Source organism: Pteropus medius, unplaced genomic scaffold (assembly GCF_902729225.1).
Source record: "Pteropus medius unplaced genomic scaffold, Ma_sr-lr_union100, whole genome shotgun sequence".
In the NCBI taxonomy this organism is placed as follows: domain Eukaryota; kingdom Metazoa; phylum Chordata; class Mammalia; order Chiroptera; family Pteropodidae; genus Pteropus; species Pteropus medius.
The window spans coordinates 28,986,613-29,130,791 of NW_024340849.1; the positions used below are offsets into that span (position 1 = coordinate 28,986,613).

The following is a 144,179-nucleotide window of genomic DNA, read 5'->3' on the forward strand; positions in this document are numbered from 1 at the left end:
AGGTGACAAAACATGGACCTTGAGGGCTGCCTGAGCCTCTCCCATCACCACGAAGGGTAACAGGGCTGGGGTGCCAGGGTTAACTAAGGGCCTTGGGCCTTCCTGAGGGTGTGGCCCCCAGCTGGCCAGGCCATGGAGTGACCAAAGTCTGTTGTGTCCTATCAGCTGGGGGTTCTCAAATGTAGGAAAAAAATGTGTGCCGTATTGACAACTATGAATTGTGTAGCTCACACCCTTTGGGGTTATCTGATTCGAGCCTTTTATTGCCAATGTGCTGTTTTATAACTCTAAGTCGTAGATGACTGATAGCAATGCAAAATGATTCTTATCTGTAGACATGCAAATGATTCTGCTGTTGGGACAAACCTCTACCCAGGTGGAAAACCCAATTCTGGATTCGTTTGCAAGTTCATTTCAATCTTCTTGATGTATAAATGTATCTGTTCTTTGGATTCCTCTCTGAACTGATTGTAATATCCTACAGGTTTTTTCATTAATAATGAATTAAATAAAATCTTTAACATGTGTTCGTTTTACATCTATTAGAGTCATAATTTTACTTTTTGTTGAAAATTATCCTTTAACACAAACTTTAGTGCATCAGAGTCGACCGCAGAGCTGCTAATACCTTAGGTCTGGGGCGGGATTGGGGTGGGCCCGAGAATTTGATTTCTAACAAGTACACGGATCAGACTTTGAGAATTTTGCTTCAGGCTTCCTCCAAGGGCATCCCCGGGGTGACAATTCAATTGTGAGGGAAAATGAGGTGCCTCCCAGAACCCCCACAGAGACCCCACGGAGACCCCACAGAGACCCGCGGAGGCGGCCCAGGTTGGGAGAAGAGGGACCACGCCCACACAGCGGGTGCTGTCTCCCCAGTGCCTGCTCCACAAGTCGGCCCAGCACTGCGCTTTCGTCCATGCGCAGCTGCCACTTGTGCCCTTAAAGCTGGGGTGTTCAGAGGTGGACATGTGGCCTAGGAGGGGTGAGTGGGTTCGCATCACCCGCTGGCCTCCCTCCATGCAGCCCTCCCTCCAGCCAGGGGGCATATTATGTATCAGGCTGATCTCTAGGAACTGGGACCCTAAGAGGGACAGGGAGGCACTCCATTAGTGGACGAGGCGGTAATGAGAATTGGGGTTTGTTTGGTAGGTGTGTGAGCCTGACTCTTTAAGGAGCTGCAGCACCTGGGGCACCCAGGTGTTGTTCATTCCGGGACTCCCCTCCCAGCCTCTGTATATCTCTCGAGATCCCACGAGATCTGCTTCCTCTGGGAAGGGTAGTGGAGGCAGCAGTGCTTACAGCCTGATGCCACCATTTTCTGAGTTCCCCTTGATGCTCAGGCTGGGTCGAAAGAGAGAGCAATGCATTGAGGCTGTTCTTCAGGGGCGAGGCTGGAGGAGCAGGCAGCAGTAGTCTCCTGGGATGAATTCATCCATCTGGCAGCGGCCTGCTGGGACAAACAACAGGCCCTAAGGATGTGCGTGAGTACGTGGGTTTTGTTTTGTTTTGTTTTGCATGTGTTTGTGAGTCAGAGACTGTGTTTGTGTATGTATGTGTGTGTTTGCATGGTTTTATTTTTATTATTAAAAACTACTGCACGAAATCCACGAAACTGACTAAGCCCTCGCTCTTTCTAGATGGGTAGCCCAGCGTGCGCCAGCTGTAGATTGTGTGCTCGTTAGACGCCTTGCGTTCTTGGAGTAAGGGCCGGGCGTTCATTGGTTTTTATTTGTTTTTTTTTGTTTTACCTCTGGACAAGTTTGTACTGTAAAAAAAATCGGCTGAGATGGAAGGAGGCCGAGGCCGAGGCCGACAGCACTGCGTATTATTGGGTGGGTTCACATTTAGTTCCTCTGCTCGCCTAACATGTTATTTTCTGATTTGGGAATGTAACCTTGCGTTTGGATTGCTGTGGCCTTTGACTTTGCCATATTTAGGCCTGGTGCCCCTGAAGTCTGTGTTGGTATCTTGGGGCCTTGAGCACGAGGGCCCTGGATATCTTGGAAGCTAAGGTGCTCAGAGGTGACGTTTTCTCCCCTGACTGGACCTCGGATGGTCCTGCTCTCGCACCTCCATTTGGACAGAACCTGGTCCCTCACTGCTTGCCGAGACCGCCGGGATGAGCCTCACTCCTTGCCAGGCTCCTGGGATGAGCCACTGTCACAATGTGACTTTAACCATTGGGCTAGCAGAAGTTTCAGAGGATTTGAGTTTGTTTGATAGGTGGCATGAGCCAGATTACATATTGAAGATTCTGAGTAGAGGTGACAAAATGCCTAGTTGTCTGTTGGTACTGTCTTGTACTTAGTTTCTTATTTGAGATGCCAGGATGAGAGTTGCCTTAATGTGGTTATGGCGAAATCACTTTGGCATGGTCTTCTGAGATTAGCAGATGTGGGTGAAGGCTGGGAGGGCAAGGTTTTGGGGGTGGGGGATGGGAGAGTGGTGGAACATGTTTAGAGGTGACACAAGAGCCTGAACAGGCAAGTGGGTGTCAAACACTGAGATTCATTATTTAGGTAGGTTGGGGTGGGCTGACGTTTACAAGCAAAAAACAATTATTATAATTATATGAGTATTTTTACATATAAATTATATAACCTTAACTACACAATGTAGACAATCACAAATTATATATCTATATAAAAAACAAACGTGTAAGTAATAAAAGAAAAGTTACCCAACCCAAACAAGTTAAAAAAATAAGAACAATTTATAGAACAATTAGAAAATTAGCAAGGATATACAGTTCAACATCATCATCAATAAACAGTCTAATTAACATTTTTAGAACATTGTACCTAAACACAGAGATACATTCTTTTCAAGCACCTGTGGAACATTAACCAAGGTAAATCATATCCTGGGTCCTAAAGTAAACCTTAACGAATGAAAAGAATTGATATCATACGGGTTGAGTTTTTAACCATAATGGATTCAAAGTAGAAATCGATAACAGAAACACAAATAGAAAAGTCTGCAAACACTTGAAAACTAAACAATACACTTCTAAATAATCCATGGATCAAGGAGGAAGTCTCAGGGGTAATTAAAAATAAAATGAACTAAATGATAGTGAAAACACAACATCAAAATGTGAGATACAGTGGTGCTAAAAGGGATATCTGTAGCACTGAACACTTAAGAAAGAATGTTTCAAATCAGTGTAAGATCCCACTTTGCGAAACTAGATGAAAATAAGCCCAAAGCAAGCAAAATAAAAGACATAATAAAGACAAGGGCAGAAATTAGTGGCATTGAAAACAGAAAAATAATAGAAACGAATCAATGAAACCAAAACAGATTCTTTGAAAAGATCAATAATATTGACAGACCTCTAGCAAGAATGACAAATTAGAGAGAGAAGAAAAAATTAATATCAGGAGTGAAACGGAATATCACTACAGGTCCTGAATACATCAAAAGATTAGTCAGGGATTAAGTACTACATACAACTCGACACACTTAGATGAAGTGAACCAGTTCTTTAAAAAGTACAAACTACCAAACTTGCCCGATACAAAATAGATAATTTAAGTAGCCCTGTAACTATTTGAGATATTGAATCTGTAATTTTAAATCCTATAAAAGAAATTTACAGGTCCAATGGCTTAACTAGACACCAAACATCTGAAGAATTCTATACTAATGCTTACACCGTCTCTTTCAGGAAATGCTTCCCGGCCCTTTTTATGAATGGGTGGATCTTACATTGTGAGGTTTTACATTGATTTGAAACATTCTTTCTTATGTGTTTAGTGCTACAGAGTTCTCTCTCAGCACTGCTAAAGTCAGCATTAACCTGCTACCAAATTACACAACAATAGTGCAGAAATCTACAGACCAACATCCCTCATGAATACAGATGCACAAACTCCTAACTGTACATTAGCAAAAAGAATTTATCAGTCTGTAAAGGAATTATACACCACATATGATTCCCCACCCCCAGGATGCAATCAATCCTAGTTCAATATTTGAAAATTAATCAGTATAATCCACCATTATATTAGTTTCTTATTGCTAATGTAGCAAATTAACACAAACTAGTAGCTTAAAAACACAAATTTGTTATCTTAGAATTCTAGAGGTCTGAAGTCTAAAGTGAGTCTCACTGGCTTAAAATCAAGGTATCAGTAGGGCTATGTTCCCTTCCGCAGATTTAAAACAGAAATAATCTGTTTTCTCACCTTTTCCAGCTTCTAGAGGCTGCTGGCTCGTGGCTCCCTTCCATCTTCAGAGCCAGCAATGACCACTTGAGTCTTGCTTATATTGCTCTGACACTAACTCTTCTGCCTCTATTTCACTTTTTTTTTTAAGGTTTTATGGCAGGGGAGTTCACAATTTTTTATTGTGGTAAAATACACATAACATAAAATTTACCATCTTATCCATTTTTAAGTATGTAGTGCAGTGCTATTAAATATACTCATGAATTTCGGTAGACGTCACCACCATCCATCTCCATAACTTTCTGTTTTGTAAAACCGAACTCTATATCCATTACATCATAGCTCCCCATTCCTCCCTTCCCCCCAGCCACCACCATTCTACTTTCTGTCTCTATGAATTTGACTACTCTGTCTCTCATGTAAGTGGAATCATACAGTATTTGTCTCTTTGTGACTGATATATTTCACTTAGCATAATGTCCTCAAGGTTCATCTGTGTTATAGTGTATGTCAGAATTTTCTTCCTTCTTAAGATTGACTAATATTCTGTTGTATGTATACACCCTATTTTGCTTATCCATTCATCTGATAATGGACACCTGGGTTGCTCCCATATTTTAGCCGTTGTGAATAGTGCTGCTACAAGCATGGGTGTACGAATCTCTCTTCAGGACCCTGCTTTCAATTCTTTTGTATATATATGCAGAAGTGGAATTGTGGATCCACCAGTAATCCCATTTTTGATTTTCTGAGGAACCACCATACCATTTTCCATAGCTGACGCCCCACTTTACATCCCCACCAACAGTGCGGGGGCAACAGGGATCCAGTTTCTCCACATCGTCACCAACACTTTTTTAATTATTGTCATCCTGATCAGTGTGAGGTGGTATCTTACTGGGCTCTTTTTCACATATAAGGACACTTAGGATAGCCTTGGGACCACCCAGATAATCCAGGATAATTTCCCCATCTCAAGGTCAGCTGATTGGGAACCATTTTTCCATCTGCAACCTTAATTCTCCTTTGCCAAGTAACCTAACATTGTCACAGGCTCCAGGGATTAGGACATGGCCATCTTGGGACCTATTATTCTGCCTACAACATCTGACTCCCTGCCTGCTTCCTGGCCCTGTCTCCGGCCTTTTCCCTTCCCCCAGCTATTCCCTGGCCACAATGCCTGTTCGAGTGTCAGCTTGCTGACCTTGTCTTGGTCCCAGGGCGCTTGCCTGCACTGCTCCTCACCTGGAACACTGCCCAGTAGCCCCATGGCCTGCTTTTTTGTACATTTCAGGCTCTGATCAAATATCCCTTCCTCTGGTAGGCTGGCCACCTGCTGTAGAATGGCTCCCTCCCCTCTGTCACTTTGTCAGCTGCTTTAGTTTTCTCTAAGGTCCATTCTTTATTGTTTGCGCTTTTTAAATCTCTCTCTGCTCCTGTCCCCCTCATTCTGAGCCCTTGAATGGTGTGGGACATAGAGGAGGTTCTCAATGTATATTTGGTGAATTAATGAACAAGTAAATGACAGTCACCTGTAAACTGTTCTTGATATTTTTTGCCCCTTCCTGTTTCATGTCCTAATGCACTGCCCAGAACTTCCCGAACACTGTTAAGGGGTAATGGTGCTAGCAGGCATCCTTGTTTTGTTTGATTTAAATAGCATAGTCTCTAGGGTTTTATCTTTAAATATAAGTTCTGCTTTTGGTTTGAAAGATTAAAGTACAAGAGTACTTTAAAAAAATATGTGTGTGTATATATATAAGACATGCTTTTTCAGCAAGATTTTACTAGTCCAATACATTCATAGATTTTTTTTTATTATTATTATTGAAACTTAGTTACATTTTGAGACAATCCCAACTTGGTTGAAATAATATTTTTAATCGGATGTTGAATTCTCTTTGTTAATATTGTGTCTAGGGGATTTGAGTCCGCAATCATGAAGGAGATCGGCTGAGACTTTTCTTTTCTCTTCGTTGTTCCTTTGTCTCCAGCCAGCACTTTATTCCCTCAGCTGCCTCTGGTCTGTTGATCAGCCTTCTCTGGAAGGTCCGGTGTTCAGGATGGAGTCAGGTGGGCTGGGCTGAGTAACAGTGGAAGTACTGAAGAGTAAACATTATGCTGTTTCTTTTCTCTTTTTGCAGTTTTAAATGTGTCATTGCTAGAGTCAGAGTAAGGCATACATACATTGGCGAAGAAGGACCAGATTTACATTCTTCCGGATAGGATCCTCTTCCAGCTGCCCAGCTGCAGAGGGTCCTTGGTGTGATCTGGCACACAGCTAGGTGCAGCTGCCCCCACCACAGGCACCAGCCCTAGCAGAGGCAAATAATGAGGACAGCAAAAGGGGGAAATCGTTTGTTAATGCCATCTGTCAAGGTATTATAACTCCTCAAAGAGGCAGGCATTTTAAAGATAAGACAGAGGCCTAGAGAGATTAAGGGCCTCGCTAAAGATCCTTCAGCTGACAAGTGTGTTTGAACCAGTGACTATCTGACTGTTCAAAAGTCTCAGTTATGACAGAGACTGTGTCCCCCATAGGATGTGCCGTGCAGCATTCGTTCCCTGCTGTCCTGAAATCTGGCAAAGGCCCAAAGTGGAATCAGAAAGTACAGATTCTTTCCGGCCTATGAGTCAGGAGCTGAAGCAGTCAGGGCAGACCCTGCACACAGGCTCACAGGGAGGTGCCAGTTTCCCACCCAGCCCTTCTGCCTTCGGACGTGTACCATGCTTAACCCTGGTGTCTGAACAGGGAGGGGTGGGAGAGACTAGCCTTTCTGAGGAATGTCAGCTTCTCCCCTTCCTCAGAGTGTGTCTCCATTCAGGTAGATCGGGGTGGAGGTGGGTGGAGGGGACCTGCCTGGAGGGGAGCCTGGCACTGCACACCCAGCTCATCCACTTAGGCTGTGAGCTTGCCAGCAGGTGGGACCCCTAGTTCCTGGGAGTCGAGAAGCAAGATGGCAAAGGAACACACAGCGTGGGGGTTGGCCCCAGAAGGCCGTCCCCACCCCATCCTTGAGGGGAAGTGCAGGGAAGAGCGAGGGTGAAGCTGCCTGGGAGATTCCCCAGCCACCTCCACCTCCACCAAGAACACTGTGGGAAGGAGAGCAGAAAGGAGTGAGCTTCAACTGAAGCTCGGGACTAAATATCGGAACGAAACACACGAGGGTAGCTAAAAAGTTGTGGAATTAGGCCTACGTGTTCTTCAGGGAGCTGCTTCCAAGTGAAGAACTTGGGGACAGATATGGGAAGAGGCCAAACCATTTCAGGTTAAGGCTCCTCAGTACGCGCGTTCCCCACTGTTGGACGACTGAGTGGGTGCCTGCAATCTCCCCAGGTGCAAGTCTCCAGGTAAATACTGGACTCAGCAGGCACTTGAAGAAGTAAATGCTCTGCGATTCATTTGACACACCCTTTAGTTTGATTCTTTGCCGTGAACCCCTTAGTTTGAACAAACAGCATCCCCACCGGGCCTTTGGAGCTGGTTCAGGTCTTCCGCTTGCAGCTCCCTGCAGCCTCATCCCCCACATCAGTGACTGCTGGAAACAGGCAAGTGTCCCAGCTGGGCGATGAACTGTGAGAGGCACGCTGGGGGGAACAAGGTTCTGGAAAAGGTTTTCTTGCCTCTGAGAGATGGACTTTCTCTGATGGGGTCTTGGGGGAGGGGATATGAGACTTCCAAGGAGAGGAGGGGGTAGGGCCGGTGAAGTCGAGCTTCCCTCTGGGTTGTTCTCATTGAGGCGATAAATGTCCTTGTTTTTATGGTTCTCGAAAGCGGAGTTTATATTACTTGGAGCTGGAAGCATGGAATCTTCCAATTTATAAACACGATTTATCTATTTTCTAGATCTTCTTTAATTTCTTTATTGTGCTTTGTTATTGTCAGCAAAATGTCTTAAATATGTTTCATTGAATTTAGGCCTATCATGGCTTTGTTGCTATTGGACATATTTCTAATTTCTAGTGCTTACCGTTCGTTTTTGTAGATCTGAATGTCGTCTGCTACCGCTTCCTTTCAGAGTGAAGAATTTCCTTGAGCATTTCTTGTAGTTCAGGACGATTGGCAACAGAGGCTCTCAGGTTTCATTTATATGACAATATCTTTATTTCACCTTCAATTTTTTTGTTTACCTGTTTACTTTTTATAGTACACACCGGTGGTTTTTAGTATGTTCACAGAGTTCGTACCATATCCACCATCTAACCAGAACATTTTTACAATCTCTAAAATAAACCCCTACCTATCTCCAGTCACCCCGCATTCCCTCTTCCTCAAGGCCCTGCTAAGCACTAACCTAGTTCTGTCTCTATGGATGACTAATATGAAAATTTCATATAAATAGAATCATAAAATACATGTCCTCTTGTGTCTGGCTTCTTTCATATAGTAAGTGTTTATGGTGCATCCATGTCATAGCTTCATTAGTACTTTATTCCTTTTTTAAGATATTTCTTTTAGAGAAGTTCTTTAGGTTCACAAGAAAATTGAGAAAGTTACAGAGATTGTCCACATATCCCTTGCCCCCACACATAGTCTCTTCCATCACCAATATCACTCACCAGAGTGGCGCATCTGTTATCAAGGACGCACTTGCACCGACACGCCACAGTCACCCAAAGTCCATAGTGTACCTCATGGTTCATTCTTGGTGTGTATTCTGTGATCTAACGTTAATGGTACATACCCGTCATCATAACACCTCTCAGAGTATTTTCACTGCTCTAAGAATCCTCTGTGCTCTGCCTGTTAATCCCAACTTCATCACCACCACTGATCTTTTTATTGATCTCTATCATTTTGCCTTTTTCAGAATGTCAAATAGTTGGAATCCTACAGTATGTAGCCTTTTCACATTGGCTTCTTTCACTTAGTAATGTGCATTTAAGATTCCACCATGTGTTTTTATGGTTTGGTAGCTCATTTCTTTTTAGCGCTGAATAATATTCCATGTTCCACGGTCTGGATGTACCACAGTTTATGAATCCATTCACCTACTGAAGGACATTTTGGTTGCTTTCAAGCTTTGGCAATTATGAGTAAAGCTGCTGTAAAAATCCATGTGCAGGTTTTTGTATAGACGTAAGTTTTCAATTACTTTGAGTAAACATTAAGAAGTTTGATTGCTGAACCATGTGGTAAGAGTGTGTTTAGTTTTGTAAGAAGCTGCCAAACTACCTTCTAAAGTGACTATACCATTTTGCATTCCCACCAGCAATGAGTGAGAGTTCTTGTTACTCCTCATTCTCTCCAGCATTTGGTGCATTCTTTTTTTGTTGTAAAACAACAACAACAACAACAACAAAAACCAACCATTTAACTGTACAGTACAGTTTTCACGTTGTTGTGAAATTATCCATTAAACAGCGACTCCTTTTACCTCCTCCCCTCAGCCCTAGTAACTATAATTCTACTTTCTATTTCAATGAATTTGACTACTTTAGATATCTCATATAAGTGGAAACATAATATTTGTGTTTTTGTGGCTGGCATAGTTCACTTAGTATAATGTCCTCAAGGGTCATCCATGTTGTAGCATGTGACAGGATTTCCTTCCTTTTTAAGGCCGAATAATATTCCATACATTTTGGCTATTGTGAATAGTGCTGCTATCAACATGGGTGTGCAAATATCTCTTCGAGCCCCTGCTTTCAATTCATTTGAATATATACCTATAAGTGGGATTGCTAGAAGTTTTTCATTTTTCGAGGAAACTCCATATTGTTTCCACAGTGGTTGCAATGATTTTACCATCCCATCAACAGTGTGCAAGTTCCAACCTCTCCACATCCCTGCCAACATTTGTTATTTTCTCTTCTCTATCACCCATACTAATGGGTGAAAGGTGTTATCTAATTTATTTTGATTAGCATTTCTCTGATAATAAGTGATGTTGAGCATCTTTTCATATGGTTGTTGGCCATTTGTATATCTTTGGAGAAATGTCTATATAAGTCTTGTGCCCATTTTTAAATTGAGTTTTTTGGTTTTTCGTTGATTTGTAAGATTTCTCATATTCTGGATATTAACCTCTTTTGTCAGATATGATTTGCAAATATTTTCTCCCTTTCCATAAGTTGCCTTTCCACTCTGTCGATTGTGTCCTTTGACACACAAAGTTTTTAAGTTTGATATAGTCCTATTTGTGTATGTTTTCTTTTGTTGCCTGTGCTTTAAGTGTCATATCCAGTAAATCATTGCCAAGCCCTATGTCATGAAGCTTTTCACCTGTGTTTATTTCCGGAACTATTATAGTTTTAGGTCTTATGTTTACATATTTAATTCATTTGGAGTTAAATTTTTATATGGTGTAAGATAAGTGTCAAAGTTCATTCTTTTACATATGGGTATTCATTTTTTCCAAAAATTTATTGAAGAGACTACAGCACCTGGTCTTCCTAGGTGGTCTCCCATCCAAATACTAACCAGGCCTAACCTTGCGTAGCTTCTGAGATCAGTTGGGATCGGGCATGTTCTCTTTTCCCTATTGAGTGGTCTTGGCACTCTTGTTTAAGATTATTTGACCATATACATGAGGGTTTATTTCTGGACTTTCTGTTCTATCCCATTGGTCTATTTGCCTGCTTTGGGCCAGTACCATACTGTTTTGATTATTGTAGCTTTGTAATATGTTTCGAAATAAGGAAATGTGAATCCTTCAACTTTTTTTTTTTTTCAAAATTATCTTGGCTATGCAGGATCACTTTAGATTCCACATGAATTTGAGAATGAATTTTTCCATTTGCAAAAAAAATGCTGTTGGGATTTTGATAGGAATTGCATTGAACTTGTAAATTGCTTTGAGTAGTATAAACATTTAACAATATTAAGTTGTCTAATTCTTAAACATAGATCATCTTTTCATTTAATTGTATTTTTTTAAATTTCTTTCAGCTATGTTTTATGATTTTCAGTGTATATCTTTTATCTCCTTGGCTAGGTTTATTCCTAAGTATTCTTTTTGATATTGTTATAAATGGAATTGCTTTCTTAATTTCCTTTTCAAATTGTTCATTGTTACAGTATAGAAATGCTACCATTTTTGTTGGTTGATTTTGTATTTAGGAATTTTGCTGAATTTGTTTATTCTAACAGGTTTTTTTGTGTGTGTGGAATCTTAGAGTTTCTACATATAAGATTATGTCATCTACAAAGATAATTTTACTTCTACTATTCCTGTTTGGATACTTTTTCTTTCTTTCCTTCCTTCCTTTTCTTTTTCTTTTTCTCTCTTTCTCTCTTTTACTTCCTTCCTCCTTCCCTCCCTCATCTTCTTTCTTTCTTTCTCTTTTCTTTCTTTTTTTTTTGTGCATTGGGTGGAGTGTTCCATATATATCTATTATGTCTGATTGCTTTATGGTGGTGTTTAATTTTTCCATTTAACGGCTTATTGATTTTCTGTCTGGTTGTTCTATCCACTATTGAAAGTGGGGAGTATGCTTACTAGTATTGTGTTGAGTCTGTTTCTCTCTTCAATTATATCAAAATTTTCTCTGAGGTTTGGTGAAAAAAATATTTATACCTGATATATCTTCTTGGTCAATTGACCTTTTGTAAAAAACAAACAAACAAAGATTCTATAATGTATTTCTTTGTCTTTTGCAACAGTTTTTGATTTAAAGTCTGTCCAGTTTTAGTATGGCCATTTCTACTTTTTTGGTTACCATTTGTTTGAATATCTTTTTCCACCTTTTCAGCTTATGTTTGTCCCTAGATCTAAAGTCTCTTGTTGAAGACCTATAGTTGGATAACATTTTTTTTTAATCCATTAAGTCATTCTCTGTGTTTGATTAGGAAATTTAATACAATTTACATTTAAAGTAATGACTGATAGGGAAGGACTTATTATTGCTATTTTTCATTGTTTTCTCTATGTCCTGTAGCTTTATTATTCCTCCTTTCCTCTCTTACTGCCTTCCTTTCTGCTTCACTGATTTTTATAGTCATATGATTTGATTTCTTTCTCATTTCCTTTTGTGTATATTCTATAGATATTTCTTTATGCTTACCACTGCAATTAAGCATCTAAAAATTATAGCATTCTTTTTTAAACTCATAACTGAATTGCATACAAATTCTTCTTTACAGCTCCACTCCATGCACTTTGTTACTAATGTCACTAAATACATCTTTAAATATTTCATACCTACTGATATGGATTTATGGTTATTTAAACATTTTTTTGACATTTAAATTTTATGCATCAAAATTAGAATAGTAGAAGTTACTACATTTGTTCATGTATTTACCTTTATTGGAGAGCCATATATTTTCATACACCTTCATGTTGCTATCTACCATTATTTCATTTCAACTTGAACTGCTTTTAGCATTTCTTGTACAGGAGGTCTAGAGGTAATGAACTCCCTTAGCTTTTGTTTATCTGGGAAGGTATTAATTTCTCTTTCATTTTTGAAGGACAGTTTTGCCAGACACAGTATTCTTGGTTGAGTTTTTTTCTTTTAGCACTTTGAATATATCAGACCGCTCTCTTCTGGCCTTCAAAGTTTCTGCTGAGAAATCTGGTGATTTTATGGAAGTTTTTTTATGTGATGAATTGCTTTTCACTTGATTTCAAGATTCTCTTTGTCTTTGACTTTAGACAATTTGATTATAATGTGCCTTGGTGTAGTTTGCTTTGGATTTATTGTAGTTGAGTTTCTTTACGCTTCTTGAATGTGTATGATTGTTTCTTTCCTCAGATTTGGGAAGGTTTTTTTAGCTATTATTTCTTCAAATAAGCTCTCTGACCCTTTCTCTTCTGAGATTCTCTTAATGTGTATATTGATGCCTCTGATGATGTTCCATTAGTCCCATAGGCTCGCTCGCTCTTTTTTTTTCCCTTGTCTAACTCAGTAATTTCTAATGGCCTGTTTTCACATTTGCTTGCCTGATCAAGTCTATTGTTGAACCCCTGTTTTGAATTTTTTAGTTGTTATTGTATTTTTCAGCTCCAGAATTTGGTTCTTTTTTTAGTTTCTCTCTCTTTGTTGATATTCTCATTTTGTTCATGCACGACTTCCTGATTTAGTTTAGTTGTTTATGTTCTCTTTTAGTTCACTATTTTTATAACAGTTTTTGTATTCTTTGTCAGGTAGCTCACAGATTTGCATTTTTTTTAGGGTTGGTTTGTGAAGTTTTATTTCATTTCTTTGATTTGGCCTTGTTTTTTTGGTTTCTTTGTAACACACACACACACACACACACAATTTTTTTGCTGGAATTTGGGTATTTGGAAAAAAAACAAACAAAACAACCATCTCTCTGTTTTTGCATACTGACCTTTACCAATCAGCCTAGCTATAGGTTCTAAGACCACTGAATTTTTAATTTTTTTTGACCTCTTGTTCCCTTTGGTGTCTGCTGTAATGTGTTGCTTGCCTGTGTTTTCAGCAGCTTACAAATTCTGGTACTGGTTCTGTGAGTGCTTTGAATCAAGGAAAGCAGAAACCAGTCCTTCAAGTTGCCCCCAGATAAGCCAGAATGTTGACTACATAGTTTACTCTCTTGTTTCTAACCTGAGGGAGGAGCAGAGATTTCCCTAGTTGCTCTGTACTATTCCTCATAGAGAGAAGGGCATGAACAAGTGCACTAATGTGAATTTTCCTTACCCTTTTCCTGGAATTCCTTCTTGGTTTTACAATGGCCTGGATGCTGTAGTTTCTCAGTTGGTGTCTAGTGTTGTTACAGACGTTTTCTGGTCTGTGTATTGTTGTCTACTCAGTGTATTTAAAGGGGAAGGAGGACCTGTAGCTTCCTAGTCCACCATGTTGTGATGTCACTCTCCAGTAATTCATTCCTTTTTGTGGCCGAATAACGTTCCATTGTATGGAGAGATTAGATTTTATTCACCCATTCATCAGTTGGTGGACATTGGGTTGTTACCACTCTTTGGCTATTATGAATAATGCTGCTATGATTGTGTACAAATTTTTATGTAGCTACATTTTCAGTTCTCTTGGGCATAAATCTAGGAGTAAATTACTGAGTCTTATGATCATTGTTATGTTCAGCTTTTTAAGAAAACTGCCAAACTGTTTCCTAAGGCAACAACAACATTTTACATTTCTACCTGCAACGTATGAAGTTTCTAATTTCTCTACATTCTCAGCAAAACTTATTGTCTTTTTTATTATAGCCATCCTAATGGGTATGAAGTGATATCTCATTGTAGTTTTGATTTGCATTTCCCTGATGGCTAATGATGTTGAGCATCTTTTTATATTCTTATTGGCCATTTTGCATATCTTCTTTGGAGAAATATCTATTCAAGCCCTTTACCCATTATTTAATTGGGTTGTTTTTGTTGTTGAGTTGTAAGAGTTTTTCATGTATTCCAGATATAAGTCCTCTATTGGATATATGATTATGATTAACCAGTATTTTTCCCATTCTGTGGGTTGTCTTTTCACTCCCTTAATGGTTGCTTTTGAAGCACAAAGCTTTCAATTTTGATGAGTTCCAATTTATGTATTTTTTCCTATTTTTGCTGGTGCTTTGGTTTTGTATCTAAGAGACCACTGCCTAATTCAAGGTCATGAAGATTATGCCTATATTCTTTTTTAAGTGTTTTGTAGTTTTCATTCTTATAGTTAGGTCTTTGATACATTTGGGGTAAATTTGTAAAAACATGGGAAGATGTAGGGGTCCAGCTTCCATCTTTTGCATGCAGGTATGTAGTTGTCCCACCACCATGTGTTGAAAAGGCTGTTCTTTCCATTAAAATTTCTTTCTTGGCATTCTTGTTGAAAGTCAACTGACCATTAATGTAAGAGGTTATTTATAGACTCTCAGTTCTATTTCATTGATCTGTACCTCCGTCCGCATACCAGTACCACACTGACTTGATTATTATAGCTTTGTAGTAAGACCGAAAATCAGAAAGTTTAAGTACTCCAACATTTTTTCTTGCTTTTCAAGATTATATTATCTATTCTGGGCTTCTTGAATTTCCATATGAATTTTAGGTTGTCAATTTCAGCAAAACAGGCATCTGGCTCAGTTGGGGGAAATACTACCATCTTAATAATATTAAGCCTTTTAATTTATGAACATGTGATGTTTAAGTCTTTAATTTCTTTTGGTGACTTATTTTTATTTTTCAATATATAAGTCTTGTACTTTTTTGTTAAATTCATTCCTATTTTATTTTTTTGATACTATTTTAAATGAATTGTTTTCTTAATATTTTTAAATTATTCATTAGTAGGGTATAGAAACATGACTGACTTTTGTATATTGATTTTGTATCCTGCAAACTTGCTGATCTCATTTAGTAGTTCTAATGGATTTTTGGTGGACTCCTTAGTATTTTCTATATGTGAAATGATGTTATCGGCAAATAGACATAGTTTTGTTTTGTTTTGTTTTTTCCCATTCTGGTTGCTTTTTCTTACCTAATTGCCTTGGCTAGAACATCCAGTGCAGTGGCGAATAGACATGGCAAGAGTAGACATCCTTGTGTTCTTGATTTTAGGGGGAAAGCATCTAGTCTTTCACTATTAAATATGATGGTAGCTATGGATTTTTCAGAGGCTCTTCATTATTCCTAGTTTGTTGAGTGTAAGCATGAAAAGGGTGTTGGATTTTGTCAAATGTCTCTGTTGCATCTATTGAAATGATCATGTGGTTTTGGTCCTTTATTTTATTAATAGGTATATGACATGGATCTCATGTTGAACCCAACTAACCTTGGATTCCTAGGATAAATCCCAGTTCATCATGGTGCGAAATTCTTTTAAGATGCTGATGGATTTGGCTTACTTGTATTTTGTTGACGATATTTGCATCTATAATCATCAGGGATATAATCTTTAGTTTTGTTTTTTTCCTTTTCTCATGATATATTTGTCTGGCTTTGGTATCAGGATAATGTTGGCCCTATAGAATGATGTGTTCCTTCCTTTTTTTTTTTTTTTAAATGAAAGAGTTTGTAAAGGATTGATGTTAATTCTTCTTTAAATGATTAGTAGATGTACTGGTTTGAATGGCGTTTTCCCCAAATTCATATCAGAAACTCAGAATGGGACTTAATTTTGAAGTTAGGTCTATATTAGTTTCCTGGAGCTAAAGTACCACATACTGAGTGGCTTCAATAACAAATTTATTGTTATGGAGTTCTGGAGGCTAGAAATCCAAAATCATGGTGTTGGCAGAGTTGGTTCCTTCTGAGGGATACAAGGGATGTTTCAAGCTTTTCTCCTAGCTTCTGGTAGCCTCGGGCATTTCTTTACTTGTAGATTTTTTCCTTGTATGATCAACTTCTCTGTGTGTCTGTCTCTGTGTCCAAAATTCTCCTTACTATAAAGACATCAGTCATTGGATTAGGGCCCACCCTAATGACCTCATAATAACTTGATTAACCTCTGTAAAGACCTTATTTTCAAATAAGATCACATTCTGGGGTACCGAGGGTTAGGACTTTAACATATTTCTCTTGTGTAGACACAATTCAACCCATAATAGCTTTTTTGCAGATATAGTTAAGAGGAGGTCATACTCGAATAGGATAGGTCCTAAATCCAATATAACCAGTGTCCTTAGGAGAGATGCACACACAGAGCATAATGCTTTAGCTACACAAAAGCAGAAATTGGAGTGATGTATCCACAAGCTAAGGATTGCCAGCAACCATGGAAGCGAGGAGAGAGGCTTGAGGCATAAGAACTCCTCAGAACCTCCAGTCTCTGTCTTACCGCCTTTTGGGTCTCAAATGCATGTATTTGATCATTAAACCTGTTTCTTCCTCAATCTTTTTCTCTATGGTTCACTTTGGAAATTTTTTGACTTATGTTCAAGTTCAATGATCTTTTTTCCTATTGTGTCCAATTTGCTGTTATTCCCATTCAACTATATTTTTGATATTTTTCAATTTTAGGATTCTTTTCTAGTTTCTAAATCTCTTCTGAAACTTCTCATTTTTATCAGTTGTTTTAGTATCTATTTTATAAAATTTATTTTGATGAATTTGCCTGCTAAGTGCCATTATCAGGTTATTGGTGAGTCTGCTTTTACTGACTTTTAAAAAATAAAGGTCACTTTTTAATTTCATCTATTACTTTTTCATGTATACATTGTGATTGATGCACTAACGAGATTCTTTATCTTCCTCAGAAGAGTGCTTTTATCCAAGAAGGCAGTTAAATTATTGGCAGATCAACTTGATGTTAGAGGCTTGGTTTTATTCTTTGTAAGTCTGGTCGTTTCCTGTTTAGTCATTGTCCCTAAGAATAGCCCTAAATCTTTAAGAAATGGATTTATTCCTACACATGGCCCTTCTTGAGTTTCAACATAAAGTCCAAAGTATTTATCAAGCCCCTCCAAATCTGAAGAATGTAAACACAAAACTCTTTTTAGTACCAGCCAACTGCTCAGATCTCTGCCCTGTTGTTTTCCCCTGAGCTTCTTGGAGTCTCACAGCCAAGGGTTTGAGGAAAGTTCGTATGCAGATTTGGGGACTCTTCTTTCACTTCCTCCTATTTGAGATTTCCTTCTTCAATTTCCACCCACTCTGCTTAATAATATCCCTGACTCCTCAACCTGCGACAGTCACTATCTGTGTGAACACTACCTCTAGTGTGCTGTGTGCACTGGGGATGCTCTCTGGGGAAAAGCGCTATATATGTATCATCTTACCCAGTGAAGCTCTTCCCCCTCACCCCGAAAACACAATAAACACCTTTATTACAGGAGCTAAGACAGGGGGAAGATTTATTTACCTTTCCAGGCCTTGATTTTCCTCAGAAAGTACTCTAGCTCCTTGCCCTCTAGCACACAGCCATCTGCTCGGCCACACTGGCCTGGTCTTGAAGCGATGTGATGCGTGCAAGAAGCTTGGCCCGCTGGAACTGCTCCTCTAGAAGACTGCTGATTTTGGCATTCTTTTTCCTTTCATCGTATTTCTTCTGAATTTTCTCTGATCATTTTTTGTTTAAAATCTCTTCCTCCTCAGGAGTCAGCTTGGCCCCCTTCTTGTGGCCCGGGGACAGTGCATCGTGGGATTCATACCACTGTCAGTACAGTGTGCTGTCAATGAGCACGATGCAGTTCTTTACTAGGGTCTTGGTGCGGACCAGTTCATTGTTGGATGCATTGTAGACAACATCGATGATCCTTGTTTTGCGCGTACAATACTCGGAGCCCCAGGAGTTCCCCACATCCAGCCCCAAGGCGTGGTACTTCTTGTTGCATCCATGGCCCCAGACTGTGTATGCGGCGGGGGCCAATCTTAGTGTTGGCAGCAGGACGTCCCAGCTCATATTTTCGCTTCTTGTGGCAGGGCTTTCTCTTGCCCCTGGTCCTTCAGTGCTTGTGCCAGTTGTCCCAAGAGATGCCCATGGCTCGGTGCCGGCTGGAAAGAACTAAAGGTCCTTTTTAACAAGGGTTAAAATCCCCTATTTCCTGACTTGTTCATTATCCAGGCCTTCAAATATACTTTAAAAAATTGTTTTCCAGGGTTATTAACTTATTGGCAGGAGGTTTAGTCTGACACAAGCTATTCTCACTTTGCCAGAATTTGTTAACACATTGGGGGCTCGTTTCCCTTTTTTGATAGTGATTTTGTAATTTGTGGGAGTGTAGGGGCTAGTTTTTTTCATGCCTCTACAGTCCCCCAAAATACATGCATTCTAATTATTTCCAAGTGCCATAAATCTAGACTTTCTTGATCTGTAGACTTCATGACTGTGGTTTTAAACCCTTGATCTATGGTGAAGTCAGGTCTCTGGTTACACGATGACATCGTCCTCATCACCATTTACTGCCTGGAAGAGGGGCAGAGTTAGTCAAATTACCCTTGGTTTCCTTTACAAGGTGGAAGTCTTTCTTATCCACCCTTCCCCTTGTAGGTCTAACTTTATTCCGACTTTATGCAGGGATCTTTAAGTTTCCAACTTTGTTCAGGCCCAAGGCCTAAGCTTCCATTCTCCAACTCTGGTTTTTATATTCATATGGGAGGAAGGGCTTTCATATTTAATAGTTACTTCTGTGGCTTAAGTTTATATATCCTCCCTCCTCCCCCCAATTTTTTCCCGGACTCTACGGATTTTTAGTATTTTCTTGTGAACTCAGCGTCTTGCTTAGAAGTATGTTTGTTGCAATTTATTTAGCCTTTGAGTGTTTTGTAGCAGTGGACCTTTTAGAAAACTTGATGCCAAAAGGGTAACTATCGTCCTCATTTTTCCCTAGCATTTTATTGGGGTATAATTTACATACAATAAAAAGTACATATCCTAAAATGTGGCTCAATAAATTTAAAAGTAACATATGTGCAAGTTATTATCTAAAGCAATTTATAGACTACTTCCATCATTCGAGATGTTCTCTCATGCTCCTTTCCAGTCTATACTCACCCTTGATTTGTTTTGCTTGTTTTTGAGCATGATATCAATGAATACGTCTAGCTTTCCTTGTTCAACATACTTTTTAGACTTATCCCTCTTGTATTATAATTCATTTTTTAAAACTGCCTATTAGTATTCCAATGTATAAATATACCATTATTTGATTATCCATTAATTCGATAGATATTTGAGTAGTTTCCAGTTTCAGGTTATTATAAAGCTATGAAAATTCTTGTACGAATCTTATTGTGGGCACATGCACTCACTTCTCTTGGTTGTATCTTTAGAAGCGGAATCAGAGTCACAGGGTAGGCACATACTTACTTTTATAAGAAACTGGCGAGCTGTTCCCAGGTGATGATACCATTGTACACGTCTGCCAGTTGCTCCATGGTCACACCATTCAGCAGGTTTGCAGTGGTATTTCTTTGTGGTTTCATTTTGCTTTTCTTGATGGCTGATGTTGAGCACCTTTTACAATGCCAGTTGTGCATTGGGATAGCTTCTAAATGTGTTTTCAAGTAATTTATTTTTATATTGTTCTTTTGCAATGGCTTTTAAGTTTTTTTTTCTGCATGAGTCCTTTTATCAGCTACATGTATTACAAATATTTTCTCGGCTGTGTCTTGCCTTTTCACTTTATCTTTTTTGATGAGAAAGGTTTAATACTGGTGTAATTTATCAGTTTTTTTTTTTCTTTTATGGTTAATACCTTTTGTGTCCTAAAGATATCTTTGCCTGTCCCAAGAGTCATGAAGACATTGTTTTCTTCTAGCTTTATTGTTTTGCTCTTCACATTTAGGTCTGTGATCCATTTTGAATAAAGTGTGCATTGTGTGAAAGCATCAATGTTCAGGGTTTTTTTTCCCACAGATATCCAGCTCCAACTGGAAAATTTTCCTTTCCCTATTGAATTGCTTGGTGTTTTTATTGAAAAGCCAGTGACCATATATATGTGTGGGTCTATATCTATTCTATCCATTGATCTATTTGTGTGTCCTAACTCTAGTACCACACTCTCTTAATTAGTATAGTTTTAAAGCAAGTCATGAAATTGAATAATATAAGTCTTCCAACTTGTTTTCCTTCAAGATTATCTTGACTATTCTAGGTCTGTTGCATTTCCATATTAATTTGCCAGTTTATACAAGACAGCCTCATAGGATTTTGATTTCACTGAATCTATTAATTTGTGCAAACCTGAGATCTTAACATTATGCAGTCTGTTAGTCCACGAACATATTTATTGCAGTGTTCTCTAGTTTCTCTCAGCAATATTTTGTAGTTTTGAGGGTAGAAGTCTCGCACATCTTTTTTTTAACTCTTTCAAGACATTTATTTGATGCTATTATAAATATTTTAAAATTTATTTTTTAATGGTTTTTGCTAGTACATAGACAACTTGAGTTTTGCTTCATATCCTGCAAAATTATTAGTTCTCGTAGATTTATGAAGCAAACACCTGGCAATCTTCAAGAACTCAGAGAATGGGAGCAGTGTCATATAATTGGAAATACATCTAATTTTCCAGAGTAAAGTGATTTACTCTTCGTATAACTCCTCTCACAGTTATCAGCTCAGGAACACTACCTTCCAAGTTTCTCCTTTGAAGAACATGTAATTCTGGAGTTAAAACTGCTCTTGGTATATACTTCTTAGAAGATGCGAAGAGCACCAAAACGTGACATAGGAACCTCTTTCAGCTGAATGAAGAATAGGGAAATGAGGACATGGCCTACGTGCTGCCTTTTATTTGCAGAATGGCGAACAAAGTATTATTTTTCAAGAATGCCAATTAGAACAGAAAGACATATTAAAACAGATTGAGAATGGAGCAGGGCGGATAGATTTGTGAAATTTATATTATCCTTAACTATCACATTTATGAATTCTTCACTGGTTAAGTAATAGTCCCATCTTTTCATCCTTTGCTTTTTCATTCATTTTTTTCTTCCCAGTCTGATCTACAATAAAGTGATTAGCATGCTGCCTAATCTGGAAATGGCTATAATGAACAGGGACCCATTTTAACTTCAAATAACACCAATGTAAGGCACAACTATTAAGGAATATTTTCTATTTTCAAAGTTTAGGAATTCTTTAATTAAAAAAATAAAGGCAATGGGATTATCTATCAGATTCTAAAAGTACCCATGAATTAAATCACTCACATCCCCCTCTTAAAAAACAAAACAAAACCTTAACTCACATTGCTATTAAGCTCTCTTACATTAAGGAGTAAGACCAAGCTATGCTAGAGTACAAAAACCTGAAATTCTGAGCATGAAAATAATTTATTGATTAGACATCTGGTTTATTCAAGCATTAGGTCTACTAAAGATAGAGTTAACACAGCTCATGGAGCAGGAAAAAAATACCAACCACCACCTCCTTCATTTCAAATTTCCTGGGGACAAAATTTCTGCATTCTGTACTATACCCTCACCCTAATGTATCCACATGTGCTTGATATTGATTAATATGAATAGGATTTGAGAACTTTCTATGCGCTCAACTTGGCAAGTATCATTAGTGATGCAACTTTCAGAAACATTCTTAGGCACAAGAAATAGCACTGCCTGCAGTGAGAGTCTTTGATAATTAAACAATATCATTTAAATATCTTACAAATAGGAAGAAAAATATATGCACTTTTGCCAATGAGTTACTTTACATATCAGGAAAAATGTCAACAAGATTTTTCTGTATATGAGATTAAAACTTGTTATTTAACCTTAAATTGATACTCAGGTTATTTTGCAGTGTTAGAAATCAAAGAAAATCGATTTAACCTAAGTTAAATTTAGGGAAGAAATGCAGGATTAATAATATGGAATAATAGCTGCACTTCTTTGGCTAACTCATTAAAAAATGCCAATTAAACATTTTCAGTCAAATTTTATTTTTTTAAAAAAGCAGCAGATCAACATTACAATTCAAGAACCTAATCTAAATATGCACTTGACAATGAAGCACATCTGAGTATGGAGTGAAAACAGTTTTCAAAAAAACCATCAAATGTATCATCTCCAAATACCCAAATAATAAATCACTTCTGCAGGCCTTTGTTGAGTGGAATCATAAACAAAAACTGAAGATTTATTGCTGTGAAAACAAATGTGTAGTACAGTAGTATGAATCTTGGGTATTAAGCATAATCAGTTGAATCAAGTTAAGTTGAAAATCTAATAAATCTGTGTGTGTGTGAAAGTCTGTAAGCCAGCTGACCCAAGAGCAACTGAAATATCTAACTTGTTCGGGAGACATTTTTTTAAATCTCCATTTTTGGAAGGCAATTAAAAATTACAAGTTCAACAGCCCACAAACCAAATTTTAAAACCTGTAGAAAGCAATTAAAACTACGTTCAAAGAGCCATTTTCTTTTCCAGCTCAATTTCAGCACCCCAAGGAGAAATTAAAAAAGCATCCATGACTATCACAGATGAAAACAAAATGAATGTCATTGGAATCAGTTATTTTTCCCCACTGAGGTATAAAATCTATATAGAAATTCAATACTATACTATAACAAATTGTACTTCTCATAGTTCTGTTTTAATTTCCTTTAAACCCTGTTTAATAGTTTTTTTAATTGTTGTAAAAATGTTTTCATGATTCTGAATCTGGTTCCAGTTCTTTTCATATATCTTTATAACAATATTTAATATACTGGCTACCAGTTCTAATCAGAAAAAAAAATCCTGGAAATCTCTTCAGTACGGCAGCACGCTCAGCAGAAATTACTGATGTGCAAGCAACCCTACAAGGCGCAGCGTTCTGGAAAGCACACTTTGTTGATTGTTTCGTTGTGTGAATATTCTTTACAATGTTTCTGGACGAAAGCCTCTTTCAATCTTGTAAACATCAATGTGCAGTCTCACTGCATGGTAGCTGCACGTCCTTAGGAAGGCTGGTTCACAGCTAGTGAGAAGCGAGAGGAGTCTGTTTTAATGGCTGAGAAACCTTACGTCCTGCAGGAGGGAAGCACTTTTCCATTTTTTGCTACTTAAGAATGTGGCAGAAATGTATGCTGAGGTAGCCCAGTCAATCCTTATTTTTTTCTTTTTGTGTAAATTTGGTCTCAGAATATTTCTGGAAGGGTGACGTTTCGAAGAAGCCACTGCTGGGACCGGCTTCCACTGCAGTCTCTAATGCTGGGCACCTGGCTATCCTCTTCTGTGGCTTTATCCAGGCACTGGTTACTGTTCACATGCTGCAGGGTTAATTTCTGAAAGTGACAGAAAAAAAAAAAAAGTCTTAACATGAGAGTGGAAAACAAAACAAAACCAAATCAAAAACATCTCAACCATCATTTTTGGTGAACATTAAATTCCTCTGCAGAAAAGGTTTTTTGTTTTGTTTTGTTTTTGTAATGTAAATTAAACAACAATGGAGAAAAGGCAACTATGTAAAGACAGCATGTGTGAGGGAGAAAGGCACTGGGATACAGTGGGCTATATTGGATGAGCAGTAAGATGACCTAAATTCTAAGTCCAATTCTGCCATAAGCTCTGTAACACTGTGAGAAATTTTATTTTTATGCTTCAGTTTCCTAAAAATATCGGATTAGTGGTTCCTAATTTAGGATCCTCAACCTATTTTCAAAAAGCTATTTCAAAATTGCTTAATTTCCCTATGATAAAGCTGTTCAAATTAATTCTGTGATTCAAAATCACAAGCAATCATAAGATTTATAAAGCTTAATAACTGGCTGATAGACAGCTATAGATCTTACTGTCTACTTGTTCACATTCTAGACTTGATACTGGCATGTTGATTTTTAGGATAATTTTAAAAGGAGAGGACACATGACTCACACTAATGAATGTGATACAGCACCTTGGTTAGGTTAAGGACTCCTAAGCAACTGTGGGGGAATTTCATTAATCATTGTTATATACATCTATAAGGAAATGTGAAATGTTAATTAACACACATGCTCTGTGACCATGGGCAATTAATTTCCATTCTGGGCTTTGACATTTACGGGTATAAAACAAAGTCCTGGATTTTATTTCTAGAGTTCCTTTGAAATCTAAGATTTATTTTCCTTTTTTACTTATGGCTCAATTTTAACGTAATTCTTTTAGTTGAACTTAAAACCTAATGACTGTATACAATACAACTATTTGAGCTTTCAGTTATTGTGTTGTGGTCAAAGTGGAACCTGGCAAAGGCAGTATACATTTGTAGATGTCATAGTTTACTATCAACATTAACTTTAGGTTCAGTATTATATACTTTCATTCTTATGAATGCATAAGAATAGAACCTGGAAGAGAATCAGTGTGGTTTTTTATGACATGCTGTGCAGTTTACTTGTTGAGAGAATGGGCTTTGCAGTTAGACATTTCTGGAGTAAATTTCAGATTTGGCACATACCAACTAAAGTTCTGTACTGCTTAACAACAGGAATATGTTATGAGAAATTCATCATTGGGTGAGTGTGTCATGTGCAAACATCACAGAGTGTACTTATACAAACCTTGACAGTATGGCCTACTACATACCTAGGCTATATGGTACAGCCTATTGCTCCTAGGCTACAAGCCTGCACAGCATGTTAATGCACAAAACGATATTAAATTGAGTACAAGAAAAAATGCAATCAAGAGATGCAGTAAGCACAAGATGTGTAAGGCTAATGCCTGTGTAACATGTATACTGTTTTACAGCAAACTTTGTGTGTAGAAAGTACATTCTACTACACTTTTTATTTTAAATACATAAACCAGTAACAGACAGTAACAAATTTGTTATTATTATGTACGGTACATAATTGTATGTGCTCTACTTTTATATGACTGGCAGCAGGTTTCTTTATGCCAGCATCACCATAAACATGTGAGTGTTGCGCTGAGATGGCTGTGTCACTAGGCAATAGGAATTTTTCAACTCCATTATAATCTTATGGGATCACCATTGTACATGTGGTCTACTGCTGACTGAAACATGCAGTACATGACCGTACATGGCCTTGAGCAAAAACCTCTCTGAGCCCCAAGTTCCACATTTTTAAAATGGGGACAAAAATACTTAAAGTTATTATTAAGAAAGATTAAGATAATGTACAGAAAGTGCTGCCTACTTAGGGTAAGTTCTCAATAAATAGGACTCACTGTTGGAAAACTCGATATCCTAGCACTATCCTAAGCAGCCATGAACACAATGAACAGAGAGCTGAAGGTCCCCACGCACACTGCTTGCTGTCAAGGCCTTTAGTCACAGAATCCCTCAAATATTCCAGAAGGCCCTGCAAAGCTTCTCTGTCAAACTTCATCAGGTCCACGGTCAGTATTAATAATAATAATAAAAAAAAAACCTAAACAACAAAAAATTTAGCTGGGCAATTGTTTCTTTCTCACCTCAATTTCTAAAAATGTAAATTTCTCAAAATGTAAATTTCTCTTATTTAGATTCATTAAAATAAACTCATAAAAAAGATAGGCTATTGCTCCACTCTGGGTATTTGCTCAAAATTAAGACAGAATCCCCACAATTTCAGGAGGCTCATTTCCCTTTAGAAGACCTGGCTACTGACAGCAGGTGAAGAGTTCTGTGGCTTGTGACACTGTAGAAACTGTCATTACTGTACCCAGCAGAGGACCTTGTCAGCACTGACTAGTCTCCACACGGAAAGAGCTTGATTAAGGCAACTGGACAATCAGGTGACAGAGCGCTAACTGTAACCTTTGAAGAGCAGGATAAAAGCTATAATTATCATTGCATAAAGTCCACATGCAACCTAGAAAAAGAAAATTTGTCACCTCCTGCCCCTACTCTCTAGATGTAACTAGGTCAAGATCTAAATTTTATTTCAGAAAAAAAAAACAGATATAAGTAGTCAAAGCAAAAGAGCCTGGTATCTTAAATTCTATGTAAAATATAATAGAATATAATATAAAATATAATATAAATTCTATGTGAAATATAATATAAATTGTATTGTGCAAAGAGTCTCAGGTCTGAGATCCATTTACACTATTTACATGCTCTGTGACCTTGGGCAATTAATTTCCATTTTGGGCCTTGACATTTACAGGTACACGGTCCTGGATTTTATTTCTAGGGCTCCTTTGAAATCTAAGTTAATTTCATGATTTCAAGTTTAGATTACAGATTACTGACATACATATTTTATTGTTCCAGACTGCTATGTTTTTGATTGATGGAGGCAGGACAACTGTGACACCACTTTACGAAGCTCCCTCTGCAATTGGCTCAGCCTGTGAGACCTGCATTGCAGTTTGACTCTTCTCTCTACCCAACTCTTTCTTCTCCCTTTCCTTTTCACAAGTATTGATCTAAAGGATGCATCCTAATAAACATCCTATACACTAAACTACCTCAGAGTCTGCTGCTTGGAGAACCCAGCCTGCAACACTAAAATTTTATCTAAGGGAAAACGCTTTGCAAAGTGCTCCAGAAGTTGTAAAATTTTACTCATAATTGTTTTTCTAAATACCCTAAAGCCTAAACCATCTCTACCTCCTTAAATTTCTAGTTGTTTACTTTTGGAAGAACAAATGTGGTGGCCCATCACACCATAAAAACTGGAAACCAAATGCCTGCTTTCCCAGCCTCCCTTGTAGCTGGGGGTTACTAGGGGATGAAGTTCTGGACCATGAGACAGAACACAGTTTGCTGAGGGGTATCCAAGAAAAGCTCTGGCTTTCCTGATAAAGAACAATACGTGGGATAGTAAAACATTCCCTCTTCGTGCCTTGAATAGGGATGTGATAGTGAGAGCTGCAGCAGGCATCTTGCAGCCACAATGAAAAGCTTGGGATATTGCAGCAATGTTATCCCTGACATCACTGTGCCACTGACTCCATACCAGAAGCCACTTACCTCCAAGACTGATTATTTGTTTATGCTACTACAAAGAGGTTTTATGTTACCTAACTGATATACTGTCATTTTTCAATGAACATATAATTGGGATGCTTTTTAATTTTTAAAATATTTTGGTTGCTATGATGACTGTGGGATGCCACTGGCACTTACTGTCCGGAGTCAGATTCTACATCCTGCAGTACATGGGGCAGCTACACCCCAAATGGCAGTACCATGGAAAATCCTGGAACAGAATATTGAGGCTATTTCCAATGGTCGTATTAACTGAGCTATTCCTATATTTAATATTTTCATTATAGTTTGACACTGTGAAGGGAGACCCAGGATTTATAAAACATGGTCTCTGCCATCTAGGATCTAATAATCTAATACTGGAGAAAAGACTGGTAGATAAAATAACTGCAAAGCAGCACAGCATTACAGGGGTCAGAGATAATTATAATTACATTATAATTTTCTGGCTGGGATTCATGGAAGTGATGTCAAAACTGGGCCCTGAAGAATGGGTAGGACTTGTTATGCAGAGGGAACTATACGTATGACCTTAAATGTAAAGTGGGAAAGTAGATCAAAGTTTGTATATGACATAGTGCAGGGAGAAAAAATCATCAAAGACATAATTTTGGACATCTCCATTTAAGGGGTAGAATGAAGAAAAAGTGAGGCAAGCAGATGAACAGAGAGAAAGCTAAGAGAAGAAACAATAGTAAGGCATCTAGAGAGCAGGGGCAGGGGGCGACAAATTTTTTCTACGTTGCATGTGGACTTTATGTAATGATAATTATAGCTTTTATCCTGCTCTTCAAAGGTTACAATTAGCTATCTGTCACCTGTCTGTCCAACTGCCTTAAGCTTTTTCGGTGTGGAGACTAATCAATGCTAGTAGGGTATCAACATTTTATATGCCCAATAATCTGGAAGGGAAAAAAACAAGTATTTCAATATATATAATTTGTGAACTTTTTTAATGTAATGAGAATAAATGACTCAGAAAAGCTACCAATAATTTTACACAGAGGAAAGGAAAAATGACCTTGTGTTCTCTGTATATACTAAGTGTATTGTCAAGAGTTGTCATCTGTTGGGCTAAAAAGAGCAAAATAAATCTCATGTCTCAGATCTAATGGATCTGAGCATTTAAAAATATCAGCTTAGCAACAGTAAGCTATAGAGAAGTTAAGGAAAAAGAGACAGGAATGTTCCTAGCTTTGCATCCAGGAGCTGTTTCCACACAGTGTCAGGCCGAGGCAGGAGCCAGGGCTGAAGTACTGGAGGCACAAGCGCTGGCCATTACTCACCATCATACAAATGCAGGAGAAAAGTAGAATGGTATATAGAAAGCAAAACAGGAACAAAAGTTTGTCCTTACATGAAGAACATTAGTGTTTGTAAGCAGGAAAAAAACCAAACAAACCGAGAAAGACATCTTAAAGATGCAGGTGCTGGTTCCAGAACCATACAGGAAAAGCACAAATTGGGTAGTTGGCCAGATATGAGGCCAGAGGGAGCGGCTTACTGGAGATGCTTTGATTGAACTAGTATCTTCGAAGTGACTGTATGTGAGTGAGTACAACATACAGTGGGTGGGAGAGGGAGAAGCTCCAGAGGAAAGTAAAGATAAATACAGAAAGTTTTGTTTTCACTGAAAAATCATTATGAGCCAGAGAATTTCATTAATTGAAGCTCACCTTTTACTTAAATGTTTAAGTAATTTAAAAAGCCTACTTACTGCTCTACTCCCACGCTAGCCTGCAGAGCTTCAGGACACAGAGGGAAGAGTGGCTACTTAGTGACAACAAGGACCCAGGGACTGGAAGCAGACCTAATTTAATTATTGGGAAGACTAAAACATGTTTATTTTACTAATGTTATTTTTCCCATTTGTCAAATTTTAAAGTATAAGAACAAGCTGATCTATATTTAAATTCCCCAAGAATTCATTTTTTTTAGCTATAAAGTATATAAATATACCCAAAGTCACATAATTTTATATATTTTATCCTATATGCAAATAGATAACTTACCATGGGATCATACTCCCAAAGTTGGTTGCCTTTTAGATGGTGGCATTTGAGCATTGTGACTGGGCCATTAAGTTTGGAGACATCTAAGCAAAGGTCATCTGTTCTAATTTCTTTGTTGGCAGTATAAGAAAAAACCTGAAAAATGCATGCATATAAACTTTAACAATAAAAGTAGTCAACATTTTATATGCCCAATAATCTAGAAGGGAAAAAACAAGTATTTCCATATACATAATTTGTGAACTTTATTAATGTAATGAGAATAAATGGCTCAGAAAAGCTACCACTAATTTTACACAGAGGAAAAGAAAAATGACCTTGAGTTCTCTGTATACACTAAGTGTATTGTCAAGGGTTGTCATCTGTTGCACTAAAGAGGGCAAAATAAATCTCATGCACAACAATGTAAATACAGTTCTCACAAGAGTCCTTTTACAAATGTTTCGTTTGAAAATAATCATTATTTTTAGATTGAAGCCTCCTTTCTCCTAAAGAAAGGTCTTTAGTTTAAAGATGGGAAAATATTTCTTGAATGACATTAGATAAAAAAGATTCAAGCAAATCCAAAAATTATCCCTTTTAAAGCTTTGCTAAAATAACATACTCACCTGATTACCTCCCATACCATGACAGTTAAAAATTCCAACTTTTTCATTCTCTTTTCTAGCCATGTTATCTAGACACTGATTTGTTTCCACATTTCGTATCTATGAGACAATAAAACATCAGGAGTTAAACAGGTTAACTAGGCAGACACACACATTAAAATTAACCTAAACTTTCCACTATACTATAAAACAACTTCAAGTTCTTGAGGTAAGGGCTCTGAGTTAGTGGGGGGAAATTGCTGTCTGGCTATTTAAAATTTTGTGGCCTGGAAAGGTCTGTTTCTATATATAATTTTTGTGTTTCAGGGAGAAATCTTTTAAGAAATTGTTTATTTCTTTCATTTTTCCAAGATGTTCTTCTAGGATTTGTATTTAGTTCAATAAACTCTACTTTGCTTAATAATTTAAAGCAATTTAACAACTGCTCATAGATACTGTTAACCACCAAGTTAAGGGACATTAGTTTTGACAATTACTCTGAAGACTTAGAAGACTTGTGGTGGGTATTTTCTAATTAGAGTTTGGAGCTTAATTGGAAGCGTAAGCATGATGTACAAACACAACCCTTTTTAGATATCTGTCAGTTACATAAAAGGAATTTAAATCAGCCATAAAAATTAGGAAAATATTTTAAGCAATGCCCCCTTGATATTTTGTTTCCTCTTAGTCACTGCAGTTTAAAAACATTGTAAACTAACAGACATTTGTAAGTCCTAAATATATTCCCGTGGATGGTATTGCTAGCAAGTGAGCCAGAAGGAAGATATGTGACAAGCTCTGTCATGTTATGCAAATAGAAAATAAAAAAGTAATTTGTGTGATAAAGTAGGGGTAACATTAAAACTGCAAATAAGCCATTCACTTTTATAAACAAATGTGTTCTTTACATATTTTTCTAATATTTTAATAAGGCACTAACAAGCCCAGATGCATTTCTTTTTCCTTGTTAAAATACAAGGACATAGGTGTGAAAAACTATATTATTCACAAGCGGTCAAGAATAAAAATTGGGGTTTTGGCATTAGGTTTGAATCCAAATGAGCCAAACCTTCTGAGATCAATTTCCTAACAGGAACTGGGAGATAATGTTGGCTTTTTGCTGGTTAGGTGAGACAATGCATCCATACCTACTTCCAAGTCTAGCAATAGTAGACTCAGAAACTAACAATCTGCATTGTCACCTTATTGCTAGTCACCTCCATCTGGCTACTGCATCAACCTCAAACTCAGTTCATGCAAAAGAGGATTTTCCAGCCTTTTAATGGTAATACTTCCTCATTCTAATATTTAATGTGTCCCTGCCACTCCACACCTGACCTTGAGAACTGCTATCTAAAACAAACATCATTATCATTCTTCCAAAAATTCCCCTCTTCTCCTGATATCCTATTTTTGTTAATAATCCCTAAATTTGTCCAATTATTCAAGATGGAAATCTTAGGGTTCTTTTTTACCCTGGGTCTAACACATCATAGTAGTATTCAGAAATTCTTTTACCATGTAATTTACATTATTTTTAATCTATTTCAATTCATAAACTTATTACCTCATAGATTTTAAAACCGAAAAGCGATATAAAACTGAAAGCAACAAATGAACAAGACAAACAAAAAGTCATAGACAAAGACAACAGTTTAGTGGTTACCAGAGGGAAAGGAGGGAAGAGGTACATAGGGGTAAAGGGGGTCAAATATATGGTGACAGGAGGAAATTTAACTTTGGATGGTGAGCATACAATGCAATATACATAGGACTTATTATTGAACTGTACACTTGAAACCTATATAATTTTATTAATATCACCTCAACGAATTTAATTTTAAAAAAAGGTTTTATAGTGCTCGCTTTGGCAGCACATATACTAAAAAAAGGTTTTATAGTTAGATACAAATTGCATTTCTGTGGTATTTGATGATCATGGCTACTTTACTTGAAAAATAATTCAGATTATGACAAGATATATCTTTATCATATACATTCATATAAAACAATTATTTCCCTGTACTTCTGGAAAAAATTATAAATTCTCCAGGTTTTTTTCTTTTTCTTTCAAATATAGATGTAAAGGTTGCCGAAGAAAGGTAATAAGTGCTATAGAAAAGATTAGAGAAGACCCAATGTCTTCTCTCTTGGTTTCTTCTCTCTCTCATATGGAAAGGCCTTTTGGTTAACTAATTATTACCCTTTCACCAAACTCAAAATTAATTAATACAATTCTCCCCAAATATAATAGGGTTTCCTATTACTCTATAACTATCTTATAATAAATTGTTATTTTGTTTCCATGACTGATGTTGCTAATTATAGCAAATAAATTATGCATATTCTGGCTAGGCATTGTTCTACGAGTTTTGTATGTAACAGCGTATACCATCCTTAACAACATTCTAGTGAGTAATTTGGGGTTGTTTTCTGACATGAAAGATCTAAGTCTCTATCCCTTGGGGTAATACTGACCACAGGTGTTAAAAGTAGAATTTCTTCCAAGAATTGGAAACCACTGATTTCCACTAACTGTTAGAGTGACAGTGAACCTCGATCAGCAAGATGTGGTCAGTGAGGTGCAGTTGAGATGGGTGGTCCGGGACCTGACAGCACTCCTCTAAAATGCAGGGAATACTAGAGCAATGTCCTGCACATTTGAGGTGATGTAGGAAATGTAGAATGACATAAAGTATAGGCATGTTATCAAGGCAAAGGAAAATACATGAAAGAATTTAAGACTGGCTGATACATGGATGTTCTAATTAAATGTCGAGAACACTTCTACATTGTATTTCTAAAAACAGTAGGACTAACACACAAAAAAGAAAAAACGGGAACCTTCTGATAAGTTAGAGAGTATTTAAAGTTTAATCTAAGAAAAAGATAGGCTAGCTTCTGGGTTCTGAGGACTCTGTCCCATCTTTTGGCATATACATAGTGTGGATCAACAAAGAATGTTCAGTGGTCTTGTTACATTATCAATTCCTTCTAGTTTACTTGCATTCCAAGTTATATCTTGATTACTATTTTGGAAAGAGAAATGAGAGAAGTCCCCTTGTTTGGTAATAGAGTATTTGGTGATCATCAGGATCTCTAATGGCAATGAGATTCTAAATTATCAAAGACCCTTAAACTAAAAGATTTGATATTGAAAAATAAGAGAATTTTTCCTCACTAGAGTAGATACTCCTGAATATAAATATGATCCTGATATTCTCCTAACACCGCAAGAAAATAAGTGACAGAATAGTTTGGGAATTTGATATAGCACAGCCCTATGAAAGTTGTTTTAGGATGTACATATTCTAAATTATTTAAGAGAAAAGATAATCAGAGTATATACAGTAGTTATGTTTTTAAAACACTGGGTTTGACAAGCAAATATGGACATCTCAAGTTAGGGCCTTGGCAGGAAGAAATCTGTGTAATGATGGCAAGATAGATGGATAACCTCCTGTGTCGGCTATCTGTGTTAATGTCTCCAGCACTGTCCAACAGAACTTTGTATGATGGAAATGTTTTATATTTGTGCTGACTAATATGGTAGCCACTAGCCATGTGTGGCTATTGAGCACTTTATTATTTTTTTCATTTTACTTCTTGCTATTGAACACTATTATATGTGGTTAGTGTGACTGAGGAACTGAATTTTATTTAACTTTAATTTAAATAACCACATGTGGCTAGAGGCTACTATGCTGGATACGCAAGACAAGATGCTGACACATAGGAAAAAGTCTTCCACCTATTTGAGGGCAACTTGTCAATAATGACAAACAGCAGAAACATGCTAACGAAGCTTATCACATCCTTGGCACTCTGTGAAAAGCATGCAGAAGTGCCCAAGTTTAGTTCATACTTTCTGGAATCAGTAGAAGTCCTCAGGGATTTAAATAATATTAAGGGGGAAAGTTAGTGGGCAAATGGTCCTTTTTACAGAATTTGTTTATGACTAACACATCTTTGCTTATAAAGCCAGATTTGCCAATGAGCCAAACCAAGACATTTGGAGGCACCATTACAGACCTGAGAATCCTAGAGGGTGAGTTGTCAGAAGCAGGAAGTTTTCTACTTGAATCACAGCAATCCCTGGACTAGAGTAATTGAGGGGAAACAGCCACACTTTCAAGGTGTATGGAGGCAGATGTGCAGAAGTGAGAGCGGGTTTGGGGACATGCAGACCTGGGCCTCACTCCCAACCCTACCATTACTAGCCATGAGACCTTGGCAGATCAATACTTTAAGACAGTGATTCCCCAGACCATGTTCTGAACAACAGTATCTGGCCAGGTATGGACACATGTGCCACCAAAAAAGGTTTTGTGATCAAATGTTTGGGAAATGTTGGGTTAAATTTAAATAGGTTTCTTTACTGAAGGACTTCTCAAAGCCTACTACATGCTGTGACTCTTGGTAGAGGTAGGGACTGGTGGTACAGGATATAAAAAGCATTATTTCCGAAACATTTTTGGCGACAAAATCTACTCCCGCCTTCCTTTCTAATTGAGCACTCTGAGGAATGTTAGATATTAGCACTCTACACAGTAACTGAGAAATATTGCTATGGTAACCTCATTTTCTCATCTGTAAAACAAGAATAATGCTCTTTCAGGTTTGCTGAAATCTCTCAATGACGTAAAACATACAGAGCCCTACAAGAAACTACACATAATAGGCCCAGAATAACTGTCCGTTTCCCTTCCTTATCCACAGATTAGCAACTCTTCAGCTCCTGTAAAGTAGCAACTTAGGTGTACATAGCTATCACTAAAATACTATTTTTGACCTTAAGAGTTGAAAATAATTGTGAATACACTCATTCCTGGGAAATAGGCAATTAGAGTCTAAATTCCTTAATTTCTGCTACAGTCTCCTCCAGAATCTCTTGGTATCTACATTAGGGTAGACAACCTAAGTGGTTAAAGGATTTTTGGAATCTAGTATAATGGAAACTGAAGTTGTTATTTTACTCTTTGACATAAGGTAAAGATGGGTTAGATGTGAGAAAGAGTACAAGTTGTTAAACAACACAGCTCAAGCCAGATTGCCTGTGTTCAAATCCTGTCTCTTCCATTTTATGGCTATGACCTAACCCAAGTTTAAACCATTTAGTTATGCCTCAATTTACTTACCGTGAAGTGGGGATAATAACACCTAAATCTCAGTGTTGACGTGAGGATAAAATGAGTTAATATTTGTAAAGCACTCAGACTGGTACTTGACATGGAGTTCAGGCTCACTAAATCTTAGAGGTAATCAGATCTGCCTGGAGAAACAACTGGTCAGTCCAAAAAACTGGTTTATACATCAAAGGTCTGGATTATTTACTTTCTGTGATGGTGGTTTAGAATACTCATCTCAATGAACAACTGTTGGGTATCACAATGAAACTCATTTATTCAGTTCCAGGTCCTATAGGAGCTTATGAGAACTTGACTCAGTGAAGCCAGAGACTAAATTTATACCTTTTAATTTCCCTTTCTACTCTAAATTCCTATTATTTCAAGTTCCCCTAGGCCCTTGAAGTATGACAAAATATCCTTGAAAGGCTAAATTCCAGTCTCTAGTGAAGGAAGGCTCACTGAGGTGGAACTATGACCGCAAGCTTAAGACCACTGGCTGCACTGTGGCAGATGCTCGAAAACCACCCGGCACCAGAAATCAGTTTTCATCTGGATAGTGTGGCCTGTTTTTAAGGGCGTATAAGGTTAGGACCAGCTGCTTAGTTAATAAGGCAATAACAAGCAGGCCACAGAGGGTTAAATCTGTTTCTTATACAGAAAACTAGCTGCCAAGAGGCAGGTAAAAGGCAAGTTTGCCTTGGCAATCTACATGGGTTAGACAAGTGGTTCTTTGTAATATGCCTATATTCTGGCCCAGCTAACAATGCCTCCTACGTCCAAAACTGGGTCAGTTCGAAGGAAAAAAAAACAATTTTCATTCTCTATTCTAAAGGCAAGTTATAGGAGTAACTGCTATAAATCTTCCCACAGCACAGCACCCTCCCTGGACCTTTCTTGACTAGAATGAGGCTAAATAAAAGGGAACAGATGTTCATAAATGATGCAAGAAACTCTGCATATCCCTCACTTGTTTGAGAGTGAATTCCTTAAAGCGCAACAAAGTTCAGAGGTAGGATGCATTAAACCTTGAAGTGGCCTCAGTAACTACTATGGCTGAACACAGGAGTCTGTGCTTGCCCTAGCACGGGAGAAAATGCAACCAGGTCAAAAGGTTTCACTCTCTCACCACCAACCAGTCCCTTCTGTGATCTATTTGCTCTCCCATAACCTATGTTTCTACTTTACATCTCTTCCTCTTTCCTCCAAACCCCCATCACCAATACTTCGTCTTTACTCTTGCCAATGTGTTCATCTGACAAAACAAGTCATCAGAGAACTTCCTCACACTTCCCCCACAAAATACCAGTTTCTACTCCCAAATTTACAACTGACCTGCACAAGTCCCCATTCCCTCTACCTTCCATCCTACTGCGATGGATGAACTGCCTTCTCCCCTTGTCCCCACTCACTATCTTTACTTGTAACCTGGGGCGTATCCTGTCCCATCTGACTACCACATGACTCCTGCAAGCAGTGGTTTGTTTTTACCATCTTCGCATTTTATCTTTTGGGTCATTTGCATGAGCACACAGTTTCATTGAAACAAAAATAACCAGGAAAAAAAACTTCTTTAACCCCATATTCCCCTCCAGCTACCACCCATTTCTCTGCTCTTCTTTACAACAAAATTCTTGTAAGACTTGTCCACACACGTGATCTCCACTTCCTTTTCTCCCTATCTCCCTTGAAGCTATCAGGGATTTTGTCCCTACCAATCTCCATTGGAACCCTCTTGACACAGTAAGATGGACCCTACTTACTACTACTCCCTTGCCAATCCAATGACCAATTCTCAGTACTTGTCTTACTTCTCTATAGCAATCAATAGTTAATCACTTCCTCTTTCTTGAAAGAAGTCCATCACTTAGTCTCCGTGACATCACTTTCTTGTCTCTCCTTCTATTTCAATAGTCACTGTCTTTTTTGGCTGATTTCTCATCTTCATAATTTCTAAACTGCGGAGTTCCCTGTGGCTTGGTCCTCATCCCTCCCCTCTTCTTCATCTACATTCATTCTTCTCAAGGTGATCTTATGAAGTTTTGTGGTTTTAAAAACCACTTATATACTAACAATCCCTAACTTTAGACCTCCATCCCCAACCTCTCACCCAAACTGCAGATTTTTTTAATGCAGCTGCCTACCCCGTATCTTTACCTGGATCAAATTTAACATGTCCCAGACAGCACTGTTTAATGCCTCTGTACCTGCTGTACAGGCTTCCCCATTTCAGTAATGCCAACTTCACTGCCCCAGTTTCTCAGGCTAAATCTTAATTATTATATAATCCTTGACTATTCTTTTCCTTTCACCCACACACTAGTTTCTCCTCTTGTTTCCAAACAGTTTTGCTTGACATAGCAGACAATCTAATGCTTTTCCAATGAAAGTTTGCTTGTATTTCTTTATGGATTCCTATCTTACTCAGAATAAAACCCAATGTCCTTCCCATGGCCTAGAAGCTCTATGTGATTTGATTTTCACTAGGTCTTGGCTTTATCTTGTACTACCCTCCCCCTTGTCACTCCATTCCAGACACAGGCCTCTCTGCTGTTTCTGGAATGTGCTAAAGTACACTGTTGTCTTAGGGCCTTTTCATTTTCCCCTGTGCCTAGAATACTTTCCCCAGAAATTCATACGGCTTGCCCATTCACTTCCTTCAGTGCTATGCTCAAAAATCACCTTGTTCAGAACTTTTTCAGTTACCTTACATGCAAGAGCACCACGACTCACACCACCGGTCATTCTCTATCCTCTCTGCCTTTACCACCACCTGACATATTGTATATTTTTTTAAAAATCTGTCTTCCTCCAGAGACTGTAAGATCCACAAAAGCAGAGGCTTTATTTCTTCCACTGCTATATCCCCAGTACTTAAAACAGTACTTATCACATAGTACTCAAATACTTGTTAGATGAATAAAATGAATTAAGAGGTGACAACCCTCTAAGGACTGGGGGGTGACTTTTCCTGAGTGTCAGATTCAGTCCTGGGATGGGGCCTGGTTGTAGCCCTGTCCACTCGTATCATTTGGTGCTGTGACTTACAAAAGGAAATCTTGTCCTATCAATTTCTCACAGAAGTTGTTGCTGTTTTCCCATCTGGCTTCATATGCGTTCTAAAAGTCAATCTCATAATTAAAAGACAATGAATTGCAGATTGACCCAGTAAAAACAAAATTCCTTTACTATAAGCAATGTACTATTCTAGACTATTAAAAAACTGATGGTCTTAAGCAGCTAAAATGATTTATAAGCCACTACTGGATTGTGACCAGAAACTGAAAATCACTGTCTTGATCTAATAAAAAAAAAAGACCTTGGAAAGTTAGATTATTAAGAAATGAGACCTAGAATCTTTATGGCCTACTGGTTTGGGGTATTATACTGTAGTAGAGAAGAGAAGGAGAAACACTGCTTCTCAGTAGGACACAGTAACCCAAAACTTCTGCTCCAACAGCTAGGGGGAAAAACAGTTAAATTACAAAAGTCCTGGTTTGGAGGCTGCTGGAGAGCTATGAAAGCAATTAGGATGAAGGGAACTATAATTCCAGAGAGGGAAGAGCCCTTGCTAGGTGAGAGCTGACAATCACCAGTTGTCTTCCTCTGTGAGAACATTTGCTGATAGTGCAGGCTAAGAACAGGGTGTGGCCCAAAAAAGCACCTTTTTTCTGGGAAAGATCATAGTGGTGTTTTGGTCATGTGACAAATTAAAAATTAAGCCCCAAATGCAAGGCTATTTTCCTGATGAAACATTTGCTGAGCTCTGGGTGGGCAGGAAGCTGGGGCTAGAAAGGCAGAATGAAATCTTCTACAATCTCCTGGTGCTTAGGAGACAAATTCCTGTTAGACAGAAGACCTGCAAAAATTAACAACTAGTGTCCCCACTGAATAAAGTGGAATGCTAAAGTACTACTTTCAAAACCTCAGGCAAAACTTTCAGGGTTGAGGATACAGAGACCGTGCATGCCATTATTAAAAAGCTTTGGAGGACTAGACCTAAGAAACATGTGAGCCAGAAGTGAACTGAGGCTTCCTAAAATTGTAACCCAGCCCCAACTAGCTCAATCCTTGTTAAAGGTTAAACTGTATCCGCCCCCTCCAAATTCCTATGATATCATAACCCCTGGTACCTTAGAATGTGATGTTATTTGGAGACAGGGTCTTTACAGAGGTGATCAAATTAAAATGAGGTCATTTGGGTGGAGCCTAATCCAACATGACTAGAGTCCTTACAAAAGGGAAATCTGAAGACAGACAAGCACACAGGAGAATGCTATATGATGATGAAGGTGATGCTTCTACACACTAAGGAACACCAAAGATTGTCAGCAAACCACCAGAAGCTAGGGAGAAGCAGAGAACAGTTCTTCCTCACAAACCTCAGAAGGAACGAAACCTGCTCATGCCTTGTTCTAAGATTTCTAGTCTTCAAAACCGTGAGAAAATAATTTTCTGTTGTTTAAGCCACCCATAGTTTGTGGTACTTTATTATGGCAGCTGTAGGGAATTAACAGTCCCTGACTTGATCAAACTCCTGAGCCAAAGAGGACTATTTGGATTTCCTATACACAGAGTACAGTTTTGGCTGGGAGGGAGAATGCATGGCTACAGACATTTTAGGTATACTGTGGAAGAGGGGCACAAGAAATAGTTTCTTGTGACTACCTAGGTAGTTATAAGTCTGTCTCACACCACACCTTATATTATGGGGACCCATAAAGATACAAAGGCCAAACTCCAAAACACACCTAATTGTATTAACTGTAAGTTAATTGTAAGTACTAATAAGCACATTATTTTGTTTCAAGAAAATTTGCTCCTGAATTTGAAGAGCAATAATTAAAGTCTATCATCAGAAACAAACATGCTTACCAACTTTCTTTCTAACCTTTCTGCGCAAACTGAGATTTAGAACTCCCAAAGAGGGAAAAGAATGAGTGTCAAAAATAATTAATTATAAATGGTCTTGCAAGTTTCCTCATCAGTTCTTTATAATTTTTCTTTACTTTGAAGTTCCTCAAGCTTTGATTCAGGCTAATTAACACTAGCACATTAGCTTTAAGAGTATGTGGTTTTAACTAAATGAGTCAGTTTGTTAAAATAAGAAGTCTATCAAAGAAGACAATATATTGTAACAAGAGTCTAACTGCGAAAGGCTAGGAGTAGAGCATTCTTATTTTAATAAAATATAACATGATAAAAAATTAACAAGGTTTCAAGTTATGAGATAGACTGTGTCAAGTTCTAACAAGAACGTCCCCACACTTGAGGTCACGTAATTTTAATATGAAGGTATTCCCCTTGTTGGAAGTTTAACCTCTATTGATTTCAATAAGTGAGAACATAATAACCACATGAGACTACTTTTGCCCTCTCCCAAAGAGAAATAGTGACGTGGAATTTGAGAGTCAGGATAAATATTCTCCAGGTACCAAGAGAAAGGTTTGCATTGGAGTTTGTGTCTCAGACCAAGTCTTGAGGCTATATCTCCATAATCTACCTTGGTAACACCTGTTAAAGGAAATGAATGACTGAATTATTCTATTGGGAAACACGATTCTTTTTATATATTATATCTAATAAGCCAGATGAATGAGAAAAGTGGTACCATTGTGGCAATATGTGACTATACAAGTGTTATATCATAAATCTACCTCTCGAAGTAAAAAGCAAGGAAACAGATTAACGTATTTTTCAAAGAAAAATGTATGAGACTGATATACATGCTAATAATATTACAAATATAAGTTATATGGGATCAGAAAATTTTAATGTTATGGCAAAAACAAAAAAAATCAAGATTTTGCCCAAATATTAAACAGAACAATTAACTGTTCCCAGTTAGGTTTCTCTCAATAACTCACTGAATTGTATACCTTGCCACCTGACAGTTTTGTGGTAATTTAAAAATGAGAATGGAATGGTAATGTCAGGCAGATTTATAGCTAACGGAACAGCTATTCCCACAAAATTCTGAAGGGCAAAGAAAAATTCCTGGAGAAAAGTCCCCTGAGACACGGTACAGGGGCTCTGCACTGACCTTGAGATATTAAACACTTTCATATCAACATAAAATGTTGCAGTTACAAAAACAAAAACAAAAACCCTACACACATGGATAACACCTGGACTAACAATAATTTCTGCAATACTGACCTGGATAATTTATTATTATTAATATACCAGGCATTATTCTAAGTGCTTTTAATACTGTGCGTGATTTCATTTATTCCTTACAATGACTTATGAGATAGGTATTTTGCCTTTGCTCAAAGCTTCTTTCTATCCTTCTCACCTATCCTCGATGCATTAGGATAAGGGACAAGTGAGTTAGTTTTATATTTCTGATGCCAAATAATGCTAACCTGGAGAAATTATGTAGAAGAAATTCTTGAATTCATCCATCCACACTTCTGCAAGTCGTCTATTGTTTTTATTGATAATCTGCCCTGTGCCTCCTGGAAATGTGTAGGGTGTAGCTTTCCGAAACACATGTCCAACATGTGAGCAAGTAACAATCTCCAAAGTTCCTCCACACTGCCAAATCTGAAAACAATATCCAAGAAGACTGGTTTTAAACACTGATAGTTTAAAAATCTGTTCACATCTATTGAGTTTCATACTTGGAATCTCACAGAATCAAGGCATACAGTGGAGCTCCTGTTACCTGGTCACAAAGCCAGTGTTTCCTTAGGAGCAAACTGTTCAAGGTTATAATTCAGAAAAGACAGGTTAAAGGCTAAATACAGAAAAGACATGAGGTCTAAAGCAATATTTTTCTAACTGCAGTCCATGACTCATAAAAGAATCATAAATTCAAATTTGATGAACTACAACCAGTACTTGCTAACAAGGACATACTGTTTCATGAAATGTTTACGTTTTCTGCATTGTACATATATAATACATAGTGTATTTATTAACATGGTTCATGGTGAAAAAAACTCTGACCATGAAGTATTCAGCCAGAGTCCTATTTGTTCCTTCTTCTGCAAACCTGTGTCATAGCCTGTATGTTAAACAGAACCTAGGAATCTAAACTGGATCTCTCACGAGTTATTTAGACAGCAATACCACAATTTGTTGTCCCTGTGAGCATAAAAACAAAAAAGGGATAAAAAAAGACAGATCATTGTTTTGACATCCTTAATTTAAGGCAATTATCCTTTTGTTCCTTTCAAAATACATTTTCCATAAGTTAAAAATCTACTAACTATTTAAAACATATTTCGAAAAGTTATGATTTTGTGTCTATTTTAACATTTTCTCAGGATCATAAAATGGCAAAGCTGGATAAGATCTCCAAGATGACCTAGAGTCCAAACCTCTCCTTTTATAAGAAGGCAAAGAGATCCACTACAAACAAAATGAGCTAGCTGGTTTAGACCACAGTGCAGTTCAGTGTGGTTTCCATTTTAAGCTATGTGTCTAAAACCTGATTATTTTCAGAAATACACAATGTCATTTAAATAATGTGTTGATTCTAGTGAATGTGAAATACATAAGACTCAAGGTCCACTGGGTTAAATCAGAGTAATTTCAGATTTTTTTTGCCTTTTCTTTTCATTGAAAACTATAATACTGGTAAAGTGACCAGGTTTTGTATGAGAAAAATTTTCACACCAGAAGAACAAAGCCTATTACGGAAAGTAAAATTACATATTCGGTGGTTAAGCACCAATGTAGCATATACTAATTACAAGTTATTTTTCGTTTGTTTTTAGAGTTTGAATTAGTTCCTTGAAAATAACAGAAATTAAAAAAATAGGAAATCTTGTATAAGTTTTACAGGTGGACTATTAACTGACTTATTTGCTTAAAATAGTTTATAATGAACCCATAACAGTATCACCAAAGGCTCTGAAGTCTGATTAAATTCATACCAAATTCACTTTTTTAATTTAGTGATAATATAGTTAAAGCATATCTATATTTGAGGTTAAACAGAAGACTACTTTTTTCAAAGGGAACTTACCCTAAAGGAAATTTCTAGGTTTTCTCCTCCCCAAATATCCATTCCAGCATCGTATGTTCCAATTTCCTGAAAGTAATCTCTGTCTATTGAAAAAAGACCTCCTGCCATTGTAGGTGTTCTGAAAGTCAATCATAATACTATACTGTTAATTATAACAATTCAAAATCTGCAATCAGTTTTTGTTTTAAAAAGTAGTTTTAAAACTGTTTATACCTATGGAATAAATGCTTACTTTCATACTCAAAAACTTTCACAGGCCCCTAGAGACTTTGGTTTTTGGTATGTTATTTGGTCTTTAGATATAACCTGCACTCTAGTCATGTTGTCACAGCTTCTGCATGGTCATCGTTCTCTATCCAGTCCCGAGGGCTCTTCTTATTTTTAGTACCTTTCCTGGTCCTTGGGCCCTGACTGAGTTTCCCTGAAACTCCTTACACTGAAGACATTTCTCGTAATCCTCTCCATCTGAGTGTGTACCTACACTCCATAGTTCCTAACAACCATAAATGCAGTTGACTATATTAACCAACTAGACTCAGTTAGCAACTCTAACAGGCGAGGTTATAAAGGGTAGCAAATACTGCAAAGATATAAGATTAAACAGTATGAAAACAATGGGGGCCTTTCCTTATACCTAATAGGAACCTTTAAATACAAAATAAATTCAAGTATAGAACAAAAATATGCTCTTTCTAGGAAGATCATCATCCTGACCAAGTATGGTATATCCTCTGCAAAAGAGAAGCCCAGTTTGTTTAAACATGGCCCAGGTATGCAGAGCAGGTGGGAATAGGTGGACTTAAGCAGAGAAATAATAATGAAGGGGGTTTAAATAAATGCATACCAGTCAAACATTTGATTTCCTTGAAGGATGAGTATGGAGAAAAAACAGACTCTGAGTAGGAGAAAATAACTAAGTTCCAAGGAAGAAGACACTATAGAGATCATATTTTAGGATGAACTGGCCACCTCTGTAACCCTAATATACTTATTCTGTGCCCTAGCTAGGGTGGCACATTTGCTTTTCTAGTAGACATAGTTTTGTTTCCACAAAAAAAGTTAGGACTTATTTGATTTTAGAAGAGTAAAAGAAAGAAAATCTAATATCTTAGGAGTCAAAGGAAATAGGCCAATACCCGGAGTTATCATTTAGTACAGAGTTTTCTTGACCTGGGTTTTGGGATATCTATAAATTTCCTAGAATTATATGATCTGCACTGCACCTTCCCCCCCTTGGAGAAGACTCATAGCTTTTATCAGATTTTTCAAAGTCCATCATTTACAAAATGTTTAGGAACCCCGTTTTAGACGGTGATTTGAACTGTCAGCAAAAGAGTGGGAAAAGTCCCTTTACTAGGAAAAAACTCGTGTTTGCTAGGGGTAAAGAGATTAGGATTAGTGAAACTTGTCTTTGACTTTGCCAGAACTGGGCTTGAATTTAAGTGAAGGGAGATCCGGGATGGGAAAAAACCAAAAGACCTGGTACTAATGGAACTCTGAAATTACTACAGAAGCAGCAGGCTGATGCAAATGGAATAAATCTTAGGATGGCTCAGAAAGTCCAAGGTCTCAATTTGAAGGTTCTGAATAGCAAGATTTTTATCCCCTTCTGAAGAAAAATCTATATGTGACTAAACGGAAAAAGAAAAACACTAACTAATAGAAATCCCTTTTTTTATATTTTTGTCAATTCTAGTTTTTTGTATTGTTTTTTTTTTAATATATTTAAAACAAACTTTTAAAAACCTTACTTATCAGTAACTATCATCCAGATGGTACAAGTCTGAATTTAAAATCTTACATTCTGGGGCAGGGACCCAGTTTTAGGTAATATTTTCACATACTAACACAATTAATTGACAGGTTGATTCAAGTTAAATGTTATTATTCTTAACAACTGAATTAAAGCACAAATCTGTTAGATTTACAAAATGTTCATATAGGAATGAAGGAACATGCATGTCACCATCATTTCTCACATGCACTAGGTTTATATAAATGAAAAATTCTAATTTTATTAATTGATGATGAAAAATAATATATTTGTGAAAGATGGCTCTTAATTACATATGTGATACACAAATACTTAATGTCTCTCAAAATATACTTATAATCTTTATAACATGATTCCCAAAGCTTCACAATCTCCTGCTGATAACTCTAGGGGAAATGTTTGACAAATTAATTACCTAACAGGAAGAGTCCGATCACCTTTCCTTCTGTCCATTTCTCTTTGGGGAACAGGATACCAGCGAAAATTGAGCTTCCAGTTGAATCCACCATAGGTCATATCAGAACCTGCCATGTACTCAAAAGTATCATCACTGATCACATCAATGATAGGACAAACCACTGTTTTCCTAAAATCATAAAAGCAAATTTATTTTTCAATTACAGATGTCATTCAAAATGTGCATCATGAAAGTCTACAACCATGGGCACCTCTGGCTCCCAAAGCTCTTCCTGTATTATCTAAAATTATAGTGCTTTTCAATATACAGTTAAGCATTTCAGGATGTTACATGTATCTCCCCACCCCCTTCCACTTCTTGCTGTGCTACAGTTCCAGTAAGGATGTAGACGGAGATGAGATGACCTGCCTGCCCTAGTGTTAATTTTAGAAGGTAGAGACAAGTAAAGGGTTTTATCCTACCTTCCCTGAGTTCATTGTCCATCTGTTCTCCTTGTTTAATGAGCATAGCGTGTGTGTATATATATATATATCTCGTATACATCTTAACAACATATCTCCTAATCTATCTTCATTAACAAGACAGTTTGCAAACATTCTTTCCAGACTTTAGAAGAAGGTCTTCTTCATATTTAAGAGTGCTTTTCGTGGGTATGTTAAAGGAACTTCAGAGGAAATTATATTTGTATTTATTTAAAAACACAGAATTTTGCAATTTAACATAGAGTTTAGGACACATGCACTGAAAACAAACTTACAGACTCCAGAACATTACCTGTCATGTTTGATCCTGGCTAAGAGAGGCTCCAGCCATCCCACTGTACACTCACAGTGAGCGTCTAAGAAGGTGATCACTTGGCCTTTAGATACAGCGGCTCCTTTTAACCTAGCTCTGATCAATCCAGAACGTTGTTCCATTCGAATTACATGAACTGGTACTTTCAATTTTTTCACATAACTCTCTAGAGGTCTTTTCAAAAAGTCTGAAAAATTAACAGAACAAAAATAACAAAAAAACTGTGACCTGGCATTATTCAGATGTAAAGAAATTTTGATGTGCAATAGTCATTCAACACATTTACTGAACACTTTCCATGGGGCTCCCTCACAAACCCATTTCACTACAGGAAGCCTTTTCATTTCCTTAGAGAAAGTACAAGGGCTGCCTCTACCTTATCAGGAGGAGCCTTTGGGTTCAGGCTAAATCAAAGATAGGCAAGTTACTACATTTCTCTAAGCAACTCTTTTTTGTCAGGCTCAATTCTTTTTCTAATCATGTGTAAAGATCAGAGACAGAAAGAATGTTGTTCAAGAGCGTTCAATCCAGACTGCAACAGAGAAAAGGAACAATATGCAATAGCTGTTAGAGTTCAGAAAATTGTGGGATTTCTTCAAAGGTAGAACTGATTGTCTTATTGATTATTACAGTCTTTGACTATGTAGTTCTTTAATCAGGAGGTAGGAAGTGAGGTAAAGCTCAGAAGACCAAATAGAGATCCTTAACAGACAAGGAGGCCTAAGTAAAAATGGTTTTCATAGGAAAGGGCAATTGAAGAGGAAAAGGGGAAAGGGAAAGGAAGTAGTTGTATGAAATCAATAATTATCCTGAAGCCATGCAGATACAGGTTATGCCCATAAGTCGAGGATGTCCTGCCTTTTAAGTATATAATTCACTTTAAAAAGCAGAAAAGGCTCAGCTTTCTCAAAACAAAAAGAAAGAATTTTTCAAATTAGATTATTTCATGGTATTTATGCCAGAGAAGCTATTGATGGCTGGTATGGCCAAATGTCTTTACAACTAGTCCCCCTAGGATGATCTCTCTAGGGAAGGGAAAACTTGAGATGGAAAATACCGTGACTATGACTAGCTTTGTCCCATAAGGCTTTAATAATGGGAGAGTCACATGGAAAGCCAGATTTATGTATTAAGGGGTTGAGCTCTTTAAGTACTAAGTGGGGATCCAAAGGACTTCCTATATAGTGGAGAGGGAAAGACAAACAGAAGTGAAATGGTTCTTGTTTGTTTAACTGGTAAGACTAGAATGACACAATACTGAAATAATCAGGGATATGAAAATTGTGAAAGAGAAAGGCCTTTGTGTCCCACTATAACGGAATAACCATCACTTCTACCACTGCTAATATATTTCCTAATATATTTGGGCTAAAATGAGTATCTAAAAAATACCTGGAATAGAACTCCTACCTGATCACCACTGTGATTTTTATGAACCAAATCTTAAGGTCAGAAAGATATAATTTGATTCTGAGTAAAAAGGTAATGCCAATTAGAAAGAAAAGCAACATTCTGCAGTAGTAGCTACCACTTTGAGTCTGTTTAGCACAATGGCAGGCCCTTTACAAGTTTAATCTCATTTAATCTCAAAGTTACACAAGAAAGTTATTACACATATTTTAGACATGAATATCTAAGGCTCAGAATATTAAATGAACTGATCAAGGTGACACAGCTAGTTAAGGGGTTGAATCCAAGATTCAAACTCAGGTTTGCGTGACTTGAAAGCTCATCTTGTCATCCATATAAAATTCTAGAAGGGAACTACAGAGAACAATTTAGGACTGTGGATTCACCTGATCTGACACACATGTATATTATTTTACGTCCAGAGTTTGAGAGAATGTCATGTGCTAGGGTGTGAGATATATTCTAGTACCTTAGACCAGCCAAGGTTGGGTGTGTCACAAACAATGTATCTCTCAGTAAGTCTTCCTCAAAATATTAAGACAGCTTAAAGTGCTTAAAAATCAAAGCAATCTAATTCCTCAATCTCACATCTTTGAAAGTTTAATACTCTGTCCTGTCTATAAAGAAAGTGAAAAATGCATGACTCTTTGGTCTGATAGCTCAAAAACATTACTATTCCACAAATTTTCTTGACATCTTAGTATGACATCTGTGGCTTTCTTTCATGCAATAAGGCTAAGAAATAGGTGTCTTCCTAATAGTTAATACAGAATTATGGTCTCAGGGCTAGGTAGGGTATTAGTAACTATTTGTTGATGCCTCATTTTACAAAAATGAATCAAGCGGTGATGGTGGTGATTATGATTGGAAGCTACTATGTGATCTAAAATTAAGAGAACCTTATTTATTAGAATATCTTTATAGCTATTAATAAATGGATTTCTAGGCATCTCTCCATCAGGGAGTGTGAGGTTGTCAGAGAGGGTGTGTGTCAAGGAAAATTTCACTCCTCACAGCAACATCTAAGAAGTCTCAGCCGGAACTCTAAAGAGTAGTAGAAAGAGCAATGAATTTAAAGTCTAATAAACCTGACTCCTAATCCGTACTAAATAAGAACCTCCATTTCCTTTTGTGTATAATAAAAATAAGTCAACTCAGATTAGGAACATTCTATCAGTTCTAAGTCTTAAGATAACCTTCTGAGATGATTATGTTACTTCTGACATGAATTAGGGATTCATCCAGACTCTTGTCTTCACTGGAGACCCTGTAACCATAAACTTAGGACAGACGTGATGTGCATACCAGTTAAGGGGTCAAGCCCTTGGTTTATGCTAAGCCTCATTTTCCTCATCAATAAAATAGGGATAATTATAGCACCTACTTCATAGTTTTTTAATAGAGCTACTGATAACTCAGCAGGTTAACTGTGAAATCAAGTATCCTGAGGCCATGAGCAGACTATGCATGCTACATAATCTAATTAGGAAGCTTGTACAGACAAGAAGTAAAAGCAAAGGTTAACTGGTAGATTATTCTTTCATTCATTCATTCATTCATTCAATAAATTCTGAACTGTTTACTAATAGGCGCTGTGAACACTGAGGAGATAACTGTGAGCAAATAGCCCTGATTGAATATAAAGTCTAACAGGGGTTTGGCTAGAGGGTGGGGGAAAGAGACACTCATTAAACGGGCAAACAGTAAAATCTTTTGGTGAGAAGAGTGTTCTGAGATGTCAGAGGGACATGATCTGGTCTTAGGAGGTCAAGGAAGGCCTCTCTGAATATAACTTGATTCTGAGTAAACATTTGAGCTGAACTGTGGGGATGGGGTGGGCAGGGAACAGCTGAAGATGTGACTGGAGATACAGGCAGAAGCCAGGTCATGCAGGCCTTACAGAAAGGTTTTAATCAGAGAAGTGACATGGTCTGATTTACATATTTAAAAGCTCACTTTGCATAAAGCATAGGATGGTGTGAAAGTATGTGGGGAGACCAGTTAGTTTATTTCATCAGTTCAGGTGATAAATAAATGATGGTGCCTTAGATGCGTTCCCACCTAAACAAGAGAGCCAAAGAAAACTGTATTAGGTAATTCTCAATCTGGATAGCAAGACTACAATTATAACCACAAAAACAAAATGCCTAGTGGTTCCCAAATATCAGAAATTGTGACCTAGGCTCCTGAGGCTTTCAAGGCAGGAAGATAAAGGAGAAGCAGACCCCTGGTGAGGGCTCTGGGGTAACACTCAGGGACCCTGCTTAGCCAAGAGCCCCAGGTGGAAGAGTAAAGTAGATGTCTGCCACATGTTTCCTCTTCAGATTTATACAGTTTGGTGTGATTAAGAAGGGCCCTCATGAGGAAGGAAAAAGATAACTTATATACATGACTTTCTCTGTCACTTTAGAGTTGTGGATACATGTGTCTTTCAGATTAGGCCACATACTACAAAAAAATATTTCACATAGCCATCTCAGACACTCAGCAGAATAATAGAGAAACCAAAGGAGGAAGTGGAAAAATAGTTCCTTTTATCTGAAGAAAAATCTCTCTCCTTGAGGAATATTTAATTTAGCAAATATCAACAAATGAGTAAACCAAACACAAGTCACTTACAGTATGGATGTTTGTACAGATCTCTGCTTAAATTAACTTCAGTTAATTTTCTTAAAGAATTAATTAACTCCTACCAAATAATTATCTACATGAGGTTTATACTTCTTTGTTCAACAGTAATTATTTAAGTGTGGTATTCTTAATTTATAACTCTCATTAATTTTGACATTAAAGGCATTGTGTATTATACTATTATTTAAATATTTTGTGTGATTATAAACTATTTCCTTAATTAGATTAAGGAGGTAAGCTATAAGGTACTTGAGAAGGTAGGACTATAACTTATTTGTACCTCTACAATCTGGCAAAGTAAATAAGATTTAAATGGTTGTTAATATGCAAATTACTCCTAATAATTAAGATATGAAGACATTAAATTTAATCATGGTTAAATGTACATATTTAGTGTGGGCACAAGAATGTGAAGTCGTAATACTTGACTAAACTGTCTTACCAGATGCAATGAGACATTAGGCAAGAAAGTTGAAGATATTAGCAAAGAGGCTGAAATGATGGGTCATAAAGTTTAAGGCTGATCTGTAATTCCCTCTAAATTTTTCTCACATGAACACAGGAATATTGGGGGAACACATGACACCAACAATCCTAAATAGATGAGCTGTGGGGAAAAAAACCTGGGAAATGCTGTGTATCTCTGAGTTTAACAGGTTTAATTGTTGGACTACGTAGAGCATTTTGTATATTACTTAGTGGTGTGAAATCTCCAAGGATTCAGAATAAATAATATTGGGCCAACGTACTTTTAATTAATATACCTCTCCAAAAGAGTACTTAATAAAACAGGTCGAGAGATTCTAAGCTTGTGAAAAATGCTGAGATTCTTATGGGGCAAGAATCACTATAGAGATTTATTATGAGATCAGAGTCATACACTACTTTTTCGTAAGTTCCTTCTTTATCCTTTTATGCACCTAGCAGAAATGGAGTAAAATGGGAAAACCTAAAAAGAATCTGGAGAAGTAAGGCTTGCCCAGCTGAGGCTTCATTCTGCTGCCAAAGATACTTCCCACTGTACAAGGAACTAAGTTTCTCCATTCATGGCTCTATGTAAGATCCAATTTCTCTCCTTTGACTCAGGGATATAGCTTCTTACAGAGAAAATCCTAATAAAATTATGTTTTTATTCCACTGTTCTCCATAAACGTTTATATTATGTAATATTTCTTTAAAAGATTAAGATGTGACACAAATTAAATGCTAATTAAAATATTTAAAATTTCATGGTGTGTAATTTTTTTCATATGTGAATGAATTCAAATGCCACAAATATTTTTAAAATTAAGTTGTAAAAAATTGCTGTGTTAAAAATGATAGCGACTAGTTTTTTTTAATATTAATGACAAAAGGTGTGTATATTATTTGCATTAAAATTTGAAATTTACCTCTTTCACTGGCATCATCTACTAGAACAATTTCTTCTAGCAAGTGTCTTGGTGAGCGATTAATGACACTATGGACAGTTCGCAGAAGTGTGCTCCAAGCCTCATTGTGGAAAACAATCACCACACTTGTTGTAGGAAGATTATCTGGATACACCTTTGTTTTACACCTAGAGACAAAGCAAATGTCTTTATAAAAAGTGACTGGTAAGATAGCGTAATGAATGAATCCAGCCTAGAAGGGTAATAGAACAATAAAAACAGTTTGCTCTAATGGTGGGACTCTTGGTTACTTTTTATTCATTTAAGTTTTTGTTAATGCTGCATGTTTAATAAATAGTACCTATTGAAAGTTATATGTTTAAATTAAAATTATTTTAAAGATGTTAGTTGTATTTTTAAAATTGGGCACCTCTTCTCGATGTTTTCTGTCAATTCATTTTAACAGAGAATGAACTAAGGCTATATCATCAATTCCAAACAATTTCCCTCAAGAATCCAACTGGACAAAAAAATCAGAACCACTAGAATCTACACAATTTAATAAGCTAAACAAAAATATAACTTTCACAAAGGAGAAGAACCAGTATTTATTGGGTATCTCATGTGTACTAGGCACTTAGGCTTCCTAATAATTCTGTGAGGTACTTGGAGCCACATTTCACAGATGGAAGCTGAAGACACAGCCAGAGAATGGCAGTGCTTGACTAAGGACTCCACAGTCTGTGCTCTACTGACCAAGCTCTTGATGCTGCCTCCTCCACAATGAAATATCAATATGCATCTTGTTTGGTAAAGACAATGTCTAGAAATGCAATCATCTGAAAGACCAAGCAGACCCAAAAATAATACGGACACAAAATCAATGTATTAACTATGTTTCTACCACTTTGTTAGGCATATGGTCTCTTCTTTCAATCTGGTTAGCTAGACGGAACTACTAGAAACTATAAGAGAACAATAACAGCATTAAGTAACCAGATAGATATCAAGGGATGTTCTTGAATATAAGCACTCCTAAGGAGTGCATTTATAATTCATTCTTAGGTATCCCCATATTGTAAATGTTGCTCCAGCCTTCTCTTTTCACATTTTTTTTTCTGCTCTCTAGCAAGCTTCACAAACCTTGCGGTCTCTCCACTCTCATCTATTATTACCTGTCAATAGAAGTGAAGAAGGGAAGAGAAAAAATATTAAATCCCCTCTTCAGAAGCTGCCACAACAATTCTACTTACTGAAAGCGCTTCCCTAAGTCTGCTGGTTGGAAGTTGGAAGAAAAGGAAAATGGAGGGGAAAAAAAGGTGACAAGGTCAAGGGATTGAATAAAGGAGTAATGGGAAGGAGAGTTCACTATGGGGGAGGACTGGTCCCTCCTTTCTCCAAGGAGAAAAGGGGAAACAAATAGCTTCCACTGTTCTCTTCATTAAATCCCATTTTGAGCCCTCCCATTCTCCTTACCATTCCCAAGACACTCTTTTCACGTGTGGTCTCCAAATCCTATTACCAGTAACCTCACTATCTATCCACTGACCCAAAAGACCCATGGCCTCATTTCCATGTCACAGTTAACTCTCCTCTCCTCCTACATTCACTCAAAGATCCACTAGAAGGCTACCGCACAGCTTGCCACCCTGTCTATACCTCCTTGCCTCTAAATCTGGGCTACAGAGGTGAGGCCCAAGAGACTAATTGCATAGGCTATGGGATAATGTGTCTTTAGCATTCCAAGTACTTCTAAAAACAGTTTCCCATCAAAACTCTGTTCTATCATAAATGGTGGCTAGATTATATATATTATAACCATTACTACTATGCTTCAAATACATCATAGGTGAGCAAGCCAAGACACTCATGTTTTTATGGGAAGATGTCTCCTGAATGCCTGACTCACAGACTACTTGAACATGACTTTGAAGTCAGGAATGGCCTGGGTACAAGTAAAGGAGGTTAAGAAAAAGTTTCTACGATTATTTAACTTAATCGTATTAAATCACATAGTATCTCTTTTCCCAAATTAATCCCTTTTATTATTATAGAATTGGGAAGCAGGAAATAGTCAAGGTGATTACACAGCTGCCAGCTTACCGAAACAGCTAAAAGAATAAAATTAAGTGAGACACAGAAGATGATTAGGCAAAATACACAGTGTGTAAACAGTATTGTTAGCCATGTGAATGTTAGCCAGGATGTGGACAGGAAGAAAACAGAAAAATCTGAGATGGCAGTTTCTGCAGAAGAGAAATGATAAGCCAGATTTATTTCTTGGATGATACATTAAAGAATTAAATTCTGAAATTGTATGATAAGGAAGTAAGACTATAAGAACACTAGAAATAAGGAAGACTAAAATGGAAATCATTCACAATAGGATGGAAGAACCAAAAAGCAAAGCAAATATTGGGATTCTAATAAAAAAGAAAATTTCCTAAATCAAAGTTAAATTTAATCATTTAGAGAACACAACAAATTCACAAATATTTTCTTAAAGCAAAATAGAAAATAGAGAACTTACGGAAAAATTATCATAACCGATCTCAGAACAGATAAACACATACACACTTGGGAAAGCCACAAAGAACCTTCCAGCAGTCTAGCTAAGCTTTTCCCATGGAGGGACTACCTATCTTTGTGGAGGTGAGAGTAGGAGGTCCCTCTGAGGGTGGGAGAAACAGAGCTGAGGATGAGCAGGAAGGCCACAGGCAGTGTTATGAAGCAGCTTTCTTCCACCCTCAGTCACAACTGAGTCTTTCATCCTCAGGAATGAAAATCAACCAGTGTGAGGTTTTACTACTTTTTTTTTAAAAAAAAGTTACATACCAGTTTGTCATTAGGGAAAGAGGGAAGAGTCTTTCTGTTGAAATATAATATACACACAGACGAGCTGACAAGTCCTAAGTATATAGATGTATGATTTTCCACAAAGTGAATGCATCAAGGAGTCAGCACTCAGATGAAGAAACAGACTTTTACCACACCCCAGAGGCTTCCTGTGTGCCCACCGGGATTGTACGAGAGTTCCAGCTGTCCTGCATCTTTGTCAGCACATGATACTGTCAGTAATTTTTATTTTAGCCATTTAAATAGGCATAAAGTAGTGTCTCATGGTTTTAATTGGCATTTTAATCGGCATTTCCCCAATGGCTAATGTCTTTTCATGTGCTCATCTGCCATCCATTTAGCATCTCAGATGAAGTGTCAAGTTTTTTAACATTTTATTGCATTCACTTTTTTTTAATTGGGTTGTTTGTTTTGAGAGTTCTTTATATATTCTAGATATAAGTCCTTTATTGAAAGTATGGTTTGCAAATATTTTCTCCCAGTCTGTAGCTTTTCATTTCTTTCTCTTAACAGTGTTTTTAGGAGAATGAAAGTTTTAAAATTTGATGTTCAATTTATCATCTAAAAAAATTAAATCATGCTTTTGGTGTCATGTCTAAATACTCTCTGCATAATGTAGCCAGGTCCTGAATATCTTCCCTAAGAGTTATAAATTTTTAGGTTTTAGATTTAGATCTATGATCCAGTTTGAGTTAATTTTCATATAACGCATGAGATTTAGGTTTAATGTTTTTGCATATGGATGTCTAATCGTTCCAACACCATTTGTTGAAAAAGATAATCTTTATTGAATGGCTTCTGTACCTTTGGCAAAAACCAAATAGCCATATTTGTGTGGATCTATTTCTGAACTTTCTATTCTGTTCCACCAATTTATATATGTCTCTTTGCCAATACCACACTGTCTTGTAGAGTAAGTCTTTAAATTCGGTAATGTATTTCCTCCAACTGTATTCTTTTTCAAAATTATTATAGCTATCCTATTTCCTTTATCTTTCCATTTAAATTTCAAACCCCTTGCTGGGATTCTGAATGGAATTGCATTAAATCTATACATCTGTTGTGGGAGAACTGACATCATTTATGTTGAGTGTTCCAACACAGCTAGAAAGCTGAGGCTTTATAGTTTCCTTTCTCTGCTACGTGCTTCCTGTGATTGTGTCTGTGTTCTTGGCCAAGCAGAGAAGTCAGAAAAAGAAAAACAATGGGGCTTCTACATGCTCTGGAGACCAGAGATCCTCTGGTCAGAGAGAAGCCTCCTCCCTCAGAGTTTTTAATAGCGATGATGGGAGGAGGTGGTGGAGAAAAAAATAGAGGGTTTTCTCCACTTTCTAACCATCAAGAGACCCACCCCTTTCTTGTTCCTCAGACCAGAAAGAGAGTGTTTCTCTTAGGGCTCTCTTTCTTCAGTGTGTACTTCCAGGTTTTGGACCACCTTCAAGTATAATGTTGAATAGAAGTGGACAGCAGAATTCTTTCCTTGTTTCCCATCTTAGGGGAAAAGCTTTTAGTCTTGTACCATTAAGTTTGATATGACACTAAAAGCTGAATTCATAAAAGAAACAACTGATAAATCTGACTTCATCAAAATTTAAAAATTTTTGTGCTTCAAAAGGTAGCATTAAGGAAATAAAAAGCCAACAAACTAGGAGAAAATATTTGGAAATCATAGGTCTGATAAAAGATTTGTATCCAGAATATATAAAGAACTATTACAACTCATTAACAAGAAGGCAAATAATCCAATTAAAAATGGACAAAAGATTTAAAAAAACATTTAAGATATAAGAATATAATAAGTACATGAAAGATCTTCAATATCATTTATGAAGACATTAGGGAACTATAAATTAAAATCACAATGAGATACTACTCTTCACAACCAACAGAATGGCTATAATAAAAAAGACAATCGAAGACAAGTGTTGGTGAAGATGTACAGAAACTAGAACCCTCATGCATTGCTGATGGAAATGTAAATAGTGCAGTCACTCTGGAAAGAGGTTTGGCAAATTCTTACATAGTTACCCTATGAATCAGCAATTAGGAATCTACCTAAGAAAAATGAAAACATTTATCCACACAAACACTTGTATGCAAATTTATGGCCCGAAAATGGAAACAACCCAAATGTCCATTAACTGGTGAAAGGAGAAATAAATGTATATGCACACACTTAAATGACACTGGGCAGGTTTTTCGAACTGCACCATCACTACCATAGTGAATGATGCTATTAATGGGAGTGAGTTATATACTGGAGTGGAGTTGGAGTTGACTGAAAATCCCTAGTTTTTAAACAATGAGTGAAAACACAAGGTTTCATTTATGTTCCTATGTACAATACTAAAAGATGGCCTATATAATGAGGACTATTGTTATATATAAATGAAAGGATTACTGAATAAACTCTAATGCATGAAATTCACTGTATGGTCTGAGAATTAGCTTGAGTGCCTGCCTGAGTCAGAGGTGTTTCAGGAAACAGACATTTTTAAATTTGCTTAAAATAGTGTTCATCTCACCAAGACTGGGCTTACCAAAGAATCAATCCATACAAATACCTAACAATTCAAGAATACAGAACAACAGAAGTCTTTTGATAATTATAATTTTTATTATTTTTCAATTGTTAAAGTCCCTCTCTACTTATCCTAACCCTCTTACAGCCTGAAATGGCATTAAGAGTTTTATATGCATTATCCCACTTTATCCTTACAAAAACACCAAGAGGTATTATTATCTCAATTTTACAGATGAGGAAACAGGCTTAGAACATGAAGAAGCTTAATTCCAAATCAAGGTAGATATGCACTATAATCTAATGCTCTTTATATGCCTTTAAACTATGATTTTTAAAGCATTCTTGGTCATTCACTAAATTTAGCCTATTACTTCCATTTACCAATGACAAGTCTGTATTTCTTAAGATGTCTGACTACTTGCCAGGCAGTGTTTAGCAATGTTACATAATTTCTCCCCTGTGTACTCTCATTCAGACAAGATCAATGAAGAACTAACCATAAAAGTGATGGCAGAGCACACTGATCAAGATTACATGTTTTATCATTGACAAATTTCACTTGGGTCAGTTATTAACTATCTCTGGCACCAATCATTTAATTTCCTAAAATCCAAGTTTCCCCACAGTAAACTGAGCATACTACTACTTTGTTCAACTGCTTAAATGTAATAATGTATATAGTGCCTGATACATAATACTGACTAAATAGTATTACTATTTTTTAAGCATCCAAAACTAATTATATAGAATGGAATTGCCATATTAGGTGATTTGGAATTTGTCTTAAACCTGCTTCCCTAAGACCACACGCTGCAAGTTATTCTTTGACTGTTACTCTATTTAACTCTTTTTGACACCGGAACAATGTTATTCTTTCCTCCAGGAAAGAATATCCTTTCCATATTTCCTCCAGGAAATATGCCCGTGGAGACCCTACAAGGCTGTAAAGGTTCTTAGCAGGCACAGGATGATCTGAACACTGCCAGTTTATACCACCAGTTGAGTCCATGACTAAGAATAAGGAAGGCTTTTCTGGATTCAGAAAAGGGAGTGAAAAAGCTGCACTCTAGGGGCTGTCCCATACTACTTATCCTTCCACCTCTGGAAATTGTTTTGAAATGCATCTGCTGGCCATCTCTGTCCAACTTAGTATGGGGATAGTTAAGTATTAATGTGATATTTCTCATTTAACATTTCATTGTGATTACACTTCAGAAGCCAGAAAATGATTAATAAAAAAAGAGTGGGGATGGAAAAGCATGCTTAGAGTTGGCTTTTCCTGAAAATCAAACTAGGACCTAGAGCTCACTTTCTGAAAAGGCCCTCTCTATATTCTAAGTACCAGGAAGTATTCAAAGCACTACAAAGCGTCACAGCAATTTTTGATATTTTCCTTATTGTTCAGATAAGGATACTGAGGTACAGAAAGGTAAAGTAACTTGTCCAAAGTCAGACAGTCAATAAATGGCAGAACTAGACCTGGACTTTGCCACTATCAAGATATTAATGAGAAAGTCACCTAGATACAATTCAAAATGGGAGAAAAAATACGGGCATAGATTGAGCAGCTATAGTATATGCATATGAGTAGTTCCAGATGAATAGACTGGAGGAAATGGTGATGTAGCAATTATCTGAGATTAGAGCTAGAAATGTCTTAGAATTGAAGAATAATATGAATACCCAGTGCAAAAGTACACTATGTGCACTAAGCATGTAGATGAAGATAAATCCATATCTTCTTGACAATTACAGATCTTACTACTAAATGAATAGACCAAACCATGAGAGAGAAAAACACAAATACTAAAAAGTTTATCATCTGAAATGATATCAATCAGCAAAGCAGAAAATGAGTGGAAAATTAAAAAGGTAAACAGAAAACAAGATTAGATTGAACTTTATGAAACTAATTTTCCTAAGTCAAAATAGTTAAAATATCAATTTTGTATAGTTCAACCTAAAAGAAGTACAAATATATCAATAGTCACAATAAATGTAGATGCATCAAGCTTACTATGAGTTTGCACTGGGGTGATCAGGCTGTGCCACAAATTGGAGAATCTCTGACGTCGGTGTCTGTAGGTTTTTTTCTCTAGAGCTAGTCCAATCTCTTGCCTGGAGGGGAAGGCCTGGTTGCTAGCATTAATGAAAGCCATAGAAGCAAAGTGGCTAGGGGTCTCAGCTGCAGATAAATTCACTTAACCTACCTGTTTTTTGTACAGTTCCTCTGTTTTTAACTGGGCCAGCTGTCCTATAGTCTAGATATTTTGTATTACCTTCCTCATATGGAGCAACTGGGTCTCTTATATTGTACACAGGAGTGTAAATTAGTACAACCATCTTGGAAAAATCTTTGACAGCATGTACAAAAGCTATATAAATGTATACCCATTCCTTTACCCGAATAGATACCAAAGAGAAATGAGAGCTTAAGTCCTTCAAAAGATAAGCACAAGAATGTCACAACAGCTTAATTCATAATAGTCAAAAAGTGGAAGCAACCTAAATGCCTATCAATGTGTAAATAAACTATGTTATATTCACATTAACAAAACTCTACCCTGCAATGGAAAAGAATAAACTTCTGATATATCCACAACATGGATTTCAAAGACACAAAAGAATATATATTACATTGATTCATTTTTTAAAATTTCAAAAAAAGGGCAAAACTCAACTATATTTAGAGAGATCGGAACAAAGGCTGCCTCTCAGGTAGGAGTACTGACTGGAAAGAAACATAAGAGAACTTTCAGGGGTGATGGAAACATATCTTAATTTGGATGATGGTTAGAGAGGAATATACATATCAGCAATAAAAATTCAGTAATCTATCTGTACATGTACAACTGTATATTTGTTTTAAGTTATACAGCACTTAAAAGAATCTTTTTTAAAAACTGATCATATGAATCTTTTGAATAGAGTTTAAAACCTCCTACCAGATGAAAAAGGGGAAATTATGACTGACATCACAGAAATACAAAGGATCATACAAGAATAAGTATGTAACACCAAATTTAATAACCTAGAAGAAAAAGACCAGTACTTAGAAAAATACAACCTTCCTAGAATGAATCAAGAAGAACTGAAAAATCTAAATAGACCAATCAGCAGTATGGAAATTGAAACAATCAAAAACCTAACATAAAGTAAAAGTCCAGGACCAGATGGCTTCACCAGTGAATTCTGTGAAGCATTCAAAGAAGATTTAACACCTATTCTCCTCAAACTCTTTCAAAAAATCGAAGAGGAGGCAATACTTCCCAATACATTTTATGAGGCCAACATTACTCTGATACCAAAACCTGGTAAAGATAACACAAAAAAAGAAAACTACAAACCAATACCTCTCATGAACACAGATGCAAAAATCCTAAATAAGATACTAGCGTACAAATATAGCAATATATTAAAAAGATTATACGCCACAAGTGGGCTTCATCCCAGGCGCACAGGGATGGTTCAACATACGTAAATCAATTAATGTGATACACCACACAACTTAAAAAATAAGAATCATGTGATCATATCAATAGATGCAGAAAAAGCCTTCGACAAGATACAGCATCCATTTATGATCAAAACACTTAACAAAATCGGTAGAGAAGGAAAGACCTTAACATAATAAAGGCCATTTATGACAAACCCTCAGCCAACATTATACTTAATGGTGAAAAACTAAAAACTTTCCCTCTAAGATCAGGAACAAAGCAAGGTTGTCCACCATCACCACTGTTATTCAATATAACACTGGAGGTCCTAGCGAGCGCAATCGGACAAAAAAAAGATATAAAAGGCATCCAAATAGAAAACGAAGAAGTCAAACTGTCACTATTTGCAGATGACATGATTCTCTATATAGAAAACTCTAAAGACTCCACAAGAACACTACTACAAACAATAAGCAAATACAGTAAAGTCTCTGGATACAAAACCAACGTTCAAAAATTCATAGCGTTCCTATACTCTAATAATGAAGTGTCAGAAAAAGAAGTGGAAAAAATAATTCCTTTTGCAATTGCAACAAAAATAAAATAAAATACCTAGGAATAAATTTAACAAAACAAGTGAAGGACCTATATAATGAAAACTGTAAGACCCTGTCAAAAGAAATTGAAGAAGATACAAAGAAATGGAAAGATATTCCATGTTCTTGGACTGGAAGAATCAACATAGTTAAAATGACCTTATTACCTAAAGCATTATACGGATTTAATGAATCCCCATCAATATCCCATCGGCATTTTTTAAAGAAATGGAACAAAAAATCATCAGATTTGTATGGAAGCACAAAAGACCCCGAATTGCCAAAAGACATCCTGAGAAAAAAGAACAAGGCTTGAGGCATCACTCTGCTTGACTTCAAATTATACTACAAAGTGACAGTAATCAAAACAGCATGGAATTGGCAGCAAAGCAGACACACAGACCAGTGGAATAGATTCGAGAGTCCAGAAGTAAACCCATATTTATATGGGCAAATAATTTTTGACAAAGAAGCCAAAAACATACAGTGGATAAAGGAAAGCCTCTTCAATAAATGGTGCTGAGAAAACTAGAAAGCCACCTGCAAAAGAATGAAACTAGACTGTTGTCTATCACCACATACCAAAATTAACTCAAAATGGATTAAGGACTTAAATATAAGATCTGAAACAATAAAATGCATAGAAGAAAACATAGGAACTAAATTGAAGGACCTTGCACTTAAAGAGGATTTTATGAATTTGACCTCAATGGCAAGAAAAGTAAAAGCAAAAATAAATGAATGGGACTACATCATACTAAAAAGCTTCTGCTCAGCAAAAGAAATCATCAACAAGGTAAAAGAGAGAACCATCCAAATGGGAAAATATATTTGCAAGCAATGCCTCTGATAGGGCCTAATATCCAAAATATACAAAGAACTCATATGACTCAATAACAACAAAAAGACAAACGATCCAATCAAAAAATGGGCAGAGTACCTGTACAGACACTTCTCCCTAGATGACATACAAATTGCTAACAAACATATGAAAAGATGCTCAACATAGCTAGCTATTAAGGAAATGCAAATCAAAACCACAATGAAATACCATCTCACGCCTGTCAGAATAGCTACAATCAACAGGACAAGTAATAAATGTTGGAGAGGATACGGAGAAAAAGGAACCCTCATACACTGCTGGTGGGACTGCAAATTGGTACAGCCACTATGGAAAACAGTATGGAGGTTCCTCAAAAAACTAAGAATTGATCTACCATATGACCCAGCAATCCCTCTACTCGGTATTTACCCCCAAAGACTTGAAAACCCATATCCAAAAAGATATTTGCACACCAATGTTCATAGTAGCATTATTCACAGTGGCCAGGACATGGAAGCATCTTAAGTGTCCTATGATAGATGATTAGATAAAGGAGCTGTGGTACATGTATACAATGGAATATTACTCAGCTATGAGAAGAGATGAAATACTACTGCCATTTGCGACACCATGGATGGACCTTGAGATAATCATGCTAAGCCAAATAAGCCAGACATAAAAAGTTGAAAATCACATGATATCACTTGTATGTGGGATATAAACCTAAAAGCAACAAATGAGCAGGACAAACAAACAGAGACTCATGGACATGGACTATAGACTAGTGGTTACTAGTACGATGGGGGAGGAGGGAGGAGGTAGAAGGGTAGTAGAAGGAGTCAATTATAGGGTTTAGGAGGAGGGTGAAGTGCGTAAAGGGGATCAAATATAGCTGGAGGAAACTGGACTTTGGTAAACACACAATATACATATGTCAAATGATAATGTACACCTGAAAATTATATAGTTGTATTAACCAATATTACTCCAATAAACAATTAATTTTTTTAAAAAAAATAATAAAATAAAATAAAACCCCCTACCATCTTAAACTATTAAGAAAAACAATTATTTTCCAAAACCTGAAATACATAGTCCTAATGATCAACAGTAACTTGAGGTATTACTTTATCAGTACTTAATTATTTTTAAATGAGTTAAGTAGTAAATTAGTGATGTAACATTCATTTCAAGAACAGCTGACATTAAAGTACAATTTACTGGGAATTGAGAACATAATTTTCATACAAATTAAATACTATCAGGAACACTAAATACTTACCCTTCTAACCTAACATCTGGTAAAGATCTGTTGAGTGCAATCATCTCACTTGCCATTAAATTGAACTGATTGATTTTAAACATTTCTTTCATCTTTTCTTGATCTTCTTTAGGAATGACAACTGGTTTCCCCATTTCTCCAGGACCTTCATGAGGCTTTTGTACTGGCTCTAGAACTAAGAACAGGGAGGAAACTTAACAATTTTATAGCAATTATTTCATGTTTCTATTAATAACATTTGAGTTTAAACTGTGCCCTCAACAACCAAAGTCATTTCTGAACCCATCCTCTCCCAGTCTGTAACATTTCCTAGGGGCTTCCCTGTCCTCCACTTCCACACCAGTGTCCTCAAGACCTGCTCACCTGAATCACTGCGCCACTTATCTGAATCACTGCATAGCTTTGGCATGCTCATCTCAAATACTGTTACCATATTAACTTCCCTAAAGCATAACCTTCCCTGTATTATTCCCATTGTCTCCAAAAGTCCAATTTGTTTAATGTAGAATTAAACCTAACTTGCCAAACTTACCACCTGCTAGGCTCTCCCTACCCGACTCCCCAGTACTTCAACCTCAAATAGCAACTCATTATTTTCCTCCAAATGTGCCTCACGTTTTTTTGCTTTGGTGCCTTCGCTCATACAGGTCCATTCCCTTGGCATCTCCTTCTCACTCCAAGCTCTGCAATACCAAACACTGATTTGTCTTTCAAGGCCCAATAAACGGCTTTTCTTGCCTCTAGCTTTTCTGAATTTCTCTATTTACTACTCTTAACTACCACATCATTTCATTCAGAGTTCTTATGTCTCTAACCAATTGCCATCTCTTACTATAATGATTGCTCCCCCATAGGTTATATTCTCTTTAGCTGGGGTTTTTGATTCATTTATGTACCTTCTGTAGAGTTTAGCATAGTGTCTTATAGGAGTTTTATAACTATATGCTGAACTAATATGCGAGTAAAAGTGCTATTAATAAATCAAAATGAGATCCTAGAATTGATAACAATGGACATTATAATAAGCACCATGCAAGGTGGAGCATCATTAGCAATTCAGATTAGCAGTTCCCAAATCTTGTTCCTTGTTATACGCTTTTGAGATGTTAAAAACTTTCCAAGAAAAACAGGTTCTAGGATGTATTAAATTTGGATAAGAATGTTAAAGTGAGTATAGAATTAGGTGAAGACAATAATGGGATGGAAATATCTGTTTGGGATATTACTTTTTTTAAGCTGAAAGTTTTATTCTCCTGCAGTTTATTCTTTAGGCATCCCCAAAGTATCTGCACAAAAATGGAGACATTAAAGCAGCAGACAAAGTATCTCGCTCCAGGCAGGCTTCATCTGCCCACAAATAGCAGTAGCTGGTAAAGCCAACCTAAAGGATGATTGTTTCAGATGGTGGTACAAAGCAATCTATCAAACCTGTTAATACGAGAGCTGCAGCATATGAAATTATTTGTTGTGTCTTTAACAACTGTGTCTAGAATATAAAAATCTATTTTAGAGAACCATCAAGAAAAGCTATAGTATATAATAACTTTCCCCATTCTCAGAATAAACTATGGTTTTAGGAGGGACAAGAAAATATTAGGAAATAACATTTAAAATTGTAGGAAATTCTGGTAATAGTTTTTAAAAACAAATCCTGCCTAATGTTTGTCCAGCAGGTACGCTCTTTAAATATAAGGGTTGGCAGAATTAAAAAAAAGTTCTCAATGACAAGCATAATAAAAACTATAATACAAGTAACAGATATACTTTAAAAGTCAAAAATTATAAAACTCTTAGAACCAATTCTACTTACTGGTCTCTGAAAATAAAGAGCAATCAACAGATTGGGGATTAGGATGTTCAGGGGTCAATAGAAAGCAGTAGAGTTCCAGAGGTGACAATTATCTTTTGTGCATGGCATAGATAACATAAAGAGTAGGTGGGAGACATCTAGTGGCCCTGATTATAAATACCCTTCAGTTATCTGTGCCCTATTTTAGTATAAGATGATGCTTTAAAGAAAAGCTAAAATGGAAACATTTTCATGGTGCTCAGTTGTTGTTGTTTTTTAAGAGTATTAATATAAACACCATCTATAACATATTTTTGCTGCAAGGAAAAAAAAGATCCTGAATCTGATCAAGCCTCTGAATCTACCTATGAATTCACAGGATATACACAGGACAGGAGGACATGATAAAAAACATTAAAGAGATGCAAATCCTGACTGTGGGAAAATGGAAAAGATACCCAAATTTCTTCAAAAGCAAAAAAAATAAAAAAGGGGAGTGGGGGGTGGGAGGCGGGGAGGTGGACGAAGAGAAAAAAGTAAATATCCATGTATTCATTCCACAAGACTAGCCTTGAGTTGACAACTGCGAAAGCGGATGATGGGTATATGGGAGTTCAATTTTCTATTTTCTCTACTTTTGTTTGTTTGAAATTTTCCATGGGAGTTGGAGAAACATGAAGGAGGACTCAAGAAATTACTACTATAAGAACTAGTAAATATAATCTTGATTCCTTATAGCATAAGAGACTATATGACCAGAAAGTTAAAATCTTGCCCCATCATTATGAAGTAAAAAATTCTGGCCTTGATATCTTAAAGAATAATGCAAAACTATACACCATATACAACCCTACTGCTGCAATATTTTATACATTTGCTCACCTGGTACTTATTAATAATTTGAATATCTAGTGTAGTGCCCACATTACACACTTTAAACTACTGGTACACATGACATTTCTGAGCCACATTTAAAATTACCATTAATCAAAAGTTACATGATTACTGCATGACTTACAAAATGTAACAATATTCTAATTTAGGAATTATAATATCCTCAAGAATTAAATGGACTAGTTAACTACTTCTGTTTGGCAAAGAGACCAAGATAAAATATGTGCGGCTAGTGAATATTTTTACTACTAATGCACTTGCAGTATTAAAAAGCAGCTAAAAAAAAGAGGATAAGCATTAACTTTCCATGTATTCTACTTACTAGTCTTGCATGCAAATTAAAAGTGAGTTAAGAGAAATTTTTGTTTGAAAGTAACTAAAATAAGGTTTGGATATCATCAATTTCCTGAACTGAAAAAAAAAAAAAAAACTTTCTTGGCATAAAATTTTATAAGCACATCATTTCTAAAACTCAAATCAACTTTGAAAAGGGAGTGACTAAGATGTTACTCCAAGGTATTATGTGAGAACAAACATTTTATTATATAGTTCAGTTAAACTTTACTTACATGACAATGTAGAGAAGTTTCATATTTCAGAAAACTTAATTACCAAGAAAACTACAAGTTTACTCTGAATACTGCCATATACAAACCACATGACATACCTTTGAATGTACTTAATCTCACAAACTACTATTTTTGTCATGGAAAGTAAAAAAGAGGTATAAAGTTATATGATACCCTTTTGGAGGAAAAAAAAAATACTAATACAAGGCTACGATCATTTCTCCCAAAGGATTTTATTACACAATTATCTTTACTGTTTTTATGCATTATATTTCATCTACTCCAAATATTTTTTCCTTTTAATTTTTAAAAATATTTTAACATCTCTGAGATGTGACTTACAACAGTAATTAGAATGTTTTTGCTTAGTGGTATATAAAATAATAAGTATTCTATAAATAAAGGTAAACTATGACAAAATACAGCAAATTACCTATTTTTTAACATCAAAATATTATATATAACAAATTCACTGATAACTGTTACCTCAACATCCTTGCCAGTTTCAACCCTCATTCCAATTTTATGTTCAATTTATTTGAAATGTGTTTAGTATATAAAACTCTAAACACAAAAAATTGTAATAGTTACTAAAAGTGTTTACTACTACTATTTTTAAATTTTTAATCATCAGAAGTTTCTTCTATAAACTGTTCTCAAAGCCTTCTTCCTAATGTTTGATAGTTGAAGTAATTCTAGCATAAGCACATGAAAACTTAAATCATCAACATTTTAATGATCTGAAAATCAAGTACAGTGCTGGCAGAAATGATCAATTCTGACTTGGAATTGCATTTAAGAAAGTATTGAATGTTCTATATAACATCCAAATCCATACATTGAATGAATGAGCTAATTCTGGAAAGCAAAAGAGTAGTAAAAATAATCTCAGGACAGAAGCCACATTAACCTTGTTTTTCAAGGGGATCCCAATCTAAACAGAAGTTTGCTATAGCTTGGGGTATAAAATACAATAAAACTACAAGAAGGAACTGCTCAGGAAAACAGAACCAAATGAATCCTTCTATAATTACCAAATACTGGCCCGCTATAGCACTTGAAGCAAGTAACAAGTAAATTGAATGAATCCTAGAAAACTGTTATCAGTATCAATCTTATACATGAGGGCTTTAGCACTATCATAAGGATAATCAATCCATTCTACTTAAAGATAGAACACCTTTATTCACACCATACAGAGCAGAATTTCTTAAATTTCACCAACTGGCACTGTAAAACAGTTCAAAGAATGTTCAGAAATGAGATCCTTGCAATACTGAAACAACTGCTCTGGAGTATTATGTCTGCTCATTTTTTTTGCAATTTAATTTTATTTTGGTTTTTCAAATGCTATAGAAAACAAAGATCATGGAGACCTTATGGATTAAAAGAGACCTATATTCTTTTAGGTCACTGAGTGTACTTGCCAGTTCCACTAAGAAGGTCAACATTCTTGGTGCCATTACCTAGCCACCTTCTCCCAACACCTTTATTAAAAGATCTCTTCAGAGGCGCCACAAGAATTCCTCACCTGTTGGTAACCTAAACAACCTCAAGGCTTTGACACTACTTGGGACCTCTCAGGTCCCACTGCACTGAAACTTCACATAGGAGCAGATTTTTCAAACTGTTCTTGTTAGCATCAATTGTCCCCCTCCCTGGATCATTTTCTCCCCTCTCTGCCTTCAATCCCTTAAGGCTATATAAATCACAGTTTAAAAACATGCTCTGAAGCCTCATCTGGAACTGCTGGCCTCTCAAACCCTGTCCCTTCAGCTATTGACTCACTTTCTGGCTTACTGCTCAGCCCCTCTCTCATTCTTCCACTGCTGACTTCCTTCTCAGTCTGTCCCACTAAATAAAGGGACACCTCCAGGGCTATTATAAGTTTCTTTGTCTTGTCTCTTCAACAGAGAAGCCCTATCTACCCCAGACTTAACACAAATCTGACTCTTCCCTAGAGCCCAATAACCTCATCATGTTTTCTGCGAGAACTTCATTCTTCATTTCCAATAAGGTAATGATGCTATCTCATAGCTCCTTGTTGTTACTTCCAGATCAGTTCTCCTTTACTTTGAACTTAGGAACTTTGTATTAAAGCTACTTCTTTTTTTTTTTTGATGCTTATGCCAGTAGTGGTTTTCAAATCTGCATTAACCTTAGAATCCTCTTCTAGGATAATCCTTTTCTTATGGTTTTGATACCACAGTCTCATCTGCTAAGTATTTGCTCTTTCAACTATTTCTTTTCCTTATATTTTAAATTTCTTCCTCAACATACATAATACATATGTATATATATATATACACACATAGAAAACCAATGCTGGCTCCATTCCTTTCTTTTAATCTATCTCACTATACTACCTCTTTCTCTTTGCATCGAAGCTTCCTAAAATAATAAGCTACATATCTCTACGACTTCACTAGCACTTCAAATCTGCTGGAATTGAAAGGGGACTTGCAAAGGTCACAAAAAACCCTCTGTTCCAAACATATCAGAAACACTTCATCTTAATCTCAGGTAAAATCTCTGAACAAACACTATTCCTGGGTTTCCATGAACCTGCTCACTCTGGCTTCTCCTTGTACCTCTGATTTCCAGAGAGGCCTCTTTCTCTTCCTTCACTGACACTCCATGATGCTCTCCAACAGAGTCATCTCTTCTGACTCTACATAATGCTCCCAGTGCAGTCTCATGTACAGACAAGGCTTAAACTACTACCATCTATGTGCTCCACTTCAACCACTCCCTACCACAGAGCATCTTTATCAGCACCTCAAAGTTAAATATTCCAAACCCAACTCATCCAGCCACTTTCTAATCAAAGAGTTCCGCCTCTGGGGGCCCTACTGCCTATCAATTCAGACAGAGAGACCTAAGAGTCATCTTGGACATCTCTTTTTCTTATTACCTATATTCAATGGCTCTATAAGTTATGTAAATTCCACTATTTATATACTTCTCATCCATTTTATTTTCTCTCCATTTCCAGTGTCATTATAGTGTAGGCTCCGAGAATATCTCCCAACTTTCACAACAACCTCACAACTGGTCTCTCCTGTCTCATTCCCTTCCAGTACATCAGCCACATGACCACCAAACTGTTTCTGGAAGTCCAGATCCCATGAGGTTACTTATTTTCATGTTTAAAATCCTTCAATGGCATGCCACTGCCTACAGGATGAATACCAAAATCCTTAGCGTGCCATTAAAGGGCTTCTGTGATGTGGCCTCAGCTAACCTCCTAAGCTTCACCCATGCTCTTTCCTCACAGTCGCCTATGCATCAGCTCTGTTCTCTCATTTGCTCATCTTGCACATGATTCTTTCCTTTGTTTGGAAGGTGTTCTCAACCCACCAAACCTAACAACCATCTGCTCACCCTGATACTACTCAACTTAAGCATTAACTCCTTACTGCACCTTTGCAGACACTGCAAGGCGTTCCTTCCTTTCTGCTCTTATGCACATCTCTAGTATGCTATTTATTATATTGGTATTTTACTATTATTCTTTCTCTATTGGACTATGAGTTTCCGAAAGGGAAGAATTTTGTCTTTTTGTTGTTGATGAACTGTACATCACTAGCACCTATTCCACTGCCCAGCATACATTAGAGTTTAAAAAATATTTGCCAAGTAGACCTTCACATACTATAGGTCCTATTCTTACTTCCATTCCTTTGCATTTAAGATAGAACACTATGAACTCCCACTATAAATGGCAATGAATTAAGATGGGGTGAGACAAAAGTTTATCTGTTCTCTTTGGAAAAAGAATGTTTTAGTTTCCTATTGGTGAATGGTAATACCTGCTCTCCGATTTAAATGTAGACAGCGAGTTAAGGACACAGCATTCTGTCACCCAATCAAGTTACTAAACAGCAGGGCCATAAAGTAAACCAGGAAAGTCAACAAACACAGGCTGACTTTGAATGCAAACATATTTTATTAAAACTTTTCGAGGAAGTGAAATTTTAAAAATTAGGGTTTAGCATAGGTACTACTAGAGTCTAATACTGGCAACTAAGCCTACCTAAATACTTCATATTTGTGTTTCCTTTCTTTTCCACACTAGGATATTGCAGTGTACTCACTGTAGCCCCTATTCTAGAGCATGATCTTTTCAAAAGCCCTCCCTAAAAATGCTAACTGGAACTATCTACAGCATTAAGGAAGAGAACTCTTCATATCACATCTATCTAGAATGACTGTTCCCCTTAGTACTGAGATGGGAAGGTAGGAGAAATATCTTTTGATACTTGGTAATACAATTTCAATGCTCCACTCAGTGTTATGGCATTAGAGTAATCTTCTGTACAATTTTGATAGTTCTAACTATGAGATTCCTTATATTATTTGATAACATAATGTAGCTTCCTACAAAACTAACTACATTTAACAGTGAACACAAAAATTTAATTTAGCAATTCTATACATGACACTTTAATACTTTTGTTAGAAGAACACACTAGAGAATTGCTGGAAATAAGATCACCATATGTGGAAACCAGGGATTACTATTAATTTAAAAATGATAAATTTTATAGTATCCAAATTAGTTAAACCAAAAAACCTGTAACATACTTATTATTAAAATGAGTATATTATTATAAAATGTCACTCACCATCTCCAGCAGGAAGTCCTCTCTCCTTTTTTTCATCACATTTGTTGCATTCACTAAAGTAAAGCAGCAGGAACATATCCAAGAGTACCCAAATCAAGGAGGTGGCTAGGACCACCTTGCAATATGCAAATTTTCTCATGGCACTTTAAGTCAAATGCAAAATTTTAAAATATATATATATATATAAATATACAAAGATCATGAAAATTCCTCCAATCTGGTTTCATCAGAAATCACATTCATAACCTAGAGAGAAAAAAAAAGATTAACTTAAAAATTTAGAACCTAGAAAATTGTAAGAATATGCATATGAAATTTTACTATGAAGTTTATAAATCACACTTAGAAAAATACTTCTAAAATACATAAAAATTAATAGTATCAAGAATACACAAATAACTCCTACAAATCAATATACAACAACCCAAAAGGAAAATAAGTAAAGGATGTAACAGGCACTTTGCAGAAAGGAAACCCAAATAGCCAATAAACATGTAGAAAAGTGCTCAATTCACTATAATTAGGAAAATGCAAATTAAAACAGTGAGCTACGATCTCATATCCATTAAATACATGGGGCTTAACTGCCTTCTGTTTAATTGCTATATTAAATGCTAAGCTGAAGCTAAGCCATTTATTGCCACAGGAGTTTAAGAAACCAGTGATTCTCAGTCCATTTTGACTACTCACATTCAGTTTCCAGGGCCCAAAAATTAATATGAGTACTCCTAGTAGCCTGTACTATAGCAGTTTATTGGGCTAATTCTTGCCCCTCTGTCCTACTGAATCTCATTCTTAAAATGCTATGGTCACCAGCCATTGAGAAACAGACTCATGGAAAGAATAATGGAAAAGAAAAAGGTATTCTAAGGATCTGAGACCTAGTCTTGGTGTTGACGGTAAATTTATAGACTTCCCTGATCTTTAGTTCCTATTTGCACATGCACTCTCCACCTCAATATGCTAATATATGAGAAAATGACGTGAGGAACTTTCACCAGATTTAGAAAGTCATTTGGGATACTTTGACTAGAAACATTTCTGGCACATGAAGAATTCGTCTTGGGGAACTCTGGAGCATTCTGAGAGATTTCAGTGAGGTATGAAGTCATCTGATGAGCAGCTGATATCAAGGTTTTCAAAGACCTGTTTTACCCCTGATCAGGAAAAAGCCAAGCCAAATGCATTTAGGTCGATGAAGGAAACACACACTTTGTGCATATGCCCCACAGTGAAAGCCACATGAGCAGATGCTATGAAGGATTAGGCTGATGGGCAATGCAGCAGCTTCTTACAAGGGGAACTCTATCTAATATGTTCTATGGCAGGCAGCACAAATGCTGAACAATTCAGGACAGGCCAGAGAGTTTATCTATGAAAAAAATAGAACAGTTCTTGCCTACATCACAAGGTTGCTAGACGGCAACTTGAAAAGCACCCCCCCAAATACTAAGTGATACTTATAAATCTAAAGTATTATTTCTGCTCATCTCTATGGAAACTTTGATCTTTTGCCTATATTCTTTCCTTTCATCGAACCAACACTCCCTGACCGCACAATGAGAAAAAGGGTGCTGTCATATTCTTGCCTCAAAATCAAACTTAATATCTGATGTTGTGTCACACGTGATGAGCAACTACTGATAACTATGGTAACTGGGGAGAGGGGAGACTCAAAAGCATTAGAGTGCAATGTCACGCAACAATAGTTCTCTCCAGAGAAGCTAGATATATATAAATTTATAGTCTGAGCTACTTCACATGAAAGCCTTCCTCTTTTGATCACTGGCAAAACAAACAGACTGACTGCTAGTACAATATCTGGGATTCAAATGTAGCTTTATGTTCTCTAAAATCTGCTGTGTGTGTGTGTGTGTGTGTTTTTAATGCTTACAGCCTAGAATACTTAAATGTAAATCTTTATAACTTTGCATCCACTCCTATTTAATTTTTCTGAGTGGCAAAATTAAATTCTAAAATTGGACGTTAAATGCAGTTGGGATGCGGGGAGTGTTTGAAAGGAGAGGGGTATAAAGGAAGCAGGAGGTATAGGGGAAAAGGTAGATAAAGGAGAAGGAAAATCTTTTGAGACCTTCGGTTAGGCAGATTCCTTACATAGGGAAAAAAACCACAAACTGTAAAAAGATTGATAAACCAGCCTTTATAACTAAAAGCTTCTGCTCTTCAAAAGGAACTGTTACAAATATTAAAAAAAAGTCAGATTGAAAGAAAAACCTTACAAATTACATATCTAATAAATTACTTGTATCCAGAATATAGAAGGAACTTTCAAAATACAAAAACAAAATTCCAATAAAATGGACAAAACGTTTGAACCATCACCAAAACAGCAATGCAGATGGCAAACGGGCATGTGAAAGATGTTGGACACTGTTAGCTATTAGAGAACTACAAATTAAAACCACAATGAAACACCACTATGCACCGACACAAATGTCTAAAAGAAAAGAAAAATACCCAGTGTTAGCAAGGAATTGGTGCAACTGTAACTCTAATACATTACCATGTATTAATGCAAAATGGTGCAGCCTATTTGGAAAACAGCTGGGTAGTTTCTTCCCGCATAAATCAGCAATCCAATTTCTAACTATTCATTGAAGAGAAAAGAAAACATGTCTACATGAAGACCTGTACACAAATCTTTATAGCAGCTTAATCATAATCATCAATATCTGGGAACAATCCAAATGCCCATCACCTGAAGAATGGATAACCAAATTGTGGCACAAATATACAGTGAAAACCTCCTCGCAATCCAGCACTAAAAAAGATATGCATGCAATAACATGGATGAATCTAAAAAGTACTGTGTTAAGTAAAAGTAGTCACAAAAGGCTGCATACCATACTACATAACTCCATTTATATAACATTCTGGCAAAGGCAAACTATGGGAACCAAAATTAGATCAGTGGCAACCAGGAGTTGCTGGGAAGGGAGTAGGAGATTGCCCTCTAAGGAACATGAAGGAATTAGTGATAATGAAACATTCTGTATCTTGCTTGTGGTGGTAGTCATATGACTATGTTCATTTGTGCAAACTTAGAAAACTATACCTAAGGGTGAATTTTACTGTGTATATAAATTCAACTTCAAAACACTTAAAAATAAATAAATATTGGCGGGGGGCAAATTTCGAAGAAGAAAAACTGTTTCATGTTTCTTCAAATGACACATACCACAATTTATCTTGGAAGTCACTAAAAGCTCAATTTGTTTTGTCCCAACCACAACAGATTAAAATCGTCCATTTGAAATGTATTTAACTATTAAATTATTTTAAAAGTTATAAAATCAGAATTACTGTCAAAGTACAGAGATCCCTTGTAACAGGTAAACTACTTATCCTACCTACAAGTCATACACCAGGTTTTTCCAAAGATAGATCAACATTTTCTAGGGCTAAACAATTATTTTCTCCTACCTTTTATACTTCAAACCGAGGCTCTCCAGAAATTTTAAGCCATAGATAAAGAGTCTTGGCTCAACAGAACCTTTAGGAGAAAATGAGAGCTTATTCTCTTGGACCTAAAACTTTATAGACTTTGGAGTATACTGCAGAGCTTATCTTTCCTCTCCTAACAACACACACCCAGACCTAAGATCACTAACTTTACATCATACTGACAAGGCAGAGGTATGAGATATGAGACTCTTCAATAGACCTATTCATTTAATTTATAGATGGACTCTCTGCCAGAAAAACTAAAAGATTCAAAAAGTTATCCTCCAACACAGTTAGGAGAGCCTAGGTTATTTTATTTACTAATTATATATACTATTTGTTCCATTTCCCAATCAGGACTATAATCAAATGTATTCATTCACTTATTTACTCATTCAATAAACACAAATTCAGTAAATGTAGGGAATGTGTCAAATGCAGGGAATACAAAAATAAACAAAATACACCAACTCCCTGTCCTTATAAAATTTAGAGCTGGCTCTAGGAAAGTAGGCATTAGTCACATATATGTGACATTTCAATTGTGAAACTGCTTGAAGGGAGGTACATCTCATTATACACATTTGTAATAGAGAGACCTAACTTTGTCAAAAAAGATTCCCTGAGGAAGACATGATTTGAGGGGAAAACAAGCATTTTGGGCAAAGAGCAGCAAAAGCACTACAGCAAGGAGCCCAACACTGAAAAGTCAGTGGACTGAAGACAAAGGAAGAAACTGATGTGAGATGAAGCAGGAGCTGGATAAAAGTAGGCAGATTTAAAATATTAAGGGACAAACTCCATGGGATTTAAGGATGATTAGATGGGAGAAAGAGGAGGAAATCCTGGCTTGTACAACTGGATGCAGAGTGGTCCCAGTCATAGAAATGGAACCAGTAAAAGAGGATTATTTTTGGAAGGGAGGAGAATTAAGATGGGAATAAACATAAATTTGATATTGGACACATTGAATATGAGCTACCTTTGATACCTTCAAGGAGAGATGTTAACCACAGCTGCTGCATATAAAAGTTTGTGGTTCAAAGGAGAGAGGTATAAGGTAAAGATATACAGATGGAAGCCCTTGCTCTCATGCAACTTTGTGGGGGCAGACAGACTTTAAAAAAAAAATCAATACAGAAAATAATATTCGTGGATCGTAATTTCCCTCCTAGTGAATATGGTGGAAGTAAGGATGTATGATTTCAAGGGTGGCCATTAAACACACTTCCTCCTAGCTCTCTCCCAGATCACATATTCTGTGAAAGCCAGTGCCATATCAGGACACTCAAGCATCCCTACTGAGAGGGTCCACATACTAAGAAAGTGAAGCCTCCTGACAACAATCAGTACTATCTTGCCAGGCATGGAAGTGAACCACTTTAGAAGCAGACCCAGTCGTGTCTTAAAGTAAGCCAACATCTTGACTGCAACATCCTGAAAGTTCCTGAGTTAAGTCTCGCCCTGCTTAAGCTGCCCCTGCATTCTTGACCCAAAGAAAACATAAGGTAATAAATGTCTATTGTTTAAAGCCATTAAGTTTAAAGGTAAATTGTTACTCATCAAAAGAGAACTTCAAAAGCAAACTGGGACTAGAGAGAAAATTCTTTAACCTATAGTAAACTATTTAATTGCGGAACTTCTGGTGCATTTCTGTAACATTAATAAGATAAATTATGCATACTAACTTCAATTTGAGATTGTACTAAAGAGTAAGCAGTTAGAAAAGAAATTGAGAATTAGAAAATAAAGAGACAAAATTATCTTAGCAGAAAGCATGATTTCTACACAGAAGTTCTAAAAGAATCAATAGATAAACCAATAGAGCTCATTCGCATATTCATTACATGCTGAATACAAGATGAACATGTAACATTAATCAAGCACCTGTGTGGTAAGAGTAACTAATTAGAACATATAAAAGAAAACAAATCACATTCAAAATAGCTAGAAAAACTCTAAGGTATTTGAGAATAAACTGAACAAAATATGTGCAAGACAAATTGTGGAGCTTTATTAAAGAAGATAAAAGAACAGATATACCATGTTCAGGGAAAAAACTCAGTTTCTTCCCAGAATGAATCTACAATTTTTTTACTGAGGTAAAATTGACATGTAACATTATAATTTAATATAATTCTAATCAAAACACAAATGAAGGTTTAGGGGACTGGATTTATTATAAAGCAGAACTATCTAAAACCATGCAGTTCACAAAAACAAACCCATACATGTGCGGAAAATTGGGAAGGCACTATTATAAACCAGAGGAGAAAAATGGTGCAGGGACAAATGGCTATCTATATGGTAAAACAAACTGAGATCCTACCTTATACTACAACAAAAGTAAATCTGTTAAAAAGAAATAACTGAAGCCAAGGTTGTTAAAACAATGTAGCATGAATTTTGGCCTATTACCTACTGGCGACATAAGTATGGCTATAGCCCCTTAAGTTTCAATATTATAGTCTCCACTTCCTAATAAAGTATTTAGGCCAACATTTCTGCCACTGTCTTTGAGCGGAGTGATGTTACTGATTAAAATTTAGCACTGAGAAGGCCTAGCCCCGCTCTCCCAAGAACAAATTTTAAGGCATTAGCATATTCTCACTCTTGAGTATTTAACAAAAAATTATACAAAACCAATTCAAAATTCCTGCACAAATTGACATCCACATTCCATATAAATGTGAATATTCTCTAACTCTACTTCCCAGGTGTTATCCCAAGTTTAGAGGCTGGCAGATCACACTTATCATTTGGGACACTCATGGTATAAGCTCCTATAAAATTTACTGGCTGAAATGTAGAGCATTCAATGTTTGATATCTTGAGTGGACTATTAGTTTCTAACATAATAAATCGACTTAATTTCTAGCAATACCTTTGAAAGTTTATATTTTTCTTAATTATAAAATAACATGTGCTCAATGCAAAGAACTTAGCAAACATGGATAAGTAAAAAAGAAAAAAAATAACAAAACCACTTATAAACCCCAATTCCAGTTAAACACTACTACCAACAGGTTAAGTGTTTTTCCAGTCATTTAGAATTGAGAGTAGATGCATTACGTTTTAAAACAAGTTTGTAATGTCTATTTTGCCTCATTTTAGTGTCTTAAATGTCCTCATCAGGGGTAAAGAAAGGGATGGGTGTGACTATAAAGGGGAAGCATGAGAAATCTTCATGGTCATGCTGTATTCTGATTTTTTAAAAAAAATTAAAGTAATATGCTCAACAGACATTTCTAACTCCTCTTCCCACCCCAACCACTGAGCATCATGTCTTAGGCAACAATAAATGTTAATGGTCACTTCACAAAAGCCCTGATATTCACAAAGCTATGTCAAAATGCCACATATTGTTTTACTTTTAAAGAATAGACATAAAATAGATATAAACAGAAGTAGCTTCCTCAAGGGTTTCTTCTGGTAACAAACTCAGCCCTCTGGCCACAAGACAGTCAAATGATCCAGCCCCAGGCCAGCCACAGGACCTCCCCGCTTGGCTTCTTGAATCACAGAGCTGGAAGCCTATACATCCTGGATTGTAGTCAGCCACAACTGCCCAACACTCAGAGAAAGCCTGCCTGCAGTCCAAGAGAATGAGGACAGGCAAAGGCATACAGAACAAGAGGCAGAGGGTCCTGATGGTGACCAAGACCCTGACTCTTCCTTGGCTTTTGTGAAAATTAGGATTCCTTCTATTAGTCCCCTTTTCTGCTTAAGAGAGCTGGAATTGGGTTCCTGACACAACCAGAACACCTGGGATGGTAGTGGGTGAGGAAGTGGAACTTACAGGTAAAATCAAGCAGGTTCTAGTCCACTGATGAGGCTCTCTTCTACTAGTCATAAACAACTGTACATTACCAGGCACACTATACTATTTAAAAAGATACTTTTTAGTAACCTGAATCACAAAAACATATCAAATATCATAAGTATGTATAAAACTCCTCATAGAAATAAAGGATCACAACACAGCACACACGTATCCCCGCCCCCAATCCCCCGTTTAAGAATAAGAACATCACCTTTAATGTTCCTTCTCCAATCCCATTTCTCCCCAAGCTCCTCAACGGCAACCTCTATTCTGAATTTATCATCCTACCTTTTCCTGATAGTTTTAGTTTACTGGTATCCTTAACAATACCTTGTTTATATTTGTTTCTGAACTGCTTATAAATGGAAAAATCTGAGACCTGCTTATTTTCTAACACTGTAACACTGTGTTCTTGAGATCCATCTATATGTTGTATGTAGCTGTAGTTGATTCATTTTCACTGCAGAGTATTCCATCGATTTAGTATACCACAATTTATCCGTTCTACTCTTAATGGACATTTGGGTACTTTTAGGCTTCTGTAATTACAAGCAGTACTGCCATAAACATTCCTAAGCATGTTTCCTGGTACACACCTGCAAGAGTATTTATTTAGAGTAGAGGTCAGCATATTTTTTCTGAAAAAGGCCAGATGGTAAATATTTTTAGGATCTGTGAGACATAAGATCTCTGTTCCAACCACTTAACTCTGGTATCGCAAAAGCAGCATAAAAGATATATAAACAAGTAAATGTGACAGTGTTTCAATAAAATTTCATTAATGGACACTGAAATTTGAATTTCATATATTTTTCACATTGAAATTAAAAATATTATTTAAAAAACTTTAACCATTTAAAAAACGTTAAAAATCTTTCTTAACTATGAGTTGTCACTCCACACCAATCCCTGATGTAGAGTATATCCTTAGGGGTATTAGATCATAGGGTATGCATATTTTAAATATGACTAAATATGACCAATTTGTTTTCCCAGGTGGGTGAAGCAAAATAGAAATAAAAATTAGAGCTATGGATGTGTTATATCTTTGGTAACACTTAATGATGTCAGACTTTTTTTTTCCCCCACAATTTTGTGGGTATATAGTTGGTATTTTAATGTAACTTTTAATTTGAACCTCCCCACCATCTCGTATCTTAGTGGCTATTCCATTTCCTCTTCTCTAATATGTCTATTGAAGTCTTGTCCACTTTTCTACTGGGTGGGTTCTTTTGACTTTTTCTTAATAGTTTGTAAAGATCTCTCTACAGTCTCTATTCTAATCTTGTGTCAGTATACGTACTTCAAGTATATTTTCCCATTTTATAGTTTATCTTGTTATTAAGAGGTGTCTTTTATGGTTCACGTTTTCTATCTTAAGAAGTTCTTATCTATCTAGAGATCATTTAAAAAATGTTTCAATGTCTAAATATTTTACAGTTTTACACTCCAGGTTTAAGTAAAGATTCAATGTCATTTTCTTCCATGTGGATAACCTACTGTCCCAATAGTATTTATGGAAATTCATCCTCTCCCTAACAGTATGCAATGATAATTTTGTCACAAACCAGGTTTCCTGGGTTATGTTCTTTCCATGGGTCTATCTCTACACTACACTGATGTCTTAATTATTATAGCTTTATAATAATTATTGATGTACGGTAAAGCAAGCCTTCTCACTTTTCACTACTTTTTAAGGAGTATCTTGGCTACTCTTGATCCACTGGCCTTCCTTAGCTATGATGACCATTTAACTACTGAAAATGATTTCCATCCACTACAAAAGAAATCTAGTAGTTAAAAGTGTTTACATGTCTATGGTGGAACAATTCCACTATTGTGAGAAAATAAATTTTAAAAATCATAAAGGTCATAAAAGAGAAGCTGGTGATGAGGAGTTAAACTCAAGTCTAAAAGTTAAGTTCTGAAAGTGCTTTTCAAAATGACAATTTTGAAAACAACTTTCATGTCTACTATATCGTTCCTTAAAAAAAAGTTTCAGTATTTTAGAGTCATAACTCATTAATTACATGCTCTCTGGATATTTGCCAAGTCCTGGCCAACTAAGTTCTTGATACCATGTCAGGAACTGTGTATGGTACAAGCATGAAGGCATCGATCCACACCAGGGAAGATCTTATCACACTGTTAACCACCAGTTTAAGAGACTGGCTGGCCATTCACATTATAAAAGATAAACATCAACTGAGGAAACCTGGCAATAGAGACATCGAGATAGAGAAGTTTCTAAACGGGTTTTATCAGGAAGCAGTATAAGATATTAAACTGTCTGCAACAAGATTTTCTTTAAAATAAGTTTATTTTTTTTTTTTTTTTTCCTCTCTCCTTCCTCCTAAAACCCTTATATGGCTTCCCACTGACCTTCTGTTTTGTTCTAAAGAACACTGTTATTGCAGGGCCCAAACCTGAGAGATCTCACTAAAAAAATTCCATGGTCAATTAATTAGGAGAGTGGTATATACTCTATTTGCCCTGGGAGATTTATCCTGTATATTATTGCACTAAAGCTTCTGTGAAGTTCTGCAATAAGAAAGCTATTTAACTTTGTTAACTTAGAACTTCTCATTTTCAAGCATAGAATTTTACCCATCTATGTTGTCTTTCTTTTCTGCATAACATAAAGCAGGTCTCAAATAGCAACAAATAAAGTAGTAAAGACTGGTTTCAAATCCTAGAATCTGGATATTTGTAAGTTATGAGTTATTTCTTTCTGCAAAACTGGTATTTTTTTGAATATACAAATTCTGTAAAAAAGAGAAACCATTGTGTTTAAAAGCCTCTCACAAGGAAGGCCTTCATAAAGGAAAGGGTAATTCTGTAATATCTTGATTTAATTGTTTTAAGCTCATATTTTTATTGCTCTTTAATGTAACATATACCTAGATATAATACAAATACTTGTGGACAAAAATTGGAAATCCAAAAGTCACTGTTACATAAATCTTTAAAAGAATCTACAAACTTCTCCTCAGATAAGTGAAATTTGTCAACTATTTCTACTATTTTTTCTAACTAAACTTAGAAAAACTTAGAATGGCATTCTAAACAATGTCATTCTAAACTTCTATCATATCAGCATTAAATACTGCATTCATGAAATGCAACAATATTTCATGTACAATACTATGAGGAAGGAGTTAACAAAGCAGGTCTGTTTTACTCAGTCCTTGCTAATCTCTGGGGGATGCCTGAAGCCATGGCAATGACCCCTAGACAAACTGAGAGCTAAGCTCCTGAAATGCTCACAGTCACTGGTTAAGGATGTTAGAACTGTTTAAAGGAATCAAGATTTATGATGTGTACCTGGTATCTGTTCTGGGTCCTAAGTTTTAGTTACCAGGGCTGGCCGGCCATATGGCAGGAATGTGCCTATGTGACCAGCTTCCTATAAGAACTCTGTACGGTAATACTAATGTGCCTCCCTAGCCAGAGACACTTTGTACATGTTTCTATCATTCACAGCTAGAGAGAAAATTGTGTCCATGTAATCCTCGTAGCAGAAAGACTAGAATTCTGTACCTGATCTCTCTCTAGCATTCACTTATACATATCCTTTCCCTGCTGTTCCTGCACTGTATCTTTTGCTGTAATAAACCTTAACTGTGAATACAACATACGTTGTGATTCCTTCCAGCAAATCAAACCAGTTGGCAGTCATGAGACCCGCAGAACAAACACCATTAAAGAATTTGGTTGACCATCACCTACCATTCTCATATTTTTCAGAAGCTAAATGATCATAATCACAATCTCCTTAAATGAATAAATCAGTGTACAGGATAAAAGCTAACACTGCAGGCCTGAGAATTCTATCCTTAGAAAGGCTTGGTTGCAAGGCTGGCCCCTGGCTAGAGTCTGGAAATTTGAATGAAAAAGTTCCCTACACTGATAAAACTTACCTTAAATGATAGGTGTGCCTCAACTGTTTGTACAAACAATATGGTTTATGCATAATCCCTGCTTTCCTTCTTGGATTCTGAAATTTTGGTACATGCGAGGCACAGGGTGCCTCCAAAACCAGACCCAGTGTTTCCTTGGTTGACAACACTTCACATGTGTTGTCACGATTCAGTGTTAGAGGAATAAAACACATCCTGAATGCCTCCACTGGGAGAGGACTCCTGGAAGTTTGTGCATGGTTTCCTCCAGACTTCGCCCCATGTACTTTTTCCCTTTGTATTCTTTCACTGTACTAAATCTTAGCCATTATTATGACTACATGCTGAATACTGAGTCTTTCTAGTCAATAATGAACCTGGGGGTGGTCTTGGGAACCTCCAACACACAGGATATTAAAACTGAAGTAAGAGTCTATTAAGTTATTTGGGTTCAAATTTCATTTCCAAGTTACGTGATCCTAGCAGTGTTACTTTATTTACATAAACATAGACTTCTTTATTCCTCTGAGAAAAATATACCCACCTTATAGTCAGTCCCATTACACTAAATCAAATGAGGTTATGCACAACACACTCAGATACTACAGTACTGATATTCAGTACTATTTAATATTCAGTAAATATTAAATAGTATTTCTAGAGGCACTATCTTAGAAGAAGCAAAAAAATCAGGAACCTATTATAGTTGTATTTATGCAATGAGAATTCAAACAGCCATTTGAAAAAATGGAAAAAGATGCTCAGAGACAGTTTAACTCTGTATCTTCAACACTGGCTCTATGAGTAATATCTAGTCCATATGACAGAATTATTGAGTAAGCTCAAGCAGGTTAAACCCTATACATTAAGTATCTTTTTATTTCTAAACCTGGTCTTCAAATTAACCTCTGTAATGAGAAGTAAATGTACTAATTTACTAGTACTGGGCTATGCTTTATGCTTGATAGTTAAATTTCTCAAATTACTAAACTGAGATTTTAGTACAAGCCATTTTCTTGTGTATGTATGAGGCATAAAGTCCAATTTAACAAAAGTTTGAAATTTATAGAGCTATAAGAACAAACCCTAATTTAAAGTGCAACCCTGAAGTCATTCACTTCCGCTATCAACTTACCCCAAAGTGGTTTTTCAAATGAATTCATATCCCAAATCCATATGCCCCACATCTCCTGTTAAAAAATAAATTTCCTAAAATCAGTTTATTACAGAGTAACTCTGTCCTTCCCCCTCACCTCAGCCACCCTATTCCACTGGACTAAAGGCCAGTTGCCACCTAAGAGAGAGGGCCATGTCTCTTTCCCCAACGCTGAGTACGATACCTGGCACACAATAAGTGTTCAGTTAAGGTCTATTACATGAATGAGTGAATCGAAAGAGTATTACTGAGATCCAACACCAAGCTCAGTGTAAATACTGTCTTGCCTCCTGTTAGAAATCTATGAGGATATTAACTTTCCTGATGGGCAGCCAAACAGCATCTGTGGCAGATATTGTTTGTTCCTTATCCCACTCTCAGTCCCCATGTTTTTTATACCATTAGACCCCCAATTGAATGCAAGTGATCATTCTCTGTTAGACTACCTATTCTTGATTGGTTCAAGCCAACCATAGCTGTTCTAGTCCTCTTACCAAGGCAAGTGGCCAAATTTCAACCAATGGGACCTGAAGGGAAGTCTGTTGGGAAGCATTCAGAAAAAGTTATGCTCCCTCACAGAGATGCTAAAGGAGAAACTATACTTTTCCACCTTTGGATTTTGTTTGTATAGAAGTGCTGCAGTCACCTTGAGGTCATGAGGGAAAAATCAACATGCTGAGGATGACAAAGAGTAAATATGCAAAGCACATGGGACCCATGGAGTCACTGAGCAGACTAACCCTGAAATCTCCTATATCTGGACTTCTAGTTATGTGAGATGATAAAGGCCTCATTGTTTAGGTAATGTGCTATTATAGTCAAAAACATCCCAGTTTACCACCCAGCAACCTACGATTATTGATTTAGATAGGCACGTATTCCATGAAGAAAAAAATGAGATATGAATTACTTAGAAATCCAAAATAAGCAGTCTTTTACAGGAGAGTTCACAGAAGATGAATTTCAGTAAAAATTTAATAGCTACAAACTAGAACTTGGTATAACATGCCAGTCTTAGACACAGCATTATTTATCTTAATCACATAGCCCTAATCCATCAAACTTTAATAAATATCGAACATGTGCAAGACACTATGCTAAGTAATCTCATATATATAAATATGAAAAAGGTTCAGTCTGTCCTTAACAAGCTTGTAGTTTAAGGGGAGAGGTAACAAGGTAAATTTATGTGGCACCTCACAATTTACAAAATGCTTTATATCTTTACGACAGGTTCCAAGTTATGTGAGGATATAATGAACAAAGGAAAGAAAGTGGTACAGGAGGATGACTGGGGAATTGATTTGAGTTAGAAAAAGGCAAAAAGATCTTTCAGGTGAACAGAACTGTGAGCTAAAATAGGGAGGTAGGAAAATGCAGGGAGTGTCTTGTGGACAGTAAACAGAAAAACTGGGAGATACAGTTGAGGGAGTTGAGTTCAGAACATGGCAAATCTTAACTATCATGCTAAGGAGTTTGAAGAGCAATGGTCAGGAGAAGCCTTCCCATGTTTTTACTTTTATCTCTTGAATATAAATGCCAAATCATTACAACATAACACTGTGGTTTCAGAAAATTTACATCTTTCCTCTCAACCATGAACTCTGACACTAGGAAATTCACTGCCACCATCAATGATGGAAAACCCCAGGGATCCTGGGGAGCAGTTTCGGGCAAATAAAGGATCAGGTAAGAACCTCCAACAGGCCAGGGGGTCTATTTTCTGGCCCTCAAAGTCTCCAAGGTTTTGGTCTATATTTTTGCCAAAACACCAACCTTAGCCCTGAGTGCTAATGTTGCCCTCTTCTCAAATGATCACTCTTCTTTCCTTTTCCACCTTCCGAACAAGTAGTCTTTATTTCCTATTTCTAATTTCTCAAACCCTCAACCCAGTGTAGTCTGGTTTCACTTTAAAGAAACCGTTTGTTGATCAAGTTGCTCTAAAGCCCTAACTACCAAGACTAACCTCTCAGACTCATTCTACTTGATATCTCAGACTCTTACATTATTTTAGGAATAGGCAGGCTATAAATAAAATATAACCTCTTGTTTCCTTGGCTCCCAGGGACATTTCTTGTCCTTCGACTTTTCTGACCATGCTTCGCAGTCATCTTTCCTGGCTCATCCCACTCTGCCCTGGATCTGCCCTCAGGTTGCTTGATACTCGACACACCCTCCCTGGAAATTCAGCAGTTTGAAAGCTTCACCCGCCATGTGCCAATGGCTCCCATGTCTGTATCCTGGAACTTTCTGGTTAGACTACAAGCTCCTCCAGCATAAGAATTATGTTTTTCATACTCAAGCCCTAAAAATCATATGAAATGTCTAAAGACAGCAGAAACTCATACAAAATAGCATCTCCACCCCATCAGTCATCCCTTTCTAATGCTATACCTTCCATTCTAGCACCAAACAGTAATTTACACCATAATATATATATAAATCAGTTTATTAATTATACTGTAAGCTCCTTGAGGGCAGACACTTTGTTTAATGCTATTACTACAGCATCTGAAATAGTATAAGAGTTCAAAAATTATTTGTTAAATGAATGAAAATACCAGAAAACAATACCATGCAAGAATAAAGGTAATTGAAATGAAAGCATTTTAATTTAGAAATATTTAATTTACTTTAGACTTCTTAGGATCAAGTATTATTGAAAATTAAAAGGTATCAACTAATTAAGTAAAAACAATGTGTAAAACTTAAAAACCAAAAGTTGAAAAAAAGGAGGAATAAGAAAATCAATAAATTCAAAAGAAAATTGCAAGGAAATTTAAAATGAGAAAAAAATACAAATATATAAAGCATAAAGTGAAATGATAGGAATAAATCTCAAAACATAAGTAATTTAAATTAGATAAAAAAGACTAAATGTATCCATTAAAAGATAAGTTGTCTGATTAGAAATTTTTTTTACTGAAAGCTATATGCTATTTATGAGACAAACACTAAAAACATAAGGATTCAGAAAAGTTAAAAGTGAAAGCAACCTCACCAGAAAATATACAGATGGCAAATAAGAATAAGACGAGATGCTCTATATCATATGTCTTCAGGGAAATGCAAATTAAAACAACAAGATACCACTACACACCTATTAGAATGGCCAAAATCTGGAACACTGACAATACCAAGTGCTAGTGAGAAATTCTCTTCTCCAACAAGAACTCTCATCCATTGTTGATGAGAATGCAAAATGGTAAAGTCACTTTAGAAGACAGTTTGGCAGTTCCTTACAAATCTAAACATACGCTTACCATACTATCCAACAATCATGCTCCTTGGTATTTACTCAAAGGAGTTGAAAACTTTTGTCCACATAAAAACCTGTACACGGATGTTTACAGTAGCTTTATTCATTGTCAAAACTTGAAATTAACCAGGATGTCCTTCAATATATGGTTAGGTTACAAATGAATAAACTGTGGTACATCCAGACAATAGAATATTATTCAGCAAAATGAGATATCAAGCCATAAAAGGCACGGAGAAACTAGAAACATATATTACTAAGTAAAAAAAGCCAATTTGAGGTGATATATGATCCCACCTACATGACATTCTAGAAAAGGCAAAATTATGGTGACATTAAAAAGATGAGTGGCAGCCAGGGGTGGGAGTCAGGATAAATAGGCAGAGCACAGGATTTTTAAAGCAATGAAAATACTCTGTATGATATTATAATGATGGATATGATATTATACATTGGATCAACCACTGAATGTACAACACCAAGATGTGCCCTTAGGTAAAGTATGAACTTTGTTTATGATGTGTCATAGGTTCATCCTTGATTTTAAAAGAAATTATCACTGGTGAGTAATGCTGATAACTGGGGGAGGCTATGCATGTGTCAGGGCAAGGAGTATATGGGAAATCTCAGTACTTTCAATTTTATTTTATTGTAAACCTAAAACTCCTCTAAAAAATAAAGTCTTAAAAAAAGTAAATATGGGAGATACCCTGGGGAAAGTCTCTTGCACATATGTATATAGAGATCTGTACAAAGACTTGCAGCACTGTTTCCATGGCCAAAAAAAGTATCAATTTTTTTCTTTAATTTTTTTAATTGAAGAAATGACTTAAATTTTTTTTCCCCCTATCTCCCACCTCCCCCCTCCCCTCTGGTAACCACTAGTCCATTGTCCATGTCCATGAGTCTCTGTTTGTCCTGCTCATTTGTTGCTTTTAGGTTTATATCCCACATACAAGTGATATCATGTGATTTTCAACTTTTTATGTCTCGCTTATTTTGCTTAGCATGATTATCTCAAGGTCCATCCATGGTGTTGCAAATGGCAGTATTTCATCTCTTCTCATGGCTGAGTAATATTCCATTGTATACATGTACCACAGCTCCTTTATCCAATCATCTAAGTAGGACACTTCGGTTGCTTCCATGTCCTGGCCACTGTGAATAATGCTGCTATGAACATCGGTGTGCAAATATCTTTTCAGATATGGGTTTTCAAGTCTCTGGGGTAAATATCCAGTAGAGGGACTGCTGGATCATATAGGTAGATCAATTCTTAGTTTTTTGAGGAACCTCCATACTGTTTTCCATAGCGGATATAGCAATTTGCATTCCCACCAGCAGTGTATGAGGGTTCCTATTTCTCCACATCCTCTCTAACATTTGTTATTACTTGTCCTATTGATTATAGCTTTTCAAACAGGTGTGAGATGATATCTCATTGTGGTTTTGATTTGCATTTCCCTAATAGCTAGCGATGTTGAGCAGCTTTTCAAATATTTGTTGGCAATTTGTATGTCATCTAGGGAGAAGTGTCTGTTCAGGTCCCATTTTTTGATTGGACTGTTGTCTTTTTGTTGTTATTGAGTCATATGAGTTCTTTGTATAATTTGGATATTAGGCCCTATCAGAGGTGTTGCTTGCAAATATATTTTCCCATTCGGATGGTTCTCTCTCTTACCTTGTTGATGATTTCTTTTGCTGAGCAGAAGCTTTTTAGTATGATGTAGTCTCTTTCATTTATTTTTGCTTTTACTTCCCTTGCCTTTGAGGTCAAATTCATAAAATCCTCTTTAAGTCCAAGGTCTTTCAGTTTAGTTCCTATGTTTTCTTCTATGCATTTTATTGTTTCAGGTCTTATATTTAGGTCCTTAATCCATTTTGAGTTACTTTGGTATGCAGTGATAGACAACAGTCTAGTTCATTCTTTTGCAAGTGGCTTTCCAGTTTTCCCGGCACCATTTATTGAAGAGGCTTTCCTTTATCCACTGTTTTTGGCTTGTCAAAAATTATTTGCCCATATAAATATGGGTTTACTTCTGGACTCTCGATTCTGTTCCACTGGTCAGTGTGTCTGTTTTGCTGCCAATACCATGCCGTTTTGATTACTGTCGGGCAGAGTGATGCCTCAAGCCTCGTTCTTTTTTCTCAGGATGGCTTTGGCAATTCGGGGTCTTTTGTGCTTCTACACAAATCTGATGATTTTTTGTTCCATTTCTTTGAAAAATGTCGATGGGATTTTGATGGAGATTGCACTAAATCTGTATAATGCTTTAGGTAATATGGTCATTTTAATTATGTTGATTCTTCCAATCCAAGAATACGGAATATCTTTCCATTTCTTTGTATTTTCTTCAATTTCTTTTAACAGAGTCTTGTAGTTTTCATTATATAGGTCCTTCACACATTTCGTTAAATTTATTCCTAGGTATTTTATTTTTTTTGTTGCAATTGCAAAAGGAATTATTTTTTCCACTTCTTTTTCTGACACTTCATTATTAGAGTATAGGAATGCTACGGATTTCTGAACATTGATTTTGTATCCAGAGACTTTACTGTATTTGCTTATTGTTTCTAGTAGTGTTCTTGTGGAGTCTTTAGGGTTTTCTATATAGAGAATCATGCCATCCACATATAGTGACAGTTTGACTTCTTCGTTTCCTATATGGATGCCTTTTCTATCTTTATCTTGCCTAACTACACTCACTAGGACCTCCAATGTTATATTGAATAACAGTGGCAATAGTGGACAGCCTTGTCTTCTTCCTGATCTTAGAGGGAAGGTTTTTAGTTTTTCACCATTAAGTATAATGTTGGCTGAGGGCTTGTCAGCCAACATTATACTTAATGGTGAAAAACTAAAAACCTTTAGTTTTATATGGCCTTTACTATATTAAGGTATTTTCCTTGTATACTGACTTTGTTAAGGGCTTTGATCATAAATGGGTGATGTATCTCGTCGAAGGCTTTTTCTGCATCCACTGATATGATCATATGATTACTTTTTAATTTATGTGGTGTATCACATTAATTGACTTGCGTATGTTGAACCATCCCTGTGCCCCTTGGGATGAAGCCCATTTGATTGTGGTGTATAATCTTTTTAATATGTTGCTATATTCGGTTTGCTAGTATCTTATTTAGAATTTTTGCATCTGTGTTCATGAGAGATATTGGTCTGTAGTTTTCTTTTTGTGTGTTATCTTTACCAGGTTTTGGTATCAGGGTGATATTGGCCTTATAAAATGAGTTGAGAAGTATTGCCTCCTCTTAAATGTACATTAAGAGGAAAATGGATAAATGAACTATATAACAGAATACTATATAGTAGTTAAAATTAAACTAGAACTATATGCATCAATATAGGTAAACAATGTTGAATGCAAAAAAACAATAAGAAGCATATGTGCAGTATATTCTATTACACACAGTTTTAAAGCATATAAATTTCAGACATGTGCATGGACACAAACATATATTATAAAGATAGAAAAATATTCATGAGAATATACCAAAATCCATATCACGGTTATTTCTCAGGTGGGAGGGAAGAGCTTCAACTATATTGGAACTTTTGTATATGAAAGATCGAAATCGTGGCAGACTACAAGTTGCTCACCTACTATCTACTTTCTTCTTATGTATTACTAAAACTGGTAATTTACATATCCTGGCTTGTCTTGCAGATTAAGGCGGCCAGTAAGTTAAAATTAGAAATCACTGGGTGGGACTATGGTAAAGTATTGAAAGGAGACTGGCTACAATGAGACATGGGCCTCTTTTCCTTATTCTTCGTTTATTCTGCTGCTCAGAATGTGAACACAAGGGTGGAGTTGCAAGGATCTTCTTTGCGACCATAAGATCACCTGAGAAATAAAGCCACAAGCTAAGGACTGCAAAGCAGAAAGATAAAAGGAGAGGGTCCTTGATGACCACACAGTGGCCACATCCCAAGAAGAAAAAGCTCTCTTTAACGAACTTTTTTTGGAGGGAGTAGGGGTGCAGGGGTCTTTTAGATGTTAACTGACACAGAAGCAAATACAGGAAAATGTTAAGACATGGGGGAAAGATAGATTCATGATTGTTCCTTTTCTTCTGCTTCTATACTGTTTATATATATTTAAATTTCCTTATATGAAAAAATACCTTTTATATCTCAGATTTTAAACAGATTCTCAAATGTTGCCCATTGACAACTGTTAGCCAACACATCAAGCCAAAATGCAAAGGCAACATGTATACTTTATGAGATGGCCAGAGTGGATAAAGAATTCACTAGTGAGGCGGACCAGAGTTTGCCACTCCCAAATATGCCTTTTAGGATAGTGATTTTAAGCTGGTTATTAAAAAAACAAAAGACTCAGAAAGAACTTTTTATCTTCTCCTTATCTGCCTGAAGGAATTCAGATTTAAAAAACAAACAAACAAACAAAAACCTACTTAAAGGAAGGGAGCATCACCTAAATGCGGCAGACATGGAGAACTCTAGTGAAGCCTGTTTGTTGGACTCCCCTCTGTGTCCCATTGTTCAGGAGGCCCGGCAAGGATTTTTGTTCTTTCCATCCTGTGAATTGCCTGCTTTCCCTTTGAAATCCTAGATGCCTTCCTGAACCCTCTTCTTTGTCCAGAATTGCATAGAAACACAACTGCTCAACCTGCCCTCAGCTCTCATATTCTTATGGAGCCCACATATGATATGTAGTAAATTTGGACATTTTCTCTTGTTAATTTGATTAGTCCTGCCAGCAGAATTTAGAAAAGTGGGAGGAAAATTTGTTTTTCCACCCCCACACTAAAAACTGGCCAACCACACTCTGAAAGAACAGTTACAATACTACCAGCACTACTACTGCCAGTCTGGGTAACAAACAAGAGTGTAAGATACCACAGTCTCTTGGCTCTGGGCTAGGGATGAGAAAGACCAAAAACAATTTGCAGACTAGATGGAAATTTCCTTTTCCTATTTTTCCTTCTCCTTACATTCTCCAAAGTTCATTGCCATACTTTTTCTCCTCCACAACTCGATCATCTGGGAAGAGAAAAGGAAGAAAAATATCAAAGAATACTAGCAGCCTAAGATGAAATTTTCTTTTACAATTGCAAACATGAAGGTTCTTTTGAGAACTACTTCACTTAAAACACTGCCTGATGTTACCTATATTAAAGTTACATTTTGAAATCTAACAAGTTATAAATTTTGCTTGACACCAATAAAAACAAAAATTTGGGATAAAGGTAGATTTTGGCCCAATAACCTGAAATGTTTAGTTACCATGTTACAGAAAGACAATGCTCTAGTTAACCATAAATTCTACTTCATAGATTTATCACAGATAAAACACTGCAAAACACACATACTCTTCATTTTCTTCCCTTAACCAGTCAGCAATTTGGTACTAATTGTTTTTGTTTTGTTTTTGTTATTAACATTGTTTTTGTTTTGTTTTTCTTTTTTTTACTAATTTGGTTTCTCTCTTATTTGTTTCATCCTAATGCCACTTAACATCTTAGCTTATAACTTTAGTGATTGTTTTGCATTCTCTCCTGCAGATCTTACTCCACTTTCTGGCTCCTTGCCTTTTGTTTCTGTGAATGGCTATTCTAGGCTTCACTCCCTTAATTCAGTCTTTTCCTTGTATCAGACTGCTTTACATTGATACTAGTTAAGATCCATACTAGGAGATAACATCCCAAGTGCCTTTTCTTGGAATATTTTTCAGCTCTTTGGGGCAAGATTATAGGATTTGTTTCCTGCTCTCAGAATAAAAAAAACAAAAACCAAAAAAAACACTTCATGACGAAGTTAAAAATGTAATAAAAAATTAACAAGTAAATTGTTGAAAAGTCTCTGAAATAACTCAAAACATTTTTCTGCATTATTTTCTAAATTCCACTTAGTTCCCAAAATTGTAGTCTCCTAAAACTCTAAACACTTGGGTTAGCTTCCTTTCCTTCTTACATATACAAAACAGTTGCACATTTGTCTTTATTACCAATAGAAATATAACTAAAAGATAAATTTTTGCAAATGACTTTTCTACACTTCGGCTTTAGAGAATTTAAGAATTAAGTTCACCTATGAGCAAAATTTTCCAAACACACACAGTATGTTACAGCCTAGATTCAGCTTCCTTTTCATAACCATAAATTCAAGAGGAATAACTATAAAATATTTAAGATACTATATTTAAATATTATCAAAGAGCATATACTTTTTAATGAATATAAAATAGTATTACAGCTTTCATGAAAAGTCTAACAGTACTGAGGGTACAGTAAAATTTAACTGCAAGTTTCAATTTTGCATTTTGCTGCGTCGTTAACTGAAGTACTGCTCTACATATTAAGTGCTTAATTACTAAAAAAAATAACAGCAAAGCAGTCTTAAAGGAGATGAAAACTGTATCTGATACAGCAAAGTTTATTGCTTTATTATAAAAAACCTTAATCTTGAGGGAGTTATTTAAAAAAATAGAAAGGGGAAAAGAGAGAAATAAAAACTAGTTATTATTTTATTTCTTAATAAGAAGAGTTTTTTCAAAGAAATCAAATGCAGTATGTAGATGTGTTTGACTTGTGAATCTACATACCAACCCAAAAAGACATTTTGGGAATCACTGGAGAAATTTGACTATGGACTGCATATTAGATGGTACTAAGGAATTATGGTTGGTCTTATCAGGAATGATAACAGCATTGTGGCTATATTCGAAAACGTTCCCATTTTTAAAAAACGCATAATGAAGAGTGTTAGAGGTAAAATGATATGGTTCTCATATTGTTTTAAAATATTTTGGCTTGCGTTGCAAATCTTAACCTTTGTTGAGGCTGGAAGATGGGTACATGTTTAAGGGAGTTCATTTTACTATTTCTTCTTTTACATATATTTGAATTTTTTGAAATACAAAGCTAAAACAAAGAAATAACTTGTAAGTTTCAGGGAGCTGAAAGCTATATTAGACTTCAAATGGATTAAACGTCTTACTTTAGCAGGCCAAATATTGCTAACACTGGTTTTTTTGTCAACAAAATCAAGAAATACATTCATTCACTTAACTTCAGTTTTATAGGTACCTATTTACTATATACCAAGCCATTTCACTAGACCTTAGGAAAACAAAGACGACTTAGACAACGTCACTATCCTTAGGAAGGAGACAGTCAATATGAACACTTGCGATAAAGGATCCTAGGCGACCTGACAGAAAGGTATAAAGCACAGCAGGCGCAGACAGATTGAAGAGGAAACTATGAAAGCCTGCAATGTGCCACGTACATTACATTCATATGTCACTGCTGCTCAAATGAAAGAGGAAGTTTTGTGGTTTGGTTTTTTTTCATCCAGACCACAACTCAGCATAAATGAATCAGAATCTATGGGTATGGCGTTCCTCTATGGATGATATTATATATTTGAAAATTTTACCCTAATAACAATTCTTTTCAAATGAATTTTATCTTCCATTTTCAGCTGAGGAAACTGAAGAGTCTTAAGTTTTAATGGTGGCAAGAATGTAAACGTTTCGAGAAATGAAAGGTCTGAGAGGTTAAAGAATAATCTAGAGACTGGCACATAAACCCAAAAGAAGATAGTTTTGAGAAAGGAGTTCTCCACAATGCTAAAGCCAACAGAGGAAGGTTAAGTGACACCCGAAGCTGTCAACAAGTATTTCATCAGCCACAGTAAGTTTGGCGATTTCAACATGACACTAAAACATAAGATCTCACTAACTGCGCTAAGTAAAAGAAACAGTACTCAAAACTTCAGGTTGAGGACATTTCAAGCCTTACTATTAGCCACATTACCCATACGCAGTGCAAGCCCAGATTAAAAATACCTAGAGTTCCCAAAGCAAGAAAGGTATCTTTTTTTTTTTTGAAGAGATGTAAGTTAAAGTTGTAGAATGAAAGCACAGCAACAATTATGAAGCACTTACATATGCTGAGCACTTTTAACCAAACCAATAAGCTACATAATACTATGCTTATCATCTTACAGATAAGACAACTGACACTTTAAAAAGTTAGGTAATTTGGCTGAACTCATACAAGACTTTGTCAAGGCCAGAATTCAAAATTACTCAAGTCCCACTAACTATAGTAAAACCCATAAACATGTATCCTTTATACCCTTTTTCTACCTTTTTAATCCAGCATTTAAGATTTGTCCATGTTGATGTATTAATAATTCATTAACTTTGGTGCTATAGAGTAGGGGTTGTCAAATTACTTTTTATAAATAAAATTTTATGTAAACATAGCCACACCCATTCCATCTGTTTACATAAGCTTTATGGCTGCTTTTGCGCTTCAAGAGCAAAGCTGAATAACTGCAACAGACTGTATGGCCTGCAAAGCCTAAAATATTTACTATTCACTGGTCTTTTACAGAAAATTTGCTGATCTCTGCCATAGAGCACTGCAATGGGATACTTGATATTGTCCAAGTTTTATAATTTTGTCAATGTAGTTCTGATGAACATTTCTCTGTTGCCAAATATTTACTGGCTATTCATTTTTCTTCTATGAAATGGCTACTGACCATTTATCTCTTTCACACTGATATATATGTATATTGACATATATACATGTGTGTACATTATTCCAATTAAAAGAAAAATCCTTTGTCGATTTTATGTGTTACAAATATTTTCTGTTCGTGTACTTCACACTCTCTTTTGGTTGTAAACAAAAAAAGATCTTAATTTAAATATAGGCAAATTTATTAACTTTTTCCTTTGACAACTGTGCTTTCGGCATCAGTTTTAAAAAGCCTGATGTCATAAAATACTCTCTAAAATTTTATTCTCAAAGCTTGTGTTTTCCCTTTCACAATTAAGTTTTTAAACCATCTAGAATTTTTTTTATATATTGGTGTGAGGTAAGAAACCTTTTTCAAAGTGGCTAAATAATAATCTCAACACCCTCTACAGAGTATTCCATTTCCTTATTTGATTTATAACAGTAGCTCTGTCATATATCAGATTTCCATGTATATACGGTTGTTCTTGCCTCAATTTTCTTCCAAACTATTAGTCTATACTTGCCCTAATACTATACTAACTCAATTATTAAAGTTTTACATTAACTTAAAATCGGGAAGGACAAGCAGTCTTCAGAAATATCTTGGCTATATTTGGCCCTCTGCTTTTCCAAATAAATTTTAGAATTAATTTGTCAAGTTCCACAAAAACAAACAAATAAAACCATATCCTGCAGGGTTTTTACTGAAATAGTGATGAATTTATTAATGACAGGTTGATATATTTACAAGACATAGTCTTCTCCCTATAAACATGGAATGTCTTCATATTTACTTAGGTCTTCTTTAATGTCTTTCAATACATTTTTATAACTTTCTAAATAAAGATCCTGGCACATCTTTTGATAATTATTCCTAGGTACCTTTTTTTTTTTGTTGTGAAATAATTTTATTACTTTTTCTTATTGTGAGCCACTATGTTAGAGTAATAGAACTGATTTTACTATATTGATCTTCTATTCAGCAACTTGCTAACTATTATAAATCCTAAAACTGTATCTGTGGACTTAAATTTTCTATGAAAATGTTCACACTGACTCTAAGGCTAACCATTTTGTTCATTTCTTATAGCCTCGTAGCTTTTCTTGCCATATTGACCAGTACAATGCTGGAGAGATGGGGTAACATGAGGCATCTTTATATTGCTGTTATTTATTTATTTATTTATTTAAATTAGTTTCAAGTTGCTGCTGATTTTTAAAGGAATATTCTTAATGTGTCTTTATTGCGTATGATGTTTGCTATAGGTTTTTTGTAGATGCCCTTTGTCAAGTTACAGAATTTCTCTCATATCTTTAGTCTGGTATGAGTTTGTATCCTAAAAGAATGTCGAATTTTAATAAATGCTTTTTCTTCACATTTTCGAGTGATACGGGGTTTTTAGTTTTAAACTGTGGATTATTATATCAATGGATTTTCTAATGCAGAACCACGCTTGCCTGCCTAGAACAAATTCTTTGTTCAATATGTAGTATTTCCTTTATATACTAAATTCAGCTTGCCTAATTTTTTTCAATTACAGCTGATATTCAATATCAGCTTCCCTAATTATTTTTGATAGCTTCTTGTTCCATAGCCATATTTTTATACTCTGAACATATTAAACATTTATTTATATTCTGTATCTGACAACTAGAATATCTGTAGCTTCTGAATGTCTGTCTGACCTAATGCTGATTAATTCACTGTGGCTTACTGAAAGTGTTGTTTTTTTTTAATTGTGAGTTCATGTTCCTAGAAACTTTACCTGTGTCAATTCTCTAAAATCGGTATTGCTGTATTTCTCCAGGAGGATGTGGTTTCTCAGTCCTAAAATCTTGAGACTTTTCACTAAATTCTTGGCGAGAATGGACTCCTAGTTATAATTTCTCAAGGAAGACCATTTTACCTTTCCAATGAAAGACAAGCTGTCAAGCTGAGACAGGCAACCCTCCTTACCTCACTCCTACTAAACCCAACCCATACATTTCTCTCCACCTCTGCCCTGTGGGACAGACTTTTAATTTTTTTCCTAGTTTACTGACCCCTTTCATGGAGTTTCATTTTATATAGGGTCTCTGGATTTTACTTCTCACCTTGATTCCTAGACTCTGTCTAGCACCCCACAGTCGTCCTGCAAAATCCAAAGCTCTAAGCTTCCAAGGATACCAGGACCTCCAGCACAGCAGCCAGTATTACCATTAGCTTACCTATCTGGATTTAAGATTTCTTGTTTTTGACCTCTGAGAAGCTTCCTTATTTATCAGCTCAACTATGCATTTAAAAGATATTTTTGACTATTTGGTCCAGTACTGTTAATGTTACATAAGAGAGAACTTTTTTTAAATCTGATCTGCCACACTGCCATAAACTGAAGCCTTTAAATATTTTGAAGTCTGCTAGCTGAGTATTTTACTCCAAAAGAAATATACCTCTACTTCTAAAAGCCTAAATAAATAAATAAATAAATGAGTAAATGATTCATTTGATTAACAAATATGTGCCAAACACTGTTCTAGGCACTTGGCATTTATCAGGAAACCAAACAAAGACTAATGCATTCAAAGACTCTATGTGGGAAGAGAGGTGTAGACAGCAAACAATAAACATAAATAAATTGAATTATATCATAGAAGGTAGTAAAGTAAGAGAAAGAAAGAAGAAATAATCAGGTAGAAGGATCGAGAATGGGGGGACTGCAATCTTAGAAAAAGGTAGCTATTACTAAAACATTAAGTATTCCCCCACAACATATCACCAATTAATTTTTATTAAACGTAAAATTATAAGAAACAAAGTATTTTCCTCGTTTCTTGATGTAAAGTTGGATGGTGGGCAGCCTACAGAAATGTTAATACATAATTCCATTCACTTAAAAGAAACAGGGGCACACTTTAATAATTGGAGATGCTCAAAAAGTTATGATGCTACCTATTCAAAATATTTCATTTAGAAACAAATGAAATGTAAAAAATATGAAAATAAAGTCATGATGGGATCAAAGTAGGCACTTAAATATTTACTCAAAGAATGGCTAAATGACATTCTTTCATATTTCTAAAAATAATTAAAAATTAACTGCTATCAGTATCAGGCAGTTCTGAATGTTAAACCTCATCTAGAAAGAAATTTGTCCAGTTATATTCACTCTTTTATGGAGATGTGCCATATTTATATAACTCTTTAAAACAGGGTTTTCTTTTCATAAATATCATGTATGAAGTTGAGTTATTGAATCACATCTTAAAATATGTAACTCCAAATCCAAGACAATACTTTTCAGTCCTATAATTATTTTTACTGCTTTTCTCTGTATCCCTCAATATTTCCTTCCAACACTGAAAAAGCAGACAATAAAGCTAGAGTTTATATTCTACATAAACACCATGTCATAATTATACACAACAGATGATCTTGTTTTTTAATGATACAAGTAATAAATATTGATAATGAATTAAAGTTCCAGCGTAGCCTCTTAATATATGTCAGATAAAAATCTCAAAAGACAGGACCTACAAAATTGAGAGACAGGATTTACTTGCAAAAACAGAAGCTTTACAGGAAACTTGTGATCCTTTTCAAGACAAAAAAAAATTAGAAACAGTTCCACGTAGTAACAAAATTAACTGACTTGAGAATGTTTCCTGAGGCAGACAAATAACTATTTTAACACAGAAACATACTAAAATCAGCTGGTGGTAATGATACTTAAAAGCACTATCCAAGCTCTAGTCTTACTCTTGCCAGCTGCCATTCTCCTCCACTCTATTTGACAAGCAGAATTAGATTTCCTCCTCCTCCTTACTTCTGTCTGATTATGTACCTGGGCCTTGACTAAATTTTATTTTACATACTCTTAGATGTGCAAAGATAGAAAACTATCTTTAAAACACCTGTTTTATGACCAAAGTATTTCTATAACATTGCTGCAAATACCAGTAAATCTTACTTATTTATACAAAATTGGAAAAGTAAACCTCAGAAACAAAATTAGGTCTCTGGTTGCAATTAAATCTTTTTCTTTTTTTCTTTTTAATGAAAGCAAACAAATGAGTACTTATGGAAAATATAGCCTTTATAAAATATTAACACTAGTATTTCAATGCTTAAAATGAAATAAGCTTTCATATATTAAAAAGCCATTAAGTAAAAAATAAATAAATAAAATAAAAGGCCATTAAATAAAATACTGACAGTTAAACTATGGTACAGAGTGGAGAATCCTCATTGTATGCTCACCTGCCTCACTTACACACAATAGTCCTACCCTAAAGGTAACAATCCTATAGCCAAATTAGCATCTTAGCCAAGGAATGAGAAAGAAGGGTAAAAGCAAGGCTCTAGGGACTCCCCCTCCTCCCTAAACCACAACACATATGCACTTTACCTAAACAGATCCGCCTTTATCTGTTCTTTACACTAGAGCTTGGTAGATTTGAAACTATACTCCTGATACTAAAAAGCTAAAAACTATCCACCTATAGCAGTAGATCTTATAATGATAGCACCGAGACACCCTTAAAAGGATCCTGAAGATCCCAGAGGTTTCTTTTAATCGGTCTGCAAGGTCAGAACTATTTTACACTAAGTCCATTATGCCTTTTTACTTTCATTCTGTCATGAGTATATAGCTGAGTTCCAAAGGCTACGTGACATGAATACAAAAGATTTGGAATCCAGCTATGAAAAGCTAGACATTAGTGACATTTGTAAAGATGTAAAACAATGCCACACTTCTTATTAATTTTTTGGTTTAGAAAGCAGTTATTTTTCATAAAAGATAGATTTATATTAACATGTAATAGGTTTATTCTTAATTTAAATGAATTAATGTTTTTTAAAATGTCTTGATGTTTATCTTTAATATGACAACTGTCAATAGATATAACCCACAAAACAAAAACTTTGTTTTCGATAATTTTTATGTATAAAAGGATCTAGAAAATAACAAAATTAAGAACCATCAGTTTACAGAATAAAATCCATACTTACATTCATTCCACAAACATTGTCAGATGTTCTTGGTGCTGGGAATACAGCAATAAACATGACAGACCTGGTTCCTACTCTCATGAAACTGTAGTTAAGTGTTGGGATACAGACAATAAACAAAAATAAAGTATCAGCTATTACGGAGCACTCCATAAATAAAAAAAAAAAGGAGAGGTGGTGTATTGGCAGGGGACTGGGCAGTTCCTTTACACTGGGTGAGCGGGAAAGGCTTCTCTGAGGCGGGAGCCAACCACAGGAAGATCCTGTGGAAGAGCATCCCAGGCAGAGCCTTTGGGACACTGCCCAACATAACCCCGACCACATTCAGCTTCCACTCCGCACCTCCTTCAGGTGCCCTGCTCATCAGTCACATCCAACCACTTCTAGTTTCCAATATGCCATGCGGTCTCTTGTTTCCATGTCTCCATGTGTTATTTTCTGTCTGAAATGGCCTCTGCTTGTCCATCTGCCAAACTCATACAATACTCAGGCCTTTCAAAGCTCTGTGAAGGCAGACATTTTGTATTCCCAGGACCTGGGGCTGTGCCTACTGACACATTACTGGCACTCAAGGAACCTCTCATCTCCTCAGATGTCCCCCTCTATACCAACCACCTCTACTAGTGACAATCATATAGCTTTATTTTTGTATGCCAAGCTCGCCCATTTGACTGTGAGTCCTGGAAGGCATTTCTGAATTCGCAGAGCTGAGTATAGTGCCTGGTTCATTTCAGCAAGTGCTTAAAAACTAATAGACAAATGACTAAACCATTAAATCACATTTCTTAATTTAACTATAATTATTTCTACATTTAATCTCTTAAAGGCAGGACTTATGTCTTGGTTTAACACTGGGCCTTATACATCTCACATACTCCATAAATGTTCTTCAGATTACTGAACTGAATTTCATCTGTAAATCTGTAAAGCACTTTATAAGGAGCCGTTTTGTAAAGGCCAACATTCTCAAACAAGAATATCCTGTTCTATTTCTACCCTAATGTGCTAGAGGTGGCAGTATCCACATCACGGTCCTCAGCTCCCAGGTCAGTGATTAAGGGAAGGCAAAGTCTCCTTGTTAGACACTGGGCTGTAGTAAAAGTCAGCCAAACACTAAAAGTAAAGCGGATTCAGCATTCTGACTGACAACTGGACACACAGGCAAAATAGTAAAAGATGACCCTCCCAAAGTTATTTAGTTTATTAAGAGTGTTCTTATTACTTCTCATCAACCGAGCTCATTTCTGTTATGAGGTGGCTCAAATACACAGTAGCTGTTTATATTGTAAACAACTCTATTATGTTAATTTGCACATGCTATCAACAGTTTGTTTACTCTCACAAACTTTTCTAGCAATCCTCTCAGTTAGCTATCCAGTCTATTTTAGAATGCTAGAAGAGCAGGTCTAATCTGCATTATATTGTCTGAGTTAAAACACCACACAAAATTGGGTAAGCTAATGAAACAAGATACACAAAAATGCCCCCAAAGTGAGCTATCAGGTCAACACTCAAGTTTTAACCAGGAATCATGATTAGGTAGCAAGCTGCTCCCATTTATTTCTATTAGCAATAATAATTAAAGTGATTTTGGAAAAACGAAATAAAAACTATTTGATTATTAGCTATTAAAATGAAATTAATTTAAAAAACTATAGTGACGGGGTATGATATATGGCAGGTTTTCGATAACAAATACATGCTGCCTATCCTTCTATTTGTCCTGCGAACAAGAATCTTATCACCACACTTACACAGGCACAATTTTCAGTTGTAAAGGACTTATTATCTACATTGTATATTATAAAAGCCCATTACCTCTCTTCATTCCCCTTCCTCTGGGTCTTTTCAAGGCCCATTAGAGCTGAGAATTTATAGGAAAATAAAGAAATTTAAATGTAACCCAGTAAATTTAGCAGCAGGACAGAAACTATAAGAAAGACTTTTTTTAAAAAACCCTTGTTGGATGAAGAATTGGAAAATAACTCAGGATAAAATTCTTTAGGATTATTTCAACCATCCATGCCATAATTTTTATGACCACTAGGTATAACTAATAGTAATTTTAAATTACACTGACTACATATGCCTAAATATTTAAAGGTAGCAAAAAAATTATAACCTTCAGAAGCACCCATTTTTTAATGTTGAGGTCTTGGTCCTGCCTGCTATATAGCAATAATTTATCAAGAGAGAGGGAGAGAGAAGTACCATTAAAAATATGCACAGATACTCTAAAATTAATAAAATCCAAATTTAAAAGTATTAACTAATTCATGATAATTTTTTAAACAGCATAGGGCAATGCAGTACTAAACTACCTTGGCTCTGACACCAAGTGGTTACCTACATCACAAGATTGTTGTGACAAACAGGTAGCGCATAAAGGAATGAGATTAGATGCAGCATAAATTGTAGTGAGCAAAGCACTAAACAAGTCTAGCTATTATTTGTCTCACAACTAAATTACTATGATGTGAGAGAATCATAAAAAAATTTTTTATATTGGAAAGGAGAAGTATCTTTTTAGCTGTCCAGCATCTATTCCCCCCTTCCTAATTTCCTTTTGGAGAATTACCTGTTCTCTGCTTTGTATAATCTTGCTGAGACTGTAAATCCACATGTCTACTGTCCCACTGTGGAGGCCAAGGGATTTCTGAAGGTTCCAGCAACTAAATCCCTCCTCTCAACACTGGTATACCTACCATGACTTACACTCAGCCAGTAAGATGTACTCTTCAGGACTATGAACTCATGAGCAAGAAATATGCAAAGATAAAAGAAACAAGTGGAGTTCATTCATTCCAGTGATGACATCCTGATCAGATCGTTCCTATAATTCTGCTTTCCAGCTCCCCAAAGCTGCCTTAAGTTTCCGCCTGTTTCCAAGCTTTGTTCCCTAGCAGTCCAACAGTTCTGTAAGTTTCCAATTCCTTTCCAATAAATCACCACCTGATTAAGTTAGATAGAGCTGGATTCTATTGCCTGTAACCAAAGAACACAAAAGAGAAGCGAACTAAGATCAGTGACTGGTGTGTACCATGAAGGTACTGTGCTGCAACTCAAGAATGGCATTGGGGCTCTGTGAAGATGAGAAAGTAAGTCTTAGAAAGATGTTTTAGGGAGTACAGGGAAAGATCAGAAGGCTAAGGTGTGATGAGCAATGGGAGATGGTTCGTTCCAGTGTACAGATGTGAAGGACTGCCCCAGAGATCTGGAGAACCACGACGTGAGGGGCAATTTTCATAGGAGTTTGAGAGCCTACTTACTTCTTACTGAAACTTTCTGCCTGGTGAAATTCTAGGGTGTTTTTATGAGACCTCTTTCAAAGAGTTATGTGATATAAAGAGCTCAACCTCAGGTTCATTGCTGCTATCTATACAAGTATACAAAGAGGTAGACCTTCCCCATCTTACTCTCCCCACTCTGGTTGAAATCCTTTTCCCTAGTTCAGCACACTTCAGCATACAGAAGTTTCAAGTTCATAAAGAAATTCTACTACAGCTCGTTAGTATTTAAGGGCAGAGGTTGTTCAGAGGTGAGAGAACAGTAATAAAGTTATCCAGCTGGTGTGGTTCAGGTTTAAAGTTCCCAACAATTTTTTTCCAGGAATTCTATTTTTACTACCCTAGTCTAAGTCACTAGACCCCAGTCTGCTTTGACTTGTCTATTTGCACCTTCCCACCCAATCTGAATCAAGCTACAGTTTTTAGCTCCCATTTTGAGTCTCTGGAGAAAAGATGTTTTTCCAGTTCAGGGCTCAGATAAATCCATGCCACCTGACTTCATGCTTTCTCTGTTCTGACATCATCTACCCTAACCTTTATATCTAATACCTAGTGTACCAAGTTCTCCCTAAACTCTCTCCTGTTTTCCTTGGTCTTCACAGCATTCTCCCTCTCCAAAATACATTCCCTAGCTTGTTCCATTTCTCAAAATGCACCCCAAATCTTTTTAAAAATGCCTATCAGCAACTCATCAACTGGTGGTTTTTTCCCCCTGTAGCTTAGTTATCATATTCCTTATAACATTCTAATTCACACACACAAACAAATTTTTGAGGCAACTCTCATCTGGCCCAGAAATATCTATGACTTCAATTTACATTAAAACATAAATACTGGGGTGGAAGAATTACTTTTCACTGTACACCTTTTGATACTGGCAGAATATTTTACCACACACACATTACTTTTTCTATGAAAAAAAAATTCCCATTATTTAATAATGCAAAAAAAGTTACCCTACTCTACTCATTCTCCAAATAGTATTTTTATGCAGAAACATGTGGACATCAGATGAGGAGATGGAAGCATACCTAAATTCATAATCATTTTTGTTTAGTTTTGTTTGGAGGGTGGCAAGCAGACAGGCAGCAGCTTGTTGCTGTAGGTTTATGGTCTGCTTACTACACAAACCAATGCTCTTCCACTGCTAAAAGTCTGAGGGAAATCTGAAGACCTTTTTCAAACCCTTAACCTCTCAGAAAGTGATACTGCATCTATGTTCCCAAGTGATAGCATGACTAGGTTAGTCACTACCACTTCTCCCAAGTCTGGGAGTTGCTGGTAAATCAGAGCACAACAGGTCATGGCTGCCATTAAGCATCTCTGTGGGTGTGGGTGAAGTGAATCCCAGAGGGACCCTACCTTGTCTGCCCTAAGCAAAATGGATTAGTCCAAATCTTTTTATATATTATTTTATTACTTTTGTTACACATGAGTATTTTACATTAGAAATTTTCCTTAATATTACAGTAGAATATTGTAATAGTTAAATCTGAATTATGGATTAGTCAAAATCTGCTACTTCATTTAAGCCACTCCCAAAAGATTTATCCTTATATTGAGACTGATCTTCAAGGTACCTATCCTCCAACCTTCCCCAATGAATTCACGTAGGCACTGTACTCACTATCTTCCTCCCCACTTTCAAACTCTCTCAATCCTCTGTTGGCTGCAAATCTCGAGATACCTTCTGACACTGTCATTGTCCTCAGCAGCCTAGAACCATTGTCTTTTGTCTTAAGGTCCAACATCAATTTGCCTATCAATACCTTAAACTAACACTTCCGTCAAAATCAAACCCAAATGCAAACACAACCATGGCCTCCTAACCATATGGTACTTAAGCTCTCTCACCTTGCCAAACCTGCTCTTCTCCATCTGTCTCCACATCAACTCCTGTTCTCCTACCTAACCATGCTTCTGGTTTCATGTGCTTAGCTACCAACCTAGAAGCCACACAACCTTTGTTAATCATGTCCTCTTAGACATACAAAGAAATCAATCACCTATTGGACCTTTCATCTTTTCAATCCCTAACCCTAGACAAGTCTCACTATTCACTTTCTACTTCAACTTCCGGACATTAACATTACAAAGAAAGTTCTGAAATGAAGCTGGCTGTAATGAAGTCCACTGTAAACCGATGCTAGCTAGCCAGATGAAGCCTTTACTGTTCTTTACTATTCTTCTCCTGTACTCCCCCCTCACACACCTCATTTCATGTGTGTATACTCTCACCAACCACCTGACCCAATCCTGCCCTCTGACTCTACAAAGTCTCACCTCCTCAGACTCAAGTTCCCTCCATGTCACTTTTACCTCACATTACCTTTGTTCTTCCCTCACAGAGTCCTTCCTCCTTTTCAAGGAGAATGCTCTCCATTTGTACACTTAATTGCATCCCTTCCTATAGTTTTGGAACTTTTGTTCCACAAATACGCCTCTCCTCTCTTTCACTTACCAACTGATTCCACCAGACTTTTCTCCCAAGGTAACTTTCAGGCCAAACTGCACCTAGAGATAAGGGTTTTTCCTCCCCTCTCCCCACTCCCCCCACCCCTCTCTCATACGCACGCACACTCACACTCACACACACACACACACACGACACACACAACACACGACAGCCTTCTTACAAACTGACTCACCGACATTTTAAAAATCAGGACATTTCACTTGAATAATCAGGATTGCTGACTGCTCTGGTAAAACAATCCTTTGCCACGAGGAAGTGAGCACACTCAAACAGCAAAATCCTAGGAGGTGATTACTGGCCACCTTCTTTCAATGGGACATTTGCATTGTCTCCAGGGTACCACAATACCCTTTCCTTATGCTCTGTCAAACCCACAATGACTCTCATCCACCTTACTTCCTTGGTTCTGATAGATTATACCTTACGTCTTACAAATAATAGGCTCTGCTCCTTCCCATCTGAAAAGACATTTCCCTCAACTACTCCCAACGCCAAACTACACCCACCTCCTTCCTCCTCTCCATTATAATTCAAGGAACGGTCTACATTTGCTGTCACCATTTATCACCATGCACTCACTCCTACTCCCTTGTAATATGATTTCTGCTACTATCGCTCTGCTGAAACTACAGAGTACAAGAAAACAAGAAAGAGGAAGAAATCTTTTTCATAGTCTTGCCTGCTCAGCAACATTGGATGTCAGTGCCCGTCATTCTTTATATGGTGGCCCCCAACCTTTTTGGTACTAGGGACCAGTACTCCTATGAGAATCTAATGCCTGATGATCTGAGGTGGAGCTGAGGCGGTGATGCTAGCACTAGGGAGCAGCTGCAAATACAGATAAAGCTTTGCTCAATTGCCCACCACTCACCTCCTGCTGTGCAGCCAGGTTCCTAACAGGCCATGGACTGGACCAGTACTAGTCCGCAGCCTGGGGGTTGGAGACCCCTGCTTTTGAATTTCCTGACTTTGCCCTCTTCTAATTCTACTGCTGAGCAAACTGTGTAGACCTTCCAAAGGTTATACATCTGAAAACACCACTGAATCCTATATAGGCCCCAAATAGTCAGCATATTCCTCCCCTGTAACACTTCCACCAGCCAACTCACATCTTGGAGTTTCTCCCAGGGAAAAAAAAAAAAACAACAAGAAAAAGACACATTCTAAAACCTGACCAGAGTCTTGCACTTCTAAAGGTAAGTACACTTATTTATTCAACATTTACTAATCACTTCTCAGGTGGTAGGCACTGGTGCTTAAGAGACCAGTAAGAGAAGGTCCCTACTCTTGCCAGAGGAATTCACAGTCTACAAGGGACACAGGTAGATATGCTGACAGTGTCAACATGATACATGATTTGATAGAGGAAAAAAGCACCAAGGGGGAAGGCCAGGGAAGGCCAGAGCAGCTTACTGAAACACTGGAGCCAGTCTTCAGCCTCAAACAGATTCACTGCCAATATTTAAGTCCAGGCTTCTTACAGAGTCTCCTCACTGGTTTTGACGTTTTTACTCAGCCTATCCTCTCACCTGAATCCATTCTCCATGTTGCAGCAGAAATGATCAGCTTAAAATTCAAAACAGAGCTCTTTTGTGGCCAAACTTTTCAACGGCACTGAGAATAAGGTCCTGCATGATCTGTCCCATGCCAACTTTTCTCTGTTCATATCACCGACTTTCCCTCACACCAGTGGCCCTTTAGCCATATTGATCTCTTAGTTCCTTAAACAGAATGAGTTCTCTTATACTACATGGCCTCTGCATCTACCATTCTTTTTACCTGGAATTCTCTTGCCCCCGACTCTTTGTATTAAAATCCTTTTGACCTGAGTCTCACCTGAAAGTCATTTCCCTCATTATTTACGTAATTGTCTCTATTTTTATCTATCCTATTAAATTGTATAATCAACAAGGACAGGAACCATGTCTCTTTTGTTCACTTTGTAATCACAGCAGACACTCAATAAATATTTGCTCAATGAGGATGTAAAAGATTCTTTCTCTAGGGTCCTAACTGTAAGCTTCTCCTCAGGTTTATTTCTCAGCCCTTTCAACCACCCCTATTTTCATCATCTCACTGCTAACAGTGCTTATCTGTACCTCCAGAGCTGACCTTTCCACCCAAGATCAAGTTCCACAACTATGATGCCCACTGGTTAGTTTCACCTGCAGTTTCTCTCTGACACCCGCAGCTGGACAGGTCTCCAGGCACATCCATTAACTATCCTCAAATAAACTGTGTTTTTTCCCCCCACTGCTGTTAATGGTGGCATATTCTTGGGAGATCAAATGATTTACTTCCCTCTTTCTTTTACCCATTGAAAGGAACACCTATATGTTTCTATACACACAGTCAAGTGAAGTAATACATTAGCTTCATTTCCTATGTCTAGCCTTTTAAAATAACACCATCCACATACATGTACATTAAAGCTTAATTCTGATCATGACAATCAATATTCTCATCAAAATCCTTCACTAGCTCCCTACTGCCTTCCAAATGACATCCATAATCTTCTGCTTGCTATTCAAAGCCCCTAGTAATCTTGCCCAAACCATCCTAGCAAGTCTATCCAGTTTGGTGGTTAAGACCAGACTGCCATGTTAAATGCACAGACAAAGGGACAGGTGCAGATCCTAGCTTCACCACTTAACCTCTCTGTACTATAGTTCCTTCATCTGTACAATGAGGATAATAATAAGAGTGTATTGTTATAAAGATTAAATTAACTAATATAAGTGGAACACTTAGAATAGTACCTGACACTGGTCATTGCTACACAGACTGTTATATTTGCGTTGTGTTCTAAGTTGTGTCTGATTATCAACAGCCTACATCCCAGCCTATTTGAACCAACTTCCCCTAATGCTCCTTAAACTTTCCCTGCTGTGACAAGAGCCCATGACAGAGGAAACACCAGCTGATAAGCTGCCAGTATTGTACTCCCTCATCCAACTCAAGCGTATTGCCAATCAAAAGCTCTGCCACAAAGCTCCTCTCTCTCCAGGAGTGTTATCTTTATATCACATATACTGAAATGACCCAAAGGTTGCTCATCATAGGATTTCTGGCCCTGTTCAAAGACTCTTAGTCTACAATTGACCATCTTCTTCTTCTCTCTACTTTCTCATTCTCCTCCCAAGTTTCAGATCAGAGACCTTCTTATCACCATTTTCCATGCCAAATGACAAAGCTGTTCTGGGTCTCTTATGCCCCTAAACTGTGTAAACATTGAAACTCTCATGGCTACTCTTCTTACAATAGTCCTATTCAGATAGTATTCCCTTTGCATGGAAACACTTAAAATAATTAAAATTAATTCTGTAGTCTTATTATGAGCAGAATATGACTTCGATCTCTGAAGCAGCCAGGCCTCGCACAATGACAGTTCTACCTTTTTAATCTCTAACGGCCCTGCTATGCACAGGAATTATCAATATTAGTAAAGTGTTTATTGATAAATATGCTAATTCCTAGGAACAGAATAAATTACAACATTCTCAGAAATTTTCACTCATTCTTTAACCTTAAGGAAAACAATTATACAATGTAAACTGTAATTTCCAAAGAATGATCCAACAACTTAGCATGTGCCTCCACCAATGCAATGCAAATTCTATTCCTTTTTATAAATGACCTGATACTTTAAAAAAAAATTAATGGGAAGGATGTCATAACCACCAAAACCAAAAACCTAGCAAAAATCATAACACCTAAACCTAAGGAACTGTGTTCAAATCACCTCATGGCTCTCCAGAAGGCTTCACCTAGTGTCCCTCAGCATTTGTTCCATAGCTGAGGCTGTCAACCAAAGGATAACATACCAGAAGCCTATGTACTTAGACATCTTTACAGAATCAAAAGCAGTTGCATCTTTGTGTAACATTAGAAGTCATAAATTACAGAGTACAAAGGACTCTTATAAAAACTTTTAAGAATTTTAAAATTCATAACCATTTATAGAAATTCTAGCAGTTAAAGGAGAAATAAATTACACAAAATTAGAAATGCAATCTCATCACTGTGGCTACAGTTGTCCTAAAAACAATCTCAAACATTCCTTCTCTTTAAGGACTTAAAGGACTTCACATTGAGGGCGTCTCTAAAAAAATACAAGGAAAAAAATAGCAGAGGAGAAACTAAACTGAACAGCTAATTACTGATTTATAATTTCAAAAAGAATCAAGTAGTAATATTCTAGGCAGTGCTAGTCAAAGTACAGTCCCCAGACTGCAAACTGCTCATACCTTCTCCATGAGAGTACAAAGACTGAGAGCAAGCATTTGGAAGCTAGGATCACAATCTGACAGAAATTTTTCATCTACTGAAAATAGTAAAAAATTGGGAGTTATATATTGTAGGTTTTTATTTCATTTTTCTTATAATGCAATTTTTACATATTTTAGAAAAGAATCAGTTGAAGACAAAGGGGAAATGTTAATAACTAGTCCTCCCAGGGACATCTGCTTCTGGGAAGATGGACTAGATGCACTTTTCCCTATCACCTCCATGAAGTACAACTAAAAATTCTGGACATTACAGAGAAAACAAACATAAAAAGACAAGTATGGAAAGAAGCAGGCAGACTGGCTAGGGTTCTCAGGCCCCAAGGAACAACACAATGGTGAGTTCCCTGAGTTTTATGTTTGCCTCACATATGGCAGACTTGTAGCTAAAGAAGACAGCAACCTAGAAATGCTTATAAGCGCAGACAGGGAAAAAGAAGTCCCAAAGTCTGCTCTCTCTAGCCGAAGAACCAGAAAAGGAACATCCTAGCAAGAGAGAAAACTCTTGAAAAAAACCTCTATACTCCAGACAAACACCACAGAAAAAAACTGTGGCCCCGCCTATGCCAGCAAGGGTCAAGTGGGTAGCCTAGACTTCTACATGCATGCCAGGCTGTAACAAGGCACCTTTCCACACTAGTGATGTTTAGGCAGCATGTAGGGAGCCCAGCATTCATTCAAGGCACTCTTCCACACCACCTCTCCTGGGGATCCTGAACCTGTACCCCTACCTGGCAGTAACAAAACACTGTACCTCTTGGGTTAAGGGAGGCCAAGTGGGAGTCTGTTCTTCTAATGTCTCCTAGCAATAACAAGGCAGTGCTATATGTCACCCCCTTCTCCTGCTGGAGTGGTGTCAAAAAAAGCCAGCTGAACCGGAGGCTTTAGATAAGATCCAGAATTTCATACTATCATATGAAAATATCCAGTTTTTATTTTTAAAAAATCATTCATCATACCAAGAGCCAGGATGAACTCAAAGCGAATGAAAAAAAAAAAAAACAGTAGACACCAACACCAAAATGACAGAGATGTTAGAATTATCTGACAATGATTAGAAAGAAGCTGTGACAGAAATGCTTCAACAAATAATTTCAAGTATAAATAGCCTTAGCAAAGAAATAGAAGATAAAGAAAAACAAAATGAAAATTTCAGAGCTGAAAATTACCAAGATAAAAAGCTAAGTAGATGGACACAACAGAATAGAAGGGTCAGAGAAAAGAAAATGGAAAATAAAGCAATATAAATTACCCAACCTGAAGAACAGAGGGAAATAAACTAAAGAAAAATCAACAGCCTTAAGAACCTGTGGGACCATACAAGAGCTAACATTCAAGTCACTGGAGTCCTGAATAGAGAAAAGAAAGTGGGCTGAAAAAATAATCAAATAAATAATGGTGAAAACTTCCCAAATTTGGCAAGAGACATAGCCTACAGATTCAACAAGCTTAATAAATTCCAAACAGGATAAACGCAAAGAAATCTACATGAAGATGTATCATAATTAAAATTCTGAAAACTAATAACAGAGAAAAAATCCTGAGAACAGTGAGAAAAAAATGACACCTTAACTACAGAGGAAAAACTTTTTGAATAACAGATTTCTCATCGGAAACCATAGAGGCCAGAAGGCAGTGGCCTCTATGTACTTTTCAAGTGCTGAAAGAAAAGTGACAAAGAGAAAATGACTTTTAAGAATGAAGAGGAAATCAAGATATTCTCAAAAGAAGGAAAACTAAACTAATGTGTCATCAGCAGACCTACCTTAATGAATGACTACAGGAAGTTCTTAAAACAAAAAAGAAATGATAAAAGAAGGAATCTTGAGAAATTAAAAAAAGACATAGAAAGCAAAAATACAGGTAAATAGGGCTTTCCTTCTCCCCTGGAATATCCTCACTTATGTCTGATTGTGGAGGCAAAAAACTATAACACTGTCTAAAGTGCTTCTAAATGTATGTAGAAAAAATATTTACAATTGTATTAAAATGGGGGAGGGTAAAGGGACATAAAGGGAAGCACGGTTTCTACTGAACAGGTAAAATGACACCAGTAGACCATAAGATATATTATATATTAAAATACATAAAATACATATGTGATATCTGGAGCAACCAGTAAAATAAATTTAATTTTTAAAAACTGTACAAAGAAATATACTCAGAAACAGTATAAAGAAATTGAAATGGCATTCTAAAAAAAATCTTCAAATAACCCATAGGAAATCGAAGGGGAGGGGGAGAAGAGAAACAAAGAACAAAGGGAACAAATAAAAAAAAGTAAAATGGCAGACTTAAGTCCCAATAGATCAATAATTACATTAAATGTAAATGATCTAAATGCATCAAACAGATTGGCAGAATTGATTAAAAAACATGACTTATCTATATGCTATCTACGAGAAACTTACTTCAAATATAACATAGGCAGGTTGAAAGTAAAAGGATGAAAAAGATATATCATCCAATTAAAAGAGCAATCAAAGGAAAAAGAAAAGTAGTAGCTATGTTAATATCAGATAAAGTAGAATTCAAAACAAAGAGAATTACCAGAGACAGAGAAGGTCATTATATAATGATAGGAAGAGTCATTTTACCAAGAAAACACAGCAATCCTAATTGTTTATGCACCAAATGGAGAGCTGCAAAATATGTAAAGCTAAAAATGGATATAACTTAAAAGGAGAATTAGACAAATGAATAAATGTAGCTGGAAACTTCAACGCCCCTCCTCAACAGCTGATAGACTATCTAGACAGAAAACCAGCAAAGGCACAGAACCCAACATGATCAACCAACAGGATCTAACTGACATTTACAGACCGCTCCACTCAACAACAGAAGAACACACATTCTATTCAAGTGTCCACAGAACACATACCAAGACAGATGACATACTGAGCCATAAAACAAGGCTCAACAAATTTAAAATAACTGAAATCAAACAGTGTGTCCTCCAATCACAATGGAATCAAACTAGAAACCAAAAATAATGTGAAAATTTCCAAACACTTGGAAACTAAACAACACATTTCTAAATAATCTGAGGGTCAAAAAAGTCTCAAGGGAAAAATACACATTGATGTGACTGAAAATAAAAAATATAGCATATCAAAATTTGTGAGACAGAAGTGAAACAGTGCTGAGGGGGAAATTTCTAGTGCTAAATGCCCCCAATGACTATAAATGCAAAAAATCCTTAACAAAATATTAGTAAATAGAATTCTACAATATATAAAAAGAAACACCATGACCAAGTGGAGTTTATTTCAGGGATGCAAGGCTGGCTCAATTCAAAAATATATCAATATAATACATCATATCAATGGCCTAAAGAAGAAAAATCACATCATTTCCGTATGTTCGCAACAACTGAATAAAGGGTACGTGGATCTTTCTGAATTGCTTCTTATAACTGCATGTGGATCTATAATTATGTCACGAAAAGTTTAACTGAAGAAAATACTGGACCTTCACTTACTGCTCTAAGATTCAATACCCAAATGTTAACATTTCAGAATGGATCTACCCTCTTAAACAGCCCTTTATTAATCCTGGCTTTGTGCTGTACTAAGTTGAGGCCACACAGATATAAATATATGATTCCTATCCTCAAACACCATGCTCGAGTAGATTGACAAACAGGCACAAATCAACAGTGAAATACTTCATAATGGAGATGGGATTTGAGCAAATCATTGAACGAGAGGTGGAGAGGGGGACATCTTGGGAAGAAGAAATCATATATAAAGACACAGCTAAAAATAAGCACAGTGCCTATGGAGAGAGGCATGTGTATGCTGTGAAATAACAAAGATGAGATAAGCACTGTGGTGATAATTATGGAGGGTCCCCAAAGCCAGAGAGAGAAGTTCAAATGTCACGCAGAGAAGCCTTTCTCACCAACCCAGATGACCAAAAGCTGCAGCTCCTCCCATCCACAACCCCTCCAGCACCCTTTACTTTTTCTTTATAGCACTCATCACAAATTGTAATTATTATGTATTTTTCTGTATGTTCATGTATTTCGTGCTGTCCCACCCCAGTTATCTTGAGTAGTTATCATTAGGTCTTGCATACCATAAGCACTCAATAAATATTAATAAATGAACAAACAATATTCACTCCTACCTCTCTTCTATGCAGCTTCGCCATTCCTTTTCCTCCATTATCTGTCACTCCATTCACCTTGGTCCCTCTCTGACCTACCTCTTTTTGCTAATCTCTTTCCTTGCTCCTCCACCTCGGCCCAACTCTTTACTTATCATAAAAATAAAAACTCAAGTTTATTTTAAAACAGTGGTTCACAATTTTAATGTTGTAATACTCTTCTGATTCTCAACCAATTAGGAACTGTATCCCAAGAAACCTGGTAACAAAAACAAGAACTAAAGTTGTATGTTATTACATAAGCATAACTGATGTATATATTACATGAACAAATAAGAGCAGAAATAGTTATTCCAGTTGCCTTACTTTCCTGAATATAAGAGTCTTTTACCATCACTGGAGGATCCTATCTGGTCTATGGAAAGCTGTCCATCAAAGACGGCCAGGATAGTACTCAAGGGTACTAAAGTTGTGAAAAACAAGGAGAGACTGAGAAACTGTCACAGACCAAAGAATAAGGAGACACAATGACTAAATGCAATGTGGTACCTTGGATTGGATCCTAAACATAAAGATAATAGAAAAGTGGTAAAATTCAAATAGTCTGGAATTTAGTTTTAAAAAATATAGCACTAACATGATTAAGATTCACATTTATTAATATTATTTTATGTCATTAAAAAGAGAAAGAGATGGGGCATGCAAGTGAGCCAAGAGTAAAACTCAGGCCAGAGTAGCCAGGGCTTGAAGCTGAAAAGGTACATATAGAACCACCTTCATTTTGACTTTGGTCCCATGCTCTTACCAAATGCCATGAAAATTACCTTTACCTGCAACTGCTTGAGATTAACCACCAGCTTTGACTTCCTAGCATGCTCTTTCATGTACAGTCACACGTTGATTAAGAACGGAGTTACATACTGAGAAATGTGTCCTTGGCAATTTCATTGTTGTGTGAACACCATAGAGTGTACTTAGACAAACCTAGATGGTATAGCCTACTGCACACCTAGGCTACATGGTACGGCCTATTGCTCCTAGGCTACAAGGCTCTATAGCATGTACAAAACAACAGGAAATTAAATTAAGCACAAGAGAAAATGATGCAATGAAGAGACTCCGTCAACATGAGATGTATGAAGCTGCTGCCTGTGGAATATGGCATGCCATTTTAGAGCAAACTTTTTTTTTTATAAGTAGAGTACTCTAAAATAATGATTGAAAGTCTAGTATAGTGAATACATAAACCAGTAACACAATTGTTTATTATCAAGTATTAAATACTGCACATAATTGTATATGCTATACTTTTATACAATTGGCAGCACAGGCTTCCTTATACCAACATCCTCACAAACACACAAGCAATGTATTGCATTGCGACTTATGATGGCTATGACATCACTAAGAGATAGGAATTTTTCAACTCCATTATAGTCTTATGGGACCAATGTCATATATGCGGTCCATTGTTGACTAAAACATCATGCCACAAGTGACTGTACTCAACATGCATTTATTGAGTGCCTACTGCTTAACAAGCACTTTGAAGTCTCTGGGGAAACAGGGCTCTAAAAGGAAGATACAATCTCTCCTCTCATAAAGCTTATACTCTGTGGGAGAAGCCAAGCATTTAACAAGTATTTGCATAAATGGTGAATGCTCCCAAGAGTTTTACAGCCTGCTTCTTAAAAGCCATCAGATCATTCATTAAACCATTATCTCTGGTGTTTGGAAGAAGCCTTTCAATGCAAACACAAATCAGCCGAGATAGGTCTGTGATCTATTACTTGTGATCTGCTAAATCATTTTAACAGATACTAATTCAGTTCATGTGGTTTGGGACCTGAGCTGCTATATTTCTTCAAAATCCCAGATGACAGGTATGCTGATGCTGGTTCACGAACCACACTTTGAATTAGCAAGGCTCTGAAGTACTGTGGAAACATCCCTCAAACTATCATGTAAAATGTAAGCTCCATAAAGGCAAGGACATTTTCTCTATATATACAATACTCATCACAGTATACCCAGGACTTAAAACTGCGCCTCACAGACAGATAGCATACAATAAATATTTAGTTACCAAATAAATGGATGCGTAGTCTAGACAAGAACGGTTCAATAGTAGCCACTGATCACATTTAGCTACTGAACAATTGAAATGTGGCTAGTGCAAGTGAAGAGCTGAATTTCTTTAAATTTAATTTAAAGTAATTTAAAAAGTCACATGTGCTTAGTGCTCACCACAATGGACAATCCAAGTCTAGACAAAGATGTGATGTAAAGAGGGCTGGATTAATAAGGCCTAGGTTTGAATCCCAGCTCTCTGCTGCTTAGTTTGTGACCTGTAAAGTCACAACTTCTTAGGGCCCCAACTTCTTCATCAGCGAAATGAGGACAAGACTCCCCCCACCCCCATACACACACACACATATCTCAGGGTTCTTGACAGAAAGTCTTACAAATGAAAGTATTAAGCATAAGGTACGACTAAAGGTAACGTTCTCTTGCCTTCCAAAAACAGTTCGCAATCACAAAGACTACTTTACCTACCGCCCACACTTGCCAGGAAATGCGAAGCGCGTTCGTAAGTTCGGCTGGCTCAGTGGCGTTTAAAATCAGGCCAAGGTCATAAGTTTGGAGGAAGGGGAACCCTCACTTAGCAGAGTTGACCAGGTAAGAGCAGCAATGACAATGCAAGTCATCATAATTCCTGGCAAATCTTCAAATGGACATTGTATTGATTATGGATGAGCAAATGACATTTCATTCATTCATTCTTCCAGGAAGGACTGCCACATAACCTAAAGTCCGCTACTTCCCATACATAGACATTTACTAATTCGGAGCCGGGACCTCTTCGCGCGCAGTGGGCCGGGAAGCCCCTACCCTGGCTGCCCGCGTGTCCTCCCCTCCCCCGTCGCGCCAGCCCAGCGAGGGTCAGCCTGGCACCGGGGCTCCAAGTACCACACGGCGGGGCTGAACCCAGGAGCCATGTTTAGCTGTATTTTTGGTGAATAAAGCAAACTTCCGTCTTCTAAAGAAAAACGGTTTCTAACTCAATGTCAAACTAGGACGGAAACTCGCTGCTCGCCGCAGCTGCCAACCACAGACGCCGCATATCCAGCAGCCCCGGAGTCCCTGACCCGGTCCCTGACCCAGACCCTGTGCGCAGCGCTCCCGCGCCCCGGCCACGGCCGCGCCGGCCACAAAGGGACGGGGAGGCGCTGACGGGCCTCCACCTCCTCCTCCAAACTCGCGCAAGCGGCCGCGGCTGTGGGACCGCCGGGGCGCGGGCGAACACTCACCTCGTTCTGGGCGGCGGCGGCGGCGGACGCTCCTCGGGGCCGGCCGCGGCGGTCGCGGAGCGATCCCGCGGGCCGCAGCGCGGGCGCTCCTCTCGGGCCGCCGTCCGCCGCGCCGCCTCCTCGGCCACTGCCGGCGGCTCCCCTCGCGGGCGGGCGGGCCCGGCGCGGGCCCCGCCTCCGCCGCGCCCGCCCCCGCCTCCGCGCCCGGCCTCGCGGGCTCAGCGACACTACTCCGGGCTGCCCCGCATGCCGCCGGCGTCGCCGCTGCTGCCGCTGCTGCCGCTCGCTGGGGCCGCCTACGCGCGGCGGGCCGGGGCCGCAGGGCCGCCCGCGCAGACCGCTCGAGCGCGGTCCTCACAGCGCGCGGCGTGCTCGGCGGCGGCGGCGGCCGTGCGGCTGCGCGGGGGAGGCGGGGGCGCCGCGCGCTCACCCGGATGCGCTGCCCCCGCCCCTGCGGCGAGCCCACCTCGGGGCCGCGGCGCTTCCCTCGGGGCCCGGGAGGTTCCGGTGTCTCCGCGCCTCTGCCCCTGCCTCCCTGACCCTCGGGGAACCGCGGACTGGTGACACCGCGGGGAGAGACACCGGAGCAAGGGTCCCCCGGGCGGGAGGCTCAGTCTGCGACGACCTCGGCCGTGCAGTCCGGCCGGGTGGTCTCCACCTGAACCCCAGTACGAACAAAGAGACTGCCGCATCAAGAGAAATCAAACTCGAGCCGTTTTCACGTCGACCAGACCACGGGGTGGGAGGAAATACGGGTGCCCTCACCGCGCCGAGGAGATCCTCGGATAGACCCCGGGACCAAGTACAGGGCTGCTCCTGACCCGGGTGGGGCCGCCTGCAGCGGCCGAGGCGAACTTGGAGCTGGAAGACTCGGCTCGTCCGTCTGGCCCTGCTAAGCCTTGCGCCAGGCAACAGAGATGCAGGAGGTCCAGGACCCAGGGTGGGCGGTGAGAGGGAGGCCACCGACCAGCACCGCCGGAAGAGGCAGCCAGTCTTCGGCAGATTAAAACGCCGGGTCTCCTGCAGCGTGGGGATTTTTTAGGGAAGTGTCTCCTGCTCAGAGAGGGGCTCCTCCACTGTGCCCCCTTGGAAAACACTCCCCCTTGGCACTGATTCCAGTACCTAGCCACCTGAAGAGAATACACAACCATGGTCGTCTGTCACACTAGGAATCACCAACCATTCTTTTAATAAATGAATTTTCCACTTAAATCATTCAGAGGTTTATGTGTCTTGCTCGCCAGCCAAGAGATGAAATGATAAGACACTAGTGTTTATAATGTCATTTAAATTGTCTTACTTTTTAATAAATGCTATGTATGTTCAAAACCAAAAGCCTGGCTGTAAGCAAAAAAAAAAAAATGTTATCGAAGATTATCTGGAATTTCACTATGCTGTTTTGTGCTTAATACATTCTCTAAATATACTAAAAAGTTGCTTTTTAAAAGTACTTACATAATATTTTGAAACAAAGTGAATCATTGGCCTGTCAATGTGCCACAAGGAAACTTCGCTTTGAAGTTAGCATCTCCTTTAAAAATACCTATAAAAAAATACTGTATCTCGGGGGAAAGATTTGCAAATCATACATTTGATAAAAGACTTGCATTCAGAATGTATAAAGACCTCAAGAATAAGACTAATAATCCAATTTAAAATGGGCAAAAGAATTAACTACAAATGGTCAACAATAGCATGAAAAGATGCTCAACACGTTACAGTAACTGTAACGTGTTGTCACTATAGTTATAGTATAGGAAAATGCAAATCAGAAGCACAATGAGAAAGCTTTTCACATCCACTACAATAGCTGTCATAACTGACAAAAGCAACTGTTGGTGAGGAGACAGAGAAATTGGAACCCTCATAGATTGATGAGGGAAATGTAAAATGGGGCAACCACTTTGGAAAAACACGTTAGGTTCTTTAAAAGTTATACACAAAAGTACCATAAAACCAACAATTCCACTTCTAGGTATAAATCCGAGAAAACTGAAAACATCCATATAACAAGTTGTACATATATATTCATAGCATCATTATTTATAATATGTGAAAAGTGGAAACAATCCAAATGTTCAGCAACTGATGGATGAATGGATAAACAAAATGTGGTATATCCATACAACGGAAGGTTATTCAGCAATAAAACAGAATGAAATATTCATAGAAGGCACAATATAGAGAACCTCAAAAACATTAAGCCAAGTGAAAAAGGCCAGATGCAAAAAAGCACATATTGTATGATTCTATTTATACGAAATGTCTAGAAAAAGCAAATCTATACAGACAGTTGATTTATTTAGTGGTTGCCTAGGGCTGAGGGTGGGAATGAAGAGTGACTGCAAAGGGGCACAAGAGATCTTTTCGAAATGATGGAAATGTTTACAATTGGATTGTGGTCATGGTTACACAACTACATAGAATTACTGTAAATCATTGAATTGTGCACTTGAAACTAGTAAATGTTATGGTAAATAAATTTTACCTCAATAAAACATTTTTTTAAAAATCCATGCAATTAAGTAGCCCAGGAAAATAGTACCTTATCTAGTTGCAACAATTCTTTGCAATAAAAAAAATTTTTTTCTTAAACAAATGGAAAGTTGTGTGCTGTTCGCATAGTAAAAGGTAATAAAATACAGTCTTTGCAACTGGTTATGATGCAAGACAAGGCAAATTTCCCCAAGCTGGGGGAGACTCAAGCCCTGCGCAGAGACAAAAGGGATCTTGGCAGAGTGTAAGAAAGCATTCAAACACACGCCAAAGTTAGAGTCTAAAGGAAAGTTTATTAGAGAAGGGGTAACACTACATAAAATGTGGTCTCCTCTCAGAGGCAGAGAGAGAGAGCCTAAGAGAGACTCAGAGAGACAGAGACAACAGAGAGATGAAGACAGTGAGAGAGACAGAGTAAGGGTACTGAGAGGGACCAAGAGAAAGACACTGAGAGGGACAGAGTAAAGACACTGAGAGGGACTCTAGTGTTAGGGGAATTCAGATTATATATTATTCTTTAGCTACTGTCAGTTACAGTTTAAAGACTTTGTTTACCCATTTTCCTTTGATATGGATGTACAGTGAGAAAGGATATAAGGACATAGCTGAAAAGCTATGTAGCATGAAAGGCCTGCAGGCAGTTTCCAGCCTTTAATCCATAAATTCCCTATGGTTTTAGCTATAGGGAATGAATGATTTTATTTTGCGTAGGGCACCACTTAAAGACTCTATTTTTCCTGTTTTCCCTTCACAGCGTGGGGAAATGGGTTGTTAGCAATCCCAGCAGAAATCTTCCTTTGTTCTGCAGGTTTCCTCATGGTCCGGCTGCAGGCTGATCAGCATATCGCAGTTTCTGAGTATAGCTTTTAGTTATCTTGCCTCCTCCCTACATTTGTTGTATAACCAAGCACAATTACCCTTCCACATCTCCAATCTACTTACTCCCGTTTATTAAAATTGTATCTTCACCTTACTAAAAGAATTGGAAATAGGGTAGAAATTGAAAGCACGTTTGAGAGCAGGAAAGAGCTAGATGCCTTACAACAAGGAGGTGTAAGGGCTCAGATTGGGAATCCAAAGTAAAGACAATGGCATAATCCTTCCCAATGTTATTCTTGTTTCCGGTTGGCCCTGTGCCCTGGACTCATCGGCTTTTTCCAGTTGTGCAGATGTGTGCTTTAGCAAAAGTACTACCTTAGGCTGGATAATGGTGTGATTTAGAATTTTTGCTCATTATTTTATGAATTTTTTTATGATTTCTATGATTTTTACCATAGAAGAATTTAGTCCCTAGAAGATTAATTAGTGGAGACATATTGAAAGTGGACTATCCCACAGGAAGTAGCCTGCCTGCCCTGACATTTCCTCACCACAGCCTCTGAGAAGCACACACTGGGAGCTGCTCTTTTGAATGAATGATTAACTGCTTTCATTGTTTCTATCAGACCCTCTTTACAATGATTGTTACCTGAAAACTACTAATATTCTTTTAACATGTGAATAAGGACTAATTGTTTGTCCCCAGTTAGCTAGAAAGCAGGAGAATAGCACCTGGGATGGATTCATTGTAATGGGGGATGTAGGAGATTGCCTGAAGCAGGATAAACTGCCTGAGAATAATTGACTCGCAGTGGCAGGAGTAGAGAACTGTGTGTGAGACATCCTGACTGGATGGGAAAGAACAGAAAAGGGTGACATTGAATGAGGGACAAGCAAATACAAGCCCATACAGGATTTCAAATAAAATGAGGCAGGTGGTACTGATGCAGAACACACAAACGCTATTATTTTACGCTTTTTTTACTCCTTGTTTTTGCTTTTGCCAACCAAAGCCTGAGAGCCCTGCCTTGTGACTGAAGCCTCAGGAACATGAGTGCCCTTCCTCCTCTCCTAGCAATCCTGCTCATAGCATAAGATCACTGTCATGACCACTGCACTGCTCTAACACCCAGGAACAAGAAGGGCAAATTGGATGGAGGCAGGATTCTTGGTCTACTCATCCGTGGACCAAGGGTGGCGATCATGGGTAAGGGGAGGCGTGAGGGTATGTCCTCATGGTGAGGGCAGTCCATGGGGTGGAGGATGAGAGTGGATTATAAACAGTCAGGAGGGTGCCTTGCTTTGGATCTGGTGATGAGAGCACTACACTATAGGCATTTATGAGGGGTAGGCAGGTAATGGTGACTAATAGTTGTAGAACTATACTGGATGGCTATATCCAAAAGTCCCAAATCCTGGTGGCTTAAAACTACACAAGTTCCTTTTTGGCCCACACTCCATGTTCTTGGATGGTGAGTGGGGGCTTCAGCCCAGGCTGAAGAAGAATTCAGAGTAGTACGTAGTTCCCCCTTGGCAAGGACAGTAGGAAGGCACATGGCAGATTGCACATGGTCTCTTAACACTTCCTTCCCAAGTGTCTCTTTTATGTATGCATTTCAATGCCCAAATCAAACCATGTGTCATATCTAACTTCTGAAGAAGCAGGGAAAGGCAATCTATCCCAGCATTGTCTCCAGAAAGCAGAGCGCTTCAGTATTTGGATTATAATATTAATGACTATCAGAAGTAACAAAATTAGACAATAACTCTTTATTTTGAAATAATTTTATTCAGAAGAAGTTGTAAAAATTGTACATAAATGTCCTTTGTACCCTTTACTCATTCCTCACAGTGGTTATGATGGGGACCCAGAGTTTGCCACCCTAAAATATGCCTTTTGGGATATTGATTTTAAGCTGGTTATTAAGAAACAAAAGGCTCAGAAAGAACCTTTGACTTTCCCCCCCTTACCTACCTAAAAGATTTAAAATAGAAAATCCTGCTTAAAGAAAGGGAGCTATTCACTTTACCTATTCACATCTATGAATTAAATGTGATAGACAGGAAGAAATCTAGCAAAGCCTGTTTGTTGGACACCCTTCTGTGTCTCATTGTTTTTGGGTGACCCAGCAAGAATTCGTTTAACATATGTTTGTGCTTCTCATTCACTTATGAATTTCCTACTTTCTATTTGAAACCTAGTCCCCTGCCCACTTCTCTTTAGTCTATAATGGCATGTAAGCCTCAATTGCTCAGTCTGTCCTCAGTTCTCATATTCTTGTGGAACACTCATATGTATATATGTAATATTTGGACATTTTCTCCTTATGTCTCTCACGTTAATTTGCTTATTAGGCCTGCCAGGAGAACTTATTTTTTGTGTCGCCACAGTTACATCTTATAACTATAACTCATCACAAAGCTATAAACTTATAACTATAGTATAATATCAAAACCAGGACAATGACATTGACATTGGTACAATGTGTATGTATAGTTTTGTCATTTTATCACGTGTGCAGATTCCTGTAAGCACCACCAGACTCAAAATACAAAACTATTCCATCACCACAAAGACCTCCCTCACACTACCCCACCATAAGCACACCCCCACCCCCTCAACCCACAAAAACCACTATCAATTCATCTCTATAATTTTGTCATTCCAAGAATGTTATTTAATGGAATCATACAGTATGTGACCTTTTCAGACCGGCTCTTTTTTACTCAGCATACTACCCTTGCATATAGTTAGGTCGTTTTTGTGTTTTGTTTTGTTTTGTTTTGTTTTGTTGTTTTGTTTTGTTTTGTTTTGTTTGTGCTAATCACTCTGTCCCTACTTGGCTATCTCTGACACCACTCCAACAGGGGTTAGAGCAGTCCCCAGGGGTACCTTGTAACACCAGGGTGAAGGTGGAAGTCTAGGCTCTCTATTCAACCTTTTCTGACTGAGACAGGGGTGACATTGCCTTTTTCTTTTTCTGCAGTGTTTAGCTGGAATAAGGCAGTTACTATCTAAAAGTTTTCTAGGATGACCCTTTCCTAACCCTTTGGTTTGAGAAAGCAGGCCTTTCTTGGGGATTTTCTAAATATTCCCAAGTTCCCATGGTGCTTTCAGGTTGCCAGCTTCTCCAGCACTCAGTTCAGAATATATGAAGCAAAAAGAAAACTGAGGGAACTCATTGCCCTCTCATTCCTTAATCCCAAGGTCCTTAGTCAATTGCCTTCTCCTTGTTAACTTTTCTTCTCATGTTTGTTTTATGTACAATGTCCAGAGCTTTTAGCCGTTCTTAAAATTGAAGGGTACTCCATCCACTATTCCATCTTGGTCTGGAACCAGAAACTAAGAATAAAATTTTAAATCATAAACCAGAACAGGTCGTAGGTTATTCCTTTAACAATGTCACTGCCAGTTTCTCGCATTCCAATAGGCTTTCTTGAGTCAGAGAGGAAAGGGAAAAATCTATTTCTGGTTTCCTGGGAATTTCACACATGCACTCTGAATATTTATATGGGTTATACTGTTTATCATATGGGAAACAATGGGAGAAATGCTAGGAACTGCTAGATCAGAGACTAAGTGGAATCTGAATCAGCAAATATGGAGGACTTAAAAAGTTGAGACAGTCAGTGAGAAAAGCAAGCCCGAGGCAGTGCAGGTGGCATAGGCCTTGCACTGATAAGGCCCCAGATATATTATTGGGACACATGGCCAACGAATGAAGAAGATAGTGGGCAGAAATGAACCTAAGAAACTAAAAAACGACAAGTCATCGATATGATTTTTTAAAAAAAATTTAATGAAAGTAGGAGACAGAATGGAAGGAAAACCTAAGTAAGGCACAAAAATTATCAAGAACAATGGAAACAAGTCATGGTTGTCAGTATATTTGTGTTGTCATTACTTCAAAGGAAATCAAATGGCATAATCTGATATAAAGAGAATTGGAGAGATGATGGGTGCTTTGTTCAAAAGAGGTACTGTGGAATAAGATGACCAAGATTTTAACTATGAGTGCATATGAATTAATGCTATTGTTGGATGGCCTTTAGAAAGACTCAATGAAAAAAAAAATTCTAAGTAGCACAGGGTGGTGTAAAAGACTCAAGAGTGGCTTTTAGAGATTTATAAAATATGTTTTCTTGGTCTCTGCTTATCCCAAGCCGCATCTTTCCATTCTTCTAGAGCATCTGTCTATCTGAATAATGATCTACATATTTCTAGCAAAAGAGTGAGATACTTTTTTGTTTTTAATCAATTGAGGCCCAAAGGATATGGTAAGAGGTTACCTGACTAAGAGCAATACCTTGATATATGCCACAACACATGCCTAAATGACCCATGAGATAGTTTCTACTTTAGCCTAGAGGAATCTGTTTTAACTTAATGCAGTCCATCCTATACAACCTGTTATATTGGTCTTCCTAAAACACCCAGTTCATGAAGCCACTCTTTGTCTATAACACAGAAACTTAGTCCACCATTCCAGGCCCTTCACTATCTGGTCCCTTCCCACCAGTCACAGATCTCTTGCTTACCTGCAAGAATTCTCTGCTCCAGTCATGCCACCACTTCACTATTCCCCACTCTCCACGTTATGCTATTTGTTTCTTTTTTGCCTACTTTCTTCCACCTCTCTTAATCCCCAAGGTTTCTGTTCCAGTGCAATTTTCTCTACCTTGTACATCTTCTTCTGTCAAGTTGATCTTTTCTTTTTTCCTGAATTCCTATAATTTTATCATGTGTAGTATTTTATTTTACAACACAAATTAGCTGCCTCATCATATTGTTGCTATAATGTTTTATGTATTTAAGGCTTTTATCACCTCCTGGGTCATATACACTGTACTTTGTGCATTTTAAATACAAAAGTAATACATGCGCATGATAAAAATTCAAATAGGACGGGAAGCTATTAAACAAAAAACTTAAGTTCTTTCACCCAACAGCATCACCAAAGGTAACTACCTTTAATTAATTCTATTTGGAGGTTGCCACCCCTACTTCTCCTGATAGATAGATCCCCTAATTCTAAATAATATACTTATTGTTCCGATTCTTGAATTGTCAACTTTAGACAGGGTGTTTATCAACTTTCACTGCATGAAACAATCCCCAAACTCTTTACAACGACACTTATTGCAAGCTCACAAATCATTGGCTACCACTATGATAACTTTGGCTAGGTGTGGCTCATGTGTCCTCTCATTTTGGGACTTGGGCTAGAGAGGTGTCCATTATTTGGGATGTGCTCTTCCCATGATAGAGGGCAGTAGCTGAAGAGAAGCAACAGAAACACATGATACTTCTGAAAGCCTCTGTTCAGAACTAGCCACTGTTACTTCTACCCACATTCCACTGTTCAAAAATTGTACACAGCCAAACTCAGAATCAGTGGAACAGGAATGACGCTAATATGCCCTACCAGGAGGTATGGCAAAAATCATATGACAAAGAGTATGAATGTATAATCTATTACAGAAAGGGAGCAAATAGTTGGGAACAATGATTCAATCTACCACATATAAGTTTCTAATGATTCTCACTTATCAAAAATAAGGAATTGAAGCCACGGCAATCTTGAGAAACAAGAACAAAGTTGGAGGTATCACATTACCTGATATCAAACTATACTATATGGCTACAGTAATCAAAATAGCATGGTACTGGCATAAAAACAGATACATTGATCAATGGAACAGAATAGAGAGCCCAGAAATAAATCCACACCTATACGCTCACTTAATATATGACAAAGAAGGTAAGAATATACAATGGGATAAAGACAGTCTCTTCAATAAATGGTGTTAGGAAAATTGGACAGATACACACAAAAAAAAGCTGGACCACCCTCTCACACTGTATACAAGAATAGACTCCAAATGGATTAAAGACTTAAATATAAGACTCGAAACCACAAAACTTCTAGAAGAAAACATAGGCAGTAATCTCTCCGATATTACTAACAGAAATTTCTTTTCAGATATATCTCCTCGGGCAAGGGAAACAAAAGAAAAAATAAACAAATGGGACTACATCAAACTAAAAAGTTTTTGTACAGCAAAGGAAACAATCAATGAAACAAAAAGACAACCAACTATTTAGGAGAAGATATTCACTAATGATACATCTGATAAGGGGTTAAAATCTAAAATATATAAAGAACTCATACAACTCAACAACAACAACAAAAAACAATCCAATTAAAAAATGGGCAGAAGATCTGAACAGATACTTCTCCAAAGAGGAAATACAGATGGCTATGAAAAGATGCTCAAGGTTGCTAATCATCAGAGAAATGCAAATTAAAACCACAATGAGATATCACCTCACACCTGTCAGAATGGCTATCATCCATAAATCAAATAACAACAAGTGTTGTCAAAGATGCAGAGAAAAGAGAACCCTCATATATTGTTGGTGGGATTGCAAATTGGTACAACCACTATGGAAAACAGTCTGGAAGTTTCTCAAAAAATTAAAAATGTATATACCTTTTGACCTAGCAATTGCACTTCTGGGCATTTATTCAAAGAAAACCAAAACAATAATTCCTAAAGATCTATGCACCCCAACCAATATTCATGGCAGCACAATTTACAATAGCCAAGATATGGAAGCAACCTAAATGTCCATCAACAGATGATTAGATAAAGAAAGTATGGCTCATATATACAATGGAATATTATTCAGCCATTTAAAAAAAATGAAATCCTACCATTTGCAATGACATGGATGGACCTAGAGATTATTATGCTGAAGGAAATAAGTCAGACAGAGAAAGATAAATACCATATGATTTCACTTATATGTGGAATCTAAGGAACAAAAAGAACAAACTAATCAGAAACAGACTCAGAAATATAGTGGACAATTTGGTGATGGACAGAGCGGAGGAGGGTTGGGGGGCTCGGAGAATGGGGTGAAGGGTTAAAGAAATACAAATTAGTAGTTGATAGCTGGTCGCAGGGATGGGGAGCACGGCAGAGGGAATGCAGTTTTGTTAGTTGTATTATAAATAGTTCTGATGCTTACTTTATACCTTTAAGTTATACAGAGAAAGTACTTTCTTGATCATTCAATTTCAAATAGTAACTCTCAAGACTTCATAATAAAAAAAAAATGAGGATATGTACACCCTTATACTTTCATACCCACTCTTCTCGTTCCATCTCACAACTCATACATTATGAAGGTTTATAACATCTCCCTTCTGTTTTGGAACTATAATTAAGTCTTCTATGCTTTGTATGTAAGTTGACTCAAAAAACTAAATCCACTAAAGGATACATAAATACTATAATTGTGTTACATATTACTTTCTGCAGAATCAAGAAATGTAGTCAGACTTGCAGAGACGGAAATGAAACCCTTTTCCGAAATAGGTGTAGCTCCAAAACGAATATTTAAAAAACCAAGATTGAATGTTTTATCATTCATTACACTCCATACGTTATTCAGAACCATGTTACATATAATTTGTTTTATATAGGCCATGATTTTGCTGTGGAGCTTTTTAGTTTTCAGGAGTTTCTGTTTGCCTTATCTTTTTCTTGTTGAAGAAATAATTGCCTTCGCTTTATCACTAGGTTCATACACCTCCTTAAATCATATTTATTTGTTGAAGTGAATCCATTTTCTTATCAAATACATTTGTCTGCAAGTCTTCTACGTGTTTTACTTTGAACCAATTGCCTTTATAACTGCTGCCCAGCCAATATCCTAGGGATTCTTTTTATTGCTAGTCTGAATTTTGGCCATTATTTTAGATTCCATATCTTCATCTTTTTTGATTTCCATTTTCATTTTCTTAAAGCATATGCTCAAGTGAATTTTTTCCAGAAAAGAGGGCAAATGTTGATCTATTTCAGTATGACTTACAGACTGATAAATTGGCTAGGTATAGACTTCTATGTTCCAAGCCACTTTCTGTTAGCATTTTAAAGGCATTGTTCCATTGTATTCTAGCCTAAAGAAGGAAAATCTGAAAGCTAATATAATTTTCATCCCTCTGCAAATGAATTGTTTTTGCTCTCAGGAAGCTTTTAAGAATATCCTTTAAGAACTCACTATGTTGAAATTTCATAAGGATGTGTGAGTTCACGAGTGCTTTTTAAAAAGCAGTCAATTACTTAACAAGCATTTTTAATATCCTATTCCATGGTCAGTAGTGTTGAAGACATATGGAGTTTATACAAAAGGAGCACAATTATTTCTCAGAGAGCTTCAATCTATAGGACATTAGCAGTCTAGCTAAAGAATGAATTCTTAAATGGCTCTTATGTAATGAATTCTTAATAAACCAGATTGGATTCAGTCATTTGTTTTGTGTCTGATGAGATTATGTATAGTAGAGGTTATTTATTTTTTTACCTATTTGTGAACATATTAAGTTCTATAACTATGAGGAGGGAACAAAGTCACCCATTCCTTTGCTGTGTTGCCTCTTTAAAGTTACCTTTTCTATTAACCCTTCTCCATTACTGTCATTCAAAAAGAAATTTTAAATAAATATTTTAAATTATATTATAATAGGCCATTTATTTAGTAAATGACTATAGAAGATGAAATTAATTATTTTCATTTTCTCTTTTCAGCTGTCCTGCAACTTGATCACATCTACAATGAGCTACTTGCTGGTTTGGTTTGTCCTCCTGAAACCATTCCTATACTTTCCTTTAGGATCAAAAGACTCACATCCCCTAATCTAGGCATCTATACCAGCAAAAAAAATAAAACCATGACATTTTTGTCTTTTTCTTGTACGTACACTCCTAGATCACCTGGACCACTAAGGCCAGATTCCTGTTATCACAGTGAGAAATGATATGATCTCTTTTCAAAGTAGACAAGAATAAATAAGAGGTGATTGGAAATAAAGACCTAAGATGGTTCTCCTCTCCCCCTGCCCAAAATGAATTAAGTGAGGATACTACCTCTAAATGTCTTCATAATCTCTGTATCTCTAATAAAATAAAACAATCAAGGAATATTCTAGAGAAATTGATATTTTAAAGCTTGGGAAAAAAGCTCACTTCTTTCAGACTGAAGCCTTGAGATGCCTTAAATGCATGTTTCTCAATCTTTAGTATGATTCAGAATCCTCTGGAGATGCTCATTAGAGATATGACTCTCTGGGCCCCACCCTTGGATTATCCTGGAGCAGGTAGAGCTGGCTCTATCCAGTCCCAGTGCCAGAGAAATTCCAGGAAAATTTTGGAGATTTCTAAATAGATCTATCAGTTAAAAACCTGAGGATCTGTATTGCAAAAGAACAGCTGAATGCTATTACCAAACAGTTGCCACCATCCCCACCCTCAAAAAGTGTTGCCGTATTCTGAAGGCCTTGCAATGTTTACCTTACTTTGCATATCTGTTAGTAACTCAGACAACTGACTGCTATTGACTAAGTTAGATGAGATAGGATATCACAATTTCCCTTGGGAGTCTTCTCAACATACTTTCTCAGACAAATGATTGGAAGACAAATTTTACAGCACAGGAAATTGAAGTCCTAACAATGAACGTGTATGTGTACCTATGCACTCTACACCATACATACACTCTTACGAATACATATACATGTGCACCAGACTTTTTAGAGATGAGAGTCATAATAAGATGGGAATGTCAGAGCTTTCCTTCTCATACATGACTAATAAGAAAATCTTCTAGCTATGAGAGGATGAATAATCTGAAAGATAATAGAAAAATGAGATAAAATATTAGGATTTTAGGATAGGAAGAAACTGTATGGTCATTAAGTCCTATCCTTTCTGTGGTATTCTAATGTCCTCTCTGATACCAACCAATTGGTCATCACCTCAGATTTGAGTTTCTCAAGGGATGGTGAATTCACTGACTCCAGAGATTACTCATCCCTGAGAAATTTCTTTCTTACATTGACAGGAAATTGGTGTCCTTTAGTTTAACCTTAACATCTATTTTGTCTGACATTAAAACAGCTACACCATCAATTTTTCTGTTTTTGGTATTTTTTTTCCTATCCCTTCCTTTTCAACTTTCTGTGCCTTATGTTTTAGGCATGTCTCTTGAAAAAGGCATATAACTAGATTTAAAAATCTGTGCAACAGTTTGTCTCTGAAACTTGAGTTTACTCTATTTAGAATTATATTTGAATTTATTATTTTATGCTTTATACTTATTTTATGCTTTCTATTTGTCGTATCTTTCTGTTTTTGTCTTTTGTCCTTTCTTATATTTTAAAAATGTATTCTGCTTCCCATTCACTTTATTTTTACTCTCAAGTAGTTTGTAGATGATAAACACTATTTCTACTTCTTCTAGAAGGATTAAAAATATTTAGATTTACTGATAATTTTATTGATTTCTTTCTAATCCTTTCTTCTTATATCTTAGCCCTTCTCTCTGAGATTTTTTGCTACTGCCCGAAATACAACATTTAGTAATAGTATTTAGTATTTAGTAAAAGAGTCTGTTGGTAATAAACTGTTTCTGTTTGTCAGAACATATCTTTATTTCATTTTGATTCTTGACAGAATTTCAATGTGAAAACAATCCTTGATTAATAGTTGTTTCAGCATATTGAAGACACTATTCCACTGTTTCCTGGCTTCCATTGTCACTATTGAGAAATTAGCTTTAAGTCAAATTTCTATTTATTAATAAGTAATCTGTCTTTTGTTCCTGGCTGATTTTTTAAAAAAACTTTTCAGTTTGAAAGAATTACAGATTCACAGGAATATGCAATAAATAATACAGAGAGGCCCTTTAAACCTTCCCCTAGTTTTCTCCAATTGTTACAGCTTACATAACTATAGAACAATATCAAAATGAGGAAACTGATATTGATACAATGTTTGTGCACAGTTCTATGCTATTTTATCATATGTGTAGATGCTAACAAGCACTACACATTTCAAGATACAGAATTGTTCCATCATGACTAAGATCACCCTCATGCTCTTCCTTATAGTTATACTCAAGCCCGCTATGTTTCTAACTTCTGGCAACCATTAATCTGTTCTCCATCTCTATAATTTTTTATTTTTGAAAATGTTATGTAAATAGAATCATATTCTATGCTATGGAGTGAATCATATCCCCTCGTATGTTGAAGCCCTAACTCTCAATGTGACTGAATTTGTAAACAAGACCCTTAAGAGGTAATTAAGTTTAGATGAGGTCATGATGGTGGGCCCCTAATCTAATAGAATTAATGTCCTTATAAGAGGCACCAGAAAAATGTCTTTTGCTTGCAGATGAGAGAAGTTTCTGGAGTCTCTTTTATAAGGGCACTAATCCCATTTATGAAGGCTCCACTTCATGACCTAAACACCTTCCAAAGGCCCCACCTCCAACACACTGGAGCCTTCTATGGAAGGTGGAGCACAAACATTCAGTCTATAATAGGCACCAAGACAATTCAATGGGTGAAAGAATAATCTTTTCAGAAAATGCTTCTGGGAAGACTGGAATCCACATACAAAAGGATGAAGTTGGACTCTTATTTTATATCATATACATAAGATAAATCAGAATGAATCTAAGACCTAAATGTAAGAATTAAAAGTATAAAACTCCTAAAAGAAAACATAAGACCTTGGGTTAGACAGTGGTTTATTAGATATGACATAAAAAGCACAAGCGACAATAGAAAAGGTAGAAAAATTGGACATCACCAAAACTAAAAAACTTGTTCTTTAACAGACACGATCAAGAAAGTGAAAAGAGAATGCATAGAATGGGAAAATAATATTTGTAAATCATTTATCTGATAAAGGACTTCTATTCAGAAAATACAAAAATCTCTTATTACTCAACAATAAAAAGACAAATAACTCAATTTTTTTAAATGGGCGAAAAATTTAACTAGAGATTTCTCCAAAGAAGATATGTACCAATCAGCACATGAAAGCACATGAAAAAAGACTCAGCATCATTAGTCATTAGGAAATTGTTAACCAAAACCACAATGAGATATAGCACTCTACACCCTCTAGGACGGCCATAATAAAAAAGATGGAAATAATAAGTATTGGCAAGGATATAGGAAAATTGAAACTCTCATACATTGCTGATGGGAATGTAAAATTATGCAGCCACTTTGGGAAATAGTTCAGTAGTTCCTTAAATGATTAACATAGAGTTACCACATAACCCGGTAACCCAAGAGAATCAAAAGCACATGTCCACACAAAAACTTGTACATAAATTTTTATAGCTACATTATTCATAACAGCCAAAAAGTGAAAAACAGCTCAAATGTCTATCAACTGATAAATGCTTAACAAAAGATGGTATGGAACATGGTATGTACAATGGAATATTATTTTGAAGTGAAATGGAATGAAGTACTGAAACAACGTGGATGAACTTTGAAAAAATTATGCTAAGTGAAAAAAAGTCAGACACGAAGGCCACATATTGAAGGATTCCATTCATATGAAATTTCCTAACAGGCAAATCCACAGAGACAGAAAGTATCTTAGTAGTTTCCAGGGATTGGGAGGAGAGGGGAAAGCTGATGGATATGGAGTTTCTTTCCGGGATGATCACAATGTTCTGGACACTGATGATGCTGGTATATGCACAACTCTGTAACTGCTGAAAACACTAAGTTCATGCAGAAACAGAGTGAACTTTTTGGTTTGTGAGTTATATCATAATAAAGTCACTATAAGAATAATAATTAATATTAAAAACTCGATAGGTGGGTAAAATCAAGAGTGTATTCCTATGATTAAATCCCATTTGGCCATGGTGTACAATTGTTTTTATATGCTGCTGAATTCAGTTTGCTGGTATTTTGATGAGGATATTTAAGTCTGTATTCATAAGAGATACTGGTTTATAGCTTTCTTGTGATGTCTTTGTCTAATTTTGGTATCAGGATAATACTGGCCTCATAGAATGAGTTGGAAAGTGTACCATCTGTTCTAATTTTGGGGACAGTTTGTGAAAGCTTGCTGTTAAATCTTCCTTAAAAGTTTGGTAGAATTCACTAGAGAAGCCATGTGGGCCTGGGTTATTCTTTGTGGAAAGTTTTTTCTTCTTATAGCTCTATTTAGATCTTCTCTTCCTTTTTGAATCAATTTTGGTAGCTTGTGTCTTCCTAGTAATTTTTTCCATTTCATTTAATTGATCTAATTTGTTGGCATATAATTGTTCATAATTTTCCCTTATAATCGTTTTTATTTCTGAAAGGTTGGAAGTGATATTCCCGCCTTCATTTCTGACTTTAGCAATTTGAATCTTCTCTCTTGTTCTCTGTTAGTTTAGCTAAAATTCTGTCAATTTTGTTGATCTTTTCAAATCATCAAATTTTTGGTTCTGTTGATTTTCTCTATTGTTTTTCTATTCTCTATTTTCCTTATTTCCTCTCTAGTCTTTATGATTTTGTTCCTTCTATTTGTTTTGTGTTTAATTTGTTCTTTCTTTTCTAGTTTATTAAGGTAGAAGATTAGGCTTTTGTTTTGGGATTCTTATTCTTTTTTAAATATAGGCATTTGCAAGTATAAATTTCCCTTTAAGCCCTGCTTTCATTGCATCCCATAAGTTTTGGTGTGTTGTGTTTCCTCTTGATTCATTTCAAAGTATTTTCTAATTCCTTTTGTGATTTCTTCTTTAACCCTTTGGTTATTTGGGAGGATAATGTTTAATTTCATATATTCGTGAATATCCTAAATTTATTCAGTTATTAGTTTCTGATCTTGTTCCATTGTGGTCAGATAATATATTTTGCACGGTTTCAACATTGATTTCTAAATTTACTGGGGCTTGCTTTATGCCCTAGCATATGTTCTTTTTAGGTCTAACTAGTTTATAGTGTAGTTTAAGTCATTTTTTATTGACCTTTTGTCTAATTCTTGAAATATTATTATATTTTTCATTTCTAAAACTTTTTGGTCCTTTAAAATTATACTTGATTATTTTTAATTAACTCTCTGATTATATTTTGCCTCCCCTTTTTATTTCTGTATACAAATTAAACAAACTTATTTTATATTTAATAGCTGATAATTCCAACCAATGAAAGTTTTTGTAGACTGAGTCTGCTATTTGCTAACTCTCACTCATATTGTCTTGTTTTCTTGTATATTCTGTAATACTTAACAATGAGCTTCCGTTCTTTCAAACTTTATCTGTGGAAATTCTTGAAGTCCAGACTTTAAGGTGTGTTCTTTCGTAAAAGATTTGGCTTGCTTATCTGTTTCCCTGAAGTTACTATAACTTTTTAGACTGAGGTTTTTAAAATCTTGTAGGTAGTTCGAATTCAGGCCAAGACTCATATGAGGCCTGCTGAGGTTTACATATTACCAATGCCAAAGTTAAGATGGCAACTTTCCTTGTTGTCTTTTTCATGAGGGTAAATTTACTTGTAGTTTATCATTACATTGATGCCATACTCCTTGGTGTTCCCAACTTTATGTAGGATAGCCTTTTAGATTTTGCACTTTGGACGGGCCTTAGATTTTGGCTTCTGTTCTTTGTGTCCTAAAGGGTTAACCAATGAAAATCTCAAGGTCACCAGGGCTGGGCAGATGGCCTCAAGGAGAAAGCCAATTTCAGGGCTTTCATTTTATTGGATTTCAACTTTCATTTTATTTTTGGCTTGTGAGGCTTTTTCACTGCAAACTCAGTGATGTATTTATAAATACAAGTATTTAAAATTTTTATTCAGCAGTTTTTGTTGTTTCTTTGGAGGATTATTTAAGGTATATAGTAAATTATACTGCCCACATTACCCATTAGCTCTCAGAAGCACAGCAACTTCTACAATTCAGAGAAAAGAACATATCAAAGAGTTGCTACTTTTGACAACCTTCTTAATGCATCTCACAATCTGAAGACATCTTTTTAAGAGAAAGTACTCGGAGAACAACAATTCCTCCTGCTTACCCTTAGCTCCTCCATTCCTGTGTCCACTTGATATCCTTGACATCAAGGTCTTGGGTCAGAAAGACAGTGTTCCCAAAGAAGAACAGCAAGAAGAACCAATATGCGAGCATAAGGAACAGGAGCAGAGTGCCATGCTGAAGGTCAGGAACAGGTTGATAGATAAAAAAAGAGGAATGAAATGTGAGCATCAGAGTAAGGGACAGGGCCATGATTATGTAGAGTTAGAGAGTCACGGAATAGCCCTCCAATATTTGAGATCAGTTTCATGTTTTCTCCACTCCTTCAAGCTGTGCCTTTATATCTTTCACATAGCAGCATGAGAACTGCCACTGTGAATACTGCTAGCAGAACTATACCTCCCATGGCAGACACTGTCACTCCATTAATGCAGTCAGCCAGAACTGCTTCAGCTTTGCCTGTTGACTTATTTTGAACCGTCATCTAAAACATCCCAATTTTTTTCCATACCTAAAACTAATTCATATCTCCTCCATTTCTTATCTTACTAGATGGGTATTTTTTAAAAAATCTAAGTGCATAAACATACATTTGTCACTTCACTTTATTAGTTTCATCCACATTCTAGCTAGCAAGAGATTTTAGTCCTGATTCTGTCTTCATTAATTTTACTGTTTTTCTTGTTATTTGCCAACTTGATGAGTACTTCACTATCTAGTCATCCAAATCACTGATAAAATATTAAACTAGATCAAGGCTTACCTCTTGAAATTTCTTTCCAAGCTGATGTTGATGAATTACTTAACACCCTTTAGGTATAATTGTTCAACCAGTTATTAATCTACCCATTGTACTTGTAACAAGAAAAGTCTGCAGGAATGTCATGTATGTTCTTGTCAGTAGCCTTGTTGCAAGTACATGTTTTGTTGACTTACCAGGATAGCAACCATCTCGAAAGAGTGAAACCAAGACAAGCTCAATAAAACTTGTTCTTGGTGCAACCATTTTAGAGCCTAGCAATCTCTGCTGCCTTTTTAAGTGGCTCATTAATATCATTTTGTTAATCTACTCCCAAAAATGACCCAAGATTATCAGATACACCAGTTTGGAGTTTATGGACCGTGCCTTCTTTCCTCTTCCTTGTAGCCTACCTGATTGAGATCTTGTATATTATATTAAGTAGGCAGCTGTAAAAGGAGGTTTAAAATATAGAGACTTACACAAAATAAAAGTATATTTCTCTAAAATTAAAACTGGGTAAGCACCTCCGGTTGTTATGGCAGCTTCATAATAATCAAGGATTCCACATACTCCTCTCCTTGTGCTGGCATTCTTAACAGGCAGCTTCTATCTCACCGTTTAGGATGGCCATGCCTGCTCCTTCTCTAATTTCTTCATTTGAGCCAGTAGGAAGACAGATAGGAAAGAAGGAAACAGCATGCTCTTTCTTTTAATGGGAACAACCCAGAAAGTTCAGACATCACTTTTACTTTTATCTCATTGGTCATAACTTAATCACATGACCACATCTAGCTGGGAAATAATCATCTTCATTTGGGATAGCCAAGGACCTACCTAGGATGATCAACTCATTTTGGTTTACCCAGGTCTTTTCCAGCTCTAGCAATGAAAGTCCTGCATTTTGGGAAGCCCCTCAGTCCTAAGCGAACAGGGAGGAGGTTGATCACTCTATATCTAGCTAAAACTTTGAAGTTCTAAAAAAAAACATGGAAATGGTTATTGGTGAGCCACTAGGTCTCTTCCTCACTGTCCAATTCGCCTTATGGACCTACTATTTCTTCCTATATGTGAGATGACCTTTCTTCCTTTTACCCCGAAGACTTTTCTCTTTGAAATAAAGGGCTAAAACAAATAATGTTAAAGAGTCTGCATTGTCCTTATTATTTGTCAACACTGTATCTGCTATCCACTCCCTCTTCCCTTCCCTATAAACATTGATTTAAGTCCTTTTGCTCATCTTGGCATTTTAAAAAAAGTCACTCAGACAATTCAGGAAAAAATATATAAAAATGAAGCCATGAAGCACTTGAATAAGATGATTAACATCACTAGAAATCAGGAAAATGAAAATTAAACCCACTATAGATCCATTAGAATAAACTTTTAAAAGACTGATAATAGCAGATAGTGGTGAGAATGTGGCACAACTGGCACTCTCATATACTGCTGGTGAGATATAAAATTGTAAACCTCTTTGGAAGACAGTTTGGCAGTATCTTAAAAAGTTAAACACACATTTACAATATAACCCAGCCATTTCACTGCTAGGTACTTACCCAAGAAAAAGGAAAGCTTATATTTCCACAAGGACTTGAGCACAAATATTCATAGCAACTTTATTTGTCATATCTATAGGCCTGTAAACAACTCATCGTGTCTGTCAACTGATGAATGGATAAACAAATTGTGGTATATCCATACAATAGGACTCTCCTCATCAACACAAAGGAACAAACCACTGACTTAAAAAGTAACATAGATGGATTTCAAAATTATTACACTGAGTAAAAGCCAGACCAAAAAAGTATATAATCTCATTTGTATAAAATTTTGGAAAATGCAAACTAACATATAGTGACAGAGGCAGATCAAAGGTCACCTAGGGAAAAGGGTAGAAGGGAGGGATGGATTACAAAAGGGTTATGAAAATAAATGTTCAGTATCTTAACTTGGCGGTGCTTAATTTTATACTTAAATATGTACAGGTTATACTTTAGCAAAGTAGTTTTAAGAAAGTGAACTGCTTTTGGCAAAACTGAGATAATAGTCTTAGAAGTCAAGGAAGTGATTAGCCTTGGCCAGGGGTGAGGTTTGGGGTCTGCAAAGATTAGAAGTAGCCATGAGATTTCTGGAGATGCTGGCAGTTTTGTTTTGTTTTGTTTTAATCTGGGTGCTAGTTATATGGGTGTGTTCAGTTTGTGAAAGTGAATTGTGCAATACAGTTGAGATTGCTGTGCTTTGGGGTATGTATGTTGTAGTTAAACAATATTTACTAAGAAAATAATCAAGCCCCACTAACTATACCTACTTGAATTTGAAAAGCAATTTGAGATTGTAGACTATAAGCTCCTTGACAGCACATGTTGGATTCTAAAATCTAGAAGCGTTCCTGGCACATTGAATGTGCTAGATAAATAGATTCACTTCATAAAGGTCGCTGCACATTTTCTTGATATGCTACCTAACATATGTTTCTTTTGAATAAAGTAAGTTTTTCATCATATTCTACTTTTGAATTTTAGCATGCTGGTCTTAGTCATTAAAATGGTGAATATACCTTATTGGTCTTTCTCTGCACATTGAGGAGACTGAGGCTGTAAGCATTTTGTTTCTCAACTATTTTCCTCATGAGAACCATTGGGAACCTCCAGGCCTCTTATTCTTCTTTTCATGCCATATTTGTTTTTCTCCCTCCACCCTCAGGTACTTTTAAACATTTCTCAGGTATTTTTAAAACTTTTCTCATGAGTGTCTATATTCCTTTACCTATTTATTGCTTAATACTAAGATTTATTCTGTATGGTAGACTTTTGAATCACTTCCTCAGAATCTCACAATTCCTAGTTTCTTTTATTTCTGGAATTTATATTATTTCTTCCAATGGATCTAGGAATTTTACCTCTTTTCTCAAGTGGCATGAAAATAATATTAAATCACTTTTTTGGCAGAGAAAATATGAATTCAGAAATATGAGTATCCCTTTTGAGAAGGGAATCGGCTTCTGATGAAGGGGAAGTGAGGAAGCAATCTCGTGACTTTGCTTATTCAGGTGTAGTACAGTGAATTGCCTCTGCTCCAGAATATCTGCAGTGCTTGTGGGTTGCACAGCTCATTTCAAAGCTAACCCAGGTAGATCAAAGGTCCGGGCAGACAGCATTCTACTGTACTTTGGTTTTCCTTCCTGATGTCATTCATTTTTTGCTTACTATCACTCAAGGTCCAAGGAGATAAGAACTCTCTCAGAAGTGTTACAGAGCTAGCTTTTATATTTTAAAATGGAACAATAACCTTCATACGTGTATATGCCTCTAGGCATGTGAACAACATCTTTGATAACTTCACAAATCTATGAACATACTAATGTAGAAGATAGTGGAGAAGCTATCTGGCTTGAATCCTAAAGTTCTTATGGCCATGGCACATGCACTAGTATGAGATAATGAGAGCTGCATACAGGCAAAAACCAAGACATAAATGATGAAAAATGCAGTATTATCTCTGATGTCTGCTCTATCTGCCTTGTCATGCATTATTCACTTTAGCCAAAACTTTCTTGCTTAACCTTATATCATCTCATGGGTTTCTGTCATGAGTATCCAAAAAAGCCTTGAACAGTATGTGTGCCCTTCATACTAGTAGGATTCCAGTCACCGACAGCCCTTGCTAGTAATTGGACTTCTGGGAAGACAGTGCCAGATCTGGAGACTCCAGACATGCAGAATGGACTTGGAAGCCCAAACAGACAGGAGGGGAGATATGAGGGTAGCTCAACAAACAGTTCAGACGTAGAAGTAGTGGCTTGTTTCTCCAGACTCTGGGCCAAGGTCAACCTGGTAAACTAAGCAATCAACATCTACATAAAGCAAAATGAAAACAGTTCTCAAGCTTTAAGAAGATCCCCTACCCTTCTATCCAAAGCCCACTGTATGTTCCCATTTCAAGAGGACAGATGTGCTATGTCCTTCTACCATCAAAGACTCACCTTCCCCTCTCCATTTCAATAGTAAACTTTTGGGGGGCTTGTCAGGTAATAACTCATTTTTTGTATAACAACGCTATGAAGTGGGTACTATTATTATACCCCTGTTGCATAGGTAAGAAAACTAAGGTTCAAAAAGAAGCAGTAACATACCCAGGTCATGCAGCTGCTCAGTGGTAGAGCTGGGATAGGAGCCCTGGCAGTCTGGTTCCAGAGCCAGCCTAGCAGAGAGATTTAAATTCAACATCTCACCGGAAGTCCATTATGAGCTTGCTGTTGTCTCAAGGTCTCTCAAAAACCCTTACCTCTTTATGGACACCTCTTCAAGGTCATAAATGACAGACCAATCTCATGCACTTAACTCCACTCCCCCTAAAATCCCACTAAATATAGTAAAGAAACAAGGAATATGTTCCCCCATGAGGTTCACCAAAGAATATTAAAGACAACAATGGATGAGAAATTTGAACATATTTTTTAAAAAGATGAGCAGAAAGAGGAAGGAGAGAGAACTGATTTTAGAAAGCTCAGGAAGAAGCTGCAGAGTGGCCCTCTGATGAGAAGAGAGAGGGCTCACCCGGCACCACAACAGGCACCTCTTTGGTGGCCTCAGAAACCACAGACAAAAGTGTTATGGGGCTGCCTCCAGGGCAAAAGGACCCCCAGGTTGATTCTTTCCTTAAATAGCTCCATCCTATACCACCTCTCTCAAAACTGGGACACAGGAAGGTTATTCTTTTGAGAAACTGTACTGGAAGGGCTTACTTCACATCCCCACAACTTGTGGGCTAATCCTCTGCTGTCGCCAAGTTGAAATTCCATTTTTTTTTTTTGTTTTTGCATGCTAAGTAAATCCACTCATTCAACAGAATTGAATAAAATGTTCACTCATTCTGTTAAGTTCAGACATAAAGGTTTTCTCCCTTGCCTAGATACTTTAAATAATTTTTAAAGCCTGTCTTTTTGGTGGCTGTATTTCTCGCCAGTAGGAATTTGGATATAAAAGTTTAAAGATCAGATTTGTTATTATTACATTAACCTTTATGTGATTTGGTTCATTATTCCAACCACAGCTACTTCTTTTTTCTCTCCAGGTTTATTGAGAAATAACTGACATATAACATTATATAAGTCTAAGGGGTATAATATGATAATTTGATACGCAAATGTATTGCAAAATAGTTACCACAATAAGGTTAGTTAACACATCCTTTACTTCACATAATTACTATTTCGCTGTTGTTGTTATGGTGAGGCATTAAAGCTCTACTCCAATAGCAACTTTCTAGGAGACAATACGGTATCGTTAAAAGTAGTCAACAAGCTGTACATTAGATTCCCTACAACATATTCATCTTACAACTGAAAGTTTATACCCTTTGACCGATACTTCCCCATTTTCTCCATGAAATTTTTAATAATTTTGAACAAGGAGCTCTGCATTTTCATTTTGCACCAGGGCCCACGAATTATGCAGTTGGTCTTATGAGGCTCAGATGCAGGGGTGTGGGGTGCAGTGGGGGCTGGAAGTGAAGTACAAGCCTGTCAGCAGGGAAAATGCTTCATCCTTTTCCCCTGCCCTGTCTTCACAACACAAATAACCCACATACTAAATACTTCTCCGTACCAATTTTTATACTAACATTTTCCAACTTTTATTACTTTATTTGGGTTGAAGGAAGTCCCAATCCTCCACCATTTATTTCACCATGTTCTTTGATTCCAATAATCCCTTTACTGCCTGTTTTTCCCCATTCTTTTTGCACATTTTTTGGGGTTGGGTTTTTAACCATAACTCCTCCTTCATGTTTATTGATGGAGTCTCTTCTGAACAGGCTGAATGGCCCAAAGAAAAGTCTTCCAGAAATTTCTAGAAATCTTTGAAAGTAACCCACAGAAAGGCCCCCATCACTCTATAATAAAGCCCATCTTTCCATATACTCTTAAGTTTTAGTTAGCTCTTAAATATAAATAGTCCCTTCCAGTCAAGATCATCAGACATTTAAGGAACATTTCATTCGACGTAAAAGTCAGATTGCAAAACAAATAGGAAGGGGAAAAAAAGGAACCTGAAAAAACAGACAATAAAGGAAGCAGTAGGAAGCTTAAACAAAAATAACCACCTCAGAAAGTTAAAAGAAGACACTCTGAAATAAAAACAGGAGTCTATGAAAAAAAGACGAAGAATCAGGGAACAAGAAAGAACATTTGGAAATTTAAAATATGGCATAAATGTAATATAAAATTTTAATATACTTCATAGAAGATGAAGTTGAAAAAATCTTCAAGAAGGTAAGTCAAAGAAAAAAAGATATGGAAATCAGAAAAATTGGAGAAATAATAGGAGGAAATCGAAGGCTTAATATAAGAATCTAACATCTTCTAATAAAAATTCCACAAAAGTGGATAAGGGAAACAGAAAAAAAGAAATTATCAAAGAATACAGAATCTCCAGATTATACAGGCCAACATGCAAACACCAGTTCAACAAATGAAAAAGATCCACACTGAGAAACATTAGCATGACATCTCAGAACATGGAAGAGAGATCCTAAATGCTTCCAGATAGGAGAAAGTCACACAGAAAGACTGAGGAAATGGAACTGGATTTTACCACTGGAAGCTGAGGGGAAATCATTTTGTGGATTGTGTTGCGGACATCCTTTTTATCTTTACCATATTCTGTCTACTTGTTCTATGAATTACTGAGAAAGGAGCGTTGAAGTCTCCCCTACAACTGTGAATTGGACTACTTCTCCCTTCAGCTCTATCAGCTTTGGTCTCATGGAGTTTGGACTTCTGTTGCTAAGTGCATTCCCATTTAGGATTGTTACATATCCTTGGAGAATGTATCTCCTTATCATTATGTCATACCTCTCTTTATTCCTAATAATATTCCTTGTTCTGGAGTCTATTTTATGATATTAAAATAGCCATTCCAGTTTCCTTTTGGTTAGTGTTTACATAGTTATATCTTTATTTAAGCACATTGAATGTGATTATTGATATGCTATGATTGAGTTAAATTCTACCACCTTGCTGGCTGATCTCTTTTCTACCTGTTCCTTGTTTCCTTTTTCCTTTTTTTCCTTCTGCCTTCTCTAGGGTAATTTGAACAATTTTTATGATTTCATTTTACCTCCTCTCTCTCTCCCTCTCTCTCTCTCTCTATATATATATGTATATATATGTATGTATGTTTGTATGTATATATGTATATATATGAAAATGTGTCTCAGAATAAAATAAAATATATATCTCAGAATCTACCTTGAAATAGTAATCTAGCACTTTGTGTTTAATATAATGACTTTAAAACCATACATTCTCAATTTTTCCCTCCCATCCTTTGTGCTATTGTCACATCTTTCACTTTTACATATACTTTAGACATTTAATACATTACTACTATTCTGCTTTAGGCAGTAAATTATGTCTTAGAGTAATTAAAAACAAGGAAAAAAAGAATTTTACTTTATTCTATTTCTAGTTCTCTTTATTTGTGTAGATCCAGGTATCAGTCTAATTTTTTCTTTTTCTTGGCTGGAAGAACTTCTTTTAATATTTCTTGTAGAGTAGATCTTTTGGCAATGAATTTCTGCAGTGTATGTTGTCTGAGAAACTATTTCCTCTTTTTTTCTTTCTAAAAAAAGATATTCCTGCTGAGTATAGGATTCCATGTTGAAAGCTTTTCCCTCCAGTACTTTAAAGATGTCACTCTATTGTCTTATTTTCTTATGATAAATCTGCTTTAACTCTTATTTTTGTTCCTCTACATGTAATGTTATTTTTCTCTCTGGCTGACTTTAAGATTTCATCTTTTTGTTTTTAATAA

At 36.7% G+C, this 144,179-nt stretch overlaps 1 protein-coding gene and 1 pseudogene across 1 annotated transcript; both read right to left on the bottom strand.

Annotated features, from left to right (window-relative positions):
• Positions 1–17,837: 17,837 nt before the first annotated feature.
• Positions 17,838–18,510, bottom strand: LOC120586658 (40S ribosomal protein S8-like; annotated as a pseudogene).
• A 3,282-nt stretch (positions 18,511–21,792) lies between these two features.
• Positions 21,793–117,587, bottom strand: GALNT1 (polypeptide N-acetylgalactosaminyltransferase 1). The gene is made up of 12 exons (XM_039843103.1): positions 117,468–117,587; positions 70,883–71,128; positions 63,003–63,177; positions 51,506–51,672; positions 46,053–46,260; positions 45,276–45,446; positions 43,087–43,204; positions 41,477–41,657; positions 40,483–40,622; positions 30,004–30,102; positions 29,396–29,530; positions 21,793–23,742 (listed from the first exon to the last, which is right to left on the bottom strand). Exons 2-12 carry the CDS (start codon positions 71,019–71,021, stop codon positions 23,596–23,598), a joined length of 1,680 nt encoding a protein of 559 aa, XP_039699037.1. The 5' UTR covers positions 71,022–71,128; positions 117,468–117,587; the 3' UTR covers positions 21,793–23,595.
• Between the last annotated feature and the right edge of the window lie 26,592 nt (positions 117,588–144,179).

Bases quoted from the DNA above. Each gene is read 5' to 3' on its own strand.
- GALNT1 (XM_039843103.1), bottom strand. From the start codon at position 71,021: ATGAGAAAATTTGCATATTGCAAGGTGGTCCTAGCCACCTCCTTGATT. The intron at 41,658-43,086 runs GTAAGTTCCCTT...TATTGTTTTCAG, and splicing joins ACCTAGAAATTTCCTTTAGG to ATTTGGCAGTGTGGAGGAAC. The intron at 30,103-40,482 runs GGCAAAAGTAGT...ATTGTCTCATAG, and splicing joins ACTATTTCTCTTTGGGAGAG to ATACGAAATGTGGAAACAAA.